Source organism: Mauremys mutica, chromosome 1 (genome assembly GCF_020497125.1).
Source record: "Mauremys mutica isolate MM-2020 ecotype Southern chromosome 1, ASM2049712v1, whole genome shotgun sequence".
NCBI lineage: Eukaryota > Metazoa > Chordata > Testudines > Geoemydidae > Mauremys > Mauremys mutica.
The window spans coordinates 249,550,206-249,694,384 of record NC_059072.1 but is presented as its reverse complement, the minus strand read 5'-3'; the positions used below and the strand labels follow the sequence as shown (position 1 = coordinate 249,694,384).

At 41.5% G+C, this 144,179-nt stretch overlaps 1 protein-coding gene and 2 long non-coding RNA genes across 6 annotated transcripts; 2 read left to right on the top strand and 1 right to left on the bottom strand.

Moving 5' to 3' along the window:
* The first annotated feature begins 47,549 nt into the window (after nucleotides 1-47,549).
* Nucleotides 47,550-59,359, top strand: LOC123367968. Its single transcript, XR_006578658.1, has 5 exons — nucleotides 47,550-47,671; nucleotides 51,305-51,439; nucleotides 52,971-53,128; nucleotides 53,559-53,623; nucleotides 57,678-59,359. It is a non-coding gene; the product is annotated as an uncharacterized LOC123367968 (long non-coding RNA).
* A 608-nt stretch (nucleotides 59,360-59,967) lies between these two features.
* On the bottom strand, nucleotides 59,968-71,137 carry POU3F3 (POU class 3 homeobox 3). Of its 3 annotated transcripts, XR_006577078.1 has the most exons (3): nucleotides 68,827-71,137; nucleotides 67,713-67,852; nucleotides 59,968-59,991 (listed from the first exon to the last, which is right to left on the bottom strand). XR_006577078.1 is itself a non-coding variant. In XM_045006440.1 (2 exons), exon 1 carries the CDS (start codon nucleotides 70,131-70,133, stop codon nucleotides 68,838-68,840), a length of 1,296 nt encoding a protein of 431 aa, XP_044862375.1. In that variant the 5' UTR covers nucleotides 70,134-71,137; the 3' UTR covers nucleotides 67,408-67,852; nucleotides 68,827-68,837. The 3 variants fall into 3 exon arrangements, 2 of the variants coding, with proteins under 2 accessions (XP_044862375.1, XP_044862388.1); XM_045006440.1 differs by lacking the exon at nucleotides 59,968-59,991 and having other exon boundaries at nucleotides 67,408-67,852; XM_045006453.1 differs by lacking the exon at nucleotides 59,968-59,991 and having other exon boundaries at nucleotides 67,409-67,852; nucleotides 69,099-71,137.
* An 11,328-nt stretch (nucleotides 71,138-82,465) lies between these two features.
* LOC123364384 lies at nucleotides 82,466-113,445 on the top strand. Of its 2 annotated transcripts, XR_006577083.1 has the most exons (4): nucleotides 82,466-82,593; nucleotides 98,551-98,768; nucleotides 105,229-105,398; nucleotides 113,069-113,445. It is a non-coding gene; the product is annotated as an uncharacterized LOC123364384 (long non-coding RNA). The 2 variants fall into 2 exon arrangements; XR_006577088.1 differs by lacking the exons at nucleotides 82,466-82,593; nucleotides 98,551-98,768 and adding an exon at nucleotides 98,780-99,132.
* Nucleotides 113,446-144,179: the final 30,734 nt, after the last annotated feature.

The window sequence follows — 144,179 nt, the reverse complement described above, 5'->3', positions numbered from 1 at the left end:
CTCCTCCATGCAAACAGAGAGGAATCAAGGTGGAGGTAGGCTTCTTTTACTAGAACCCCTCTGGCATGGCTTTGTCTGTGGGAGGTGCAATCTGAGCCAATATTAACAATGGAGCTGATGTCTGTCCACGAGAGGAGTGGGTTTACTTCATTCTGGGCTCATACCATTGTGCACAGGTCCTGCAGATCATATATCGTTCTGTTAAAGGGGAGATGTTACCAGTTAATATTTTTGTCAACTGGCAGCAGACAGCTCAGGCAAAGGATTTATATTTGCTTGTGGGAATAATGTGGCATCTGGAAAGTGTGTAACGTGGATTTGTGGTAACAATATGTTTGTAAGTGGGCTTGCAGTTGAGGCTGATTACTAGGTCATTTATGGCAGTGGTGTATTTATATATACCCACTGTTTATGCTCTCCGAAGGATTTTGTTGCATTTATATTTCCAGTTTATGGATAAACAAGTAGCTTTAAATGAAATTTGTGGTGGAGTTGGACTAGATTCTCTGGTGTGGAGCACCCACTTTGACTATGTGACTGGGCCCAGAGCTTGGTTAAACAGCCCAAGGAGGATCACTCTAGTCTAGGGCAAACCTCCAATAGTGCAGAGCCCCTGACTTTCTGCTGCTGTCATATCCTCCTGCTGTCCTTCTCTCTGCAGACAGAGGAGAGGGGGCATTGCTGGGATGCCCTGGCTGCAATTTTGGCATCTTGTCACTCTTGCAGCCTAGCACAAGTTAAAGCAGCCAGGTGGCTCCATGAGTAAGGCTAAGATTCTGTCACGGTTATTTTTAATAAAAGTCAGATACAGGTCACGGGCAATCAACAAAAGTTCATGGAAGCCTGTGACCTGTCCGTGACTTTTACTAAAAAATAACCATTACAAAATGGGGCTGAGCCCAAGCCCTGCTGTGGGAGGGGAAGGAGGGAAGGAGGTTCAGCACCACAGCACCACTGCAGCTGGGAGGTCTGGAGTTCCTCCGGTGCTCACAGTGGCTGGGAGCTCCAGGGTCCACCCTGGCGCCTCCGGTGGCTGGGTGCTCTGTGTACCCCTGTGTGGCTGGGAGCTCTGGGTCTCTCCGTAAGGCTGGGAACTCTGAGTCCCCCCCACGGCAGCTGAGAGTCCCCAGTTGCCCATGGCAGCTCAGAGCTCCAGGGCCCCTGCCAGCTGACAATCAGTCCCATCGCCCCAGGGCTGAAGTGGAAAATGTCACAGAGGTCACGGAAGTCATGGAGTCTGTGACTTCCATGACAAAATCTTAGCCTTATTCATGAGGTTTTCTAACTGTGCAGAGGAAACTTACAGAAAATAATGCAAACTCATCAATCAGTTCTGTCCCCTCTCTTCCTTCTTGCCCAGGCTCCAAAACCACAGATACTCAAACACTTGATGTTTGCATTGAGGGCCTTCTGTGTAGGGAATGTTATCCTCTTCTCTGGCAAAACCTGAGGCCATTTCCTCAATTTTTCCTGATCCTCCTCTTGGAAAATAAACAGAGGGAATGGTTCATCCCTCGGCGTTTATATATTTGCTCCATCTTCAACCTTTTATTTGATTATCCAGATACTTCATTCATGTGACTAATTCCTTTATGGCTCATCCTACATTTTGACAAGGCAAATCTTGAAAGTAAATTTGTGTCTCAAGCTTCCCTGGTGCCCACACTTCAGTGTGCATTCTACTCATCAAAAGCAGTAAAGGCAGCTTTCAGCTAAGATGCTGAGGATGGTAATACATATAGCAGCTCTAGCAGGATTATCCCTCATCCCTCATGCATTATAAGAGATTTGATGGGCCTATTAACAGTTTCTACCTGTTTTAAGATTTGTAACAGTAGGTGAATGGATTACTTTATGTGCCTGGTTTGCCTGCGGTTCCTGTTAGCGGTGTTGATGTGATTTATGTAAATCATAAAGCAAAATGCAGTGACCTCATTGAGTTCCCAGTTCTTTTCATGCATGTCTTTGGGTAGAGTGTTAATATTTATAAATAATGGTATACTCATGTCTCAATAATCTGCTTTATTTACACTGTTAGTGCAGAGCTGCTAGTGCACAAATGAAACATTGATTCCCTGACGTGTGTTTCGTTTTTCTTTCAATCCTGTGTTTTCCCTTATGCCTTGCCCTTACTGTCAGTGAACTTGTCAGCAACTTTCCCCAGCAGGAGGGAAGCAAGTGAGGTAGATAGGAAGGACAACTACCTTTGCTGCCATTTCCAGTGCAGATCTCTGACTAATGAGAAAGGGCAACTAATGAACTGAGAGACCGGTTTGTTCTTCTTCCAGAAACGGAACACTTCATTCAGAGGGCTGCACTTTTGGTCTGCACTAGCCAAAGGGTGACAAGCCAACTCCCCAGATTCACAGCTTCTGGCTGCCAGTTCGGTTTACTGGCCCAAACCCATTTGTAACAGATAAACCTGCTGTTTTGTATTTTCTGTGGTAAACTCTATATTCTCTGCTTTCTATGTTATATTTATTAAAAGCGAGTCTCCTGGAAGCATTTTATTCCTGCAATCCTGGACGCAGTTGGTGCTGAGCACAGATCTTTGGGGCTTTAAACTTGCATTCATTATTAAACAGGAAGAGGGCTGTCTTTTTAGCAGGTGCCAAGTTTCTACAGGCCCAATTCTGAAATCATTACTCATGGCCAAACTTTCCTCCCCTAGTTCATGCCAACATTACCATTGAACTCACTGTGGGTATTGGTCTCAGCAAGGGATTTGGCCCTTTGTCCTTACTATGGCAAAATTCCAACTGCATTCAATGTGTTTTAGATTAAGAATTTGAGGCATGGGTTTTAAATGTAGGACTGAATTCTGCCCTCAGTTACACTGATGTAAATCTGATGCAACTTCAGTATTTCAATTAAGTTACTTCAAATTTACAGCACAATCTGGCCCTAATTATAACCTGGCACTGTTTTGTCCAGTCTTTGCTTTGATTAGATAAGGGCAATTGCAATTTAGTCTAGTCAATCAAGGTTTTCAGGCATCTGGATTTGGCAGCGCCAGGCTGGAATTTCCTAGTGAAGTAATCTTTTCACGATCATTTTATGGGGATCTTTTAAATTGTAGATTCCAAAAAGCTTATTCCTTGTTCATGAATTAATCAGAAAGATACTTCCCCTAAAATTAATAATAATAACAATAAATAATGAACTATTAACAGTAGAAAGCATCTTGTCACCCTGCTGAGTTTCCATATTTTCTTTCTGCCACTAATTTTTAAAGAACAATTAAAGGGGATTATTGTATCTTTTTACGAGTCATATTTAAAGTAGTGTCCAGTACACTACCTGGCAAGCTTCTGGAGTTTCGAGAAGGTAAAACTTCTGTTGTTTAGCCCTGAGATGAAAATGACAAATATTACTTGGCAAATCAGTTAATCACTGGAAGTTTTTTTGGTCCCACAAGACTTCATGCATATTCACAGAGGTGCTGGAACAATTTTTATAGAGCGGGTGCTGAGATCCACTGAACCAAACTGTAACCCCTGTATATGATGGAAACCACTTCAAGCCAGGGGGTGTGTCAGCACCACCAGAACCCCTAGTTCCAGCACCTATGCATATTCATGTAAGAGACCAGAAGCTCCAAAGGGAAAAGAACTCTCTACTCCCTCTGTTGGTGAAAAGGGAAAAGTTCTTCGCTAGAGAGCTTCATGTGCCTAGCCTGCCTACCTGCAAATTTCTCTAGTGACATATGGGAAGTCACCATAACTAGGAATGAACTTAGATTTTGAACAGCAGGGACTCCCAGAGAGGCTCAAGGAGGGGAAAGAGTGCTTATCTTGTGACAATGAGCTCATTTTCAAGCAGGGAGCATTCTGTTCCAGGGTTTTAAGTGCTGTTGGCTCTTCTCCCAAGGGGACTTTGCTACGAGAGACAATGCAGGCTGAGGACTCCACAGTGAGAGAGAGCACAGACTGAGAACTCAGCTGTGACAGCCAATGCAGTGGCCAGCAACAGAGCTAAGTGGACCAGAGCCAGTGCTAGGCATAGGCAGACTAAGCAATTGCCTAGGGGCCCGAGCATCTCAAGGGAGCGGGGGAGGGGGAGGGGCTGTTCACTTTTTATTATGAGAACTTGCCTGTTTTAGTAATGGGGGGGCATATGCTTTCTTAGGGTCCCCAATGGACTAGCACTAGCAGTGGATTCTGAGATACCACCTTCCCAGCAACTTAATAAAGCAGAATCACTTAGCTGAATTAGGGGATAGTTCCTCCAGGCTGGACCAGGCAAGCAACTCCCTTGGTACTGGAGACAGAACTGCAAAGAGACACTTTGACTGCTGCTACTCATTCATCCCAACCATGAGTGGGGTTTGGTGCAAGGGTAAGGTGGTGCGGTCAGTCAGGGGCCTGTTACCTGTGGGACATGCCCACTGGCGGGTGGCAAGGGAATCAGACTGACCACTACCAAAGTTTCTGAAAGGGTAGTGGAGGTGGGGTGCCTATATATTTGCCTATATATTTTGTTGCTGTGTTTTCTTAAATTTTGCTGTTTCCTTTCCCCTAATTAAATGTCCTTATTTGTACATAGTCCCAGAATGCTTTTGCAAAGAGGAAGTTCTGCCTGTGAAGGGCACCCAGGGAGGGCACATTTAGTTTTTCCAGGCTTCTGGATGAGGGCTCAGGCTGGTTTAGTTATTTGTAAAGGCGAACCCTAGATATATTGAATGCAGCCCTTATCACTGCCTTTAACCACCTGATTCTGCCACCTTCCTCATGCTGAATAGTACCTTACTCTATGAGTAGTCCAACTGACATCAATGGGACTACTTATGTAGTGGGGGTATTACTCTACTTAAGTCAGGGTGGCAGAATCTGGCTTTTAAGAGGCCATTTGTAGTATTCAAAATGTAATAAACCAATTTCAGATTCACAATGATTGCTTAGAAAAAATGGTCACAACAGGTGAAAAATTACTTCTATCAACTGCACGGAAATTTTGCTGTGGTGTCATGATATAATATCAGTATTTTTCATCTGCCCTGGCTGAGCAATCCAGACCATACTGTAGGTTCAGTCGGATAGATTTCCTGCCTTCAGTCAGGAGGTTTTCCCCAGGAAGTTTGGTAGGAAATGTGCTGAGCTTCATTAACTCTCATCTTGTTGCTGAAATAGTGCTGGAGACTGTAGGAGCTGTGTGCTAGGCAAAATCATCTGTGTGCAGCTGGTTGTGTGGGCAGCAGTGAGAAATTCCTAAGAGGGAAGGAGAACAAAGATATGAATAAAAACACACAGAATCAGATATGATTTCAGATCAATCCAACAAAATGGATTTTACTCCCTTGCTCTAATCTACCAGTGTGTACACTTAGAATTTTTGAAACTCACAACTGGAGATTCAGCTTTCAAACAGTTGGGGAAGACTTACTTCACCTGTACTTGACATAATCTTGCATTCTTGTCCATATTATTTATTTGCACCGTGTATATAACAAAAATAATAAATATATATTTTAGATGGATTTTCCTTCTAGCTGATTTTCCTAGAGAAAGACCAAAACCTTGTATCTGGGCACCCTCAAATTATGGGGAAGTTCAAACTGAGATTCAGAACTTAACTTTGTGAGATTTATTTGTAAGAGGAAAGGAGCTCCAATGAGATTTATTTGTAGGAGGAAAGCAAAGGAAATCCATTCCCCTCTCAGTTACCAGTCTCATGGCTCTAACAGCCACATTTTCAAACACACCAGTCTCAAAAATTACACCTAAAGTGTGGTGTCAGTTATCATTTGCAAGCAAAAATAATAGAATGTTGATGTCTAAGTATGTTGGACCTACCCCATCAGCCCTTTCAAAGGTAAACGTCCCCAGTTGAGCCATTAGGGAGTTTTGCCCAAGAAGAGACTGCAGTATCAGGAGCACACTGATTTGCAGGCGCAAACAGCATTTGCACCTGCAGAACAAGAAGCAGTAGATGTCAAAATTCTGTTATTTCCGCCTTCAAATAGGAATACCCGTAAAACTGCAGGCACAAAATTAGGCAGCACATTGAAGTCCATGTAAAAATGTAATCCTAGTGTTTTAATAACTTTCCAGTCAGGACGTGTATTTTCCACCTTCTCCCTGTACTTTTCTGTTGTGGACATTTTCATTTTCAAACTGGATATGACACTATTAACCTCAAGCCACAGCTTCAAGATCTGTATGAGACTTCTCTTTCCCTTTCCTCCTGGGCCTGGTCTAAGGATTTTACAAATAAACCACTGATTTGAGCAGACTATTTTGGAACACAGTAACATACATGCTCTAATCTTTATGTATTCACAAACAGCCAAGAAATTTACAAACTGGTACCTCCTCTCAATCCACTTCAGTCAGACTACTCATGTAAGCAGGGCTGCCCAGAGGGGGGGAGCAAGTGGGGCAATTTGCCCCAGGCCCCGCAGGGCCTCCCACAAGAATATAGTATTCTTTATAATATTGCAACATTTTTTTTATGGAAGGGGCCCCTGAAATTACTTTGCTCCAGGCCCCTTGAATCCTGTGGGTGGCCCTGCATGTAAGAAAGCGCAGCAGGATATGAATCTAAGATATACTCTGTGTTTACTGTGTTCCTTCCCTTGTCCTCATTTAGTCTTTGGTGAGAATCCATATGTGAGAAGGGGCTCTTAATGTTCAATCATGTCTGAATTAACCTTAACAAAAGTGTTACATGAATATTTACCAACTAAAATCCATACAGTATGGTGCCTGAATTTGTTAAATATGTCGGTGTAACTTCCACACTTAGGCATTGCCACAGTACTTGTGTGAGAAGGCTTGAATTCCTGTATTAGTCCAGTTTGTCTGCCAATATGTCTACCTTTTCTGCAGGTGTATGAGTTACAGCCCAAGGCAAAAATATCCATGCCTTCCCTAAAGATCTCAAGGAGCTTCTGCAGTCCAGATGGTTCCAATTTGAGGCCTACACTTGGTGATGTAGCTGTATTGAGTTTCTTCCCTGAAACCAACAAAACCTGCGTTAGCATTTTGCTTGGATTAAAATATTTGTCCCTTTTTTCACAGGGCAGAAGAGGGACTCCTGAAGCCACTGAAGGAAGGAAATCATTACAGGGTTCTATAGAAGTAGGTCATGTGCTACAGCTGCTCATAGTTTAAGAGGAAGAAACATAGGACCTCAAACATGGAACATGACTCCTTCAAAATGCTTGAGAGCAACCCAAGAAAAACATCCTCAGAGGCTTATTTAATAAACATTATCTATAATAGTCTCAATGTGTGCTCATGTTTCCTTAGGAGTTTGCACCTACTTCCCAGAGCTAACAAGATTCCAAAATAGAACACAGAATAATTTAATGAAAAGGATTTAATAGTTTGTGTTAAAGCTAATATGGTCCATTAGGAGCTGTCATTTTATAAACAATGAAGATATGTTACCTCGCCCCTTCGCTGTAAAGTCATTCCAAGCAAGATTTGTAAACAGTCAGTAATGATCTACAGAACATGCATGAAAGACAATTAAGGCTACATTTGAGAAATCTGGCCTTCCCCCCCCCCACCCCGTTTGGTTTCTTGTTAAATAAACCTAGTATAATATAAATGAGTGGATAAATACATAGCAAATATTACATATGTGCATGCCTATATAGATATGTGGATTTCATTAACAATCATACAACATTCATTATCTTAAAAACACTACTATTTCCACAGCTTGCAAAGTGCCTAAAGTGAATTGTTAAATCAACTGAACAATTTTTAATTTAATGCAAACTGTCACTGCAGTGTTTTTTTTTCCTGATAATGAATGAATGTTTTGTGATATTTGGAAAGACTGAATCCACTTTATTTTAAAGCTGTGAAAACAAAATGTTATGGACCAAATGGTGTTAATTTCGATGTATTGGGTTCACTCTTTGCACAATGAAACTTAATGGACTGTAAAACCCGTACGTGTGTAAACTGGAACCAGAGGGTCGGGTTCTCCTTACATCTAGTCAAGTCTTACACTGATGTAACTCTAAGGGTTGCTGCCCCTGTGTGGGTCTGGAGAAGGGCACAAACGGGTTATAAAGAAGGCATAGACTGCCCACCACAGAATATCTCTATCATGGCAGGGAGTGTTCTCTGCCTGGTTTAGAGACAACACCTGGCTGTGTGCTAGGCTCCCTCCCTGCCCCTGTTGTAGGGGACATATCATGGTGGGCTGGAAGCAGGGCACAAAGTAAGGATCATGGATTCGAATGTGTTCTGTTTCAGCTATTCTGTGCTGCCACAGTGTTCCCCAGAGGGTTATTATAAACCAGCACAATTTAGAGCAGCCTGTGCTAAAATTAGGGATGCATAAAGATGCTTTAAACCACTTTTTTCCTCCTCCTCACCTGCCTTTCTTGAGACTAGTGCAGAAGAGAAGTATGGGAGAATCTGGCTTATTGACGCAGACGGAGTTACTGGGGTAAGTAAGTGGACGATCAGGCCCCCAAAGTACACTTCTTATTACATGATCTGGCAGCAGATGGACCAGAGGATATGATATTTCTAACTGAATGTGCCTGAGAACATAGACATACTTTATCATTTATAAACTGCAGTGTTCCTGTGCATTTTGAAGCACTCTTCATACTTGCTCTTAAGAACTTTAAACAGGCTGTACTTAATACTTATATTTAAGTACATTTTAAAGATACTTAAAGCATAAATAACTTTATCTGCAAGTACTTTTCCAAAACAGTTTTTTGAACCAATCATATCCCTCCCAACTCTCCCAGTTTCTGGATGGCTCCCAGAACCCACTGTCCTGGCTTAGGAGCTTCAGACCCTGCGTTCCAACTGATGGGGCTTTTATTTTTCTGTTGACCTTGCTGTGCACCAACCAGGGAAAGTGGCAGCCGTGGCCCCTTCTCTTCTGATTGGTCACTGCAACATCAGCCCAGGGGTGAGTCAATGTGGTGGGGGTGGAGGTGTTGCAGGGGAAGGGCAGGCAGACACGTACCTCTCAGAGAGTCCTGCATTGAGAGAATGAGCCCAGAAGCTCCATCCCCTGCAGGGGGGAGTAGGAAATGCCTGCCAGCAATTGGGCACGCTCTAGCGCTGTAGTAGCTGTTGGGAATACAGGAGTTGAAAGTACTAGCATTTGCACTTGTAAATACAAAAGTATTATTTCCATAACATCCTTGCACTTATAAGTACTTCTGGGATGGTGTACTTGGCATTTATACTAAAGCCCAGTATTTATTGAAACACTGATAAATCCTTTCACTCAAAAAAACAACAACAAATATTTCAGGGGTTTGTTGTTGTTGTTGTTTTACAGCAGTTAGCTTCTTATTCAAAAGGAAGCAAAAAAGAAATCAGACTATCATTACTGTGGTTATACATCCACCATCTAAAAGATTCATTCACAGTACTTCAGTGAGGTACTTTTAGCAGTAACCTTAGGCAGAACTTGCAAGCCAGGTTCAAAAATATTATATTTAAAAACAGAACACAAACAATTTATAATGGAGCAGAAAAAAATGACAGATCGAGAATCACAGTTATTGTTAAAGTGTTTTGTAAAAAAATCTCCCTTAGTTTTTTAAGATGGACTGGATATTAGGGAATCAATGAGCATTGCATAAGTCTTTCACATCTATAGACCCTACTTCAACTCCTATGTAAATTGCATTTTCTGTTTCACATACAAAAGAACAGAAAAAATAATAACCCATTGGATGTCACGGTAACTCCTTATTTCTAGAATACTGTATGTGTCAAATTTTAGATGGATGAGAAGGAATACATTTTAGGTCTGCCTCCTCAGGTTCTGTCATTTGATGTAGCTCCACTAACTTCATGGAGCTACACCCATTTACACCAGCCGTTAAGTCTCAATTTGGGTTTATTCTAGAATGATTAAGGGCTCAACCCAATTCCCACACTAGTCAATGGGAGTCTTTTAGCTGATTTTAATAGGAGCTGGATTGGGCCCGACCTACCATTGGATACATGTCACAGATTCTTCCAATATGGCTGATAAAATCCAAGCAAAATGTAAAAGATTCTGCAAACAGCCAGAAACAGGAATGACATTCCTATTGAGATATTCAAGGCATTTAATGTACTTGAAATTAGCTTACAATATGAAGGTCAAAAAGGTGAAAATACAAAACTGCTATCGCCTAACAGAAGGGTTCTGTATAAAAAGAATAATTTAAAGAAGGAAAAGGCTTCAACCAGTAACTGAATTGATACGTTGTAAGGTTTGGAGGTGGAGCTGAGAGTCCTTAGGAATGTGACCCCAATTCAGCACTGAAGTCTATAGAAATATTCATGTGCTTAAAGAATTATATCTTCTAGAAGGGGAAAGTGTTCAGATCAAGGTCTCTGCATCATGCCAGTCTTTAGTTTCCATAGTCTTAGTTATAAATCTTGCCATGTACAGCAGATACTATGGATTTGTTCCAATAGGAGTTATGCCATCAACTTCAATGAGAGTAGAATCAGGCCCTGTAGTTACAAATGTAACTAAAGTTTTCCATTACATAGAGATTTTCAAGCTACTTTTATGGAACTTATAACTTTGTTTTCATTCAAATAGGTATATTTTTGATGTTTGCTCACTTAAGATTTCTTTAGTATTTTGGAAAAGAATGGAAGATGGGACCCAGAGCAGGGGAGCTGGAACAATTTTTAAGTGGGGGTGCTGTGAGCCATTGAACCCAACTGTAAATCCTGTATATAATGGAAACCATTTCAAGTCAGGTGGTGCTCCAGCACCCACAACTTCCTTAGTTCTAGTACCTATGACCCAGAGTGGAACGGAGATCATCATATTAAAATTTGCCTTGCATTTGAGAAACATTCAGTGCTTTAGAGTCCTTGATGAACACATAAAAGATCAGAAAGCAAAATATTGCCGAGGACAGGTGTACCTAATGTAGTCTCATCAGACATGCTAGGAATGTTTGAGTTTGATTTCTGAAATACTGTGAGCTACTCTACGTGGAGGTCTTGTTGGAGGTAAGCAGCGAATTGGTGTTTAGTGATGCAGGTGACAGCACTTGTTCATTTGGGGGAAGAGGAAAGAAAACTCAGAATTCTGAGGAAGACAGGCAGATAGTCGTGTGTTCATTTGAGGAATTTATGCAAGCTCCCTCTCATTCTACTGAGTAGAAAAAACAGAGGACATGGGAAAATAGCACCTTAAGCCCTGATTCAGGTAGATACATGCTAAAGCCTATCTTTATTCAGCACAGCCCTTCCCTTATTCCCACACTTCACTTTAAGCACATGCTTAAGTCCCATTGACTTAAGCATGTGCTTAAGTGCTGTCCTGAATAGGGATGGTTTGCTGAAGCAGAGTCTAGATTAGTAACAAACTGAGCCCAATATTCATTTATTGTAATAATGATTTGCATTTATGTAGCACCTTTCCTCTCACTCTTTCAAAGTGCTTTGCAAACATTAATGAATTAAGTCTCCTTACACCCCAGTGATATCGGAAAATGTTATTATCCCCATCTTATATATACGGGAACAAGTATAAAGAGGTTGAAATCACTTGTCTAAGGGGGTGGAAGATAGTCTGTGACAAAATGAGGAATATCATTGAATCCGAACACTCAGTTCTGTGCTTTATTCACAAGACCATCCTTCCCACTAGATTTGTCTAAAATAAGTAAAAGGAATTTAATTTCATGTCTTCATTTAAGACAAAGGTATCTTCATTTATATCACCACTCATTTTTTTCTTTAAAACAAGCAGATTTTCAAAGAATGGAAGCACAGGTATGTCTGATCTATTGCCTGAATTAAACACAAAACTTTGATGAACACACCCAGATAACTAAAATAATGAAAGTGATAGATTAGTGTATTGATGCATAATCACTGTCTAGAATGCAGAACTTATAAGCAGCATGATTTTGAGAACAATTACTTGTAATTAAAGCTGTGCTGGTTACAAGCAAAACAAAACAAAACCACCTTTGTGTATGACACCAATTAATTACTTTTTTCAATGAGACTAGCTCTTAAACGTCTGTGCTGCTATTTATATCTGACCACATTCAGAAATTATATGAAATAAGTATTGTTTAGCGGTATTTTGTTTTTAGGATAGTGTAAATACCTCCTTTCAGATAACATCTCTTGAATGAATTAAAAGCTAACCACGTCTACAAGACTAGGATATGAACCACTGTTGTCACTGTGATGAAAGGGAACTGTACGCAGATAAACACTGTCTTATGAAGTCAGTTCCTCTATCTAGCTTACCTATTTGCCTATCCATCTCATTTTGATTTTCACACCCTTAGATTCAAAGAAACTAAAAGATGGTTTCATGATTGGGATTTTGGATTAACCAAAACCCAACCTACATGGTGCTGCAAAAACAAATTCAAAACACAAATGCCTCAGACCATCTCTAATTAAAATAAGACACACGGTTTGATCCTGATTCTGAGAGTGGCTGAGCGCATGCAATTCCCTTTAACCCTGTTCTCTCTCTCCCCCTCAGGCTCTCAGCACACTAAGGCCTCCACAAGCAGCTATTGGTAACAACCGTTCTTTGGCTCCCTTTCTGCTGGCAGCTGAAGCTCATTGTTGAGTAGTTAGGCCTCTCCTCCTAGCAATGGCAAGGAAGCTCCTTGCAGCTCCACCTAGCAACTTCAGTGGCTCTGGCAGCCATGTGGTGTGACTCTTCCATCCACAAATCTCTTTTCCACATGACCTGCCACCATCCCACAGACCAACAGGAAGTGCTCCACAGACTACAGTTTGGTCCACCGGACTAAAAAGTGGACTATCTCATCCACCCCAGCCTTTAAAAACATTGGTCAAAATATATAAGCACATAGGAAAAGAAGCACATGCATAAGATGTGATAACTTTCTAACTATAAGGACTAGACAAGTACTGGACTAGGCTTCCAAGAAGCTTGCAGAATCCACATCATTGGGTTGTTTGAGAACAGGTTAGACCAGGGATTGGCAACCTTTGGCCTGCGCTGCTTCCCGCAGCCCCCATTGGCCTGGAGCGGCGAACCGCGGCCAGTGGGAGCCGCCATCGGCCAAACCTGTGGACGTGGCAGGTAAACAAATCGGCCTGGCCCACCAGGGTGCTTACCTTGGCAGGTCACATGCCAAAGGTTGCCGATCCCTGGGTTAGACAAACACCTTACAACAATGGCCTAGGTGAACTTGGTCCTGCCTCAGTGTGGAAGGCTGTACTAGAATCCTCACGAGGTTCCTTCCAGTCCTATATTTCTATGATTCACACCACCAGCCATATGAACATTCTCACCCAGATAATGGCACATTTAATACTTCTGAAATGTCACATATGCCCTTGGAAGAAAGCAACAGAAAGTTTCCTTTAAAATCATTGGCAACACTGTTGACAAATAAAACTCGCCATATAACTGCAGGCTATTTTGCATATTCACTAGTGAGTGAGAATGATTGAAATAATGGCTGGGTTTCATGTTTTTTCCAGGTTGTCACACAAGGTCTCTGCTACAGCTCAGCCATCCATGGAAGGCCATGATTCATTTTTTGGCAATTGTATCTTTCTTTTGATCCACAGAAATATTCTCCATGTCATGATCTGCAATGATGTCCACATGCACACAGTTCTACAAGCATCTGAAACAGTCACTGGGTTTTTACCCCCATTTCTCACAATATCTGGAAGTTGAGAAACATTAGACAAATCTGACATATTATACTGTGACAGTGGTTGCTGCTAGGCAATTGGCATATAGTAATATGTGCTCTTGACACAGCAAAAGGCCCAAAGGCTGGGATTTCTGAGATGTCAGCCTTCCCTCAGCACCCATCAGGAATATGCAAAAGCCGTCTTGGTATAAACAGAGCACTGTAGCTAGCTGTGAAGTTCAAACCTCTTAATCTGAAAATAGTCCCAGCAACACTGCAGAATACATTTTTCAGGAAGTTGTGAACTTGTGAAAATAGAGTTTTGAAACTAAAACTATTCTGCAAGTTTAGTGATTGCCACCTCTGTAAGAACATAAGAATGGCCATACTGGGTCAGACCAAAGGTCCACCTAGCCCAGTATCTTCTGACAGTGGCCAATGCCAGGTGCCCCAGAAGGAATCTTCAAGTGATCCATCCCCTGTCGCTCATTCCCAGCTTCTGGCAAACAGAGGCTAGGGACATCATCCCTGCCCATCCTGGCTAATAGCCATTGATGGACCTATCCTCCATGAATTTATCTAGTTCTTTTTTGAACCCTATTATAGTCTTGGCCTCCACAACATCCTCTGGCAAAGAGTTCCACAGGTTGACTGTGTGTTGTGTGAAAGAAATACTTCCTTTTGTTTGTTTTAAACCTGCTGCCCATTAATTTCATTTGGTGACCCCTCGTTCTTGTGTTATGAAGTACCTAGCACAGTCCTGGGTTCTACGAATCATGCCAAACAGCCATTATATTGTAATGTAACAGTAAGATCTGATGGAATTGAGTATGATAGGTGTGAAAGAGGAAGAAAAGAAGGAGACACTCACATATTATGGGAATGAAGAGGAAATATCTCAGCTACCTCATTTCCCCACAGCTTTTGCTCTCCTTCCATTCAGGGGTAGAAGGATTTGGCAGAACGCAAGGTTATCCTCAGACAAGATTCTTTCAATGCGTGTGTCTAATATATCTTTATCTGACTCAAGTAGAACAGATTTGAATATCTGTTCAGAGACAGATATATGTCTTCACGTATACAGTACTTACATTTAGATAAGGGTACTAGATTTATTGGTGAAACTCAGGGGGCACTCATACTATCTTCAATAACTTACACATATTGACATTAGAATTTTAAATGGATTGGTAATGATTTTCCACCCACTTTTTTCACTGCAGCAGATTTTCAGGCATCAAGGAAATTAGAATGGAAGAGCCAGATGTGAAGATGTGCACATAAGCAGGCTCTAGGACATAGAAGCCCAGTTTCTCAGCTGGTATAAGTCAGCATAGCTCTATTGATTTCTAAGAGAGAGGTGGGGCCAAAATACTTATAACCATACTTAAAATGATCAGCTGTTAAACTTTGATATTTCTTTTAATATTTTAGCTTGCATATATTTTTTCATCATAGAAACATGGGCTGCATTCAGATACACCTCTACCCCACTATAACGCGACCCGATATAACACGGGTTTGCGTATAGCGTGGTAGCAGCAGGTCTTCGGTGGCACTTTAAAGGGTCCAGGGTTCCGGCTACTGTGGGGAGCCCAGGGCCCTTTAAATCCTGCTGGAGCCCTGTTGCTGCTACCCCGGGGCTGCGGCAGCGGGACTGGCCAGCAATTTAAATGCCTCAGGCTCCCCGCAGTGGCCGGAGTCCAGAGCTCTTTAAATCACCGCCGGAGCCCTGCTGCTGCTATCCCAGGGCTGTGGCAGCGGAGATCCTCTGGTGATTTAAAGGGCCTGGGGCTCCCCGCAGCAGCTGGAGCCTGGAGCTCTTTAAATCACTGCCAGAGCCCTGCCGCCCCTACCCCAATATAACGGGGTTTCAGCTATAACGGGGTAGGGATTTTTGGCTCCCCACAACCGTGTTATAGCGGGGTAGAGGTGTAGTTAGCTGCCTTTCATTTTTATTTTCCACTATAAAGTCTTCTTGAAATACCATCTCTATTTTTCTAGAAATATGTAATCTGTTCCATTTGATATTTTGTACTCTGAGGCAGTTTCAGTGGCCAGAATGCCTTCTTCCATCTGTATTTGGCATAAAAATTGTGACTGCCTCTCCGATGTAGACTTTGCCACAGTTATCCATATCTGCATTATCACCAGATTCAACTACTGTAATGTTTTCTACACTGGACTACTGATGCATAGCAGTTTAAAGCTGCAGCTGTGGCAGAATGCATAAGCCTGCTTTTTTCATGGTGTTAATTACTAGGACCACAATACACCAGTGCTCAAAAGTCTTCACTAACCGCTTTCAGGTGTAGTTCCAGATTTTGACATTGATCTATAAAATTCTATACATGTTCCTGGGATAAATCTGGCAGTAGCAGACACTGTCACAGAGCCCAGCATTGCACACAACTACCCATGAGTTCGAAGATGATGTAAAGACAGACATGGATGTTGTGAACACAGACAGACCTGTGTTAGAAAAGAAACTACATCAGCTACAGAAAAGTAACCTCAACAGACATGAAACTTCAGGAAGTTCTAAATTACATTAGAGGTGGCTGGCCCAAGAATCTAAAGGACAGTAAGGAAGTGACAAAAAGTGACTTTGCCATGCATGAACAATGAAGCAAGTCAAATGGCCTCAGGGTTAAAGGCAATTGCATCATAATTCCAAATTAAATGAGAGGAGAAATCCTAAACTTCATCCATCAGGGAAATCAAGGATTAACCAAATGCCATGAACAGGCCAACCAGTGAGTATGGTGGAGAGGTATCAGCAAGAACATAAAGAATAAAGCATCAGCATGTGAACATTGCAGAACTAACAGACCAAGACAACACAAACAACCTTTGATAATAACATCTCTACTAGACAGACCTTGGAAGAGACTAGCTGCAGATTTCTGCAAATTCAGAGGACCTGGTTGTTGTGGATTATTTTTTCAGGTATATAAAAATTATGTACTTGAAAGACATAACGTGTTAGAGAAAGTGAAGTGCACTTTTTCTCACTTCAGTGTTCCAGAACAACTAGTGACAGACCACAGTTCACTGAAGCAGAATGTGAGTCATTCCATACAAAATATATATATTTTATCATATTATTAGCAGCCCACATTACCGGCAAGCAAATGGAAAGGCTGAAAAAGCTGTACAGACAGCCAAGAAATTCATATAGCAGGAAGATCCATTCCTTGCTCTTCTGAGTTACAGATCAACACCAGTAGCAGCTACTGGATATACTGATGCACAAATCCTGATGGGAAGACAACTCAGAACTACTGTTCCAACTTCGGAAAAGAACCTATCTCCTAAGTGGCCAGATAGGAAGAGAATAGCCAAATCCGATAAAAAGGCAAAAATAGCCACATACACTTTTACAACAGACATCACTCAGAGAACTTCTGGGTCAAGGACCAGGTGACTGTGTTCATGTCAAATTGGATAGAGAAAAAGGATTGACAACTCCAGCTGTGATAAAGAAAAGGAATTCAATGCCCAGGTTATATATGATTGAGAGACCGATAGTGGAGAGTTCAACAGAAACCGTCAGCATCTACAGTGTGTTCCTCAGCAAGAACAATCAACAAATCAAACCCCACAGATGGCAGATGCAGAGCAAGGAAAAGGAGACTCAGAGATTCCAAACCAACCCCAACCAGTCGTTGCAACTAATGGACAACCAGATGACCAAGTTGTTTCGTGTTTAGGTAGTGTAATTGGAAAACCAATACAATTCAGAGACACTTAACAGATTGATTCGTACTGAACTTCAAAGATAGCAGGATTGTGTATATGTAAGCAGAGTCAGGATGAGCCCCACCCTGACATCTGGTGGTAAATTATGGGGAGTGCGGAAAGTGTTGCATGGGTATTTCGGTTATTTGCATGGGCACTCCCACCCCACTTAGCATACCACAAAGCAGCATGGGATGGTTATTTTCACAGCTGTGGGAGCCCCAATTTCGTTGTTATTGGGGCAGGAGGAATGAAATGTTGTCACCCTGATTGGGTAAATGGGGAACTACAAAATTGTCTTGTGATGGGGGGTTTCATTGTCAGCTGGATAGCGCTTGCTAGATGGGGCACATGGGTTCCAAAACCCATTGAAAAGAGAGAGGCTGGGGACAGAGATCTGTACTTGGTGGTGCAGGCTCTTTGTGTGAGCCAGAAACACCAGTTCCACCTGTGCCTCTCTCCACTGTGGAATGTCAGAGTTAATTTTTTGATTCCCTTAAGAATCTAAATGCAGGTTACTGAGCTGAATTCACTGGTACTGGGGCTCCCCTACTAAGAGCTGGAATCACTAAGAGCTGAAATCACTGAAGAGCTGGACTTGCTGAGCTGAGAGCACTGAGTACTGTGCTAATGAGTGGGGGAGCCTGAAGCCATACTGTGGAGCAGAGCAGCTGGCAGAGCAGAATGGAGCAGTTTGTGCAGCCACTGGGTGAGTGGAGCCAAGCAGCTCGTGAGGATGGCTGGAGTGGCTCACAGGACAGCTGGTGGACCAGAGCAGCTGGCAGAGCGGAGCAGCCCACAGAGCAAGCGGAGCTGAGCTGTTTGCGGAGATGACTAGTGGAAGCAGAACCCCACGAGGAGGCAGGGCAGTTGACCCCGAAACCACGTAAGGTGCCCTTTTCTACCCAGGCTGGGGAGGGGGACCTCTGCAGAGAGACTCTTGAGCTCTGGGGCCGCACTGACCCGGGACAGAGACTTTTGGATTGTGGGACTTTTGGGACTGTGGGTGATTTGGGGGTTGCTGGACTCAAGGGCCCCGAGAGAAGGACATGGCCCAATTTGCTGGAGTGGGTCTTTGCTCACGGTTTGACCTATGAACTCTAGCTGAGGTATTTTCCCAGTTTAATGCTTGTTGTTTGTCATGTAATTAAACCTTTTCTGCTACACCAAGACTCTGTGCTTGCGAGAGGGGAAGTATTGCCTCTTCGAGGCGCCCAGGGGTGAGTGTAAGATTTTCCCAGGTCACTGGGTGGGGGCTCAAGCTGGTTTTGCATTATGTTGTGGGGAAGGGACCCCTATGTATTGAACCCGGCCCTTGCTGCTATCGTTTCGGCCCGGCAGAAGGGTTACATATATTTTGTAAACTATAGGAATGTAGAACTTGAAAAGGGATCATGCAACTAGCTGCTAAACTGTGTTATACTATTCAACCACTATGTGGTACTGTGTATAAAATACCTCATTTAAGTGAACCTTCTATACCTGGCAGAACATGATTAAAGGATATTACACTGAACACATCTGGTGTGTATCTCGCTAAGAAGGAATATGCAAGAAGTATATGACAATGTGTGTGAGTTTACTTCTCTCCTTGTGCACCAGCACAATATTTGAGGTCAAGTGATGTACTCTCACTCCTAGCCTCTGGGCCTGTCAGGAGGCTGCTTTTAGTGGAATTTTCCAACAGTTTACTCAAAACTGATGATGTGGTGCATTCTCATTTATAGTTTACTGGGATGCTAAGTCCCCTATTATTGTATATTAATTAAATATTACATTGTCATTGTGGATATAACCAAGATCATTTGAAGGATTAATTAAAAGATAAACTCATAAAATGATAAATGTTGTGCAGCTCTAAGAAGGTGTTGCTACCTGGCTTCATTCACTCAGGGAACAAAGCAGTAAGGGAAGTGAAATAACTGCTGGTTTATTGGTCTAACACTAAGGGATGTTGGGCCTGGGCACACTTAATAGGCACAAGAAGAGCAAGGACTGAGAAGACAGCAATAATTAAGCATGTGTCTTTAAAAATCAGTTTAATCTAATCTGGACCAATGCATGAATTGTAGTGTTTTGTATTGTTATCGTGTGATGTCACTACTGTCTTTCCAATCTACTGTCTAGTATAATGGGAATGCCCTAGTTATAACAGCAGGCTGCCAGAATGTCATCTTTGTTCCATGCTCAGTAACTGCACAGTAAGCAGAGGTGTCATTTTTGGCCCATGTTCTTGCAGACCAACCGCTTACTGGAATGCAACATCCTCCCCAAAAATATTTCCCCTGGAGGTGGTGCTTCTAATAATGATATTACAGGGGGAGCACAGAGATCTGATAACCAAAACCTTCACCCGCTACATGTGGGTCAGTAGATGTGCTCTTATTCCTATGTAACAGTCTTCTCCAGTGGAAACTGAACAAAAAATGTTCATTGTATTTGAACGATGCATGATAATCTTTTTTTTTTTTAAATAAGGGACTTCCGAAGAACCTGGTCCTGCAACCCTTACTTCCCCCAATAGTCAATGGGACTACTCACAAGCACTACTAGAATGAGCAAGGGTCATAGTTTAGGTTCAATTCACAATAGCTTGACTAATGTCAGTAATGTTGTGTGTCACACTGAAATAATTCCATGCTTAAGATCAGACAATACACTGACTTGTTTCTGGAGACCCCCATCGCAGATCCCACTGCAGCTATTAGACTATATGAATCAGGAATGTTCTTTTTTTGCCAGAGAGTACCTGTGATGGGGCGTGCATACCCCAAACTAGGCAGGAAAGAGTTAACCCCACACTATGGGTGGCAGAAGTCCTGCCCCTTAGACAAGACTGGGCAGGCTCCAAATGCTGCACTAGTATAAAGGAGAGAAGCCCAGCTTATTCTGGACTGATCACCTGGGAGGAAGGATGCTCGGTGGAGGCTCCAGCCTGGAAGCTGCTTCAGCCCCTGATTGCAGGAACCAGAGAGCCTGAGGCCCAGACCAGGGACCTGTTTCCCACATCCAGTCAAAGGGAGTCAGAGTCCCAACCAGTTACCCGTACCAAGGAGTCTGGAGATCCTGACGACGGACAGACCCCAGCTTCAGGACTCATGGTAGGAAGTGGCCCAGGGGGCGTGTAGTGAGTGATACTGTGCACCTGAAGACAGTCAGCATAATGCGATAGGATCCCTTCTGACGGTGGTGACTACACTCACCACTGACAGGGCTCTGGGCCGGGACCCAGTGGAGAGGGAGGGGCTGGGTCCCCCTAACACTCTGCTGCCACCCACCCCTGGGTGGTGGCCCCTTTCTTTGACTCTGGCCATTAGGCAACACAGCCCTGACCCCAAGATAGCTGTATTGAATATGACCATTATGCCTTATTGTGGTGAGGCCTGAAACAGTCAGGTAGATGGTGACCACGGTGTCAGCATCCCCATTGCGCGCTGCAGCAGGGGACGGGGCATGCATATACTGCAACAGTACCATTTGTAATGTGTCTCAGCTGTAGTTAGAGTCTAAAATCCTTTTGTTTAGGAAAGCAACCCTAGAAAAGCATGTAAGTATGTGCTTAAATAATCTTCTGAATCAGGACCTCTTCCTTCTCTACTTGGCACTATTTTTAATTTTTTTAAAAAAGAAAAACATAGTGTATGCAAAGGTAAAACAATGACACCCAAATAATATTACCAAAGATAAACATTACTTCATGCATTAAGTTCTTTTCCTTATCTCTTTTAGTGGTTAAACTAGTGAAAGGATGTTTGTGTGAATTTGTTCTCAGAAGTCTCCAGCTGTATCTGCCCACTTCCTCATTTCTCTTTCTTAATGTTTTTGGAACTCTTGCAATGCTCCCATTACAGGAAGGAATCGTGGCAGAATACAATACATACCAGCTGGCAGAGTCATAGGGTCCCAGCAGGCTTTGGCTAATGGATGTGACTAGGTTGATATGATTAAGGTGAATGAATTAGACAATTCCAGACTTTTCCCATAATTGCATTATGCTACATATTGGCTGGTGTTTTTAATTTTGAAAGTCTAATGGTAGGGAAGCCAATGTAAAGCCACAATGGCAGCCTAAGGGTTAACAGATAAGACATATTCTACCCTTTTTTCACTGCTGCTCATGTAGTCATTAAAAAAATGGAAAACAAAATGACAAAAATAGTGATGTATCTTTGAACCCCAAGCTCTTAAAAGTTAGGGTACAGAGGGAAAAAGCTGTGTGGGGGTCTGTAGTGAGGCGGCCTGGCTCCCAGCCGCACCTGAGAGGGACGAGCCAGAACAGCCGCCTCAGTGGGCGGAGCCACCGCCACCTGTCCCCGCCCCCCGGAACTCAAGGGGCGGGACAGGAAGTATAAAGGCCCGGGCCCAGCGCTCAGTTGGGCCCCGGCCGCTGGAGAGGACAGATGCTGGTGCCCGAGCTCCTGCTGAACCGAGCCCGGTACCCTGAGGAGGACTGACCGAGCCTGCCCCGAGCCCGGTACCCAGAGGAGGACTGGCCGAGCCTGCCCCGAGCCCGGTATCCTGAGGAGGAGTCGAGCCCTCCCGTGCACCCGTATCCTGAGGAGCCGATGCTGGTGGACCCCCCTGCCGAAGCCCCGACGATACAGGTACCAATGGAGGGGGAGATTGGAAGTGGCCCGGGGATAGCCGACCCCAGTCTGGCTGTAGCCGACACTGAGCCTATGTCAGTGTGTTGTGGCCAGGATCCCCACTGACCGCAGTGGATCCACGCCACTGCTAGGGCCCTGGGCCGGGACGCAGTGGAGTGGGTGGGCCTGCGTCCCCCCTGCCACCCCCTACTCATGGGTGGCAGTCTCCCCCTCAACCCCAACGCTCAGGCTTAGAAGCCTGGACTTACCTGTGGTTTGCTCAGCCCCTGCCTGAGGGTCTGAGCCCGGTATCTGTGTTGCTGCCCTGCCCTGAGCCAGGGCTTGGGCTCTACAAACTTAAACTGCTGCTGAGCCCTGCCTGAGGGCTGGTCTACACTAAGGGGAAAAATCGATATAAGATACGCAACTTCAGCTACGTGAATAACGTAGCTGAAGTCGAAGTATCTTATATCGATCACTTACCTGTCCTCAAGGCGCGGGATCGATGTCCGGGGCTCCCCATGTCGACTCCGCCACCGCCGTTCGCGGTGGTGGAGTTCCGGAGTCGACAGGAGCGCGTTCGGGGATCGATATATCGCGTCTAGATGAGACGCGATATATTGTTCCCTGAAAAATCGATCGCTACCCGCCGATACGGCGGGTAGTGAAGACGTAGCCTGAGGGTCTGAGCCCGGTATCTGTGTTGCTGCCCCGCCCTGAGCCAGGGCTTGGGCTCTACAAACTGAACTGCTGCTCAGCCCTGCCTGAGGGACTGAGCTCTGTACCTATTGCTGCCCCGCCCTGAGCTAGGGCTTGGGCTTTGATAAACTGAACTGCTGGGTGTTTGCTCAGCCCTTGCCTGAGGGCCTGAGCCCCTGAACTGCTGGGTGTTTGCTCGGCCCTGCCTGAGGGCCTGAGCCCCTGAACTACTATTTGTTTGCTCGGCCCTGCCTGAGGGTCTGAGCCCAGGACTACTGCCTGTTGTCCCGCCCTGACCTAGGGCTCGGGCTTAACGTACTGTTTGTTTGCTCAGCCCCTGCCTGAGGGTCTGACCCCAGGACTACTGCCTGTTGTCCCGCCCTGATCTAGGGCGTGGACTGTAAGACTGAACTGCTACCCAGCCTCCGGTAGTGAGGCGGCCTGGTTCCCAGGCACCCCGAAGGTGAAGAGCGACCCCTCACCTGACAAGGGGACCCGTACACGGACCCTTACAGGGTCATTTTTGTAGCATTTCTAGTAGAAAGTTATTAGAATGTGATATGGGGAGTAGGGGACTTCCACAGCTATAAAACTGAGACTGACAATCTAGTAAAGGATGTCCTAGGAAAAAATCTGGAGGAAAATTTACCTCCCTTTCCACCCATACAATGTACCCATCTGTTTTCTGTATTATATGCAAGAACATTTTCTTTCCAGTTGATTTTATTCTCATTTTGGCAAAAGACCAGCACCCTCGAACAGACCAGAAGTGTAAGGGTAATGTACTCTGCCACAATTAAATCAGATGCTAGAAATGAAATTGCTGTCTTTGTCCTCCTTATTCATGAATTCATGAACAAGACTGAGTATGAATACACAGATGTATAGCACCATTCACACTAAACATGATTCAACCTCTTGATGAATGTATAATATATGATCTGGGAAAAGTTATGCATATAATCTCTATGTTGTATATGTTTTGAGGTAGATTGTCAGCTTGTGTAAACTGCCATAGCGCCATCGTGAACCAATGACAGTTTACATCAGCTGATGATCTGCCCCATTGTGTATATATCTTGCCAATCTTGCATTACCATGTATTCATATATTATCCATATTGCCAGATCCTCAGCTGTTCATACATTCCAAGGCCAGAAGGGACCATTGTGATCATCTAGTCCGACGTCTTCTGATACGCAGGTATATAAAACTTTTTCAAAATAACTCCTAGAGCAGATCTTTTAGAGAAACATCCAATCTTGATTTAAAATTGCCAGGGATAGAGAATCCACCATGACCCCTTGGTAAATGGTTCCAGTGGTTAATTACTCTCACTGTTAATTACTCTCACACCTTATTTCCAGTCTGAATTTGTCTAGCTTCAACTTCCAGTCACTGAATCATGTTATACCTTTCTCTGCTAGATCGAAGAGACATTGTGATAGGTTCGGTCACAGAGACTCCCGTGGCACTGTCACCTGACATGCTGGAATTACCTCTGAGCCCATTTTCTCTGCCAGCTTGGGACTCCAGAACCTTGTCTTGTTGAGCCAGACATACTAGTCCACTGCAACACAGACCCAGGGTCTGAACCACGCCCCCAAAGCTGCAGACTTTAACCAAAACTGCTCAGCAGGTCTCCTATATCCAGCACCCAGACACCCAGCTGCCAATGGGATCCAAACCCCAAATAAATCCATTGTACTCTGTATAAAGCTTATAACAGGGTAAACTCATAAATTGTCCACCCTCTATAACCCTGATAGAGAGAGATGCACAGCTGTTTGCACCTCCAGGTATTAATCACTTACTCTGGGTTCGTTAAAAAACAAAAGTGATTTTATTAAATATAGAATGTAGGATTTAAGTGGTTTCAAGTAATAACAGACAGAACGAAGTATTTATCAACAAAATAAAACAAAACACACAAGTTTAAGCTTAATACATTTAAGAAACTGACTACAGGTAAATCTCACCCTCAGAGATGTTCCAATAAGCTTCTTTCACAGACTAGACTCCTTCTTAATCTGAGCCCAATCCTTTCCCCAGTACAGTTCTTGTTATTTCCAGCTAAGGTGGTAACTAGGGGATTTATCATGACTGGCCACCCCCTTTGTTCTCTTCCACCCCCTTTTATAGCTTTGGCACAAGGTGGGAATCTTTTGTCTCTCTGGGTCCCCACCCCTCCTTCTAAATGGAAAAGCACCAGGTTTAAGATGGATTCCAGTACGAAGTAACCTGGTCACATGTCCTGTGAGACCCTAAGCGTCCATTCTTTCTCGCCTGACTCACACAAACACAGGAATGCTTACAAGTAAAAAGAGCCATTTACAACCAATTGTTCTAGTTAATGGGAGCCATCAAGATCCTAAACCACCATTCATGGCCCACACTGCATAATTACAATAGGACCTCAGAGTTAACTTCATATTTCTAGCTTCAGATACAAGAATAATACATTCATACAAATAGGATGAGCACACTCAGTAGATTATAAGCTTTGTAATGATACCTTACAAGCGACCTTTTACATAAAGCATATTCCAGTTACTTTATATTTACACTCATAAGCATATTTCCATGAAACATATGGAGTGCAACATCACACCCATTATCAAATATTGACTGCCCATATAGGTTCCTATAACCTGCAATCAAGGACCCTTAACCTTCTCCTTGTTAAGCTAAGTATCTGACTCAGGAAGCTCGATCACTATTTGGCATGTTTTCTAATCCTTTAATCATTCTTGTGGCTCTATGCTAAACCTTCTCCAATTTATCAACATCATTTTGAATTGTGGACACCAGAACTGGGCACAGTATTCCAGCAATAGTTGTACCAGTGCTAAATACATAGGTAAAATAACAGCTCTACTCTTACTCAAGATCCCCCTGTTTATGCATCCCAAGATTACATTAGCCCCATTAGCTGTTGTAAATCTTCCTTAACTTCAGTGGAGCCAAGCATATTTACACACATTGAGGATATGGCCAAAGGCGGCAAAATGACTCAAGCAACAGTACCCCAGAGTTCCTGCTGAGCTGTGGCTTCTGAACATTGTAATTTAAAATTGTTTGTATCTTTTAGTACAGGGATCGGCAACCTTTGGCACGCGGCTCACCAGGGTAAGCACCCTGGCTGGCCAGGCCGGTTTGTTTACCTGCTGCTTCTGCAGGTTTGGCTGATCGCGGCTCCCACTGGCCGCAGTTCGCTGCTGCAGGCCAGTGGGGGCGGCAGGAAGTGGTGCGGGCTGAGGGATGTGCTGGCTGAGGCTTCCCGCCTCCCCTGTTGGCCTGGAGTGATGAACTGCAGCCAGTGGGAGCTGCAATCAGCCGAACCTGCGGATGTGGCAGGTAAACAAACCAGCCCAACCCACCAGGGGGCTTACCCTGGCAAGCCGCATGCCAAAGGTTGCCAATCCTTGTTTTAGATCATTAATATAACTTTCTTATGCACCACACACTTAAGGCTTGAACCAAAGTCCTTTGAAGTCCAGAGGAGTCTTTCTATTGACTTCAATGGGCTTTGGATCAGGCCCATAAATTTTAGGGTGTTTTAATGATTCTCAAGCAAGTTGTAAATAATGCTATAACATCAAAATTCCTTTTGCTTCAGAAAAGCTCACTCTTCCTCTTTTCCCTTCAAGGTTACATGGGATTAGCACATGTAAAAGAAGTTATTAGAAGCTGTATTAAAATACATAGTGACCTTTTCTTTTGGATATTGACCTTGTCTCAGTTATCTATGCCTTTGTCATCTCCAGACTGGACTACTGCAACATGCTCCATATGGAGCTATCCTTTGAAAACCTCAGGCAGTGCAGAATACATCAATCTGGCTGGTTGGACAGGAAGGGTGCCATTACACCAGATCTCTATAGACTGCAGTGGCTTTCTGTTTACTGCAATTCAGGGTGTTGGAACTGATATTGAAAGCCTATATGGTTTGGAGCCTAGCTACCCAAAAGATTGCTCTGTCCCCATATTCTGCCTCTGCAACCAAGATCACCTAATAAGCTCATGTTAACACTCTCTCAAGCAACGTCTGGGCATGTTACTGGCAGGACATTCTCAGTGCAATGTCCTCAACTCTGGCACTTGCTTCCCCCAGTGGCCCAATGCAGTCTGAGTTGTTAGTCCTTGCACTTTGAACTGGAGGTTGTCTGTCTGTTCAGGCTTCTGCCTGAGAATCTGGAGAGGAGTTTTGTAAGTCTGATGTATTGAATTCAGTAATGTTATATTATCTGCTTTTTATACACGTGGTCCACAATACTCTTTGTGAGGAGCACATTTTAAAAATTCAGAAAGAAGTGTCAGGAAAAACCTTACCACAAAAACCATTAGTATGTTATTTAATGTTAGATTAAAGAGAATACACAGGAATTAGATTTGTCTTCTTCCATACTACAGTCTTCTCATTCGTGCCAGGAAGATGTTTAGGAGGCAGGTGCTAAAGGGGTTGATGTTAAGGAAGTTACCTGTAACAGGGTCACCACCTCCAGAGTATCCCCTCATGACTGGGGTGGCTCTGGAACAGCCCTGCCTCAATTTCCTGATGAGGTTCCCTGAAATAATCCACAAAGACTTTCTTATGGCTAGTAGTACACCTTCTTGGGGATGGTTTTATAACAGAAAGTTCAAAACACTCCTCAAAGTCCCAAAGTAAAGTCCATTACCACAACAAAAAAGTGCATCTTCAGCTCCAGCATATTTTGCCAGTCCTGGGTTTTTTCTGCAGCCCCAACCTGCTCTTCATCAAGCAGCCACTCCTGGCCCTTTCTCGATGAAGTCCTTCCTTCCCTCCAGGAGATGATCCAAAACTCCTGGAGCTATCTTCTCTCAGGCTCAGTGAGGTCAGCAGGTAACCCACCCTGCTGCTCTCCTGGCTCTCCCATAGACACTCAGGATCTCCTGCAGGAGTCTTGCTGTTCTCTGCAGCTCCTTTGCTTAAGTTTCTCTCACAGTCTACCCACCTTTCTCTCCCTTATTTATCCCAAAGGTCTGACTGAATCACATGAGCTATCTTCATTTTCCCCAGCTCAGGAGGTCACAGGAGGGACTGAGACCCATTTCCCATTAAAGGGCCAGCCACCCTGTGACATTGCCCTATCAACTTTAGAAGAGTTGATATAAACTGTGGTTCCCCAAATGACAGCATTATTCCTAAAATTATTAAAGCAGAGAAATCAGAGGACCTGTTACGGAAGAATCATTAGATTATGTTTGAGGACTGAGACAGGTTTAAGACACATGTTGATGACTTTAAAATGATATTGAACGTGTTGATTAGGGAAAACATTACAGAAAAATTAAGGGCCAGATCCTCAACTCGTATAAATTGGCATTGCTCCACTGAAGTCACTAAAGATCTAGCCCTGATTTTTAAAAAAAAAATGTAATTTAGCTCCTGTAATATACTTAATTTTGGCTGGAGAGAAGGTTCTGAAGGTCAAGATTGATTAGATGCCTTTTCTGAGCATTTTAAAAAAAATTTTATTTTAATCTATTAATGGTAGGGTAGCTATTGTCTTTTGCTTACACAGCCCTCATGATTTATCTGTTAGGACTTCTTCTGAGTGTCAAATTCTTATAGTATCTTTCAGATCCTCAGGTGGCTAAGATAGGCTTCTTTCTTTAATTAAAAGGAAGAGGATTGAGTTTCAGGGTAATTGTGCTTTGATATTCCCAGGTGTATCTAAAGTCATTCAGATTAGGAGAACTAGGTTTCAGTCTTTGAAATTAGACTTTGTTAAATTGGAAGCTGAGGTTGCAATTTTCTATCCATCTAAAATATGAGTGATTTTAAATAGTACAGGGTAAATTTTTGCTGATTATGATAGATGCCAAATGGCTTTTTGATTGAGGGCCAGAATCTGATCTCCTTTACAGTGGACTTACTCTGGATTTACACCAGCATAATTGAGATGAGAATCTGTCCCTAAATTTCTTCTTCCCCAAAGAAAAATTGTTTGCCACATTAACTGATCTAACTAAAAACAATGGGCCACAGCTGATGTAAATTGGCAAAATGACACTGAAGTCAGTAAAGCTCTGCCAATTTCCACTGTGGAGCACTTGGCCCTATGTTTTCTTGGATTAAAAATATCCCCCATGGGAGATTTCACTGCACTTTATTGATAATAAATTGGGAGTATTTTTGCAACTAAAATTTTTACAGTATTTCATCTATGGGCCAGATTCACTGGTAGGCTCAGACTTCTCTGTGTCACTCCAATGAGGCAAAGCAGCCATAAACTCAGTTTAACCGGCCAGTTAAGGTGGGTTCATGGCTGTTTTGTGTTGCCAAAGCTGGAGCTTATTGGTGTATCTGGCCCTACATACCTGTATTAGCCCTGCAATGCCAGCATCTGTGACTTACCTAATTGGATATGTAGGTTTCACTGTTTGTCACTCTCTTTATAGTTTGCTGTATTTTCCAGCTATTGTAATCCTGAATAGCTGCCTCACCTGCGTAATCCTTATTTGTGGAGGCAGACTTTGCAGGGCTGGCCCCTTGGGTGTAAAATTTCACATTTTGGCGATGGCCTTAAAACTGCCAATAAAAGAATGTTAAATAAAATTGAACAACATATTTAATCAAGTAGTTTATCAGCTGCCTGTAAAGAGTGACCATGCGAACTAAGGGCCAAATTCTCAACCCGAGCAGCTGAGATGGGAGCTAGGGGCATACATGAGGAGAAGGAAAGAGACTTCTTTCCGCCAAACAGCTGCCTTGCTGAGGCTTTCCAGTTCACTGATCCAACATGCTCCTAGCATAGCCCTACCACCAGGAGGGGAATGGCAGGAAGATCAAATGGATGGCTTTATATCAATTTCAATGGAGCTTTGGATCAGACCCTTTGGAATCCCAGTGCTACCCACCTTCAGAGAGGGAGATGGATTAGATGATCTAAGGGGTCTTTCCATTACTAAATTCTACTAGTCTATGTTGCTGCTCCCTAAGTAAGGCTCTGTTTCTTAGCGATGTTTCAACAGAGTCTCGGCCCTTTTGGTTTTCAGTACCCTATGGGAAAAATTGCGCGCTAGAGCACTAGGAACATTCTCCTAGCTGCGTGACAACACTAACATTCGACTGGTCAGCACAAATTCAAGACGCGTCCAGAATGAAGAGTCACCTTTATGCTCAATTTTAATATTCACAGCAATGTTTACATTTAAAATGCACTAAAAGCTGACTTCACTTTTTGATGGTCACTTGAGTGTTAGGAAATATGTTTGTCCTCTCTTTTTCAGCAGGAGCCCATTGGGAAATGCTTTTGGTTACAGCCTGCTACTGATATCATATGATGTAAAGAGGCTGAAATATGTGAAGTTTGCAGCTGTTATTGTGTCATGTTTACATGCATTGATGTGCAGTAGAAGCAGAAAGAGTGAGCGTGGTCAAGTGAACTACCATACAATAAATAGCGATAAATAATTCAGATTCTCATTATAACAGGGGAACGCAGCTCCAGTACATTGGAGAGAGCCTGTCTTTGTGTGAATTGGTATGCAGTAGCTGTTTAGTAGCTATAGCATGTAATCTAGCATTAATATTAACATAAATCAGCTGCTGGAATTAACAATATTTCTAAAGTCTTATATGATAACTGAATTCACTCTATATTATTTAGTCCTCCTGGGCATTTTAATAATCATGTAATAGAAATGTTGGAGTAGTTGAGATATTCTTTATATTGCTCTATGAAAGGTCTTTAACACAATGTCTTTAGCAGACAGTTTTGATAGAATGCGTTGTACAAAAAGAAATATGCCTATTTTGGTAATATGGGTATGTTTCATTAGCTCAGCCTGGAGCGATATGACATTACATTTAAAAAGGAATACAATTAATAACAATGAGAGATTTTTTAGCACTCAGAGTATAGCTGGAGGAACTGAGCCAGGTGTCAGGGCAATTAAGTAGACGCGCTGTATTACCTTTGTCTGAACACTCATAACATCAGCCTGTCTCAATATGTTGAATAGGAGATTTCTTTACAGTAGGATTCCTAATTTATTTTGATGTTTCCTATAAGTCAGATAATAATAAAAAGGAGTTTTTATTAATCTTTAAAAATGTGCAAACCTCAGGAATTAGCATGTCTTATTGGATCGCTATATTTTCCATTTTCCATACAATATGGAATGATTGTAAGGGAGATATGTACAATAGCTTCTCAGTGCTGAACTTAATGGAAACATCATATCTGTACTGTGGAAGAGGACAAAATGCTGCTGACACACACAGCCCATGTATTAGATAGCTGCAATCCGGGGGAAAAGTTATACTTCGAGACTACTAAAATAATCAGCATGGGTATTTTGTTATTCAGCATTACCCTTTACGTTAAATGACAGTGAAACTTCTGGAACACGCCCCTTGCCTAGAGTCACAGTATCCAGCATTTCTTTCCTCTCTAAAGAGGTTTCATTATCTCCTGCAGTCCTAAAAATGCAATTTTTAACATTGCAGGCCAGATTGAATAAGGGTAACAATAGATAAATGGATTGGGCGTGATTGAGCCAGTTTAGATACAGCCCTACTTAGGGGCTGGCACATAGCTGTGCCAGCCAGTAAGAACACCAGGAATTCACTGTGCTGCAGAGGCAAGTCCTCTAAGGAATAATTCCTCCAGAGTTCACATTTTGTGCTGGAGGTGATGGGGGAAGCTGAATCAGCCTTGCAACATACTTACTTCACAGCTTGCATCCAGACAGCTCCATTGGCAGGTGCAGATGAGGGAGTGAAGTCAAATCTCCACCTACTTCTGTCCCTTTCTGCCTCGACCCACCCTGTCCCTCACACTGGCTTGCAGTCCCTCCTAGGCCTGCAGCCATGATCGAGATAGGTGCAACCTGGCTGCGCAGGAGGGGTTGGGGTTGGCTGACTCACACTGTGTGGCTGTGTAGGCTGAGGGTATAACCTGGCCATGTGCTATTCTGAACATGAAATTTGATTTTTCAAAACAAAACAAATGCAGAAACAGAAAGTGTTAAATCTCACGGCCGCAGGGTAGGCCCACTCTAATCCTCGAAGGCATCATCCAGGTAACAAAATAGAATCCCATCAAATCAAAACTAGCGAGGGCAGGGGGAAGGAAGGTACTGACAGCATTTTATTGGTTATCATCAACAGTATGTAAGAGGATGGATGAAAATACTGCTCCTGAGCCTGGGGGGTGGGGATTAATAAGCAACTCCATAGCCATTCATGAGTAATATATTACAATTTTGTAGATAATAAATTCTTAGTCTAAGAAGCTCCAGGTTATTTCTTACTTACACAGCTACTTGGTTAATGTAACACTAAGCCAGCCACCTCAGCTGCTTGCTGTTTTCTAGTTTCCCCAGGTTTCTGACTGCAGTAATTCTAACTGCCAACTCATGCTTCCTGTGACCACTATTTAGTCCCTGCATATATGCAGAAGCACACATCTCTTCAAACAATTAAATCACCCCCAACTGCTCAGGGACTGCAGACCTGCAAGTGTTATGTGAGCAGTTCCCCTCCCCTGCTAAGTATTATTGACAAATCCATCAAAGGCAGTGATGCATTGGTTTCCACCTTACCTAGAAGGACACTAGGGCAACAGTGACATGCTGTCACCGTGGTAACTGCTGCTGAAGTGAACAGCCTGTTGGGATAGGTGACCTCTGTTGGCAGCACGCCTAGAGATGTAGCAGTTGCAGGGCAGCCATGTTACTGGGACCCAAAGGAGCGGCCTAGTGCCCTCCAATTGATTCATTAGGCCTTAAAGGTATCGATCGCTCCAATTTGCAGGAATTTATGATATTGATATTGGACTGATTAACATTTTGTGCCAGACTGGTTCGATATGTGCTTGTAACAGCTTTTAATGATTAATTGACTTTTATGATTCCATCTCAGTGCTGTCAGTGAGCTGTGAACTGTGGGCAGGCTCATTCCCAAACTGCCTCTCAAGTGGCACAGGGCAGTGATTGAATACCTAGGAAATTAGTGTCCTGGCTGTCTCATTTTATGAAAGATAAATGCTATGACATTTAATGCAGACCTTCATTTAGAACAGAACTAAGCAAATCATTTTGCAATTTAATCATAAACAGGTAAATATCAAAACTTGTTTAGCATTTTACAAGTTAAGCAGGCAGACAATGAAGGTAAAGCAAAGTATGCAGTGGGGAAAAGGCAGAGGTAAAATAAGGTAATGAGGACTGGAACAATCAGCATTTTAATACTCAGAGCTTAATACAGATAATAGTACATCCACAATTCAGGCATGTTCTTCTGCTTAAACAGAAAATCTCTTTGTCTCTTTTTCTCTCAGATACTCTCCATTTGCTTTCCACCATGTTAGCTGTAAAGTGAGGGCCTATTCCACATGACATGAAATCTGGAAGAAGAAAAAAATGGTAATCTGCTCCCTAAAACAAACAGAAACATTATGAAAAAATTGCAGAGGAAAACCAAAATTGTATTATACTCTATAACAACTGAAAGAGATTGTCTGGAAGGCTGTGCTGTCAACTCCTACTTTGTTGTATTCACATTTATAGTCTATTCCTCTCCATTCATTTTAATTAAAAAAGATTACAAGTTTCTTTTTAAATAACTGTCTAAGCAAGACATCAGATTATGCATCTTTATCCATACAAGACTAAAAAGACATATTTTGATTCTCTTTAAATGTTGTCTTCCTCCTCCTTACCATTCCATCTAGCTGAGTTGATTGACGTAAGGAATAAGGACACTATGGGCCAGATTCTCTAAATCATTGGGTCTCTTTGCACCACTTGGGTAGTGCAAAGAGAATGGAGAGATTCTGAATCTCCCCACTTGAGGATTCCCTTGGTGTGGAGTAGGCCCCAGCTAGTGGAAAGCTGGCACAGCTGATTTGTATTTCATCTGTGTCTACAGCACCCTTTTCAAGCAGTGTGTTGCGGGCAGGAAGGGGCATGGCTGAAGCACTACTGGCGTACACCAATCCCCATCTCACAGATGGCCTCTAGGAGCCATGTTTCCCAAACAGTGGGTCATGAGAAGGTTCTAGATGGGTCATGGGCCTGGTGTGGAGGGGAGATCCCCAGGGAGGGGTGTGCGTGTGTTGGAGAATGGGCCCACCCCACATTCACCCCACAGTGGTGGTTCTTGTCCCATGGTGCTGGGCCTGGCTCCTCACTCCAGGCATTGTGACCTGGCACATGGGATTGCAGTACTTCTCAGATTTGGCCTGACTGCCCAATGCCACTCACTCAAAATTGGCCTAGCCACCCCGTTATGATCCCATGCACCCGATTGCAATGCTTGGAGCACAGCGCTGGGCCCAGCCCCACAGGACCAGAGGTGAGTAGAGGATGGGTTTGCTCGCCAATCCCCACTCCCCTGGAGCCTCCCCTCTGCACCAGGCCAGGATTAGAACTGCGGTGCTGGGGTGGAGGGTGGTGCTCTTTTGGGGGAAATGCCCCCCAAAGACCCCAGGACTTAAAACCCTCCTGAAAGCTGAAGCAAATCGGAGATTAACAGCAGACCCTGGGTGGCCTGTGCACAGGACAGTACTCTCGTCTACCCTTCCCCCTCTTCTTCTTCCGTTACACCCAGGCTTGGCCAGCCTTGTGTATGAGTATGAGAGTGGGTTAGGACTCGGGCACTAATGCTTTTTTCCTTCCTCTGAGTGACGTGGGGGCAGACCCATCACTCACCACTGTTATTTTATTAATAAAGCTTTAAAATGTTGTCACTTGGTGTGCTCCTTCATCTCCTCCCCTAATGATCCTGTGGCCTCAGCCTGATCACCTGATGCCTCAGGCAGATTGGTAATATAAATCTGTCACAGTCAGTGCCCCTTCAGAGGGGCAAGAAGGAGGAGGCAGTGGAAGAGGAGAAGGATGCTGGCCGATGATTTTGGTTTTCCTTCTCCCTAACTGAAAGGAACAAATGAAGTGGGGTGCCTGGCCTGGGTTGCTTGGCTTACTGAAGAAGTCCCTGCCAGGGCAAGTGAGCAGGATAGAAGAACAGCAGGGAGGGAAACAAAAAAGAACTCAACGATGTTGATAAAATCTAAGGATATAATCCTGACTCTAGGAAGTCAATGGCAAAACTCCCACTGACTTCAATCAGGTCAAGATTTCACTCCATGACTTTATGTCTCCATGTCTGGCCATATTTCGCATTGCTACACCCCTTCAGCCCCACTGATATTAATCAAGTTGCATGGCTGATACTGAGGGCAGAATGTGGCCCATTTTTATTACATCACAGTGAATGCTATACATAATTATCTTTGCTTTGAGTAAAATGTGGCTAAATCAGATACTATTAAGTCAGATAATATTGTGGCAAGATTACTATAGTATTAGAGCAATGTTTTTCTCACATTACACTGTGGGACAAATCACAGATGAATAATGACAAATGTTGATAAAGTCATGGATTTTATCCGCATTTGGACATCCTTGATTTGCTTGTCAGTTCCCTCTTCTGTCCTGTGTACACTGAGCCATATTCTTCCCTCAGTTATACCCACTCAACCCCATTGATTTGAATCAAATTGCCTGGCTAATGATGCTGTAAGCAGAATACGGTCCACTGTATATTTAATTACATTACAACAGTTATCCATTCAAGAAAACAGGAGGACATTGGTGAACCCTTTTGCAAAGACATCAATCATTTTACCAAGAAACAAAATTTCTTTCTGCTGCAATACATCAGCCATTTCTTGACAAAATCCCAGACATTATGTTTCCATGAGTTCAGAGGGCAGATACCAAGTGCAATTTCCACCTGTAGACACTGCTTTTGTTTTGTTTTAATTATTCCTTTTTTCCAGTGGAATAGCAGGGTTTAATTAGGCTCCTTATTGATTTCTTAGGCAATTTTTGAATATATATATTTCACCCTCTTGATTATGGTCCCCTTTAATTCATGAATGTCTCAAATTATGAGCATTGCATGGAATCAGTTGCCTTTGGCTATGTTTGGTATTATGTTACCTTCTGTTCAGTTAACGGTGTGTAGATAGGCACTGTAAAACCTCAAAGCTCTTTCTGCTGTTTTGGAATTGAGAAAGCAGAAACATAATTGCTTTTGTTGGATCACAATCCTGAATAGTAAAAGATTTTTTAAACATCTGCCCTTTCTTTGATTGGCTTTACATCTTCTCTCTTTTTTGTCTATTGTTCATTATTCTGCATTATATTCATTAATGAAAAAATCTTTCCATGACAATATTTTCATGACTGAGATTCGATGCATTTAATCTGATCTAGCCCAACAGAACCCCTTAATAGAATGTGACAATATATGTAATTCTATGAGATTTGTATTTCATACTTGTTCTGTATAATAGCTGATCTGCCCTGCATACAATCTCTACTCCCATAGCTTGCAGATTTTTAACAGAGCCAAATTCTGCCTCATGAGATGAATTTGCAACACCTAGTGAAGTCAATGGGAGTTCTGTGCATGTATGGGAAAGCATAATTTGGAGCCTCAATCCTGCTTCCATTCAAGTCAATGGCAAAACACATATTGTCTCAAATCTGGCCAAGACCAGGCACTAGGGTTGTTACATCTAACAAGAGATTCACTCTGACAGGAGAATTTGCAGGTATCACTACATGCTATCTTCCCCTTTCCGTTCTATCTCTAATCGAATGATTTGATGCATCTCTCTTCTTTTCTAGTACTGCTGTCAAATACTTGTCATGATATTAACATCCGTTCCCTGAGAAATTTAACAGCAAGAAATAATGTCGATCCCCAAGTGGACTAGCATAATCTGTTCATTCCACAGAGAATCTCTCTCTCTTTTTAAAATACATTGGAATTAAGAAATGTGCTCAGTATTTTAAAATAGAAAGGCAATACAAATAAATGGGGAATTTTCTTGAGTCTGATGTTAAAACAGTATTTAGAGGAATCTTAAGAGTTCGTCCAAATGACAGTGTACATCATTATTTTTACTTGACTTGTGCATTATATTTGACATGAACACTGCAAATATTTCCATGCTACCTGTAAACCAGGCAAAACCAAAAGGCTTTAGGATGGTGACTTTCCAGCTTGCTCATTGTATACATCTATGCAGTAATTAAACACCCGGGGGTGGCCCAGGTCATTGACTTGGGCTCATGGGGTTCAGGCTGGGGGGGCTGTAAAATTGAGGACCGCAAAGTGGGGAGGGTCCCAGAGTCCCAGCTCCACCCTGAGCCTGAATGGCCACACTGCAATTTTACAGCCCTGCAGCCTGAGCCCTGAGAGCCTGACTCAGCTGCCCTGGACAGCCGCAGGTGTTTAATTGCTGTGTAGGCATTACCATTTAGGACTAGACTTTCAAAAGTGTGGAGGGCCAGATTTTCAAGCAGTCAGAAGTCACAACTGGGGACAGACCTCAAAGAGACATAATCCCTCCAGGAGCTTCTGAAGGTATGCAGTGCTACACTGTAAATCATGGCAGCATGCAATCCCTTGAGAGTGTGAAAAGGGGTCTGTGCTGGTAAGAGAAAGATACTACTCAGTGTTTCCCCTCCTGTTTACATGACAAGGGAATGATTTTCAAACGGTTTCATCCCTGTCACACGGCAGGAGTCAGTGTCCACTGATAGAGAGGCTACTCTTGCAGGGTCCACTTTGGAATGGGTACTGCCCCTGGGGCCATTGGGAGGACTGAACTTGTGCCTGGCCACTGTGCAGCAATGCAAAGCTGGCAATGCTTTGTGCAGTCTCCTTTCCCCTTAAACAATTGGCAGTGATCAAATACAGTCTAGTCCTCATTATTTGCCTTCAGTTTCTTTGATCGTGTTTTGGAGCTATGTTGCTAAGGAAAAGAGATAACCATGGTTAACTGATTGATAGAAAATAAAGAGTCATAGCAAACATCTGGAGAGCCAGATGAGAACAAGCCATTGTTTGGTTTAATATCCTTATAACATTTTCTGTAAGTAGCTAAGCTGAAGGCAAGAGCCTTCATCATTTTTATTATGTACTTATTCCAAAATATTAAATAGGCTGAAACAGCAGTGCTGGATGTATGTACCGTCATCCAGATGTGATCTGAGAAATGGGGCTAGGTGGCTTATAAGGCCATTAAAGCCAAATCATCACCTTTGCGTCTGTGGGTGGAAGGGGTGAACACCTGGTTGATTCAGGCACAGAAAGCGGGTGCAGAAGGGAGAAGTGCGATCTCTGGGGGTACCTTGGGGATGTGGAGCCATAGTTGGGAAGGGGATGGCACAGGAGCCCATCCATAACTGAGTCAGAGGGACAGCCAATCTCTCTGTAGCATTGTACCTGTCTCAGCTCTACAGGGATTCCCTGTCTAACTCACTGTTTCAGCAGTAGTTTAAGGGGCTCATTCTCCACACTTGGAACAATCCCTTGAACCATGATTCTTGGGACAGCAAAGAGAGTGGGAAGCTATAGCTCCATGTATCCCTCAGGGTCATGCTCCCAGAGAAGCAGGGAAATATGATGGTGGAAGACAGCATAGAGGCACAGGGCCTCCAACCAGTTGGGTAAGACCTCTAGAGGGTCTCAGGAGTTCTGTGTGTTCCACGAACTAAGCCTCCTGCCACACACAGAACAAACTGAGGGAAACGCCATGGGTGAAAACATATGCCTTGTGGGACAAAGACCTGAACAGAGGACAACCTGGCCCTAAAGACCACATAGATAGTAGCAGTAAAGGGGCTTATGCCTAACCTGCCTCAAATCTCTGAAGTTAAAGGTCCAGTTTTATTCCAATAATCATTATTTAATAAAAACAATAATTCACACATATATTGCACTGTTCATCAAAAAATGTCAAACTATTTTAGATACATTCATAAATCCTCACATGCCTCTGTATGATAAAGAAGTATTATTCTTATTCCCTATTTTGCAGAGTGAAACTGATACAGAGAGTTTACGTGGCTTGCCTAAATCACTCCTAAGTCTGTGCTTTAACTGCTAGACAATACTTTCTCTCATTTAATTTACTGTTAAATCAATAGTCATGTCCCAGAGCTATACACATCAGCTGACTGACTCCTTAAATATCTTCAGTGAATATGTATAATATGTGTATATGGCAATGATCATGTACAGAGTTACATTGTTTTGACTATATGAGAGATTTGCTATTAACAAACATTGTTGCATCAAAAATGGACCTATGTTTTAGGAGACACCACGATTTTCTCTAATTGACACATCAGTTATGAATCTATTACAACAGAAAGCTGTAGTACTGGTAAACTTCCACACTTCAGTTTTATATGATCAAATGTTACTGTAGGTTTAGGTGGACCATGTTGTCTCAAATTCCACAGAGATGTAATCCATATAAGAAAGAAAGAAAGAAAGAAAGAAAGAAAGAAAGAAAGAAAGAAAGGAAAAACATTTGGGCTATGCATGTCAAGCCACTGCTGATCTGCTTTAAGCTCATCTAAGAACAATAGACAAATCTATTGCTATATAATGCATCTTTTTTTGCCATTTTTTCAGGCCTCACTAATACTCAAACCCTTTGTATGGAAAATAATACACTTAGTGTCATGCAATCATACTACAAATACAGAGATGTAGGAGCTATTTTTAAACTAGTGTTGGTCCCAGTCCTGGAAGCCATCTGCATGCTAAACTCCCTTGACTTCAGCGGGACTTCTCTGAATGGAGGGCACGCATGATGGAGCCCACCAAGCAGATGGTTCCCAGCATTTCTTATGTCATTTTATATCATCTCCGCTCCATCTCTAGCTAGATAATCACTACTAAAGAAAGCCCCAGCTCTCAGCTTTTTGATAGACTGGGAAGGCCCAATAGCCTGCTACTTCTTTAGACCCTGTTTATTCTAGAAAGGGTTTGTTGATATAGGTATACTCATAGATCTGTGCCAGCATACCCTCCTAGTGTAGACACAGCTTATACCAGAAAAAGAGTGCTTTTGCTGGTATAGCTTGTGCCAGTTCCCTGAACAAAATAAGCTATAGTGACAAAAGGATTTTCTTCCGCGTGTAAGCTGCACCTACACTAGGCCTTTTGCCAACATAGTTATGACAGTTAGGGGTTTAATTTTTTCACACTGCTGTCCAACATGGCTATGCAGCAAACTTTTAAGTGTTGCCCATACACTTCTCATTGTAGGGGTGGCCTAGTTGTCTCTTTTAGCAAGTTGTATGCAGAGGATTAAATGCTGTTGGAACTATATCACTGGAGGCTTGGTGGGCATATTTTGAAATTGTCCAGACTGACATTTATTGCTGAGCTTTCTTTAATAGCACTCAGTGGAAGAGAGAAGATGATGATATAAGAAATACCAGCTATGCCAAAATACAATATGTTTTGATGGACCCAGTTAAGTATGGCTGGATATTTCTAAGACAGATTGATGGGAAGGTTTGCAGAGGAGAGAGGATCACTGAAGTCCCTTTCAAAATTCAACTTCAGCTCTTCAGCTGACCTTTAGATGCTTATCTATACCTAACACAATACCACACCTTTGCCAGCTTGCCCAACACTAATTGTAATCTAAAGATCAGGGTGAAACAGAAAATAGAAGACAAGCCATCAGTCATGCAGAAAGTCTTGCAATAGTCAAATGGAAATGTCTGTATGATTATTTTTTAGCATGAGTCAGTGAATCAAGTTATAGATTCTTTATATTCTTCCAAAAGAACGATTGCTGTTTTCATGCAAATGCATATTTTTATATTCTTGGCGTTTACACAAGTATTACTTGGGTATAGCACTAAAGATGTGATTCTGCCAACACCTTCTTTTGATCATATATGAGTGGGTCATATGATTAACATTTGGAACTAACACACCTCATTGTGCACTTAAAAATACAAACTACTCACTTTTTCCACCTGCATTCCCATCACAGTAACAAAATGATAGAGAGATGGCAGGAAACTACCATATCAAGTACATCCTCTTGCATCTTCACCCAGGAATGTTCTCATCTCACCTTCTAAACTTTCATTACATCTACTTTTTAAAAAAATTGTATTAACTTTTCCAGAGACAGCAGAAAACAGTTTGTGACAGACCTCTCCCAATAACCCTCAAACCTATGAAAAAAATTGTATTAATGAATTTTTTTACTACTTACAAAGCAATACAATAAAATACTGTTCAAATTATATAAAAAAATACATTTCCTTTGATTCATGCGTGGAAATCCAGGGTTTATCACTGGACATTCACCATTCAGCACACAAGTCTGGGTGTCCATAGGGAACTTATTCTCCTCTTACACTGGTCAAAATCAGGAGAAACTCCATTTGAGTCAGTTGAGTTACACTGATGTAAAATTAGTGTGAGTGAGTAGAGAATCAGGCCTCTACTTGTATAATGGAGTGATAAAGTATTCTTCATAATTACATGCATGTAGCGAGGAGGTGTGGCCTTCCTCAGAGAATGACAGGGAGGGATCAAAACACGACTCCTGGTGGGCAGAACCAGGAAAGCCATGTCTGCCTCACTGGAAGCGGAAGGGCGGGACAGGAAGCGGAAGTACAAAAGGCGGGCCCTGCAGCTTGGTTGTGGTGAAGCCACCACAGAAGATGGATGCATCCTGCCTGCTGCTGGAGCCTTCAGAGGAGCTGCCGGGGCTGCCTCCTGAGGACTGGCTAGAGCTCCCCAGGCTGTGGCTGAGCGAGGCACTGACAAGCGACGGGGCTGCCGCTGGCTACCTACCTTGGGGAGACAGAGGACAACTACAACATGGAGGCACCAAACTCTGGGGATGTAGGAAGTAGCCCAGGGAAACTAGACAACAGTTTGGTTGAGTGCTGACCTGATATGAGGTCAGCATGTTGTGGCTGGATCCCCACTGACCCAGTGATGGACCACTCTGCCACTGTCAGGGCCCTGGGCTGGGACCTGGTGGAGTTAGGCAGGCCTGTATCCCTTTACTCCTTGGCACGCCACCCTTGGGTGGCAGCACCTCCATCTTAGGCCAGGAGGCCCATGGTACCCTACTGATCACCCCTGTCTGAGCCTCTAGACTGTGCTGGTGCTCACCCTTACCTGTGCCTCTAGACTGTGCTGGTGCTCACCCTTACCTGGGGCTCATAGACTGCTTAGCAACTCTGTCCTGATTGCAAGTCAGAGCCTGCTGCCCCGTGCTGCCCCGTGCTGACTGAGGGACAGAGCACTAGTGCAGCTAATTCCCCACTTTGAGCTCACCTTTACAGGTACATGGCAGCGAGGTGGTGCTGTGGCCTCCCTCAGAGAGTGACAGTGAGGGATGGCCACAGAGCCTACAATGCAGAAAAAAGTCATGTCCTGAAATATGAAAAAGAGTACACATTGTTATGGAGAATAGAGGGGCATGGTTCTAAACTGTTCATTGTACCATTTTTTGTTGGCAACGGAAGTTTGAAAACAAGGAACTGCTTCTCTCACTTATGCCAGCTTTACACTAACATAACTCCATTGACTTCAGATGTGACATGGTCACATTTTGAAGGGGCTCCAATTTGAGCAGGCAGATGGGAATGCAGTGTTGCTAGCACTGCACTTGCAATGCTATCATTGCGTCCAAATTTGGGGGTTGCTCGGAATCTCACCACATGGCAAAGGAAGTTTTGCCAGTGCCACCTGCAGTTTCCCCCTTGGCTGATAGAGGCTGCTGTGCTGCAGAAACCCATAACTGCTTGCTTGCCCTCTGACTGGCCAGAAGAACTGCCCCTCTGAATTCCACAGCAGGGGCCTTACCGAAACCCCACCTCATGCAGGCAGGTGAAGTTGGGAAGCTGTTGGAGCCTGCCAGAGGACTGAAGGCTAGGGAGATGGAAAGGATACAGGAGGTTACTGAGGGGAAATGGGCCTGGGAGGGGGGCAGAATCTTGCTGGGTGACAGGCCACAGCTGCAGGAGCCTGCCAGGTGGGGGAGTAGGGGATGGCAGGAGCCTGCTGAGAAGATTGGAGGAGCAGGGAGGGCTCTGTGCAGTGGGAGGGAGGCGAAGAGTCAGGGAGAAATTGTATGGGGAGCTGGAGCATTGAATTGTTAACCTATGACTGTCTCACACACAGCGGGAGTGAGCAAAGGAAGGTCAAAAGACAGAAAAGAAAGAGAAAATTAACAAAAAAGCACAAATTATTTATTTTCTAAAAATCTCATGATTTTTAGGCCAATCTCTTGATTTTAGGTTCTGGATCATGAATTTTGCAAACATGCAAGTAGGAGATTCTTTGAAAATTTTCCCCTGAAAGTGCTTCTGCTTTTGGTAGAGCAGAAGTCAAATTTGTTTCCTTGTACTCCCATGTCTCTATCCATCAGTTGTGTCTTGTCTAATACTTAGACTGTAAGCTCTTTGGGGCAGGGACTGTCTTTTTGTTCTGTATTTGTACTGTGCCTAGCACCGGGGGCGGGGGGTCCAGGGTTATGACTGTGGCTCCTAGCTACTCATAGACTTTAAGGTCAGAAGGAACCATTATGATCATCTAGTCTGACCTCCTGCACAATGCAGGCCATAGAATCTCACCCACCCACTCCTGTAACAAACCCCTAATCTATGTCTGAGGCCTGGTCTACACTGGGGGGGGTCAATCTAAGGTACGCAAATTCAGCTATGCGAATAGCGTAGCTGAAGTCGAAGTACCTTAGTTCGAATTACTTACCCGTTCTCACGGTGCGGGATCGACGTCCGCGGCTCCCCCGTCGACTCCGCCACTGCCGTTCGCGGTGGTGGAGTTCCGGAGTCGACGGGAGCACGTTCGGAGTTCGATATATCGCGTCTAGATGAGACGCGATATATCGAACTCTGAGAAATTGATTGCTACCCGCCGAGATGGTGGGTAGTGAAGACATACCCTGAGTCGGGGTAGGCAACCTATGGCACGGGTGCTGAAGGCAGCACGCAAGCTGACTTTCAGTGGCACTCACACTGCCCAGGTCCTGGCCACCGGTCTGGGGGGGCTCTGCATTTTAATTTAATTTTAAATGAAGCTTCTTAAACATTTTAAAAACCTTATTTACTTTATATACAACAATCATTTAGTTATATATTATAGACTTATAGAAAGAGACCTTCTAAAAACGTTAAAATGTATTACTGGCACGTGAAACCTTAAATTAGAGTGAATAAAGGAAGACTCGGCACACCACTTCTGAAAGGTTGCCAACTCCTGGTCTGAGTTATTGAAGTCCTCAAATCGTGGTTTGAAGACCTCAAGGTGCAAAGAATCCTCCAGCAAGTGACCCGTGCCCCATGCTGCAGAGGAAGGCGAAAAACTTCCAGGGCTTCTGCCAATCTGCCCTGGAGGAAAATTCCTTCCCAACCCCAAATATGGCGATCAGTTAAACCCTGAGCATGTGGGCAAGACTCACCAGCCAGCACCCAGGAATGAATTCTCTGTAGTAACTCTGATCCCACCCCATCTAACATCCCATCACAGACCATTGGGCATATTTACCTGCTAATAATCAAAGATCAATTAATTGCCAAAATTAGGCTATCCCATCATGCCATCCCCTCCATAAACTTATCAAGCTTAGTCTTGAAGCCAGATATGTCTTTTGCCCCCACTACTCCCCTTGGAAGGCTGTTCCAGAACTTCACTCCTCTAATGGTTGGAAACCTTCGTCTAATTTCAAGCCTAAACTTCCTAGTGTCCAGTATATATCCATTTGTTCTTGTGTCCACATTGGTACTGAGCTTAAATAATTCCTCTCCCTCCCTGATATTTATCCCTCTGATATATTTATAAAGAGCAATCATATCTCCCCTCAGCCTTCTTTTGGTTAGGCTAAACAAGCCAAGCTCTTTGAGTCTTCTTTCATAAGACAGGTTTTTCCATTCCTCGGATCATCCTAGTAGCCCTTCTCTGCACCTGTTCCAGTTTGAATTCATCCTTCTTAAACATGGGAGACCAGAACTGCACACAATATTCCAGATGAGGTCTCACCAGTGCCTTATATAATGGGACTAACACCTCCTTATCTTTACTGGAAATACCTCGCCTGATGCATCCTAAAACCACCTTAGCTTTTTTAACGGCCATATCACATTGGCAGCTCATAGTCATCCTGTGATCAACCAATACTCCGAGGTCCTTCTCCTCCTCTGTTACTTCCAACTGATGTGTCCCCAATTTATAACCAAAATTCTTGTTATTAGTCCCTAAACGTATGACCTTGCACTTTTCACTATTAAATTTCATCCTATTACTATTACTCCAGTTTACAAGGTCATCCAGATCTTCCTGTATGATATCCCAGTCCTTCTCTGTATTAACAATACCTCCCAGCTTTGTGTCATCGCAAACTTTATTAGCACATTCCCACTTTTTGTGCCAAGGTCAGTAATAAAAAGATTAAATAAGATCGGTCCCAAAACCGATCCCTGATGAACTCCACTAGTAACCTCCTTCCAGCCTGACAGTTCACCTTTCAGTATGACCCGTTGTAGTCTCCCCTTTAACCAGTTCCTTATCCACCTTTCAATTTTCATATTGATCCCCATCTTTTCCAATTTAGCTAATAATTCCCCATGTGGAACCATATCAAATGCCTTACTGAAATCAAGTTAATTAGATCCACTGCGTTTCCTTTGTCTAAAAAATCTGTTACCTTCTCAAAGAAGGAGATCAGGTTGGTTTGGCATGATCTACCTTTTGTAAAACTATGTTGTATTTTGTCCCAATTACCGTTGACCACAAGGTCCTTAACTACTTTCTCCTTCAAAAATTTTCCCAAGACCTTGCATACTACACATGTCAAACTAACAGGCCTATAGTTACTCGGATCACTTTTTTTTCCTTTCTTAAAAATAGGAACTATGTTAGCAATTCTCCAGTCATACGGTACAACCCCTGAGTTTACTGATTCATTAAAAATTCTTGCTAGTGGGATTGCAATTTCATGTTCCAGTTTCCTTAATATTCTTGGATGAAGATTATCTGGCCCCCCCCGATTTCATCCCATTAAGCTGTTCGAGTTTGGCTTCTACCTCGGATGTGGTAATATCTACCTCCATATCCTCATTCCCATTTGTCATCCTACCATTATCCCTAAGCTCCTCATTAGCCTCACTGAAGACTGAGGCAAAGTATTTGTTTAGATATTGGACCATGCCTAGATTATCCTTCACCTCCACTCCATCCTCAGTGTTTAGCGGTCCCACTTCTTCTTTCTTTGTTTTCTTCTTATTTATATGGCTATAGAACCTTTTACTATTGGTTTTAATTTCCTTTGCAAGGTCCAACTCTACATGGCTTTTGGCCTTTCTCACTTTATCCCTACATGTTCTGACCTCAATAAGGTAGCTTTCCTTGCTAATCCCTCCCATCTTCCACTCCTTGTAGGCTTTCTGCTTTTTCTTAATCACCTCTCTGAGATGCTTGCTCATCCAGCTTGGTCTACAATTCGTGCCTTTGAGTTTTTTCCCCTTTCTTGGAATGCAGGCTTCTGATAGTTTCTGCAACTTTGACTTGAAGTAATTCCAGGCCTCCTTCGCCTTTAGATCCACAAATTCTTCAGTCCAATCTACTTCCCTAACTAATTTCCTTAATTATTTAAAGTTAGCCCTTTTGAAATCAAAAACCCTAGTCCCAAATCTATTTTTGTTTATCCTTCCTTCTAGTTTGAACTGAATTAGCTCATGATCACTCGTACCAAGGTTGTCCCCTACAACCATTCTTCTATGAGGTCCTCACTACTCACCAAAACCAAATCTAAAATGGCATCCCCTCTTGTTGGTTCTTCAACTGCTTGTGAAGGAATCCATCAGCTATCGCATCCAGGAAAATCTGAGCCCTATTATTATTACTAGCACTTGTTCTCCACTCTATATCTGGGAAGTTAAAGTCTCCCGTGATAACACAATTCCCATTAGTGTTTACTTCATTAAAAACATTACTCTGGTAATACAAATAATAATACTAAATAATAAAGGCTGGTGTGTTTGTGGGAGTGGAGTTCCCAATGTGAAACACATAGCGCCTCTAGAAATGAGGGGCAGAACACCTGCATCTCCCAGTGACTTCCTTGGAGTGGTGGATACTCAGACCTTCAAGCTGATCATCAAAGAGTGAGGCACCTAATTTCAGTATCCACTTTCCAAATGTTGCCCTTTCTTTTTGCTGCCCTTTGAAACTGAAAAGACAGCAGGAGTCTATTATAGCTTTTGTGATAGCGAAGGATGGACCACAACTCTCTCTTGCTTCCATGTGCTCAGAACTGTTTTAAATATTCTCCTTCCCAGCTGAAATTTCTCATCTTGGAGCCAGAGGGTGAATATTTCTTTTAAACTGAGCTAAATCCATCCATCAATTTTTGAGTAATGGAAAGATGAAGAGAATGAACTTTTAAGAACAATTTAATACATTGTTTTTCTCACACATAGCTCAATAACAACTGTACTTTACCATTTGAAATATTAAAACTGGATAAGCCATGCCTGGGGAGGTAGGTCCGTCTAGTATTCCTCCCTCCACTCCTCTTTCCCTCCCCCTGCCCCCCCGCACACACACACACACACACACTCAGAGAGAAAAATAACAAATTTGTATTTAAACATTTTTTGTGCTTGTGCAGTGCTAACTTTTGCCAGTGACTGGAGCTATGATACTAATTGCAGCGCTAAGGGCTTGGACCTGTTCCCATGGAAAGCAATAGGAAATCTCCCATTGACAATCAGGAATGAAGTGTATCCTAGTCTTCAGGAAGTAGACATGACCAAGATCTTCCTCAAAGGTGAGCAGGTGGGCATTTTCTTGAGCAGTAATCAACTAGATTACCTTTGGTTCTTTGAGTCCAGTTCCCTTTGCCCTTTCCCCAGGAGGCTGAAGTACCATGGAGGAAAGTTTACTCTAAAGCAGAGGTGACAAGGTCTCTGAGATATTATTGTACAAATCCATCTCTCCATAAGCTTTGTGCTGGCCGTCTGGACAGGATTAATTTAATGATTTCAACTAAAGTCTCGCTATATTTGGTGTTTTTCTTCAAGCTCAGCTCCTTGGGTCATGTGAAAATCTCAGCTTTCATTTTTTACAAACGGAAGTTTCTAGCCCTCAAGATTGTGGAGGAAGGACTAAACTCCAACTGCCCTTTAAAGGTTCGGAAACCAGAAGGTAAATAAAAGAACCTCAAATGCATTATTATTTTTTAAATGTAATGATTTTTAAGTCAATCTCAGGATTTGGTGGGGGGGCTGATGGGTGATTTTTGAGCACTCAGGGTTGGCAATACAGTATGTTTAATAATTTGAGTTACTTGACATGATGCTGACCATGAATTTGCATTTGGTGTCGACAAGGACAAATCGTGTTCAGCTTCATGACAGCTAGTCATGATGAAACCTTGCCCTTGCTATGTGACATGATGCTGAACACATCTTGTCCTTGTCTACATTGACCGTAAAGTCATAGTCAGCACTGGATCATGTGTAAAGATGTTAAAATTTCCAGATGAATACAGGGCTTTAAGAGAAAAGGCAACCTTTGCTTCTGTAACTAATTTCACAAATTGCTATTATTCAACCTTCCTTTACTGCTTCTTAATGTCATATTTTCCCAAATGGGTAGTCCTAAAATGTGATATCAATATTGATTGTGAAATTACATGATTGCTAAATGAATGTGATTCTTCAGCAAGGCTGTTTTAACTGCCAGGTTATGTTGGTAATGAAAGAAAACATGTATCAGTGCATCCATATCACAATGCACATGCTGTCTGTTGACTATCAAGGTAGACAAACTCCACCAGGTTTTGTTTTGTATTTTTTCCCTACCCAAAGAAATAAAAACAGAAGGTTGTTCTTTTTAAAAATCAAAATAGTCTTTGTGCAGTGTATCTAATTCAAACCATATTGTTAGCAAGGTGGAACATTGAAATCATTAAGATTTTTCTATGGTAAAGGTTTAAGATTAGAGGGCCCTGAGGAAATAGAACACATGGGCCAAAATTTTCAAACTTGTGTACCTAATGTTACTCACCTAAATCCATACATTGACATCTAAAGAGAAAGTGCCTGATTTTCAGAGGTACTATGCACCCACCACTCTTGTTGCATCACTTGCTGCTGCAAGTCCTTAACACCTCTGAAAATCAACCCACTGTTATTCTGATGCCCAAGTGTGGATTTAGGTGGCTAACTTTATGCACCTAGGTTTAGCAATTGTAGCCATGGAGTTCAGAGCTCCTTTGGTCTGCTGGAGTGGTACTAAGAAACTAGACTAAGGAGAACCTAGCTCCTAATCTTTCTGCAGGAAGGCAAAAAGGATAAAAAAAGTCTGTGGAGGTTGACAGGTTATTTCTCCACCCAAATATTAAATGAGCTCTAGAAAAAAAACATAAGGACCAATTAGATACCTCAGTGATGGGCTCAGTAAAAAGAATTTAAATGGAATCAAATCCTGTTTCCATCAACTTCAGTGGATTCATGATGAGAGCCTTCAGATGTTCTAACCAAGGGATTGTACCAATTTAACCTCCCACAGCTGATCGTGCTTGTGCCCCTTCTGTTACCGACAGGGATATCCAGTCTGCCTTCAGTTTCCTTTAGGAGTTGCACTCATCTTCTGAGTATGTGAAAAGCCACAATGCTGAAAGACTTTCAGAGCTGCAGCTTAATTTCTTTGAATAAAAAAGAAAACCCAGAAGTACATCAGATTATATGAGCAAAAGAAAATAGGTGACATATTTTAGGTCAAGTTGCAATCTTTATTTCCTAGCTGTTTAAAACAAAATCCTCTCTGGATGGCTGCTTCGTAGCTAAAAGTATCGCTCCTGCACCAAGTTCATGTTGGACCTTTCTTATTAAATTGGAAATTATGACAAAGATCCATGTCAATAGTCATCCTCCTGGATTCGGACTCTTAAGAAAGGGGACAACTGATAAATACCCCTAAGAAATTTTTGATTTGAATAGCCTGTGGGTAGAGTATTTCGGGACAGCTTTCCTCATATTTATTCCTCATTTAAGAAAGCAAAAGGTATTTTTATTTCTACAATGTAAAAGATAACATCATTGGAGGGATGTTATATATTTCACGATGGAGCTAATACTATTTTAAAGATTTGTCTGGATCTTCAGGAATAAACTTCTGGTTCCTAATATTGGGATTCTAGGTACCTGTCAAGGCATGAACTTTTCAGCCCAGGACAAAGGCTGAAAAAGCATCATCCTCATACCAAAATTAAAGTGAATTGCGGTTTAGCTTATGATAACTCATCCTGTAAAAAGATGGTAACATCATCTGTTGTCTAATGGTTAGAATGCATGACTAAAAGCCTGAACTCCCTTCTATTTCTCATTCTGCACTGATTCACTATGTGGCTTTGGATAAGTCGCTAACCTTCTTTGGCCTAATTTTTCACAGTGACTAACGATTTGGGGAGTCTCCATTTTTTGGTGCCCACTTGGAGACACCTTGAGGCAGCCTGGTTTTCAGGGGGTGGCTGCTCAGCACTTTCTGAAAATCAGGTTTCTTTAAGGAGTCTCAGCTTGGGCACCCACAAACCCTGGCATAAAAATCACTAGTCACTTTTGAAAATGTAGGGCTCTGTCTCAATTTTCTCATATATAAAATAAGACTACTAATAATACCTACCTTATTTGGGTGCTGTGAAATGTCATTTATATTTGCAAGGTTCACTGAGATGATGGGATGAAAGGGGGAGGGTATATACTTTGTTATTAGTCAGTAATGTTCATAAAATGTCAGAAGATTGCACAGAGCAATGATTGTTATAAATCACTCCTATAACTTTGACAATGCAAAACCTTACATAAAATTTGGCCACACAACACAGAATGGTTTGGTTGAGCAGTTATGATGATAATGAACTGTCTGCCTAATATAGTGCAGTATGGAGCAGCAGCATCAGAAGAGATGCACTTTTGATAATTTCCCTTTTTAGTTGCTTATCTAAAGGAGCATTATATTATATTTTCCTTTATCAGTTCAATAATGTTGTCCTCCTGGACATGATGTAAGATGTTTTAACTGTACATGATATAGCAGACAAGAACTTCACAGAGATCTGCTACCAATTATCACAGAAGTTCAGAAATGGACTCTAAGTAAATACGATTTGAAGAATTAACAGATGTAAATACAATTATTGATACTTACCGTTACAACAACGTTACTGTTCATGGAGTAAAACACCTCGATGTGTAGACAGAATACTTTCTGCCTTCCTTTGGGACTGCATGCATGTGCAGTAGAAAGAGGTGAATGCAGCAGTCAGTTTGTCTTACAGGACAGGTGACACTAGGCCTCTGTCTATATTAAAGGTGGAGTTTTCAAGGACGCTCAGTGTTGACCTAACTCTTTACTCCACTGGGAGCAGAGTTAGGCTAATCCTGAATGCTACTTTTCCTCTGGTGCTGCTGTGTGCTACTGGTTCAGCAGAAAATGTCTGGGGCTGAGCCACATCCCAAACCAAACGGCCCTCTGGCTGCCCGTTTATATACCCAACATATAACTTAATCCTGAACACCAGCAGTCATTCATTCAGGCCAACGTGGTATTTGTTCATTTCTCCTTTTTATTTCTTAGGGAAGGAGCTGATCTGCCAGCTCTTCACAACTGCAACTGGGAGAGAAAAAAAAAAGCCAAAGTTCCCATATACTCTGCTGGAAATTCCTGGGGTTTAAAGCCTCTGCTAGGTTACAAAACACAGTTGAACCTTTGAGCAGATATTGTATAGAGGATTAAATCTCCCTCTCTTACTACCCCCCCCTTTTCTTATTACAGGTACCTCCTCTTCAGTGTCAAGAACTTTAGCTGTAAAATCTTTTCAAGTAACTGATTCCTACATGTTCCCTCCCCCCTCCAAGAAAGAAAGAAAGAAAAAAAGAAAGAAAAGGATCCTGAAGTCATTTCTTGCAGGTTAGGAGATCGCCTAACACGCACACCCTTATAAGTCTCATTACTGTACCAGCACAGCTCAGTTTTCTGCTCTTGAGTCAGATTAAAGGAGTGGAGGGGGCAGAGGGAAGAAGAAAAGTTTTAGACACTTAAAGACTTTATAATGTACCTGCTGAATTTAAGAAAAACAGATGCATCGTGTACATTTAAAATGTACTTTGCATCCCACGCCGGCAAGCTGCTTTAAAGAAACCAGGCTACCATTAGGATTTACTCCCGATTTTTTTTCTTCCAGAGAGGTGCAAGATTGTAGCTAGTTTTCTGCGTGCAGAGATCTCTAAAAGTAGAAGCAGGTTTCTTTCAGGCAAATGGATAGAAGCTCAAAAAAATCTTCTGAAGCAGGGGGAGTTTGGAACATTATAATCCTGTTAGTTGTCTTTGGAGCAGTTTGCAATTCCATACAGGGAATCCAGATAACACACTCCTGTATCACGTAATAATTTGAATTTTAACAAATGTGCAATTGACAATTAGAAAATTAGGAGGAAAAAGGAAAAACTGAACAAACCGCTTATTAATTAGCTATATTCTCTGTGGAGCAGAAAGTCTTATTGCTCCCGTTAGATGGCGCTAAAGACTTTACAACCACTTGTAAAAATGTGTTATTGTCCGAAACGAAAAGAAATGACACCTAAAGAGAGAGAGAGAAAAAAATATCGGATCATAAAACAGTAGATTGGGAGATCTGAAGAACAAAGATGAACGTGAGTGGTAGGGAAGATAGGATTTCTCAAGCAGCGTTTATGTCTCACGTGGGGGACTTTCTAACATCAACAGATCTCTGGCTGAAATTGTCTAGCGAGAGCACTTTATGTCAGTGAGTTTTCAAACGTGTGTGTGTGTGCCTGTTGTGTGTGTGAGTGAGAGAGAGAGAGAACACATGAACCTGCAGCCCTCATTCAGTCAGCAGCGCTATTGACTTCAAAACCTGAGTATGGGTTTCAGGATCTTGCTCTTAGTAAACATGTGAAGATATAGCTCTAGACAAATGCAAATCCACTCATCGTTGAAAAAACTTCAACCTGTCCTAGATGTGCTGCCAATCCATTTCTGAGCTGTGCTTTCATCTGACCAAGAAAAAAAATGGGTTTTGCTAAATATTAACTGCAGGGCCTGTGTGTGTGTGAGAGAGAGCGCATCAAAATGTAAAGCTTGATCAAACAAATATTCAAGCCCCTTGTTCATCTGTGATGTAGCCTTTTAAGAAGCTGCAAAGAAAACATGCACCTGTGTGGATTCTGCCCCCTTCCCCCAGTTTGCTCTCTTTTAGGATCTGATGTTTTTAAAACCTCGTATGTGTAAACCACTAGCTACTGTATATAGCAGCAGCTTAGGTTGTTAGTGCTGCGACCGTGTGATCCCCATATGTGCATGGGAAGTTTCATGCCCCTCAGACCGCTCTCAGCTTCTCAGGGGGCTCCTTGGAGTGAAAATACTAATACATTGAAACTAAAAATCTAATGTTCATTTTTGGATTGTGTTTCCCACCCAGGCTACATGAATCAGAAGTAGAAAGGGGGACGATCTATACAGCTCTGTGGGCTGGGTACTTACATTAACATCCCCGGAAAGGATTAGGGTTCTACAGATGGAAAGGAAATACCCACCACGTCTCTGTTCCTACTGTTGGGCCGCGAACTTTCTGTTCGGGTAAGTTCTCCTTTAAGAAATGAACTGTTCCCTATGCATATTTAACGCGGTTTGTCTGCAGTATCCAGATGACGCGGAGATGGAGGCTCATGCAGGACCTGAATTATAGTGGAGTAAATCAGCCACCCTTTAAACGCACTCTCGGCAATGGCTCTAGTTGCGAGCCAGTTGCTGCTACTATAAACATGCGTAAGTCAAAACAAGAGAGAAAGGGAGGAGGGGTGAATCCTAGTCTTGGGGATGAGTAGAATATTTTGCTCCTTTCCATGCCAGACCTCATAACACAACTGGCAACAGGATTTCTTGTCCTGATACCCCTTCCCCCCGCCCCCCCTTCTTCGTCCAGACTCAGGGCTCCTGAGCTCTGAGCCCTATGTGTGCGTGTGTTTATCTTGTGCGGGTAAAATGTCGATTTCAGATTTTCCTTTAGATGAGACCGATTTCCTGGGTGTGTAGATGTGTGGGTGTCGAGTGGAGAGGAGGACCACCGCCAGGGTAAGTGAATCGCTTTTTATTTGGGGGGGGGGGAGAAAGAAGGAGACTATAATCACACATTCATCAGAAGGCTAGTTCACCCCGCTCGTGGTATGATCTGGCAAATCATGTTTAATATGAACGTGTTCTAAACCGAGACTCTAACTACATAGTACGATGCTGTTGTAAAAATCATCAACTTGGCTAAGTACTCATATATCCAGAGAGAGGGAGACGTGAAGCCTCCCCTTGTAGATCTTCAAGTGGGAGGGAGAAACTTCCACTGCCGTGCTCCTAGCGGTTCCCTGGCTTTAAAGTTAAAGTGTGTTGTTCGAAATGTGGCTCCGTGGTTATGCCTTCAGATTCAGTTGTATTTCGGTCCTCGTGGTGAATAGCAGACACATGTCCTCACATTTACAGTGTGTGTGTGTATATACATGTATATGTGTGTGTATATGTGTACACACACAAGGTACTTTATGATTCCATCTGGAGAAATTAAAAGCCCAGAGCTGTAATGTTTATTCTTGCATATCTTACCCACAAAAGTGGGGGAGGGAGGGAAGGAAATGTGTGAGACACGTCTCCGAATAGAACCCAAGTGCTTTCCCTTCTGGTTGAAAAGTTACATGCAAACGGCTTTATTTTAACATTGCCCGCATTGTAGTTTCCAGGAACACTGTAAACGGAGCTGGCGATGAAGCCTCAGTTTTATTTATTAATGTATTATTATTATTATCGATGCTGAATTGACTTAAAGTGCGTTGGAGGCCAAGCTCGTTCCTGTTAGTCAGTTACAATTACTTTCTTTTCAGCTAAGGTTTTAAATATAGTTGGGAAGGGGGGGGGTTACATTTCCAAAGGTGTCCCCACTCACCGCCCGAAACGGCCAGCACTAAATGTGTTACTGTTTCTCGAAGTTTGCTGTTACTTTGCATAAACAAACGAAACTTAGCTGCGTCTGTGTTGGTGTCAGGTCACCCAAAGGTGTCAATGGCAAATTCAGTTACAACTTCTGTTTCTCATTCCTAATCTGCTAACTTCAGGATTTAAATAAACGAGTTTTGCAATCAGTCTGCCCGGGAGCCCTGATGAGTTGGGCTTGCGATGTATTTTGTGCGAGGAACAGGACAGCTGACTTGGTTGCTTCGTTGTTTTTGAAAGACAAAGAGGCATCAGTGGGAACTTAGGCTCAAGTGTTCTTTGCAGTCTGATCTGACTAGCGTTGCCTCTCTCCCAAGTGCCAAGGCTGTAGTCCATACCCAGTGGTAGGGGGGGTATGTGTGCATATCAGAACAGTAGTTGGGTTGCTGCTGTCTCTGGAGAGGTCTCTGCATGCCAGCGAGCGAGGGGCAGCTCCCAGGGGCCTGCAATAGTCACTTTGAAACAAGCAATGGGCAAAATGGGCGTTCAGAAAAGAAGCCGAAAGATCAGTGGGGTTGGGGTCGAGGTCATCTCTGCACTTCATATTTTAGTAGTCCCCAAAGGGCTTCTTAGGCCATTGAATGCGGTAGGGGCAATGCACCTACAGTTCTGCTGTATACAGATCTGCACCAGAGACACATTAGGGCTCCTTGATTGTTGTTTAGGTGTTTACCAGACCGCAGTAAAAAATGGCCAGGCTGAAATGTAAAAATACTTTTTGGGGGGCGAAAGTCCGGAGATTTGACAAACAGTGGGAAAGTTTAGGTAGTTGGATAAATTCTGGGAAATTCTCCCACGGCCAAATACACAGACATGGGATTATGAATGATTTCAAAACTGGTTGTAGCGGCATAATATTAAAGTGAAATGAGATATGCATCTATAACAGTAAAATGCAAGCGTCACAATAAAATATCTACAGGGCGATAGTGATCTATTTACGTCTGAATTTTATCAGTTACCATCAAATTCACTTTTGCATGTGAAAATCGAGATAAAAATTGTTCTCTCACACACTTTATAGAGCGTGTGTGTGTGCACTTACAGTATTTATATCCTTTAAGTGATGAGCCAGCCCTCATACAGAATAATATCTATTACTCTTCCACAAAGGTGTGAGATCACACTCAAGGTGTGAGCATACCATGTTCTTTTAATACTTTGAAGAAGAAAAAAAAAGCCTCCAAATCTAGCGCTTCCTCTCTTCTTTGGAGAGTGCGGTGCCCCCCTGAGACTGAAACACACAGCCACGCGCTGGAACCTCCAGCAAAAAAGCCCCCAACTTCTGGAACAAATTGACAAAATGCCTAAACATTTTTGAAAAGTCAGGTTATCGAAATTTCATACAAAGTGAGGAAGGGTGGAGCTTGTGTCTGTTTTGTTTGTGATTACTTGACATATATTGCCCCGCTTGGCTACCCACTTGTGATGTGTATGAAGTCCTGTGAAACTCCAATAGTACTTTAGTCACCATTCCCTGCCATTTTTCTCTGCGTGCATATACGCAGATTGCAGACGTGCATATTTCCCAGATGATCAGTTACACTAAGTATTTAGAAAAAGACAGTGGGTGTTCAGATTTTCAAAGGACTGCCATTGTTCACGTGTTCATGTTTTACGTGTTATAAGACCAACGCCTTTTTCTCACTTATATATTTCCTTCTTAGACTATAACATAGCAGGGAAGAAACCCATTTGTCCTTATGGAGGAAACACTTTCTGCGTCTCAAAGATCCCCTCTCCCCTTTTGTCACGTTGCCTCTCTGCACGCGCATTTTGGTTAGAGATGTTTTTTTCTGATGCAAAACCGGGCAACCAAGATTTATTCTGAAGGGCACCTGTAAAAATAAACTTTTATCGGGAAATGCAGCTTAATACACAATTAAGCACCTCTCTGTATCAGATCCGGAGACAGTTTAACGAAACTTCAGGCTAGGTAGTTTCAGTTTAATATGATGGGGCGGGTGACAGAAGAAATAATATTTCGCTGGGACCCAAAGGACGCCAGAAGTATGTATGTTTCCCATCTTGAGTGGAACCCTTTTGTCCAATGGGCGTTCATGCCAGGATACCAGGAGACATATTAAAAGAGTGGGTCTGCTGATACCAAAACAGAAACCGTGAGTGGATTTAACCAACTATTTGTCATTTGTAGGCGCGAGATCTAGGGAAGCTAAGTGGGGGGGGGGGAGGAAATACCGTTTAATAGGCGGAGGGACATTATCGTCTGGACAATACACATTTTGTCACTGGCGAAGATTTGTATACAGCTGCAAAGCCACAACTCATGTGATGACCACTGCCCACAACGAGCCAAATCGAGTTCACCATAGGCACAGAGGTAGCCCCATTGACTCCGGGGCGGGAGAGCACTTCAACCGGGGGAGGCTGCTCCCGGAATAGGGGCCGGGGAGAAGCGGCCCGGATTTAGCATCAATTGGTGCTTTGCCATTGTTTTAACCAGGAGCGAGATCGCGCCCAGCAGGCTGTAGTGTCCCGAGTGTAACTTGAACTTGAAGAAGGTATCTGGCAGTGGGTTGTAGCCGGGAGCTCGCTGGAAAGCAGTCACAACTCATTTGTGTCACAGCTGTATCTCGCTCTCCTGTAGGGGTAAGGTTAGATATACAGTCCCTGCTAGAAATGAATACCATCAAATCTGCTACCCACAAAAGAGACGCTTCTATTGTAAATATGCCGAGGAAGGAGAAATGGAGGCGGATCCCCAATCTTGCCATTTCCAGTGCTTTGACATCCCCAGTATTTGTGAGTTGTTTTCCCCTTCAACCTCAGTATAATTTGCTAAGGTACGAGGAAACTTTTGAAGCAGGGACTATATAAACTCAGAGCACCTCCCTCCACCCCCACCCCGCACCAGCCTAGTTCTCAGGCTGGAATTTGGCTGCATCTGGTATTGATGCCTCTGTTTCCTCAGCCCTTTCTGTACCTCGGGCTATGCCACCAGTGCTCCTTAACCCTTCTCCCGGAGAGCCGGGCCAGGGTCGGGGGATTCTCGCGTCTTCTTGAACTTCAGCAAAGCTGAGAACAAACGTAAACAAAAGCTGGCCCTGGAGTAAGAGCCGAGAGACAGCGGGCTTGGTATCAAACCGAGCCAACTGCAGATGTTGTGCTGTTGTTTTGCTTTGTTTTCCAGAGCAACTCTCCCTTTGTGCAGAACGGATCAAATGAGCGACTTGAAAACTTGAGAGCTGGCAGCTTTCAGTCAGTGAGACGCCCTTGCCTGCCCAGCTTGATAATGGGAGGAAGCAAGGAGAGAGAGAGAAAAAAAAACCTACGAGGAGACTTTGGCAGAGAACAGAAACATGAACTCCACGCAGGATGCTGTGGCTGGGGGTGGGCGGATAGTCGCGAGTGATTTATCTGCGGGTACTAGGTACCGCCTGGTTAACGCTGGTGGCCCGCATTGAGGCAAGTTCTACCCTCCCTCCTGCACCCCCACACCCCCACCCAGCATCGGGGGGGTTTGTGCGCGGCGATGCGCCTGGCCTGGGGCTGGGGGGAGGCGGGGGTCAGTCGTTACTCTGCCCCCTGCGGCCCCCTCCCCTCTCTCGCTGTCTTTCTCGGGACTTTGCAGAAAGAAGGGGGGGGAGAGGTCCCAAGAAGGGCTGGCTCGTGAGCAAGAGCGAACACCCCCAATCATCCTGGGGGCCCCTGTCCCCGGCGGCGGAGGGACTGGCTGAAACAGCCACCTGACCCCGTCTCCAGGTACCCTACCCACCACCGCGCCCTCCGCCGTGACACCTGCTCTCCTAAGACAGCCCTGCAGGAGAGAGAGTCACCCCCCAGCCCCCAGACCATATCACTGCCATGCTCAGACTGCCAGAGGCCGCGGGCTGGGGCCCAGCCTTCACCTACATGGCTGCCCAAAAGAAAGTCACCCAATCCTACTCCTGGGCAAGACTGACAGAGACTCGGGAAGCGGGGCCCTTGGCTCCGTGCCTTAACTGGGGTGAGCCAGCCCAGATTTCACACCCGGGGAGTCCATTGCTGGGGCAGGTTAGCTGGAAATGTAGCTGTCAGCAAAGGCGAGCAGGAAGAGACCCCTCCATGCACGTGATTGAAATCCAGTCTGACGCCCCAGAGAAGCCATTCCTTATTAACACCTCCAGAGAAAGCTTCTGCTCCCCCTAATTATGGTCCAGCTGCAAATGCACAGTGTTTCATTCTCAGCGTCTTTAAACTCCTGCTGTCCACTGGCAGTAGCTTCTATTCAAGCGATAACGCGATACCCCCTCTAGAAGCCACCGGCGTCGCTGCGCATTAGTGTGGTAGCCGCCGACCCACGAGCCTTGTGGGGACTCAGACGCATGTCCATGCACAAGTTTTCTTTCCTTGGAGCTGTGCAATAGGCGTCCCAGGATGGCTCAGGCTGATGAGAAGAGCTAGGAGCAGGCTTAGCTATTGAACGCGAAACGGGGAAAACTCTTGTCTAAAATATTCAGTAGTTATAAGAGAGCAGGTAAAAAATACGTGAACAAAAATCTATTAGATGTCAAAATCACTCCGAACATATATACAGTGTGTTTTTTAGGGGATTGACAACAGTTTGGAGTGGATTATTCATTCCTCTAGGGCATTATTTTCCAATATGGGCTCCTAGGTGCAATTCAAGGCTCAGGAACAAAGCGGGCATCTAATGACAAGGTAATGTTCCCTCTTTTTTGTTTATTCTTGTGTTAATAAGGGAATTCTGCTCTACAGAGGTTGGCATATTCTGTTTCTTGGATTTATTTGACAATTAAAAAAATAAAAACAACCAACTTGTTCTTCGGGTAAACATGTGTCCTGTGTTCTACTTAGACTGACATAACTCATTTCGCCTAACACTCAAAGAAACATAGGTACCACTAGCAGTATTAAAAACGTCATATCAGCTATTAATCATTATTAGTTACACTCTAATTCCCTACTTTTAGTTTCAAATAAAAAAAGGGGGAAAAGGCAGGATTTTCAAGTACACACTATTATAGCCAAAGGGAGTCCTGGCTAAAAAAATCTCTGTTATGGTTTTCAAACTAACTAACTAACTAACTAACTAACTAATAACCTGTTTTAATCACTATGATGTAAATTGGTAAGCATATCAGGAAACTGAATGTTTATTTATTTGCTTCTTTTGAGGTATCGATAGAATTTAATCTGCAACATTTCATAAAGCTACATGCTTAATTTAATGTCACTATAGGAGCTTTTAGCATATGGAGTTAAGACTTTTTTTACACATATATATACAGGATTTCTGTGTGTATGTTTTAATCTTTTATAAATAAACTGAAGTGTATGTGTGCATGTTTATGTGTGTGTGTGTGTAAAGGAGAGAGAGAAGCAAATGAGGAATCTGACACCTTACATTTCATCTGTGGGGTTTAGTGTGGAACGAATATCTATTAGATTTCTTTGAGCAATGTCTCAGTCGGTTAGATGGGCCTCTCTTTTGAATGAGAGTCCTAGAGGACGAAACAAATGTATGTTATTCCAGCACAATTCTTTACCAAACCTTTTTTTCTCTCTTCCCTCCACCCCCCTTTTAGAAAGATTAGTTTCAGCTCTGCTTTTCTGGAATCATTCTCTGTCTGTTGAGGGATGTAATAATGATAAATGCTCAGCAGTTCTCATTTCTTTTGTACTTTATAAACATTCTTTACGTCTGGAACTTGAAAAAAAGCCCCACAAAATATAATTTAACACGTCTCCTGTCCCCTTGCTCTTGGCTTTTATCTATATAATTCACACAGAAAAAACATGCACTTCAGTTTTGTACCTCAGCTCTCTAAATAAGTGGTCTACAGAAAGCTACCTGGATTGATGCGACTAAGTTAAAGTATACATTAGTACTCTAGTTGGAAATGAAGCTTGGAATTGTTGAGCAAATAGTTTACTCTCTACTGTGGTGCACACTGAATGCTGTATAGTGAGCTCTATGGAGCACTGGAAGGAAAGCACCACCAAGCATGTCCAAAACTAATAACAAAAAGGTTACTATATATAAAACGTTTATGCATCCAAAACTGCCTCAAGTTGTTTAAATTTCGGTTTCGTGCACATAAATATAGCAGCCATGCGGTTCCCCATATCCCAGTTCCCGCTTTTTTAATCAATTCATTTCAATTTGAAAGGAAAGCCCCAGACACAAGTCACAATCAACAATCGTTTAGCTTTCTAACACTAAACATGCACCTTATAAAGAAATAGTATTGGGCTATGTCGTCTCAAACACATATCTTGATAGCCTGACGTTGTTTTTAAGAAATGGTCAAATCAGAGTAACAATCTCCATTTGTTTTCCTTTATAATCCAGCGATTTTTAAAGCATTCTTTTAAAAGAGAAGGGAAAATTAATTCTGCACATGAACGATGACGGGACTTTTGCAAACATGGTGTAGTAGTATGATCCCAAACCATGATATCTGTAAATACAACTCTTTCTATATATTATGTGCATTTCAATAACCCTAAGAATACTGTATGTAGACACTTGAAATGGACAGAAAGATGCTACTAAAGAATTTGAATGTATTTAACAATACTGTTATGAAAATTATTTCCATGCCTAATACTTTATGTTGGTATTCAACACTAGAATGAAATTGATTTAAAATCACCTACATATAAAATAAACATATCTACTCTAGTCTATTGTCTTGTCAGTGAGTTTGTCTTGTAAAAGCTATCGATTTTGTATTTTAAATATAAGAATTGATGTGATGTTATATTTTCCTCTCATTGAAACATTCTATAGAACTATTCAGAAAAGTTGTTAAACTTTTCCTTTTGGTAAAAACAAACAAAAAAAACCCCAAAACACTCCCACCCCCTACCCCTATCCAATAAACCTGTTTTGGAATTACAGTTTTCAATACACTGTTAGAAAATATATTCTGGCACAAATTTCAATTGATGTGCAAAGACTGCTTTTAAATGCTGGCTTTTAATCACACTTATTTTTTATTAGCAGTAGGTGTAAACTGGAAGGAAATTTGATTATTTAAACTGATGTTCATCCTATTTTGGCTGAAGAAAGAAGCAAAGCAATGGACAAAGATCTTTGGTGGTTGTGGGTTTCATTAGGACTACAGTCTTCACATATAAATAAGATTCTCACCTCACTGCTTTTCCCACCTAGAAATTTGTTGTATGTTTTTTGTTTGTTTGTGTGTGTGTTTTAAGGTGAGTGGAAACGAAATCTTAGCGAATGACAGAGATCTCTTCATATATATAGTGAAAGTGTTTTTTTTTTACTAAAGGGACTTCTCATTACAAGCACCCGCTATAATAATAATTTATAACCAAAAACCTGGTTCTTCAATGAAGAGGGATTGGGGAATTTGGACAGAATTCAATGGTCCCCTTCTTTCCTTTATACACATCCCCTCTGAAAAATACTGTCCTACCACTAATCAATTTTACGTTGCTTGTTTTACTCTTAATTTTTAATTGTAGCACTTTCATTGCAAAAAGATTTTTTTAACAATTTGCTGAATAAAACAAAGCAAAAACAAAACAGACCACAAACCCTCCTCCCCGAACATCCATCCGTCACCGCAACGGGGCTAAATGCACGTTTCCAAATAGCAAACAAAAAAGAGAAAGTCCAAACTATTATCAATGTCTTTGTATGCTAACTACCGTGCACAAATGATCAGGGCCTGTATTGCCCTGCCCTTGAGAGAGGGGACACTCTAACTTCAGATGCTGTAGTATAGTTCTCCCTTGCCGATAAGACTGAGTGGCAGGAAACTTTTTGGTAATGCTAAAGAAATATATATATTACCAAAAAATATATTAGCATTACCAAAAAGTTTCCTGCCACTCAGTCTTATCGGCAAGGGAGAACTATACTACAGCATCTGAAGTTAGAGTGTATATATATATATACACACACACACACACACACACACACACACACACACACACACACACACACACACACACACACACACACACCTTGTATCCAGCCATAGCTGTAACAACAACAAAAAAGTAAATTTTAACAGGAGTGGAAATGGAGTTTTTGAGGCAAACATTCAGCAAAGTGTCATTAAGACTTATAACCACCGCTTTTTTTCCCTTTAGTAAATACGTGCTCACTTATACTAAACAGAACAACTTCAAAAGACAAAGAAAACCCAAGCTTTACAGAGTTTCACATATTTATTTATTTAGTTTAGTTTAACTGCTGCTACCTACTGAAGTTTTTCCATCTCTGGAGAGATGTTTCCTTCTCCATCATTCTGCCTCAATTGCACTTTAATTTCTGTGGTTGCAAATGTCTTAATGTTTTCTGATTTCAGGGAACTAAAAATGGGGAAAAAAGATACTTGAATATGTGCCTCAAAAAGGTTTCAGTTTATAGCTATCAGTAACACCAAAAGACAGCTCCATTAAAAAAAAGTAGTTTTCCACTGCTCTTCAAAAGCCGTTATTTTTTACATCGCTTTTAGAAAGATAGATTAACAAAACATCACATTTCAAGCCACTCTGATCTGTAATTAAATGGAGGAGCCGGGTTGTATTCTCCTATGGCTTTTACAGAAGTTGCAGTGATCCAAAGTCAGGTTGCTGTGTCAGAGTGGCATTTTTATTAATGAGAATACAAAAAGCTTGCATATTCTTAGCCCGGCTTGAATTTAGTTGCTAAGCAACCGGTGTATGGTAATTCATCCGCGAAATTTAAATCTTTGAGAAAGGATCGTGTGTTTTGCTGAATGGTCGCCACGAGGAAAACAACTTGTGGGATCTGCAGCAGCTGCCACTGAAGAGCAGCACTGGCCGGCAGCAGGAATCAGAGCAGGACCTCCCTGCAGGTCTCGTTGTCCACAACCTGAGGCAACTCAGCCTGCTCTAAAACACAACTCTCACACAGTATACAGCTGGTGCACTCACATACTCAGGGGCTGCATCCCCCCCCCCATCCCTATCTCCACTGCCCAGCTTCCACCTGTTTACTGCATGTAAAGGCCTATTTTATCCTGAAACATGCACTTTGCATGATCCACCTGAAACTAGTCACACATTAGTCAAACTGATGAGAGATTGTGTAAGGTTACTCCCTCGACTTCCCCCCCCCCCCCACCCTCACTAGACTAGTTTATCTCTCACTCAAAAAAATTCATATATTCTGGCAGCAAGCCATCTAGGAAAAGTTCAGAAGATCATTAGTTCTGCTGATAAACCGGACCTAGTGCTCTAATTGCAACAGCCCTACAAGAAAACCCCAATATTATACAGCTGCAATGCTGGCAATAATGACTTGGAGAGTTTAGAAGATACCATATGTGCTAATAAATATAATAATCTATTGAATATGACCTCCTCTGATCTAAGAGAATCAAAGTTTCCGATTAAACAGCATATCCCTCCTATGAATTTTCCTTTCCCAGGGTGACAGGCTAGGTTAAAGATTAAAGAATGCAGCACCCTTATTTCCTTATTAAAGTCAAGGTCAAGCTTCTGATGCAGAACCAGTGGGCATGACGTCACGTGAGTGACCTTCAGGCGCAGGTTAACAACAGCTCTGGGGAGCTGAAATGGCCAAGTGTCCGCCAAGGCTACACTCAATGCCACTGCACCCTCTCTTTGGGCCAAAGGCTGCAGGCTTCACTTAGGTAAAGTTCCCATTGACTTCAATGAGAGTTTTGCCCCGAGTGAGGAGTAAGAATCTTATTTGGCCTTTTCTTTCTCCCCCCAACAGGACCCACCCTGCCACTCCAAATATAGTCCCTTAGTGTTATTTTGGCATTTTGGCACTTGGCCACTCCAAATATAGAATCTTAGTGTTATTTTGGCATTAAAGAAGATGGGGGGGGGGTGTGTTCTGTAGTTCTTCACTGTATGTTAGCTTTTTAGTTAGCAAAAAGACGGTCAGCCAAAAAGCTTCCTACTGCTGTGTCATTGATATCAAGGTTCCCCCCTTCTACTGAAGACCTTACATAATATTTCAGACTACAACTGCAAATATCTATATGTATTACCTCTATATCCCATCGGTTCATTTTATCCATTCATCATGCTAAAGAAGACCAATTTCCTTGCGGTATCTATCTTCCTGGGTTTATAAAAATCACTCTATATCCTACATAATTCCAAGCCTGCATCCAGGGCCAATACTTGTTGCATCTCTTTTAGAGTTTGATTAATTACCCTGGAACTTAGACAAACTAAACTACATGTGGCAAGAAGATCATCTCTACAATTTTGTCCTGAAATCTGCCAGTTATAGATGCATTTTCTTCCATTTACATTAAAAATCGGAACAAATATATCTGTATCTTAAAAGGTATATCTATATAAATATATAGAAGTGTCAATTTTTCTTTAGCTTGAAGATGTTGATCATTTATTACAAAAATAAACGAATAAATACAACAATATATTGTTGTTTTCAACAGGATAAATATTTTACAAATATATAATTTAAAAAAACAAATTTAATTGTTAAAATTATTTAAAATATTACACTTATTGATAAAATTATCAATAGTATATACTGCATTTCATATTAGAACCAATTATTCTCTAAACGTTCCATTTAAAACCATTCATACAAAACAAATTATGAGCATTGTAATGTGCAAACACCAGTCACTACATTAAAGCATAAGGAATCTTTAAAGATAATTTCAGAAATGAACCGTTGTATTTTTAAACCAAGGTATAGCTCTTCGTTATGTTCCGAAAATATGTGGATCAACAGCAGTGAGGTGGCTATTTTAAATACACCTGAAAATAATTTATAGCATACAGACTAGCCGGGGAAAAGATGGGATGTCAACGAGAAAACTAGGGCGCAGTAGAAGACTGCAGAATGTGAAAATGTAAACTAAAAATAATCACATCTCGGGATTTACCAGACTGAGCAAACACAACTTTGTAAAACATTTGGCTTTCCTTTAGGTAGAAAAATAATAATAAGGAAAAATGATGAAGACCCAGTTACCAAACACAGAACACTGATATTATAAATGAATACAATTACTAACTTCATTAAAAGATCTGGCGATATATAACAATATTTTCATTATTTACATGTGTAACAATATAACCCTTAACAGAAAACCTCTTACTTATTATCTACCTCTTATTATCCCTTAGACTCACAACCCTGAAGTTCCTAAATACATTCAAATGATTCGATTTCTTATTGGGGTGGGGTGGGGGGAAGCGGGGGGAGGAAATGGCCTCACTTTTTGCGCACAATAAGTGCACAGAATGGACAGATTTTGCACGTTCCTACTACCAAACGTTATTCCTCTAGTGTAAAAATCAGCCCCTCTTATGCAGAAATCCGCAAAGGTTGTCTTTTAATAGAAACCAGTGTGAAGCCTAATGTAGCTCTTTGTTGTCATCCAAATCCAGTAACCAAATACCACTACGAAATTTAAATAGACCTACTCCATGTCTAATAAGCCACCACCCTTCATGTGTGAAAAATAGGATTCCACCTCACGTGCTAATAGTATCCACCACATAAAAACAAACCCACTGCTTCCAAACTGGAAGTCCTTTCTCTGATTTCCCTTGCATGTAGCAAAATTCATGATTACTCCTTTCCTTCCTTCCCTCCCTTTCTCCACCCTCCCCCCTTATAAAATTACTGGGAAGCTCTTAAATTAAACAAAGAGAATAAATGAAATTGTCTTGTATCCTTTCACTTTTCCTTTTTCTAATATGGCCTTTTCGGATTTCACAAATCAAAACGAGTGTGATAATTACTACGATCTGGTGTTAAAATAATGCAGCCAGTACACGGCTATATGGTTGGATTTGATTTATGAAAGTGACACAAGGCCTGTCAAAAAGGAATAAATGTGTGTTGTTTCTACAGCAGTTTTCTGGGGTTTTAACCCCAGCATCAATATCACATAGCGAGAAAGCAAGGAGGGAGGAAGAAAATGGGAGAACGGGGGAAACCAGAGAGTATTGAAAGCTTACATTAATAAAAAAATAAAATATTTCTCTATAATACGTTTTCAGGGGATTACATAGAGGCATTAAATTTAGATCTGTAGTTTCGACAACATTACCAATTCAAAATGAAGAGTTGAAATATTCATTCACTTGTGTGTATATTGCAATAAATTTAGCAGATAAATATGACAGCCTACCTAGTGCATCTATTGGCATCTTTAACGTTACTTATACACACATTTGTTGTAAAGAAGGAATGGCAACATTATAGTCGAGTGAAGTAAAAACTGTACTACACCACTACACACCTCGTACAAAAAAGCTTAAAACAAACAAACAAACAAACAAACAACAACAAAAATGGTAAACTGTGAGGACCTAGGTAGGATTTTGAAAGTATCATCTCTATATTTTTTTTGAAAAAAGTACCTTTCTTTAAATTATAACGATAAATTAAATACAAATATTATACAGATATAAAATGTGTCAAATAATTTATACTTAAAAAAACCCCTAGCCTTCGTTTCTTAGTTTGAAAAGAGACTAAACTTTTAAAAACATAACTGCTTTCAGTATTAGCCATTATCAGTCCATACACTTACACATCTACTGCACTGAAGTTTAATCTTAAAATAAAACAATTAGTTTAAAGAACGTGACCTTTTATTTTCTAACCTTGCCTTACTATCCCATTACACAGGGATATTTATGAAAAACTCTACGGAAATGTACTTTGTATACGGATTTATAAGAAATGAGTACTGTACTAACATGCTAACAGCATGAATACCGGAACTCTGCATTTCCAGATACCTGAAGTAGATACCAGATACAGAAAGCAGGTCATCCTTAGTTCTACCACTTAAATATTTGCAATATCCTTAAGAGAACTTTTTCGACACAGTGTTTATGCATCAGACACAGACTATTTCATTCTAACAAATTTATTTTCTCAATCAGCTCTTACGGAATCACTACTCAAATTAAATTACAATCAAATTATCACATCAAAAGATACCCTTATTACCTAACAACTGTCCATATTTTCATTTCATTTTGATTTGTGCTCGTCTGAAAAAAACACGTAATACAAGATCTGGGGAAAAATAAATTACCGTTTTGCAGCAGTTCATAGGTATTCTGAATAAAATATTAAAAGAAGTCATTTAATGAAAATATAAAGCAAATATTTTTAGATCAACAACGGATCTAACAATTCTATATTGCCGTCTTTTTGAAAAGTCTGTTTATTAAAACCTACCAAAAACACTGCTTGGAAATGGCAGTATTATATAATCACATCCACAGCACCCATTCAATCAAAGTTGGCAACGGATTTAGGAGAGGAGAAGTTCAGATAAGTGCAGCTGCAGATGCTCAAGTACTTCTAAATCCCTTTATCTGAATCAGTCCAGAAATAAAAATAAAAATATTAATAAAAAAAATATTAGCAGTGGATTTTTTAAGGAATCTTCCATGATGATTGGCAGCCGTCAGGAGCACGACTTTGACAGCCCTAAATTATTTCCCTTTCTCTGGCTGTTTCCCTTAATTCATGAAAAGCCCTTTTATAGAGCTCGAACTTTAGGGACCAACAATCTCTTCTCTTTTTTTCTCACGGTGTCTGTCCCTCCCCCCCCCTTTTCAGAGTCAGCTTTCGGTATGCGGGTATTTATTCCCATATTTTTGTGGTTTTTTAATATATATATATATATTTGCTTCCCTATACAGTCTGCTTGTGTTTAGTGCAGTGTGCATATTTCCCTTTTTTTCCCCTGGAGAAAGTGACCCTTTTCATTTTGCAGGATACTCCCCGCACCCCCAGAATTGATATCTTGCACCAAAATGATGTGGTTTGGCCAAGAAAAACAGGGTCCTGGAATGCAGCAGGCACCCTCCGACCAGGCAGATGATTTTGCTTCTGCTTCCCTTTTTCTTGGATTGCTCCCATAAAAAAAGAAAAGTGTGTGTGAGAGAAAAAAGTTTCCATGATTCATATAAGAGAGCCCTTTTAGGGGGCATTTTTGGGGGGGCGTAAAGGGAGATAAGGGGTGGGTGCTGTTCATCGCTGAAATAGGGGATAATTTAGAAATGTTTACAAAAAAGAGAAGAAAAAAAGAAAGAAAAAACATCTGCAGTTTTGGTGCATTATGCATCTCCACCCCCTCCCCACCACAGTATAAATGCTAGCGCTCGGATCGACCTTTTCAAACGCTTCATATAGCTATCTATATCTATGTATATAGAGATATATATATAGTCTATATATAGACAGATAGAGAGATAGCCGAACCAAGTCTGGATTTGTGTGTGTGTGGTGGTGGTGTCGGTCCCCCTCCCCCTTTCCCTTTCTCGCCTCTCTTCCTTTCCCTTACTGTTGTGACTCTCACTGCACACTTGTTTGCAGTCCATGGTGTGGGGGCGGCGTGTCGGAGTTCACGTTGCCGACCTGGGAGTAGACATCGTCGGGGGTCTGCTGCTGGATCCCCGGGGGGGTCATCCTTTTCTCTTTCTGCCTCCGATTGCAAAACCAAACCCTGACCACCTCCTTTTCCAGCTGCAGACTGTCCGCTAGGTTCGTAATCTCCTGGGCGGAGGGCTTGGGGCATTTCAGAAAGTGACTCTCCAAGGCCCCCTTGACACTCACCTCGATGGAGGTCCGCTTCTTCCTCTTCCTGCCCTGGGCTGCGATCTTGTCGATGCTAGTGGGGCTGCCCGTGGAGGAGTCGGCTTCCTCCAGCCACTTGTTCAACAAAGGCTTGAGCTTGCACATGTTCTTGAAGCTGAGCTGCAGAGCCTCAAACCTGCAGATGGTGGTCTGGGAGAAGACGTTCCCGTACAGGGTGCCCAGGGCCAAGCCCACATCTGCCTGCGTGAAGCCCAGCTTTATCCGCCGCTGCTTGAACTGCTTGGCGAACTGCTCCAGGTCATCCGAGGTCGGCGTGTCCTCATCCGAGTGGGGGTCATGGCTGTTGACCCCGCCGTGGTGCTGCTGGTGGTGCTGATGCTGATGGTGGTGGTGATGGTGGTGGCTAGGGTGATCCCCCAGCTCTGGCGTGTCTCCCCTCACCAATCCCGGGTGCACTAAGCTCTGGCTGCCAGGGGGAGGGCTCAGCATCCCGTTCACAGTGAACCCCCCCGGCTGGGAATAGATGAGCGATTGCTGCTGCTGTCCCCCGGCCATGGACGGGAGGTGGGCAGCGGTGGTGGCTCCCCAAGCGCCCGGGTGGCCCTGGTGTGGGGGACCCAGGTGGGGTGGCCTGTGGTGTAGCGCCGTGCCGCCGTGCAGGTCGTCTCGGCCGGAGCTGCCTTTCACATCGGGCTGCTGCTGCTGCTGCTGGGGGCTGCCGCTCATCCCCACCGGGCTGGTGGACCAGGGCGAGCCGGCTTCCACGGCGGCGGCGGCAGCGGCGGCGGCAGCGGCGGCTGCATGAGGCAGGGCTGTCACCCACTGGTGGGCATGGCTCAGCATATGGCCGCCGTTGCTAGCAGCCATTGCTCCCTGCATGAAGTCACTTTGGACCATTTTGACGGAGGGGTCGCCCCGGTAGCCGCCGGAGACCGAGGTGACGGCGACGCTGCCCGGCTGCATGCCCCCTCCTCCCGAGTCCGAGTGCACGATGGAGCCGGCGGCCAGGATGCTGTTGCTGGGGAGGTAAGGGTTAGAAGCCGCGGTGGCCATTCCGCTCCCCCACCCCCCTGCCTGCTGGCGTGCCACCAATCCGCACAACCGGGGGCTCTTCGGCTCCCTTTGTCAACAGCCTCTCCCGGGAACTCGCGCTGCTCCGCCGGAACCGGGGCTCGCCTGCCCACCAGCCGCTTTGCCTTTTGGCCCCGATCTCCCGTCAGCTCCGTTCACCTGTTAGCGCCCGGGCCGCTTCTTTTTGCAGGAAGACAAAATAAATAAAAATAATAATAATAAAAAAAACAATCAAAGCTCAAAAACAGGGGAGGGGGGGGGACACAGCGACGAGCCCCCTTCTCCTTCTCCCCGTCACGCCCTCAGGAGCACATCTCGCCCTCGCAGCCTGCCCCTGCCGGAGCGAAACTTTTTCTTCCCCTGCCTCCTCGAAGGCTTTGTGCGCGCGGGTGGCTTTTCTCTCGCGCTCCCTCTGTTCGCTCTCTCCCTGCTCGGCTCCGGGCTCTCGCCTCCTCCTCCTCTTCTCTTGCCAAGTTTGGTCGGTGTCCTAGGAAAACTTCCTGGGCTGAGGATGGTGGCGGCGGTGCTGGGGATGCTGCTGCTGCTGCATGTCTCAAAGTTGGGCTCTCGCAGGAGCACTTTGTCCCCTTTGACACGCAAGTCCCTTTGGAGCCTTCTCGCTGGAGGCACGGGCTGGGTGAGACATCTTCCCTCCCCCCTGCCCCCCTTTTAGGCAGTTTCGAAAGGGGGGGAAAAAAGGCAAAAACGCAAAAGGGAGGGGAGGTTGCGAGACGGTTCTCCTTCCCCTGGCAAGGTTGGTGGTTAATTCCAGCAGCGGGCTGCGGGAGGAGGAGCGCCTGGGTAGAGAGGTGTGCGTATGTGTGTGTGCATCTAGGGGCTCCTTGGTACACTAACTCCGGTGGGGGAAGCGGGCTGCTGCCAGGCTTGCCGAGCGTGCCCGGGGGGTGCTGGGAGGAGAGCGGCGCGGCTCGCTTTCCCTCCTGACAGCTCGCGCTCCCCGTCCCTCCCTCGCAGCGCGGGGACTGCCGAATGTTTACCCTCCGCCGAGCGCGCGCACCACCACCACCACACTTTCCCAAATACAAGGAAGTCGAGCGCGAGGGCCCCCGCTGATTGGAGACCCGCTGCGTGATTGACAGAGCCAGAATGACTGGCTCCGGACGCGAGGCCCCCCCTTCCGGCCGTTCCGATTGGTTGCTTTTTAATTTAGGCAAAGTGGCGTAGAAGCTGGAAATCTGCCCCCCCCCCGCGCTCCCTTCCCGGCCCCTCCTCTTCTTCTCCCCTCAACATCTTAACTCTTAACGCCCAGCGGATAAATCTGAGTTCTCCCAGCACAGAGCAACTTGGGCATGTGGGGGAGGGGGAGAGAGGGAGAATAAAAACCCCTTGGGCGGGGGGGGGGGGGGGGGGGGGAGGAAGAGGGAAGGAATGAAAAGAAAGATGAGGGGAAGAGAGAAAACCACTATCTAATAATGCATTTATTTTACTTGTATGCACATGAGTCTCCTCATGGGCGAATAATTCCCATCATCTGTAAGCAGCCATTGAATATAGGCTACAGTCTACATAAATCAAACAGTCATCACCTACAGAAGGAAGCGTCCTGTTCTGTTTCAAAGTTTTGTATTCCATTTATCTCTCTCTGCATATGTCAGAAAGGCGAAGTGGGGGAGCTAATATCTTTTTAAAAGATTTACTAAGGTTTTTGGCCAGTCTCCACCGTCATGAGCGCTTCCTTACCAGATCTTAGACTGAAGCTAACATGGCAAGTTATTCCCTTAATTACATGCAATCAGCTACACTCTTCTTTGTTTTAGTTTCTGAGTTCCCCTGTATATATGGGAAGTAGAATGCAGCTCATATGTCTTTGGACACTTATATGGATAGCTGCCCCGAACTGTTAAATATCAACAATATTTGAGAGGGTGCACAATAAAAAGCTTTTACCAAACAGAACAGCTCAAGCTGCTGACCACGTGCATTATTATAAAATATGTTGAACCCGAATCCTTATCATAAAAAAATCCAAATTGAATCCTGCTCTAGATCCACCAAACAATCCTCTGTCCCCGTTTCCTACTGATATATTTATATGACTATATATGTGTTTTTTCCCCCACTATTTTTTATTATTCTGCAAACGCTGGTATTTCACAGGAAACCGATCTGGCTGTATGAAACGTTTTATTATTTCTAGTCCAGCTGAAAGAGTTAAGGGGGGCGGGGGAAGGAGAGAGCGAGAGAGAGAGATGCGACCAAGCGGAAACGCAGCACACAGGCAACCTCAGTGAACCAAGAAAAAAGAGAAAGTGGCAACCAAAACAAGGGCAAATTGAACACTCCTCGGGGATTTCCAATGAAATAACACAATTCGGACATTCAAGGAACACATCTTTACTAATGATTGTGTTTGTGTTGTGTAATCCATACAGGCTACCTATCCGTCATGTATAATACATATACACATATAGTGTGTGTGTCCGCGCCTATGGATAGAAAATGCATTATGTTTACATTAAAATGTGCAACATAACGCTCCCCTCTTTCAGTTAATAATTTCCCCACAAAATTCAGCTAGTTGAATTCATCTTCCAGCACAGACTACATCCCCAATAGCAAGTATGCAGCATTTGCGTGATTTGAAGATTAACTGTAGACTAGCAGAATTTATTTAGGACTCTGTCCAGGTCCTTGCTTGCACGGTAAAAGATACCATCTTAGGTAGGTTTAGAAAAACCATTAATGTGAAGTATACAGATCTGAAGAGTAATGGTAACTAAATCCTAAACGTAATGATTTTTTTTGTTCCCATGCGTCCTCCAAAGGTTTCATTTTTATATGTATAAAAGATCTAACACAGATTTCATTGAATAAATCTGAGATCTCCAGGTGCAGACGTTTGAATAGTCAGTGCCAGAACCCCATGTTTTCCTTTCCAGCCGATTTTGCTTGGATCAGGCTCAAAAACCGAGTGAGTCTCGTGGTTTTGTTTACACTGAATGGGGAGGATAGGAACGGTGCCATGGGGCCGTCTTTCATTAATATACAGTGAGGATTTTGTCTAAATTACTGCTATGAATTTCACAGTACACGCTTTCAAAAGCCGTCTCAGGTGGCCTGATGAAACGTGATAGCGCCTCTGCAAACAGATCTACATTCTTTAAAAATTCCTAAAAATATTGTACACACGCACAACAAAAAATAAGCTTGTGTTGGAGTTTTGTGTTTTATTTAAAAAAAAACAACAACAAAACAAAACAAAAAACAACAGCCAACAACTTAGTTCCTTAACTCTCGCCCACCCCCTCCCTTGCAGAGTGTGATTGTTTTGTCTGGAAAAAAAAATCCAAAGTATAACAAGGGGAGAACAGTTAGTGCTGATTTTCATTTGCATAAATTTTCATATATTTTGGTGAAAATAATAGACAAGTGGAGAGCTGGGCTTAGTGGAGTCAGTGCAAAGGAAAATCTTAGCATGGATCGTTTCGCTGGAGTTGAGAACATGATTTTTCCCCTGTCACCTTATTAAAACAAAAAAAAATTACAAAATTTTAAAAAAGCCCTCTAAATCCTGGAAGTCTGGTCGGTAAGTGTTTTTAATTTTTTTTCTCTATTTTTGTTTTATTTAAAGTCCTGTGAATCTATTTTTAAAAGCTTAGGAAAAGACAGGGAGCACATGGCAACTCTCTGGAAGGAAGCAAGCCTAATGAAAAAAACCACCACCAGCGGCCCCCCCACAGACAAAAAAACGCCTTAGTGAAATATTACATAAAAAGCTCATTCCAAAGCTCAAGGCAGTAAAGCAATTCTTTAGTACTGGAAAGTCTTCTGGTTACTTCTTCACTTTTCTGGGCACTGTTAATTATTGGAGCACTCAGGGGGGAAAAAAAGCCCTAGAAAATATTATGGATTCTAAAGAGTGAAGGATTATAAATATTTATTGTTTTCAAATGTTTCTTCAGGAGAATCTCTTCCGATGACTGGGGAAAATCAGCTTTGAACAGCAGTAGTGTGCTGAGGGGCAAGGCAAAAAGTAGAGAAGTGGACACCTGCTGAGAGCTGGGGAGTGTAATAAACCAGTCTGGTGCTGGGGGAGGAAGATGAAGAGGAGAAGGAGGAGGAGAGCGATGGTGCACACACAGGGTTAATATTGTAACTAGGGAACAGACGGTTAAGCACAACATCTAGAGCTCTGTAGTGAAAGTCCATCAGAAAGAGTATAATCAATCAAAACTAACCAGGACATCCCTTCATTTTATTCTCAAAGGAGATTGTGGCTTGAGCATTACAAACCAGATTTCACTTTGTTTCTCATTTCTGACAGTTTTCCTTGTCCCTAGATCCACTTTCCCTGAATTCCCATCGAATTGAGAGGTATAGTCTAATGATCTGAAACTCTTTTATAGCGTTTAGGTGAGTGTGATAAATAATGTGATAAATAATGTAAGGTGAAATTAGTAGGCCAGATACTGCTGCTGAAAACTTTACCCAGGCTTAAATATCCATTACATAACTTTCATTAATTTTAATTTTAATTTTATTTTATTTGCGCTCTTTTGGATACACAGCAGCTCGTGAGCATTGTAATTCCCTAGAATTAGTTACTTTTTTGGAAACGGTCGATACTCAAATCAATAAAATGACTTGTAAAACTAGGGAGGTATAGGTTTCAATTTTGGGGGAGAAGAATCGCTCATTTTCCACTTCTTGATGACGGGCTCAGCGTCTCTTTTGACTGGGGTTAACTCTGTGTTCTCCATTGGAACAGATGCCGTATAGAGCTGCTCCCTCAAGATCATTTGTTTCCTTGATGGGGGAACATTTCTGAGCAGAACATATTGGTTGCCATAGAGAAAGAAATAAAAGGAAGAACACTAGTCACATTAAGCTATATGTTTGTGCACTGGGCTTTAGATAAAAGGACCCTAGTTCAGCCAAAGAGAACGAAGCCAAACCAGAGCTGTCTAGCTTCACTAAAACTAGCTTTATTTTGTTTTGGACTTTTACAGTTGAAACATATAAGATAATTTTATTGGTTGTCGTTAATTTTATATGATACGGTTTGCAGAACAAAATAAACTTTTGAAGTGCTCAGTGAGAGCACTGATGGTCAGCAGGGGGCGCACTGATGCGGCTCAGAACCTGGTGAGTAAAACGCTACTACATTGAACAACAATTCTGTTCCTCCAGAGTTGTCAGAGGAACAAATGCCCTCTCCAAACTATATGTGTCTATGATATTTTATATAGTTATATAAATGGTGACATCAAAATAGTGAACTCGTGGGGTGGATAAAGAGGCTAGAGTAAATTAATGTCCTAAATACAACAGACTTAAGTCCAAATAGAACTGTCACACCGCTAAGATAGAAGCACAAGATTCTACACTGGGCTTTACAGTTTGACTAATAGTTAAAAAGCCATCCTAAAAGTTGTTAATTTGGTGCATTATCTTAAAGTGAGCTAAGGCCTCCAAGTAAGTGAAATCAGTTAAATAAAAACATCATTTCATGGTAACCTAATGTATCACACAGACTTTGGCCAAATAAAGCTTTTAAACCGTTGCAGATACAACAAAGAGAACCCAGGGTGTGTTTACATCATGTTATATTTAATTGCCATTTTAAACCTTCAGAAGTATCTGCAATATTCCCAATAAAGTAGCCACTCACTCTCTTTCAATGACTTCACTATCTCGAATGTAGCTATAAAATAACATCATGTTAACAATCTAAATCATCTGAAGTCCGTATCAGTAGACACATGCAAAAACTACACAAGAAGTTCCAGCTGTAGATATTTACACAATAAAACAATCTTAACTTCGGTGTCTGCTCAGATTTTCTGTCGTTTTGCAAACACATTGTACATAATCTTAACATATTGCTCAAGGAGATCATTACTGTTAGTTCTTTTTCTAGGTGGCTGCATGGGACACATAAGTAAGCAATTTACTTCTGTGATTTTATTGATAAGTACATATGTTTATTCTTATGAAGGTCTATCTGTATATCTATATGCACACCAGCAAGTTAACATTCCTTTAGCACCAGCTAAACACCTGTAAAAGTGGAAGTGCCAGGGAGCGCTAGTGGGGCAGGCGCACGCTTGATGCATAACCATAACAAACTCTGCCAGGCCGTAAAGACAGGTTGTTCTCTCCAACTAGAACTTCGTCAGTTTCAGTGTGACTGCAGGTTTTATTCTTTGTCTTTACAGTATAAAGACCATTTGCATCCTGGAAATAGTATTGCCCATAAATGTGGTATCTGGTGGAAAGCTAAGTCACTGTTCAAAAAGCATAATAGAGAGAAGTAAACAGCAAAAGAAACGATGAAAAAATAGACATTTCTCTTTTTGCCATGTGCAAAGTGTTCACATGCCTTCACTTTCACAACCGAGTTAAGCCTTGCCGTGTATTGAACATGACTGAAAATGCATGGAGATATTTACATGACTAAAACTTCCCACCATACCGCATTTGCCAAAGCAAGCAATGACTATTTCCCAGACTATTAGGGTACACATCTAGAGTACAATTTTCTTCACAAGCGTCACCACATAGTCTTGGATTTACCATTGTTTATCAAACAGTTTTTGGACATATGACCATGGGATTTTGAGTTTAGAGAGGCCAGTGATGGTTAATATCCCATATTTGAAAAATATTGCATTTTCGTGCAGTTCGTGCTTTGTCTTTTTTCTACCTCAAATGCAACTTGAGTTTATAGTCCAAAAAAACAATTCTAGTAGGTCAACTCCTCAGTCTTATTCCTGTATGACTCACTGTCTGTATACATAGAAGCGAATAAAAGCAAACAGAAAACATTAACACTTAAAACGAGCAACAAGTTAATTTGATAGAGTTACTTTCCATGCTGGCTGTTAAATATATTATTTGGATGTGACCGCCACGTTTATGCCTTAAGTACCAGGACAATTAAAACAAAGCTACAAAGAGTTTTTTTCTTTTTGTTGTTTTTGTTGTTTTAATTATTTTGTCCGGAAAGACTCATTTGCAAAATGAAGAACAGTGCCGAGGTATTGGGAAATACAATTTACTGTATTTGGTATTCATCTACTTATATTCGAGAATGATTAGGTGTGTAATAATATAATTGTGGAGAGCAACTGCCTAATTAGCATTTACAAATTAAAATGTTAAACAAAGACATGCTACATATACAGTATGCTATATGTAAAATGTTTTCCTTTATAACACAGCAGTCAGATGAAAAGGTGGAGTTGACTGGATTCCAGATTTGTAGCATTCCCAGATAATGTGATTTGCTCTGTTTTTAAACCTTACCCATATAGTAGTTCATATAACCGTTGATAGCTGGACAAGAGATATTACACCAGCCAATCTGGAGAAAAGAGGAAAATAGACATATTACTTTTAAAGGCTTACAGTAACAAGGAGATACACAATAGGCAGGATGATCTTTTATCCATACATTTAATTGTGAAGGTTCCAGTATGAACCTTATTTATTGTTTAGGGTAATAAATAATTTCTGATTCTGTAATAAATTAATAATATAACACAGTACTACACATACAATTAAGATATATTTGAAAATATAGGTACGTTTAGAACAGCACATTTCTGATATTATACACTCTACTGTGATTAGGGTGCACCTAACATGCATAGTAATGAAAGTTCTCAAATGAATGGAATAAGCTATCTGCTGGCTTGAGTTCCATGCAGACACATTGCATATGAAGCTTAATGTCACCACTTCCCTTAAAATTCTCCGGATAGATAGTTACAACCTAGCTCCTCGAACATGTAGATTTTTATTTATAAGAATAATTGTGCATGTAGCAACATAAAAAAAGGATTTACAAGTTAGCGTCTTTCCAAGGCTGTGGAAACCTTAGCCCTGCTTTCATTAGACATATTCTGATTTGCTTGCTGGCCATCTCAATCGCGTTTCACATTTTAAAAAAAATCTATATGCATTACATAGATTTTCTTTTACGCGCATAAGACTGGCAGTCTCTTAGTGGATAAGAGGGTGAATAATTGTGGTACACCAGAAAACAGTTCGTGCAGTTTGGCAGCTCTGTTTTTTATTATTAGATTTTTTGACATTTGAACTTGTCTATTGTCTGAGGAGCTCAGTGCAGATTGCAGTAGGTCAAGCTTAAGGCTGCTCTTTTTGGCATTTCACACAAACATGCACATGCTGTCTATTCTCCTTTAGTGAATGCAAGAGCTACAATTTTGCTGATGCCGTTGTTGTTGTTGTTGTTGTTTTCCTTGGGAGATATAATCTGGTTGATATTTTCATGATCGCGTGGTTATTTTTTTTCTCATTTTGGATCCATTCCTAATATATCTACATTTCTTGATGTTTGATACTTTTAAGTACTCAGTCGCTTTTACAGCAGTATGATTTCAAGCCTCAAAATGTTTGAAAAGGTGACTTCAGTAGCTCTGGGATTAAATGATTTATTTCCCTGAAGCTTCACTCAACTCTATCATGACTCCTACAGTCAAAAGTTAACATCGTTCATCATTTCTTTGCATCCCCCTTCCTAAATTCAACCCTCTGATCCTACTTTAAAAAAATTCTTGTTGCTTGATGGGGCTGTGAAGGAGGAGATCCTGAGCTCCTAACATGGATTTGTATACTTCCCACTACAATTTTGCAACCTCTGAAGCAAGGAACGTACCATAACAATAGTAGCAATGGTGAGTTTGGGGCCTTTTATACTGTTTGGTTAAAATGATCAAACAAACACGCCCACAAACAGTGGCTTATTAAAGATCCAATTTTTAAAAATAAAATGTAAATAACAATTTTATACTGTTGAAGGGAGGGATGTGAGGCAAACTGAGTGAATCCCATATAGGAAAGTCATTTTACTCGCAAAAGACAGGAATTAATTCTAAATAACTTTTCCCTGGCGTGATTTACGCTTTTTGACTGAGACTTTCTCCTAATCTGCCTCCGTGCATTGATTGAAGCGGAGCTGCAGCCGATCTCTTCCTATAGCTGCTTTTAATTTAAATTTCTTTCTAAAAAAAATGCAGCATTTCTCTCTTCTCTCAGCACCCCCACTCCCTTTAACAAGCGTCTGATAACGCGTTTAAAGCTTGTTATTCGAACGCTCAGATCAGCATGCAGAAATGTAATTGCATCGTTTTTCACCAGGAAAGAAAAAAAGAGGGGGAAAAAAAACACACCTAAAGAAACCGTAAATGCTGAGTCACTGTAGTGCGGTCATTGGGTAAACATGAGAGAGATGCTGGCATCTTATTGAAAACCCTGGTGCAAATCGCATCCTCTATCTTCAGGCTTGAGAGCCCTCCTCCCTAGCCTGGATTTATTAATCCAGACTTTGAATAAAGTGGTAAAACCTCAGCCAGAGCCCTCCTTTGTCACTGGATCTCCTCTTCAGGCACCATGAGACCTGCTTTGTTATGGTGGAATAAGATAAACACTGCACTACCATTTCAGCTGCCCAGAATATGCTTCAGGATGTGGGGGGGACTACAGGCCAGTTCACCTACTGTTATAAAGGAAGGGAAAGCAGGTTCAGTTCTGATCTTGGTTTGCTTATTTCATTAGGCCTTTTAAACGTATATTGCTCTGCACTGGGGGAGAAAAGCACTTTCCAAAACAAAAGAAAAAAATCTAGATATTTAAATAATAACAAAAGTAGGATGTTTTCTTTTTATTTAACAAGATCTTTGGTACAAGGCTGTTTTCTGGGGCCCCACTACCTCCCTTTTGAACTGCTTAGAGCACTTTGCTGTGGTTTGCTTACCATTGCCCCGGTTTGAGAGGTATATATGGCTTCAGGTATGTGTGGCTGAATCTCATGAAATGACAGAGCTTCATAGGCCTCTGGCTGCTGGTGGATTGAATGAGGGGAGTTGAAAACAGTTTGCAGCAAGCCCTGCAGTGGGAAACAAAGAGGCAGAAACGTTGAGAGACCAAGGAGAGGCAGATCTACAGAGAGGCACTGGGCTTCCCGGAGATGCTTTTGCTTCTCTGTGGGGAACAGAGCAGCATCCGTTGGGCTGCCTTTGAGGTTGAGGGCTGGACTGGACAGCCCACACTGAATCAGGAGCATTCAGAGTAAATTAATAAGAGTTCACATTGTTTTGAAATGCTGCTATTGTATTCGAGAGAGGGGTGGATTTTTTTGTGCCTTCTAAAGGTGAGTGCAGATTGCAATAGTTGCTGCTCTGTTTTTGTTTGTCAAACAGGGCTCTTCTCCTGGGAGAGGGGCATGTGGCGGATCCCAGCCCAGGATTACATTAATCAAAGCATTATTTCCCCAGGGATGGCACAGCACAAATGATAGTAAATCCCAATAAAATTGGATCGCTGAGAAATTGAACGCTTAAAGTAATCTGCTCTGCCTGATAAAAACTTCAAATGTATAAGATATTGTGTCCCCTACCCTCAAACACCTAAGGTATCATCAGCGTGTGTATCTGAAATATTGTATATTATAAAAGATCAAACAATGTGTAGTCTGACAGACTCATCACTATATACCATATGAAAAACAAAGCACCCTCTACTATTTGCAACATCCATAGGTTATTACCCTACAGAATCGATTTCATAAACTCATTTAGGGAGTGGATTTTCTCTCTTATATATCTGAAGTCAAAATGGGCCCCAATATTAGATTCTCATGATCTGCAACTCATTAGGGAAAATGTACACTTTTAATATTGACACTATGGGGGAAAAAAGACTTGAATGGTTGAAGCTGAGTTTAAACATCCTTAAAGAGGATCGGTTACAGAAGGAAACAATGCCGGGATAAGCAGCCATTGGTGGAGGGAGGGGAATTGTTCCCGAGGCTGTTATTTTGTCTAAAATGTACGGCATACTACACTCTCTGTCAGTTATAAACAGGCCCTGCAGACCGCTCCTTCGCCTGTGTGCTGGGGTCAGTGCAGCTCGAGGGAAGCCGCTAGGGATTCGCTACCTTCAGGTTCTCAGCCTCAGCTACTTCCTTTCTGCAGAAGAAAAGTTTGTTTGTAGCTGAAGTAGGAGGAAAGGACATTGGGCTCAATGAACCCTACCGTGCAATGCAAAAGTGGACGGCTAACACTTTCAACAGACGCCTTGGGCACCAGGAGATGGATCAGGGAGCATCCTTCCCCCTCCCCAGCACACGGGCAACTTTTTGAAAAAAAAAAAAACCCAGCAAAAAACCAAAACGAACAACCCTGCAATTAAAACAGCAACCTCCAAGCGCCAATGAATTCTTTTTTTTAGTCTACCGGGGTGCGTTGAAGCCAAGCTGCGCGGACTACATGTGCTGCTGCGGGATCCACCGCGGCGCAAGCGATCCTGCAGCAGCGAAGCCGCCCGTCCGCTGGCCGCTTTTCACGGCTCACACGGGCGCGAGGCGGGAGGAGGACGGCGGAAAGGCAAACACAGCAGATGCGTCTTAATTGCGTTCATCGCCCCGGCCTGACCCTTCCCGGAGCCTCGCAAGACAAGGGCTGGCTGCTGCTCTCCCCCGCCCGAGCCACCTACCGCGCGGGGTCCCCACTCCCCCCGCCCGAGCCCTGCCGACGGACTGACACCGGCGCAGCAGCGGCACCTGGATGGGGAGCGCTGCACAGCCTGGCAGGTAGATCAATCCGGCTCGGGGAAGAAAAGAGGGGGGGGACCCCCCGAAATGACGCAATCGATTCTCCAGCCTTGGCTCCCACTCGGGCTGGTGCAGATGCAGGAGCCCAATCGCCCCCCCCCTTCCTCCCCGCTTTTTAGTGCATCTCCTTAGGACTCGGGGTGGGGGGGGGCGAGTCCCGCTCCTCTCCGCTGCCAAGCGGGAGCTGCCGGCCGCGGCGAGAGAGGCGGAGCGGGCGGGGGGAGGCTGAAGGAGGCAGCAGCAGCAGCAGCAGCCCCCGGGGCGCGCGCCCCCCCGCAGCCCCGCTCCCCCGCCCCTGCGCGGCTCCCTCTCGCCTCCGGCAGCCGAGCGCCGCCCGCCTGCGGCACCCAGGGGACCGGCTGGCCGCGCGGAGCGACTGGCGGCAGCCCTCGGCTCCCTTCCCCCGGCCCGGCCCCTCCGGCTCGCCCAGCCCCGCGCTGCGCACACGGCTCCGCCTGCTCCCAGGTAGCTGCGGCTGCTGCTTCTCCGCCGCCGCCGCCGCCGCGCTGTAGCTTTGCGCTGAGGCTGCGGGGTGGGACCGGGGGTGGGGGGTAGCCCTGCACCGCTCCAGCTCGCCTGGCTCCCCGCCCTGCCTCCCTTGCCCACTCAGTCAGCCCCCAGTGCGGGGGGAGGCGGGGGCGTCCAGACTCTGTCACTAATTAGGTCTTCTCACCCCCCTCCCCCGCCACTAACTGATCTATAATTTGGTACCCAAGTTTGATTTTTTTCTCTTGCACTCTCTTTGCTTCCTCTCCCTCCCCCCGCTACTCCGCGTGAAACTGGATCAGAAATATCAAAGGGGATTACACTTTAACCCAGTGCCTTCCTGCGAGCACTCCTAAGGTAGGTATCACTGGGGGAGGAAATCCATCCCTTCCAGTGTGCCCAGTAAGTTGTGTGTGTGTGTCTCCCTCCGTCTCCCTGTGTGTTTGTAAATACATTTCGGTTCCTTAATTGGTTCTAGCTTGATGTGCACTTGCTTTGTTCAGGCTCTTTTAATATTTGAGGTGGGCTAGTCAGAAAGCGCATTTGACTTTGTCTATATGATGGTGTCTTACTTCTGTTGTTAATTTGGAGTTGGGGGTCTAGTTTGTATGTCAAAATCCTGGCGTCTGAAGAATTGATAGAAATAGAAGACTGTTCCATGCTACAGACCCGGAGACTCGCATATTGTTTACTGTCATCCAAATCGTTTTGTTGTGGTCACAAACGAGAAGGGGGTTATTTATTTATTTTAAAAGATTTGGATCAAGTGTATTTTTTTTTTGGAAAATGTTCAGATTTATTAAATTCCAAATTGAAAACATGGCAGAGATTAAACCAACATGGGAGACCTTACCTGTACTACATTAAACAATGTAGCAAAACTGAAAGTTCAGAGCATACACTTAAAATATATATTAATGTGTCTTCTTTGAAGATTAGTTATGAATAACCTTGGAATTGCATTCCTACCTACAGTAAGGTTTGATTTTGATGACATTCAGAAAGAGTTGGTTAGACAACTAGCCATGTGTATTTTTAGATCTTTACATTTATTTATCAGTAATTTCACTACTGTTCACTATTCTGGATCCAGTGCTTTGTAATTATCTCACTGTTGAAGGGCATTTTATAATTATTTGCTGATTCACTCATTAAAGCCTTTCAGCATCTCCAGGTATGTTTTCCATCATATCTTTGGGGATAGTTAAGTAGCCATGTGATCTTTATATGAAGAATATGAATGTTACAGGGTCATAAATAGGTTCTCTTTTCACATCCAGAATTTTTGCCTTTCTTTGGACTTGATGAGGAAGCTGTTTGCCTTCAGGCCTTTATAACAGGAAAGTTCTCAGTTGATTTGCCTTTTATATATTTTAAAACACAAGCTGGAACAGAAAATCACACTAAGTTACTGAAAAGACAGCAGTAACTGGATCTGTTGATGCTCCACCAAAGAAACTGTAAATTAGACCGCATGTTCATAAAGAATATTTACATGTAATTTACTGGAAGTTTCACTCTGTAAAATCCACTTAACTGATAGAATGTATAATATATATACCCACATGCACTCTCGTCTCAACATATAAATGTTCATGTATATACCTGTGTTTCTAAAACTAACTAATGAGGGCCATGTATTGCACTTGAAAAAGACACTAGCAAGATAAGACCATATAAAATAGTAATGGAAAATGAAATTTTATATAATGTCAGCAACTTCAGCATGATTTTTGGCATAAGTAATTTAGTGCAGTTCTGTTTGCCTGAACTGGAGTGATATTACAAAGTGAATTAATAGAACATTAGTATTGAAAAAAGAAACAATTCTTCCTTTGAAATATGAAGAGTCACTAACTTGCTATGACACCTGGAAGTCAGTGAATAATACATGTGAAATATTAATATTTTAAATGCATCATATTTAAAATTACTGTGAACTTAAAAAATTGTTCCATATCAAGAAAACAGAAGTAGTTCATTTTAGATTCTAAATTTTAAATGCAACATTTTGCCAATGAAGCAATTTATTAAAGAACTGAAGTCAGATACCTAAACATATCAGGTAATTTTGCACATGGAATATAAACATTGTGGAATAGGAATTTAATTTTGGACGTTATAAAAAAGAACCTTCGTTTTACTTTCCACTACACTGCAAGAAAAACATTATCAGGTAGCTGATTAATGAGATGAAGTGAATTGACATACTCCATAATTCTTGCATTTTTTTATACATACTAAAAACAAAACCATAAAGGGACATTTATAGAAAACATGAAGTCAGATAACACAATAATCATATTTAGTTTTAAAATTAATGCAGATTAGAATAGTAATCTGTACAATATACTTGCTTTTGTTTACAGCAAATCGTAACATTGGGCATTGGATTTTTTTTAAAATACTACAATATTAAAATTATCACAATAAAAGCTATTGGCAGGATTGTATTAGGGTCAAATTCTGCATTCCAACTCGAAATTGTGGTCCCATTGAATGTTTTCAGTGAGATGAAGACATGGCCCTCAGTCCTTCTTCATGCATAACTCCCTTTGACTTCAACACTTTCTGGTTTTGATCTAGCACAAATGAGCATGTATATCTAATTCTTCTAAAAGCTAAACCCTACGTTCCTTGCCTAAGGCCACATTCTGCTTACTGTATTTTTTGACCCCAATGGGAGTTTTGCCTGAATAAAATGAGCAGGATCAGTCTCTCAATCCTCACTCTGACATAAATGCCATTGACTGCAGTGGGGTTATAATGTGGTTGGTATAAAGGCCATATCTTCTTCTCATTAAAATCTATGAGAAGTTTGCTGGAGTAAGGTCTGAGTGATCCCAGTTAAGTCAATAACAATTATTCCAGTATGAGAAATGAGGGCCAGATCCTGCTCACTTTAATCAAGCAAAATTATCTTTGGCTTCAACAACTAAGGCAAGCAGAATTTGCCTCTAAGTAAGGAATGCAGGGTTAAGCTTTTTAGAAGAGTTAGAGATCAGAAAGTGGTGTTGGATCTAGATGATTGTGAAAATTTTTCTACCTTACAAATTACACAAGACACTGACAAGAATTAGGAAATATTGAAGTTCCCATTAGGGACAGAAAAACATAGGAATTGCCATACTGGAACACACCAAAGGTCCATGTAGTCCAATGTCTTGTCTCTGACAGGGGTCAATCAGATGCTTCAGAGGAAAGTGGATGAACCTTGTGATAGGCAGATGTGGGATAATCTACCCCCACACTAGGTCTCTTCCTGAACTCTACTAGTTAGAGATGGGCTAAAGCCCTGACTCATGACGTTTAATATCTCTTCCAATTTTTTTTGTTATTAGTTATGATAACTCTGTCTGGTGTTGTCTTCTCTATGTAAATGTCCAATCTCTTTTTAAATCTTGCTATCAAGATTTTAAATTCTAATCTGTTCCGATAGAAAAAAAATCCATTGTTAAACATTTTTGCCCTTTCCTCCATGTTTGTTTAAACGTGAATTTCTTTTCTATAAAAACACATTTTTGTTTCCACTTTTTTTTTGTTTTTTGTTTTAAATTTTGTTATACCAATATGAATGATGATGTTTATTCCAGAAGAAACTTTTTAAAACAATGGGACTTTCATGTCATGCTTAAAGGATAATTATTGAACTTATCATAATGAAAATCATGCTAAATCTACTCCCCCGGTTGGTGCCTTAACATTTTTTAAAAGTTTGGAATTAAAGAAATCAGACATGCTACAACAGAGAAAAAAATACAAAATATATAGCATGTATTAAAAATATATAACACCTACAGGGATATTTAGATGTAGATAAGAGTGTACTTTTTGGTTGATAGAATATCAGATGGTGATGTATGGTTTTATTTTTATTCCTAATTTTTTCTTACAGTTTAATAAAGATGGTATTTTATATATAGATATAATTTGCTGAGCAAAATTCCATTCAAGTATGTAAAAGAAGCCCTTACATCAAGCCAATTAATGAAGTGGGGCTATGAATTCAAAACTATAGTAGCTATCAATGATATAAAAGTAAGGAAGAGAAATGGTCACATTATGTATCTGGAGGGATAAATACAGAATAATCATGCAGTTTGAAAGCAAAAAGAATTACAATTTGACAATAAAGCCTACACTAAAGACAGGCAGACACAATATAGTTCCATTGAGAAATATAGTAAGTAAAATAAAGCAAGAAAAAAAGATTATTTTCAAACCTACTTATGTGGCTAGGTCTTTTCTAGCTTCATGTTGAAATGTTTCTTTATGTATCGTAATTGCAATAATACTATTAGAGAACAAATTATTCAGACAAAACTGTTCTACATTGGTCTTAGATTTTTAGAACCCTTAAATCCTTAAGTTTAACCTGTAGCAGTCCCACTGTTAATGTAAGCAAGTAGGTTTGCAGTTTACAGTTTAGCACTGTTTTGAGATCTGGTCCTGCAAGCCCTTACTCAGATGAGTTGTCCCATTGATTATGTGAGTAAGAGTTTGCAGGATTAGGTCCTTATATTGTGCATTAAGGCCAACATTTTCAAACTTGGTTACTCCTAAATCTATGTTTAGGACCCCACCTAAATGCAAGTGGCCTGATTTTCAAAGGTGCTGAGCACTTACAGCTGCCATTGACTTCAGGGGGATTTGTGGGAACTCATCACTTCTGAAAACCAGGCCACGGGAAATTAAATATGGATTAAGGAACCTAGGTTTTGGTGTGCTGGTTTGAAAATCTGGACTAAAGATTGTTGTTTGGAATTTAGATTTCTTTCTGTAGAGGATGTTCGGGGTAAAAGGAATACTGAATATTGAAGAAAGCAGTAGTATAACACCCTCTCCCTCAAAACAATCACCTTACCCCATGCACAAAGATTCTTTATTGCTCCCAATGATGTAAATGCCAGTACTATAATTCCATGTAGAACTGTTGGTAGTTTTGCCATTTATAGTCTGGAGAGTAGGAACAGTCCCTAAAACACTAAAAACGTTTTGAAAAAAAAGTGATACCAGTGCTACAAATACTTTAATACAATTAAATACAGGGAGACTGGAAGCTGCATATGGTGAGTTATGCTTTCAATGCTGCCATTTTAGGTTACACAAGTTAAGGTCTTATTATTATATTCTTCCACAGATTTCGTGCTATGATTTGGAAATACTAAGAAGTATATTTTCTGGACCTCCTTAGGAAGGACAAATTTCTGAGTGTAATAAACTGAATTCTAACCACCAGTCTAAACTTTCTGTAGGAGGGCAATAAATAAGAGCGAGGAAAAGATGATGTCACGTACTGTACCATTGTAATTAATTATGTAACACTCAACTCCTGACATTATGGAATTTTGTTTAGTTCAGTAGAATCAGAAGAACTAAAAAGGATGATTGATCATTAGTCAAAGACCTTCAGTAACATGATCAATGTTTGAAACAATTTTTGTCAGATATTGATGACTAGAAATTAGGAATGGGCCTAGTCAAAGCCCCTCAGCCAAACGTCCCAAAATTCGGGGAAACCCAGCTCTTAATTTGGATCTGAACTTCCTTTATGTCTATAACAATGGGTCAAGCAAAGGATAATACCAGGCCTTACAACTACAGACCTGCTCCCACCTCTGAGCAGTGGGATAGTCCTTTGGGAACTGAACTTAGTAAAACTTCACTTCAAATCTGGGCCTGATCTTTGCTACTTGGGCTCATCTCTTATGAAATATTTTAAAAATATCTTTGATTCTTCTAATAGTGATCAAGCTATATACAGCATGGACTGTTGCTTAATGCTTTGAAATTCTCAGTAAACCTGTATGCATGTGTTTTAGAAATGTATTTCGTAAAGCTAGCCAAAATATTAATAGGTGAAATACTTACATTTTAAAGGGACACTGTCAGCTTATATAAATATTAAATATATGAGTTAAGTGTAGTTTCAGGTACTTCACCAGACTTAAGTGTTCCTCCCAACTTCCCTAGTTTTGTGCTTTTACAGTTATTTTAAAAATGTTTTTGTTTCCACGGATGCTGAATAAAAGAATCACACAAACAGGGGGAAGTGACCTACTACACAGGTTAAGCTGACTATGCACAAATTGCTACAAAAAGCACAAAGTAAATAAACTGAATAGAATATAGGAAGATAGTTTCTGTAATCTTTTTCAGTGATAGTAATCATAAATGTTACATCAACAGTCAGGGAAAAACAAATCAGACCAAAATGTGATTTTTAAGTTGACAGTGCCTCTTTAAATTATGCTTGAAGAACTATCTCAGGAAAAAAAGACATACGACACTGTTCTGGATTTTATTTGTTTAAATGCAAATTTATGGAGTTGGCCGCACACCAAAAATCCGAGAGTTTGGTACTACAGTAGCTTTGGTGTTTTTTCAGAATTGTAAGTACTACAGAAGGACAAAAGGAGAATATGAATATATGGCAGCTGATATTTAGATTTAGGGTTACGTTTTCTCTTGTTACAACTGTCATTTCCTCTTACGCTTTCATTCCATCATATTATTCCAGCACTATCAGACACTGATTTATAAAAGCTGAAATTATTTACATCCAAAATTAGGTCTTTCTTATACTATACTTCCTATGTTAGCAACCTTTCAAGTGTCCATGAATCTTAGAATTCATGCAAAAACTCTCCCCCAGTATAGCATACATTACTAAAGATTGAGTTTAAAGACAGACAAAAAAGAAAATATTTATTCAAAATAATAAAAAGCATTCTATTCAATAGGATTTCTAAAGGCAAACTAACCTGTAATATCAGTATCCCTTTCAGAGTATTTTCTTTTCAGAGTCTGTCCCTGATTTTAGTCCACAGGTGCTGATTTTAGTAGTGGTATCTATTGCTCACTGTGCACATACATCTGGTATGCACATAATTTCTTTATCTATTACCTGGAAATTGCTCAGATGATTTACTTTTCCAAAATAAGCTGTCCCAATGAGTTGCACTCAATAAATGCCTTTCACAGCATTAATACAGAACTGAAATACAAAAGAATATTAATCTAATACATTCCAAAATTCAAATAATTGTGATTAATAAGCATTATTATCCATAAATAAGGCCCTAATGATACTTTGGCAGTGTTGTAAACACAAGAATCAGAAGCAATTATTGTCATTATTGTTCTGTAAGTACTTTCCATGAATACTAAATAGATATTGCTGTCCGGCTACTTGGCAAATATAAATCCCGTAAAGAAACAGATGTCAGCCAATCAGATCTGGCTGCTATTAACTATATTTGTCTAATACACAGGGTACATAAAGAAGAGGCCACCAAGTTATTGGAAACAAGAAAACTATTGGTTTAAACTCTTCCTTGACTTTATTAACCAACAAAAATATGTTAGAATAAGGCTAAAGAGGAAGTTTCAGCACTATGATGTGAACTGGTTGCACAGTGGCCACAACTGTGAATGGGAAATGGATGCCTGATAATGCACTGATGCACTGATAATTTAACCTTACAAAAGGGACATTTCAACATATATCACATTTACTTGTCTTTTAGTTTTCTATAGACCCTGTAGTTTCAACTCCCTGCTGATCACCAGCCCCCATGTGTTCTGACACAGTAGCATACATTCTACTGGCAACATCTCTATCATGAAATTGAAACCTGTCCCCTTCAGGCAGCGCCAGTCCACCCCAGTGTTCTGGGTTGGATGTCACGTTGCTCATAGGTAGGGATTTTGTTTTTGAGGGTTTATTAATTTCATATTTCAGGGCTTATTTCCAGAATTTGTTGAGCTTTATGTAGAAGTCCCAAAATTGGGTTTTTGGGCTTTCCTCTTTCTATATACTGTAATGACTAATGTATATACATTATATACACTATATACATTACTCAGTTCAGCATATAGGAAGAGGAATCTCTGAAACCCTCTGATTTTTGGACTTCTACAGAAACCTCAAAAATTGCTAAAAATAAAGAATCAAAAATGAAATTAATAAATCCCCCAAAACAGAAGGCGTACCCACGAGCAACATGACATCCACCACACAACAGTGCTGTGGACTGGAGCTGGTTGAAGTTCCATGATACTGTAATGAGTAATCTCTTTGTAATGTTCCCTAGTGTGTTTTAATGTAGCACTATTTCCAAAAGCACTATTGCTGAAGTGTACTAGGTAACCGTTAGTACACACCAGCGGGGTGTACACAGCCCAATTAATGCACAACATCTTAGTGCACTTGAGACATCACACCCCCAGAGTGCACATTACTGCTCCATGAACAAGCCCTTAGACACAAGTAACCATTTCCAGTGTTTTTCTGGTGTTTATTGGATAAACACCGATTTTTCTTTTTTCCCTGTATCATGGGCATTTTATCGTGTTTATTAGTTAAAGCCAAAAATCAGAAGCTCTACTCATAGGATTCATGCTAGGGTGTCATAATGAGTGGGAGCACTGTTGGTTTGGACCTTAGTCTCTGTAGAAAGAAAAAGCAAATCAAAAGCTTTACATTCCTAATGTGCTGAATTCTTGTTTCCCCTCCTTGATGTTTGGGACATGCAGCACCTTATACTAAGCAGTTTAACTTTTTGTTCTCTTTTTTTGTAGGTTAACATGGCCATGATTAAACTTCAGTCTGTTCTGGCTGGGTTTTGCAGCACATGTGACATGAGCTGCTTTTTCACAGCTAATAGGTCAAATCTTACTCTGGCTAAGTGTGTAGAGAAGCCAAACACCCATGATTGTCAGCCACTTACTCCACTTGTAGCTCACTGATAAATTGGAGACTCCATGTGCAGTGCCCAGCAATGAAAATAAAAGCAGTGGGCAAGCTAGCTATAGTTCACCAGTGTGGAAGGGGTCAGATCCCATGAGCAAGGACAGTGTGAAAGCACAGCCATATCCAAATTACATACTCACACACTTGCTACTAAGGATGTACAGCCTGATCCAAAGCCCATTGAAGTAACTGGGAATCTTCTTATTGACTTCTATGGGCTTTGGATCCGCCAATATTTGGGAATGCTCAGTGAGAACACAGCACAGTGAGAGCAACCTGTTAAGTGAGTAGAGGGCTGTGTGGCTAGTTATGTGCTGATGGTAGAGCCAAATGAGTAGTAGATTTTCTACAATTAGACCACACAAGTCCCTGTTGTGTGGCATACTTGCCTTCATCAGGGCTAGATTGTCCCTGGCTCTTGGTGTGCTGGCTGGAAGGTGGAAGGGCACAAGAAGCCCTTGCATTCCCAGAGCAAGAATTAGGGGCAGTTACAGTCCCTTTAACTCAGAGCTCCTGCTATGAGTCCCTGGGGATACAAATTTCCCTACAAGGGGTGAGACCATGCCTATAACTGCTAGCTGCAGAGAGAGGAGCACACTCTGCAGTGTCCCGTGGTGATGAATTGCCTTGCTGTGCTAGGAAGCTGGGGGGAAAATTGTCTCCTTCTTGAGACAATCCCTCCAAAAACTCCTTGGGGTGCAGAGCAGATTTGCATAATCTCCTAGCTCTAGACCATGGGTAATTTGTACAGTCTGCTCCTCTGTGATTTAGGTTAGATGTAATCCTGAGTAAGATTTGCTCCGTCTGTATCATTGCATTCCATCTTCAAATTTTGTTCACTAACCTTGAATGTTGATAATTTGGTGCATTTTATAAATTAAAAAAATCTTGTGTCACTGACAAGAATTTTTTATTTGTTAGCTATTCAGCATAGGAACTAAAATAATGAGGGTCATCGCTGCTGTGTGTGTTGAATTATCCACTGTTTGTAAAGCCCAGTAATAAATACTTATGCCTTAGTGGGTATATAGGATTAAGTTAACAAACATCTCTGAGAGATTCTAAAATCCCAGTCCTGCAGGTATATCTATGCATACAGAACTCTGAGGCTGGACAGAACCCAATGGGGGTCTGCCCAGGAGGATCCAATTATAGGATTTAGGCCTGTGGAATTATACAAGGAAAGTTGTTGCCGTATTACTAGAATGCAATTCCCATCAGTTTTTGGCATGTTTATAAATGGCAGGGAGAAGTCCCAGCCAGGTCCAGGTTAGGGTGAGATTGTGTTGAAGTGAAGCATGATACAGTGTGTGGTTTGATTGTGTCTGGGGACCAGGAATGGGATGGAGAGAGTGAGCAACACAGAGATTCCTAGGAAGAGAAATGGAAATATTGGCCTTGATTCTGTTCTCGCTTGTACTGGTATAAGTCAGGAGTAACTCCAGTGAAATCTCTGGAGTTGTGCCAATGTAAAACTAGTGCAAGTGAGAGGAGAATCAGGCCTCAAACATTTGTAAATTTTACAGAGGTCATGCAATCTCTCTGTGCCTGTTTCTCTATCTGTAAAATGGCAATAATAATTCATACCTACCTTTAAAAAGTGCAAGGTATTATTATTATTTATTATGGAAAAGGAACCCTTTTCTGAAATATAAAACCAGGAGGGAAGGTCTGTGATGAGTAAGCACTGGACCATGTTACCATGACATGGTATAAGTTTGGAAGTGCTGAGTGAGATTTTTTCCTCCACTTATTTAGATTAAGGAGATCAAGTTGCCATTTTCTGATGTTTAATAATAGTTTCCTTGTTTTGCTATGTAAAAGGTGTTAGGGTCATGTAATCATGAATTAAGGATGTAGCATCCAACTTAATTCAAAGTTAACGAAATGGTGGCTTTTTTTTTTAAAATCTCTATCCTTGTTTCTTAGTTTTTTGTTGATAATAATAGCAATTAAACCATTTGCATTTTGTTTCATTCTCCCTGTGACCTTTTCCATTTAATTATAAGGAAATATACAATAGGAAAAAAGCAGATTCACACAGTCCTGTAAAGTCGACTGGAGTCTTTCCAACAACTCCAGCGGGCTTTGGATCAGGTGCACCAAAGGGAAGAGAATATCTCTACCCTGTCTTGAACAGCTACAAACCCGAAAGTGTGGATTTTGGCAGTGTAAAATATTACAATAACCCTTTTAAGAACTGCCCTGTTCTGGATGGATTTTGCTAAGGAGAACACGTGTATGACATATGTTACATATCTGTGACATTGTGTTAAGGATAAAGGTTATTATAGCCTTAACACTGAATATATATATATATATATATATATATATATATATATATGTAAAAAAGAAACAAATTAACTAAAAGATAAAATATATTGATGGAAGTATACAAGATGCTCTTTAACATGTATATTATTGACTCAATAGATTGTTACAGCTTCAGAGCTATTAGAGTCTGCTGTGTCAATGTGTACTTAGGGACTGTTTAATATGCAGATGCTTGACATGACAGACCGCAGCCATTACGGTCTATCATGTCAGTGGGGATACATGCATATGCACTTTGCTAACCTACTAAAACTCCTTTTGAAATGTAGTTATTGTGCATGCATAACTGCCCTTTAGAAATAAAATCAGAAAGCTGGTTTTTTTGAATGTAACACAATATGAATTACTCAGCAATAAAATATATTTTCAAATTAAGTCATTTTAAGTATAAAATGTACAATCAGTGATCCAGAGTGCAATCTTAGATATGCAGCTCCTATCAAACCTTTTAACATTAGCTATTGCATTTGTGCATGTGTGTAGGAGATCAGAATCTGGCTGTCTGTGTGTGTCTGTTTGAAAAATATAGTTTTGTCTTTTTTGAGAGGTAAGAGAAAGTGTCATCTCTTTTTTCATCCAAATAATCTTCAGTAGCAATTAAATAAGCTTATGCTACCTAAGAGATCAGTTAATACAAGATAAGTAGCATGACAGTTTGGAAAAACTGAGTATGTCTTTGATTATTTACTAAGTTTTGATATCTGCTATTTGCCTCAAAATGCTAAAAAATTGAAGTGTAAGATACAACATGAAAGACTCATTTGATCATCATAAGGAAAAGAATCAGTAGTTTTGCTTTTCTTTCCCTTAACAACTTATATTTTATTAAAGTAGCAAAGCCAAGTGTTGTGTTTAATAAGATATACTTTTCCAATTTGAATATCAAATGTAAAAATACAATTAAAATATATCTGAAATGTGACATTAGTTGTAGGATATATTTCAGCAATGTGCATATCTTAAAAGTTTAGCATATGCATTTTTTGAGTGTTTTTGATCATTCCATCAGATGCACAGACATTTAGGATTTTTCTACACATATTTCTGAATGGCAGTTATCCAGTGATATTCTTCTCATTCATAAGCCTATGAACCTGATAATAAAAATGGTTGTGGGATGTTAAACTATTTCCAAAAATGGCAGGATGCCATTATGTTTACTGATATGTCATATGGGTCAGCCCTTGAGTTGATTTGCCTGAGTGAGGGGCATGAAATGGTTCTAACATGAAACTTAAAAGCAAATGGCATTCTAGCATTCAAATAATAGTGACTATGTAACATGTTGAGACCTTTCCTCTTCTCTGAGATATGGTCAGGTACAAATTCTTAAAAGGAGAAAATAAATATTCATAATAAGGCAAATGACCTAACATGAACTCACAGTATGTGCTCTGTGAGGGATCAGTCATAGATAGACACCGATTGTGCTGGGGAGGAGCCAATACAACAGCATCAACTGTCCCCAGTGTGATACCATTGTTTAGGTGGGGGAGGGCCAGGAACAGCACAGAGCCAAGCGGCACAAACTCATATGGCCAGAGATCTGCAGGGTCTGCACAGTCAGTGTCCATGGATCTCCAAACTATGAGTAACTCTGACCACACTCCTTGCTTCTTCCACATGTTCACAAGCCTTCCTTTCCCTAAATGATACACCATTTTAAAATGAAGTGCTCCCTTTCTACATCATTCTACATGAGAATGGGAGGATATGGCCTAAAATGAGCTATCTGTATACTGCACTGAATTGGTGACAGCCCAGGTTTTCACTGTGCTGCACACCATGATCACTTTGAGCTCCATGTTAGCAGGGGGACAAGTCAGATCCTGCTATTGCAAATATACAGGCTGCTCCACTTAAGCAACAGGAGATACTTTTTTAGTTGTTAGCAATGTAGGGCCTATGACATATGGTTGAACATGTCTGATTCCATTCAGTAGAGGGCAACAGTGTGTGAGTGTGTGCTTGCTTTCTATGTTAAAGCTGATCCTGGGCAAACTCAGGACATCTACTGAATCACTTAATTGCAACCTTGCGACTACTGTAAACGCACTGATACAATTCCAGGAATCAGTTAATTTGCTGTGGCTATTGTTTTGTATCGGTTATTTTTCACTGCCGTAAAATAACACCTGTATGTGTATATGGATGTATAGACATCAATTAAAAATGCACACACATAAAAACAGAGCACTATATTAAACAGTGTAAATCGATAACATGAAAATGTAGTCATTGACAACACTTCTAATTTTGCCTGTTACAATGGTGTGCCATTTCTTTGAATGCAACACACTTTTATGCCCCATTAAAGCATGGCTGACATAGCTTTCAACTACTCACAAATGCTGAGATGTTGAAAAACATAACATTTACAAAAGATACATCTGGTGCATATTTATAAGGCTCAGAATAAGGACTCATTTAAATAGTGCACGTGCTATCATCATAGTAGGAGAAAAGTTACTCCAGGCCCATATGTGAAATCAGTAGTGAAATGTGTGCTGACTTAAATTCCTGGTATATGATATTGTATGTCTCTGTGTTGGACATACTAAAACAAGAGACTATTGAGCAATGTATGCCCTTCTCCAACTGAGCAGCATATATGTGTCAAATAAATGTCAGTGTGTGTAGTGTAAATCTACATGGGCAGAAGATGGTCAGTTGTTTTGAGAGGCAAATATTTAATGTTAGAAATTTATCTCTGACTTCTAATTAAAATACGTTAGCATTTGTTCTGTCTATTCCTCTTCAGAGAGATAAGTGAGAACTAGTTAGAAATCAGGGAACAAAATATTATGTGCTTTGTGACATGGATGATGTATTAAATTAAATAGATGAGCAGGCTATAACAGCCTATTTTATATCACATAACATATCAAGGAGTAAAAAAATACTTTCCACATTTCCCCCAATACAACATGGCGCTTGAAATAAACCAGAAAGCCACATTTTAATTAATGTTATGGGTCATGTTTTAACCAGACCGAGCCAGGAAATTCAAGGTTAAACTCTGGGTTTTTTTTTTGGTCTTATGAACATGAATTAGGGAGGTAGCATCAGACTTCATTGCAATTTCTCGGTATCTAATTTAATCGAACCTAATGTGGGTTATTGAACCCAGAACTGACGTATTGGGGTGCTAACAAAGTTATTTGTTGCAAAAGTCACTCTAGCAGGACTGTGACTTCCTTATGTCACTTCAATGTAATTTTTAAAAAATTTATATTTATCTTCACTGGAGGAGTTGCCAGAGTGTTTTCATTTTATGTTAGACACCCACACTTAGAAGGTTACAACAGATGCACATGCAGTTTGCACAAATGCTGTTTTTGCACATACAATGTATCTAATTACCAAATTTGCTTGCACAAATTTAGGTTTTGATTTAGCGTGGGCAAATGAGAGAGAGAGGACAATTTGTATATGCAAGTATTGAGTCAAAGTCGAGCCCTTGGGCTCTCATAGCTCTACATTTCTGATTCAGTAGTGGGAGATATCACCCCATTGTCTGATACTACATCCTTAAATCACGCATATCAGTGACAAGAGACTTGACAATAAACCTTAGGATCCTGCCATCAGGGACAATCATCTTTGGCAGGTTCAGGGCTTTTGGTAACATCAGCTGAGGCAGACATGGCTAACCATGTCATACACTCGCCATTGCTAACTGATTGAGCGTGATGAGATTCTGGCTAAACCTTTCAGCACAATGGACAACAGCAGTACTGAATATACCTTTGTCCTGCAGTGTCTGAGAGAAGCTGATATGGGAATATATAATTAAGACACAATATCCAAGCATACTATTTCTCAAGATGGTCTATATTTATATTTATCTGTAATTATGGGCTGCCAGTAATTATTACTGTTATTATTATTAATAATTATTAATATATTTATTTTTAAGATGATAGAGTTTTTAGGGTCAATACATATTTTGACACTTGTGTAGCTTTTGAAGAAGGATAAACTGTAAAGATGAGCTAGCCTATTGTGATATTTGTTTAATTGGTTAGATTCTTACCGTTCCTTTGTAGCCTTTATGATCTATCATGCCAGTCTGGCAGCTATGCATGGGCATTCTATCCACATGCCCACCAGGATCCAGATTTTAATCTTAGATACATGGCATGCACTCATGCTGTTTTCACAACACCTCTATAAAACTACTTTATTTTAAGAAGAACTGTCTTCTCCCTTTCATCCCCTCGATTTAAGCCTATAGGTGTGCCAGGATAGTAGAGTGCATGGTCCCAGTTGTGTCTAGGTGTGTGCCATGCATGGGAGATTAGAATTTCATCTGATATCTGCAGACTAAAAATCACTGTGATATTTTTCATTCTCAGTATCTTTGCCATTTTTATTTTAGGGTGTTTTTAATGCACCAAATACAATCCACTCGTATTATGGACTCATCAATTTTGTCAAATTTCATTTCTCTGTGATGCACAGTGCAAGAGAAAGTCTTCTCAATTTTATTTTTGTACATCTTAAAAATTATCCAAGGTGATTTTTTTTTTCAAAAACTGAAAAATAAAATTATCCTGAGTTGAAATTTTATAAGTAAAGTTTCAACTAGGAACAGATTTTTACTGCCAAGATATATAACAGGAGTTTCTGAGAGATCCTTATCTTCAGTGCTGTAGTAAAAAAAAAATGTTACACCCTACACTGCATCATTCGTTAAGCAATTAAGTTACTGATAGGCTTTTACATTTATTTACCATGATGGAAAGATATGTTTACTCAACCTGAGTACAAATCAACATGAGGAGGCGGAAGTTCAGAGTAAATTTGACTAATGATGTTGTGTTTTCATCCTTGGAAGAAAGAAAAAAGTCTCTCTGCTTTTGATGCTATTTTATCTCCATTGGAAGGGATCTGAAATGATCTGAACTGTCATGTGAGAGCTCAGTTAAGCTCAGATCCTCTTTGATTGCATCTGAATGTCTCTCACAGTTGGCTCATACCTTTCTTATATGAATACAGCATCCCACACTTCAGGATGTTTATTAAGCATTTTAACTTTTCATATATTAATGTTCTTTTAAGCAAAATATAAGGGGAAACCTTTGCCACAAGGAGAAATTTTAATGCGGCCTCACTGTGGAAATGGCAATTAATTCCATTTGAGCATGACTTTTAAACTGCACAACTGACTGTTACAAGTTATACTTCTGAATGGACCCTAATTATCTATTGTTTTTTTATAGGCCGCAACAATGTTCTCCAGCCTTGTCTATATGGATTTCAAAAGCTCTGTGTCTCCAAGTAACACTTCAGCATCCTTTGTGATGGGATCCCTTGTGTGTGAGCATCATCATCAGTCTCTAAGACAAATTTTTTTTTTAACTTTCAGTATTTGTGAAGAGATTGCTAGATCTCTGTTCAGAGCTTCTCTTGGTGCAGAACTACTCCACTGAAGAGATCGGTGAGCAAAGCCACTGTAAAATATGGCCCATATTGAGGGCCTGTACTGTGTACTGAGGAGTGGGCATTTAAACCAATCTCCATTGTAACAGAACTGATGAAAATCACCTGCTGTCAGATTCTCTGGTGGTATAAATCAGCAGACATCTATTGATTTCAGTGGAGCTGCAGGATGCTGATTTGTACCAGCTGAGGATCTGGCCCCTGAATTTTTGTGAGTTCAGGTTCTGCAGACAGATGAGTATGATCTGACAACACTGTATTGCAACTCATATACTGTCACATCATGCCCAGAGAGTCCTGTGCTTTGGGATCCCATTCCGAAAGAGGGGGAGAAGCTTGGATTCTGGTTATGATTCTTTACGGTAAGAAGTAAGAAGATAAACTTCTCTTGTTGCATCTATGCTTAAATCCAGTCTTCCAACCATGGGGTTAAATTCTGTGTTCCTTATTCAGACAAAACTCTCTTTGAGGTTTACAGAATTAAGAGCTACAGAATTTATCTAAGAACTGTTGGATCATACCCCATTTCTGACCTCAAAAACGTTTTACTTTCATTCCTGTATTTTATTTTTGTAGAGATTGTTTCCTGCACAAAAATGTGTGATGGCTTTGTGATGTGGAAAAATGTTTACTGGGACTAGTTTAAAATGACATATGATATTCCTTGCCTTTGTGTTCTAAGCCAAATTTGAACCCAGGTATTCATTCCTCATTTGAACACAGACATTATCTTGTTCTACAATCTAATCACTTATACTCTTGTATAACTTGTGCTGGAAGCACACACTGGTATTTTGGCTCTGAAATGATTTCATTGTTAGGCTGAGTGTGACACAGATGGTAAAATTCTTTTTATGATTCTTGCAACTTCATACTTATTTCATTAGCTCATTATTTATATTAAAGGGACATCATCAACTTGAAATCTGCTTAGTTTAAAAAAAAAAAAAAGGTTGAGAGTAGTTTTAGGTACCTGCCTCACAATCTGCCAGTTTTTGTGGATTCAGTACCACATTTTTTTATTTAAAAAATGTTTTTGTATCCCTAGCTGCTGTGTGACAGATTCACACAAACAACAAGAAGAAAGAGTCTCATTTAAGTGATTATAGGTGAGAAGCAGTGAAACTGACTATGTGCAAAGTGATGTGAAATGCACAAAGTAAAGAAAACGAAGAAGATAAAAATAATTTCTTTTTGCCAATCTCTTTTAGTTAGACTAATGTTAGGTGTTACTTGTAATAGCAGCAAGGAAACAATTTTCAGATAGAAATGTGCTTTCTATCCAAAACTGTCTCTTTAGTACACAAATATAGCTATTAAATAAACATTAATTTACTCATTCAGATCAATATTCAGAACCAGGAGTGAACCAAACCATAACAACTTTATTTTCCCATTAAATATGGTGTGATTTAAAATAAATTCAGCTAGCCCTAATCATTCAGCCCCATATGCTGGAAATGAAAAGTCACCTTAAACCTGATGCAGACTGAAAAAATGGGAGCAGAGATGTTCAAAAGATACAGCATATGAGGACAGATCCTCAGATGGTGTAAATCCATGCTGCTCTCTTGAAGTCAACAAAGCTATGCTGATTTACCCCAGTTGAGGTCCTGGCCTGTCATTTTAAAGTCCCAGGTGTTATGGTGAGTTTGTCCATGGGGTCATATACTGATCCTGTTCATTAAGGTAAAGTGGTGAATGTGATATTTTTCATTTTAATCAGGACAAGAGAAGTAAATGTGGTCAGGAAAAATCTAGTTTGAGGATTTTGTTTTCCTGAAAACTGGGGTCTGTTGGCCTGAATTGTATGGGGTTTTTGTTTTGCCCTGTCTGTGTTCAGTGGGCTGAATCCTCCTCTGACTGACATCCCTTGCAACCCCACTAATTTTGATGTCTGACAGGTCTGTTTTAATCTGTTTAATCTGTTGGAACTCCCACAGCAGGATCTGTAGAAGATTTTTCTTTCTGTCCCCTGTCTGAGGTGCAGACTCTATTGTCTGTGTGTTGGGGAGCAGGGTTCCACTGTGTTAGAAAATCTTTTTGCCAAGGAAAAAGTGATAAAGAATTAAAAGGGAGGGACTATAGCTATGGTTAGTACTGAATGCTGCTACTATTGCGCCCTATGCACTCAGCAAATATTTAGCCTCATAGCAACAAGAAGCTTTTTTTTTTTTTTTTTTTTAAATTTCCAAACTTAAAGGGTAGATTGTATCTGGCCACTGCATGTTTGCACAAGTGTAGGGGAGGGCATGAAAAGTCTTCACTGCTCTCATTCAGTGGCTGGGAACAACTGTCCCTAACAGCAGGGACAACTGCTCCCTTCTAGTGCTCCTGAGGCACTAGCTACCCCAAAAGGGAGGGAAAAAGAGGAGATAGGGTTAAGTTCCCCATCCTTGCACATGCATGCAAGCAAGGGCATGCTGCACCTCTTTAAAGGTTGTAGTGGAGATATGCTCTCCCTGTAGAACAATGTTTCAGAGTAGCATCCGTAAAAAGAACAGGCGTGCCTACACAATGCCTCCTGTGCTCTCCCGGGGGGAATAAAGCGGTGCAAAGCCCTTTACACAGGTCCAGCAGCACTCTAAGACTGTATTGGAATGCACACTCAGGAGAGAGCTGAGCTCGAGTTGTGCTGGGGGTCAGCTGTAACTTTGGTATTTCCTGATGTTACAGGGTTTTACTCTGAAGCCTGAACATTCTTCTAACAGTTTATTAAAAAATGAATGATGTTGTTATACTTCCCCAATTGAGTAGAGCTGGCTGAAGCTTGAAAGGAGATTCAGTCTAGATGCACACCCATATGTTCGGATGCATATTTGAACCTTGTCTGAACTGTCCACACTGCTTGTACTGGAAAAACTGTGCTATAAGCGTGATGAGAATAGGCTATCATGCAAGTATACATTTGGGACAGAAATATTGCAAAACCAGCCTATGTGGTCCTGCTGCCTTCAGTCTTCATCTTGAGTGACATTATTAAATACAGAGGCACAGAAAATAAAAATAGCAGGTGAGTGAAAGGAAGTTAATCTCTGTTTTTCCAACCCCAATAAAAGTTAGATTAGGGTTTAAGTTTAGGCTTTGATTCAAATTTTAGTGGTGGTGGTGGTGATCGAGGAAAGAATGTTTTTGTTTTAGTTGAATTGGTTCATCCATCCTTGACATGCTTATGGTTAAGTGTGTGCCCACTTCTGTGACGCAATGTTAAAAAAAGTCTGTACTTCTTCTTTAAGAGCTATCCCTTCTGAGAAAATTAGGGCTGACTATAATAGCCTGTCTCGATTGTATTCAAGAGAATGTGGCATAAAACCAGTAGGAAGAGAGAGGATTTTTCCAAAAATGTGCTTCTGTGGTGAGTCTTGCTGCTCATTGTCATCAAAAGCAGGTGTATCATCTATGTCTGTTGCCTGGGTACGTTTCTGATTGTTAATTAAACAAACATATTAGTAAAATACAAATACTGGGTGACACTGAATTTTAGCCAAGAGTTCTATCCTTCCTGTGCACACTGGGGATTTCTTTTCTAGTACTCCTGATTCAGATTAGTTTATTTCTTAGTGGCACCATAATCAGTGGAATTATTTCTATTTGTTTTCCCACTGCTAAAGTTTCAGTGTCAGTTAATAAGTGCTCAGGAAAACAAAGGCCGTGTTTATGGAACAAAATCCTCCCTTTTTTGTTGAATGCTAAATTAATAAATGGTAGTTAATGATAATTGGTAATTGTAATTAATGGTAATGGTAATTAATGGTAAATTAATTTAGGGATCTAGCTAAAAAACTGTAGCTAAAAATCCAGACTCCACTCTGGCCTGAGTGATCTTGGGAGATGCACAGTGGGCAGGTGGGGAGAAATTTCCCTCTCAGGCCACAGTATAACTGTGGCATTACTCCATGAATCTACGTCAGCCCAGTGAGTGACATTGCCTATGAGGGGCACTCACACTGCATCCCCATTCAGATACAGTTCTCCTGGCCTCACCCTGTCCTCAAACTGCTCATGCTCTGTCCCCTCCCACTCCCTTCATGCTGTTGCACAGACAGTATCTTGCTCACATTCAGCTTGTCTTGAAGAGCAGAATGATTCCACAGCACAGAGGCCCTTGGTAGTTGTAGAGGAGAGACCTGGATTTACACATTAACATACTAAAGACTAAATTCAGTCCTGAGTTAAAGACCCATGATGCTTCACTGAAACCATTGGGGTAGCATGGAATGACTATCAGGGCCAAATTTTCCCTAACAGTCTGAGTTACACATACATACACTTTGATCTTCTCAAAAAGCATGTAAGTAAGAACTGACCTTTCTATGTCAGTTGTGAAAAAGCATATTGGCTGGGTTTAGAGAGATGTACAAACTAGAAAGCTGGACATAGACAAATGTGCATTTTTTCCTAAGAACACATTTACAGCTGGAATTCTACACAGCATTATAGTTAGAGGAAGCAGATGTGATTATAGTGTTCAGTGGCAATATCAGTTAAGCTCCTTCCTAACGCATAATGGGATGTGAGGCCATTGATTTTAGTAGTCCCCAAAACATTATTTCCATTGAAATGCCTGCTCTTGAAAAGTTGCAGTCCTTCATGTATATGGTGCACAAATGACAGAAAGTTGTGTTGTGGCTCCTTTAAACTGTATTGAAGTGTCTGTAAAATAGGCATGGTGTCCCTCCACTCTTAGGAGTACCCCTGGCATATGGGGCCTCTCAGCCAGCCATAGAACCAGGGCATAGCATTTCTGCCATGCAGGCAAGGCATTTCTGTGCCCCAGCTATTCTCTGGTAGTGCCAGGGCCCACAGGAAGACCTTAACCACTGGAGCACTAGCTAAGGCAGCCTTCAGTAAAGCTATGTCTACACTACAACCTATGTCGGCATAACTTATGTCACTCAGGGTGTGAATAAATCATCCCCCTGAGCAACATAAGTTACACTGACATGAGCACTCGTGTGCACAGTGCTATGTCCGCAGGAGAGCTTACGCCACTCACAGAGATGCTTTTTTTATGCTGACGGGAGAGCCGGGGCGGCTGTATGTTTTTTGCCGCCCCAAGCAGGGCAGTCAGGGAGCATTCGGCAGTGTTTCTGCAGGAGGTCCGCTGGTCACGCAGATTCGGCAGCAGTTCTGCAGGTGATCTAATGGTCCTGCGCGTACAGCGTACCTGCTGCCGAATTGCCGATGAAGCCACGGGACTGGCAGACCTCCCGCAGAAACGCCGCCGAAGGCTCCCTGACTGCTGCCCTCATGATGACTGCCATGCTGCCCCTCCGGCTTGCCACCCCAGGCACGCGCTTGCTGTGCTGGTGCCTGGAGCCGCCCCTGGGGAGAGCTCTCTCCCATTGGCATAGAGCGTCTTCATCAGACGCGCCGCAGTGGTGCAGCTATATTACCGCTGCAGTGCACTACATATAGACAGACCCCAAAACTTGCTCAGTAGAACTTAATCAGCAAATCTGAGCATTGAATGCTGAAGTGACCCCCAACAGCTCCAGGATAGGGGAGGTGCAAGCTGCCCTTTCCTTCATTGTATTTGTTTGTGGCTTCTTAGAGGTATATGGATATTGGAGAGGGCAAAAGTGGTTAATGGTATCTGACCTGCTTTGTGGTGAGAGTGAAAAACTCAGGGCTGCCCAGAGGATTCAGGGGGCCTGGGGCAAAGCAATTTTGGGGGCCCCTTCCATAAAAAAAGTTGCAATACTATAGAATATTATATTCTCCTGAGGGCCTCTGCAGGGCTTGGGGCAAATTGCCCCACTTGCCCCCCCCTCTAGGCAGCCCTGGAAAAACTTGGAGACACTCCTACAGTTTTGTCCACTTTGGACTCAATTCTGTCATTTGTACTCACATTAAGTAGTACTCTACAAGTAGTCCCACTTTTTTCAATAGGCCTGCTTGCAAAAACAGGCCTTGATCCTACAAACATTCACCTGAGTGCTTAACTTAGATCCATTCATGGGGCCTAGACACATGCTGAAAACTAAAAGGTGCATAAGTGTTTTCAGGATGAGGGCTTTCTAACTTACTCAAGCCTCAGTGGAAGCGAAGTTGGCAGAATACGGTGGAGTGGGGTGAGAAAATTAGTGAACACAAAATCATGATATTTTCTCAGTTTATGCGTTTTCTACTTTTTTCATGAAAACCTGCATACAAAACAGGCACATAATTGTTTTGCTAAGTGAGCCTTGAAAGTAAGAGTCTTGATAGCTGTTAAGTATCTTCTTTCTAGTACAGTATGTTGTCCTTATAAGCTAATCAGTAAAATTTGCTCAGTAGAACTTAATCAGCAGAACTGAGCACATTGTCAGTGCTTAACAAATAAAAGAATGAGAATAATAATAATAATAATTAATAATAACATGAGCTCCTTTTTACACAACCTATCAGACTTTTGCTTTATTTCGAGGAGGGCTTTACTTGCCTCTAGTTAACTTAAGAATTAATATTTATTACAGCTCCATTTACAACAGCCAAGAGGAATTTGAGTAGGAAGGAAAATATCGATGAAAATGAAATTTTGACAAATATTGGAAATGAAATTCAGAGAAAATTCTCATGCTGTTTCACCCATCAACCAACAGTGCATTTAGTATAAGGTTATGAAAGAACAATACTTTTCATACAAGTAAGTGTCCAAATTATTGCTAATAAAAATGGATCTGGACAATTGTTTGAAATGTAAAACACTAATATTTATATGTGATTGTTATTAGAATTACTTTTGATCTCCTGCTGTTCTCTTTAAAAGTTAGATTTGTTAGCTTTTCCTTAGAATGTTGTGACTTATATATGTTATAAGAGAGGGATTGGATGGCTCAGAGAATTGGTGATGGATCCGGTGCCATTCACCTCTGCATCACCCCTCTAATTTAACACAGGCTGGCAGTGACTGAAAGTTTAATCTAATTGCTGTTTGGTAGTTTATGTGAAATCAATTCATGGTTTACACGCAGTTCCAACAGGACAAGAATCCACATTGTAAAAAAATCTCTGGGCCAGATCCTTGGCTGTTGTTAATCATTGCAGCTCCAGTGATTTCAATGGAGCAATGGTAATTTTCACCAATAAATGGCCATCTATCACAGCTGGCACTAGTTAACATGTATTGTCAGGCTCAATACAGATGACAATGATTCAGTGAGGAGGCAGATTATGGACAGATTCTCAGCTGGTGTAAACTAGTGTCATACCATTGAAGTTAAGGTAACTATACTGATTTACCAGCTGAGTATCTAGCACTAAATGCCTATAAGTGGACATGTCAGGTCAAGTTTGAGCCACAGTTAGAGTTGCTTGCACCACTGATGTTGCACTGTACTGGGTGTTTGACTATAAAGAGAACCTTAATATTCAGGGCTGTCAATGAGTGTTAACTTACAACAACAAAATGTACTGATTTATTTTAAAATCTTGTGGAAAAAAATCTAGGGACTAATTCTACTCTCACTGAAGTCTGATGTGTGTGAGATATTGTGGTAAAATATAAGTGAAAGTTCTAAGTAAGTGTTATGAGAACTGTCCTTTTCTTGATATGTGTACATTGTCCTAACAAATACTCGAATGTGAGTTGCAGATGTGTGATGAGAGAAGAGGTCCCTATGAACACAAATAAACTCTGCTCATGAAAAGCAGCAGTATTTTGCAGTGGTAGCCACAAATGCTGCAATACCACTCCTGGGGTGAACACATATTTATTAAATAACCATTTAATGTGAAACAATATTGTTACCTAGATTTTAAGCTCTCCAAAGAAGGGGCTTTTGGTCCAGATTTTAAAATTTATTTAGGTGCCTAAAGATGCAGATAGGCATCTAATGGGATTTTCAAAGCAGGATTGCTGCTTCACAGTTGGGGAATATGATCCCTTATTCTTTATACTCATATTTGTCTTTAAAAACACCTAGCACACATTTGATGATATATATATATAGTAAATAACAACAGGGGTTCTAAGAAGGACTGTACAAGTAATCTAATAATGTGAGTACTACTGAGGACCCTTGACACATAGATAAAAATTCTTATGAATGAATATTGTATTGTGAAACCCTAACTATATGAATTACAGATTGAGTCCTCTGTAAGCTATTCTTGGTGGCGTCATTCAATGGAAATAGGGAAAATCCAGAGAACGGGAAGGTCCTTAAACACAACACAAGTGGATCATTTCCAATCATCATCGGGTGGGAGCGGGAAGGATTGAAAACTTGCACAGGAGTGCATGCCCTCTGAGAGTGTCAGAGTCTGTTCTGTTGTGGACTATCCCTACTGCAGGATTTTGATGATGGATGTAGTTTTGGGAAGGAGCAGGAGTAGGGAGTAGTTGTGATAGCATAGAGTAAGCGTCGGCAGTGGGTCTACCATTGTGTTGATTCACTGATCATTGATCCTTGAAGCATAAGGATACAGCAGCAGGGTTGGTGCTTCACAGCTGGGGAGCAAGGGTCCGTTTCCCCATCCCCAGTCTCATCATCAAGCTAGGTTACTCAGGTTTGGTACGGGGGAAAGGATTTGGTTCAGAATGAGTAACTGTATAAAGTGCTTCTCATGTAAAATATTAGCTTAATTGCCTAGTAAAAATATAATGATTTAAAGAAAAGTCAGTAAAAACATATCCTCAAAGGACACACCAACCTGAAGACTATAGGAGAGTTTTAATTAAAATAGTAGGTAAAAAAAAGTGTGATGCAATATTATTATTTCCTAACATATCAACAAAGTACAAATGCCCATTTTTAGTGCAATTTTCTAAATGAAAAAGTAAACATTAATATCTTCAGAGATCTTACTGATCCAGTATGATAATTTAGAAAAATATCTCTATTAGGGATAGTTATATATGCTTTTTGTTGGAAATGCAATCACAGAATGTGCACATAACTGCAATCTGTAGACAGATTAAGTAAATTAAATCACTCAATGTCTTTTTTCAATAGCTCTAAAGTTAAAAGTAATTTGCAAAGAAAATACTCAGTTTCAATTGGTTTGTAATATCTGCTAATGATCTTTGGAAAAATTTCTGATAACACACTGGAATTCCCTCAGGGACAGGATTTTGAATAAGTGGATTTTTTAAAAGTCTGAGATGTCATTAGCTAGTGATTTCTTTGAAGTAAAAAGCTGTTAAAGAATAAATTGCATAGGTATACAAGTGAACAGGACAATCATTTTTATGAATACTATGCATTTTTCCACTATGCTTTCTGCCCAGAAAAGAAATAATTCAAAATATAAGCTGCTAGCTGATATAAATATACAGGAATCACAACAGTGTAAGCATTTTGTGCTTATTTTACGCATGTATTAAATCTTTACATATATTTAGAGACTGCTGGTGTAAAAACTCTAGTGTAGGGAACAGTTCTGATCCTTTTCACTGGTTTTATCTGGTAAACAATTTCCTAAAACTAGAGGGCCCATTAGTGATGACTGCATAACTCTTCTGAGCTGTTGCAGTTCTGCAGCAGCCCAGCTCCACCATTTCCCTGGCAACCATTTCCCTCCTCCCCCAGTGCCATATATGGCCTAACCTGGGGTTAAGGGAAAATGGTACCGCCTCTGCTGTTCCTGCATAGAGAGATGGTAAAGGGACCCAAAGTGGTCTCCCTCATTCAGTACCAGAGTCTACTGACATCTCCTAAATGGATTAGATGGGAACACTGGCCAGAAGCCCCCACCCCCTACCCCATGCAGATAATTGGGGAAAGAGGAACCACACAGGCACTATCGACCCTCCAGCCCTCTCCCGCTCACAAACACCTGTTTCATCCAGGTGCTCACTGAGTTCTTCTCCAGTCCTTGGCCCTCTTTTTTCCTGCCCTGCAGTTCTGTGGGGGCTATTATACCCCATTTCAGCACCCGGATCGCTGCAGCCTCCGTCTCCTGTGCAGGGACAGAAAGGAGACAGGATATGCACAACTGTGGTGAATGGGATGCAGAGACATACTCTGCATAAGTTCACTAGTCTTTTCTGGGCCTCTGCAGTTCCTGTATACAATGGCTCCAGACCTGCCCTAGCCAGTCCATCGTTGGGCAGATCAGATGGCTGTTGACCTTCCATACACAGGACTTCTGTGCCACTGAACATTTGTTTGGGGAATATTGGAACCTATTCATTGCTATACCTGAACAGACCAATGATCCATCAAATATGGTGTCTTGACTCTGACAAAGGCCAATACCTGATGTTTCAGAAGCAGCTTATCCCGCCACATAATGCACCTAATTGTACAATGTTTTATCATGAGGACAATGTCCTCCTGACCCCAATTTGTGACTAAAGGCAATGGGAATTGTGCAACTAAGTCATTCACATTTTTGAAAATTCCACCCAAATGTGAAAACAACAGCACAAAAAGAAGTTACTTGCCCAGGGTCACCTATCAGGTTTGTGACAGAGTTGATTCACGGCAGGGGCTCTGGCAGGTGAAAGTCCTCCCAGAGAGGAGGCTGCAGTGATGCAGAGTATCTGCTTATAGCAGGCCCATAGCTGTGCAGAGCAGCCACAAGAATGGTTAGGGTTCAGTGCATCTTGTAAACTGTCTCTGGCAACAGAGGTCTTATGAAGCACTGGTCACAAGCAGTTCTCCAGATGGAACCATCATGGTGCAAATATTATTTGCACCCCCATGGGGTAGCTCTCTCCCGCAGCATAGTCCTTGTGTTTTTAATCTCTTCTCATGAAATTCCCCTCTCCTTTGCCTTTCATCATTTTTATTGCCATTCACTGGACTTTTTTTATTTCTGCTATCTCTTTTCAGGGATGAGGTGACCAATCTTCAGTATTCAAAGCGAGGATGTACCACTGATTTATATAATGGCATTTTAATATTTTCCATATTATTTCTCTAAAACTGTTCTTCCTACAACCCCCATAAGATTCTCTTTTTAATTCTTTGAACTACACTTCCTTTTAACATCTGTAGTTTACTCTGATCAGTTTTTGACAAAGGAATAAAAGGCTTCATTTTTCACATAGGATTTTATTTATTGTGTGAACTGTAGAGAAGAAATTGGTTAACTTACTATTTAAAATTCATGGCAATATAGTTACAATTGGGCAAAAATTTCATTATCAACCCTTATTTTAGTGACAGATATTTCCTGTAAAAATGTAAGTGCGGATGAAAGTTGGTATACCACGTCTCAGCTCAAGAGTGTGTTTTGTGCATGTATATTTTGTCATATACATACATCACTAGACCGTGTGCATGTAAATTAGGCCAAATTGAGTCCCCTGTATGTGCTTACTATACTTATTGTTTTTTTAAAAAGATCTATACTACATACCTATTTATCCAGTTAACCAGAAATATAGTTAAATGCTGATCAATGGATAAACTCATTACAGCAGCATTTTATTTGTCCACCAGCTGCATTCCTGCTATAAGAGGTATTCAAATAAGAGGGCTCTAACATCTTATGAAACATCTTTTGGTTTAATAGCTAGAAAACATTCATTTAACTCTTCTGTAACTGAATCAAATTTTCCCTGAAATGTATTTTTAGGTGCATTAGAAGTTTCTTTTTTTCTGGTCTCTAGTTCCCTTACATGTATTTCTGAAAATGGTAAATGCATCTTTCCCCACAAGCATAAACATGGGTTAAAATATCTTTACAGTACTCAGGAAGTTGTTCTGGTTTGTTGGGTAAGTAATACACTCACTAAAATCATTTGGGAATGATTGGGGTTTTCCTTTTTAAAACAGTTCAAACAGGAAACAAAGACATTAACACTGACAGAGACAGGGAGGGCTCATTCCAACTCCCACTGGAAACATCCATTGACTATAGTGGAAGTTGGATTGGGCCCAGAGAAAATAAATACATTTGAGTTAACAATGAGTTTGTAGTACAAGCCAGGAAAATTACAGACTCACATAAATTAGCAACGTGCAAACCTTTAGGACATCCAGTCCAGCTCCTTGCCAATGCAAGATTGTGTCTTATGGCATATTTTCTACTGTTTTGTACATCTAGATTAAATGTCCCAAGTGATGGCGCTTCCCTAGGGAAACTATTTCACTGCCTAATGGATCTTGATGTCAATTTTTTCCCTTTCTTAATGTCATCCCATTACTTCTAGTTATGTTCCATTGAACCTCCTTAAATAATTCCTTTCCTTCCTTGGAGTTATTTCCTTCAAGTATCTTTAGACTATTATAATGTTCCTCTTAGTTGTCAGTTAGCCAAGCTGTGTATACATATTTAGCTCATTTAATCTTTCCTGATAAATCAACCCCTTCTTTCCCCTGGTTATTTTTCTTGCTCTTCTCTCAACACCCTCTAGATTGTCAGTGTCTTTTTGGTGACAAGGTGTCTTGAGGTGCTGTTACTGCTCTGAATTAAGGATTGATTTTGCATGGTGCTGAGCACCAACTGTCTTTGATTTATACACTCTGACACTTTGGTGGTGACTGTCCTAAAATTCCTATACAGGCAGACAGATTGACAGAGAACCTTTTTCAAGATCATTCCCTTACCTTCACTTTTTCTTATTCTGTTGGTCACTATTACCTATAGTCAGGAGTGCAAGTAGGGAGGTACCCTCCTGTACGCAGTACCGGCAAGAGATTTTTAGTGGGTGTGGGGTACCGGAAAGACTTGGGGCTAGCTCCCCCCTCTGGAGGAAGTGGTGCTGTGCTCTGCTCTTTAAAGGAGCAGAACATGGCTAGGGAGGGCATTCATTCTTTAAATGGCTTTAACAGCACAATACATATGCTAACAAACTTAAGCAAAGGCTTTGTTTAAGTTTGTTAGCATATGTATTGTGCTTGTATGTTGGTCAGGAGTCTTCAAGAGGGGAGGGGTGGGGGGGAAGGTGTTTAAACAGTGTTTCTGATTCTGTTGCTCCCCATTGGTCTGAATTATCCATGACACCCATACTGCATTACATCAAGTCCAAATCATTAGAGGAATGCCTCTGCCTGCACTGACCAGAGGATGTTTGGATTCTGATGTCAGCCCAGTTCTGCAGTCTTACAGGAATCAGGTGTTGTCCCCAGTGTACACAGAATTCTTTTTCTCAGCCAAACTAGTCTAAAATGCATTTTGTTAACTGGAACTGGAGCAGCAAAATAAAGAAAACAAATGCCTCGTTTTCCAGCTTTGTGAGTGAGAGAACTATAAGTGAAGATTTTAATGCTGGACGCTGATGGCCTTAAACCAGCTGCCTCAGGAATCTGCCAAGAACTTTGCTGAAAATATGTTCCTCATCTTAGCAATAGAGCTAAGACTTATCACACATCTGCCCACCTTTATTCGAATGAAGCTCCTTCTGATCTGACAGCTCAGGCATTGTCAGTTTAATCCAGAACAGTTTACAAACTTGGAACCTAATCCTGTAAACCCTTAATCATTTGCTCAATCCCACTGAAGACCATGGGACTATTTGCATGACTATGGACCACATTTGTGGGCTGGTAAGAGTTTCAGGAGTCTGTTCCTATAAAGGAAGTTGAATCCCCCATTGAATTGCAGTATTTGGGTATAATACCATAATGCAGTTTAGGATACAGTTCTACTTAAATTTTGTCTTTTAATAAGTCAGACATATGCAGAAATGGCTCCTCACCCAACTCCCATATTTCATATAAACAGACTGAAATACTACATATTTGGGGGGGAAGTGAGTAGTTAAGCATGTTGATGTTTGTATATACAAAGTGGTGTGTCGAAGGGGACAGGGAGAGCATGGGGGGCCCTGGGCTAGGGGCAGGGCAGGGAGGAATCACATGGAGGGGCACGTGGAGAGGTCACGTGCTCCCCCTTGTGTCCCTCCCATGAGTGCAGTACCGGCAAGAAATTATTTCTACTTGCACCACTGCATATAGTAGTTGAATCAGTCAAGCCAACTGTTTTAAAAAGTAAATTCACACCATTATCATTTTCTTTTTTACACAAAGGCGTGAGATAAAAATGACATGGACACGTTCATTTTTGAAAATGTCCAGCTTCTGGTGGTTTATTTGAAAATCTACAACTATTGAACATATTAGCTTGTCTAGTAAATAGGTGTAAGAGCTAGCGTAGTCTATCATAGAAAATATTATGTTGCTAGTCATAAGCCTAACAGTTCACTTCAGGCAATAAATCCTGATCAACAAACAACACTTCTTCGGTGCTAAAAAAGATCTTGGTTGTAACTGAATGTCTTTACCAGAGTATTCTGTTGGATTGGAGGAATATCATTTTCATCCACACTCTTTAAATTTTCATTAAGGAAAGCTTTGGCTACTTGCAGCCTCATCTGGTCATGTTTAATGATGTCTGCTAACTCGTTCTTCTTTGTACCAGCAGGGGCTTCTTTAAATTGGTCAGCTGCGTGGGACATTGCTTTCAAGAGTTAATATCTTTTGGATCAGCCTTTTAAAATAATGGCTCCTAATAAGTTCATTTATACCTACAGCTTATTTATCTCCTTTAAGCAATTCAAACTGCTGTCAGCATAGAAAAAATTACCAGTAAAAGTGATGATAGTACAACTTGTTTAACTTTACCCTGTTTCACCTAATACAATTCAGAGAGAGATAGTATTGATGAGATATTTCTGTTGGTTCATTATGCTGAAGCCATCTTTCTAAGAGGTTGGGATAAATGTTCTTTGCTATTTGATTATGCTGCCTATTGCATTATATATTTTTTGCATAAAGTTTTGTTTCATATGGGGACTCCATGGCCCAAACCATTAAAATATGTATATGTGATACACAGAGTCCTGTGTTTTGTTTTTTATTTATTCCTATGTAGGGTATGCACCGCCTATGGCTGACTTATTATATAATAAAAACTATTACAGTAAAACCCATTGTGGAGTTATCTGCAAACTATGACAATGTGCCTGTTTATGTGGAAAATATAGACATACGCACACAGATCCAGAAGAACAAATTAGGACATGTAACAAGTGGGTGCAAGTCCCATCTGCATAAATGGAAGCTCTATGGCTGAAGCCAGAGAAGAATTTGCTCCATAGAAGACAGGTGAGAACCTTTGGCCAATGACACTGACAGGCAGCCATATGGCATGTCTGGGTAGTGGAGGCCACTTTTTATCACAGCTGGTTCACAACAGAGGTGTGCAAGCTCTTTCCAGTTCAGTTCAAAACAGACTTCTTTGGCAGCATTGTTAGGTTGGTTCTGACATTCAGAAAAGGTTTGCTTTGAAAGAACCCACTCTTCATGTTTGAATCTCATTGCAAACATACAGCTAAGATTAATTAATCTCTGTTTTGCCTATGGGTTTCCTCAGGTTTGTGAACATTTAAATGGGCTCACTTATGAACTATACTAAGCCAGTGCCTGCAAGAAAGACACAAAGATGAGGCCCCACTGATGCATTGTTTGTGTGGGACTGCCATAAAAGGAAACAAACCCTCTCCTCTCTCAGTTTCTCCACTCTCTACCTGGCTATACAAATGGAGATTATTTCAGTGTGATTAATGAAATGATATTTTTGTTTTTAAATGGATAGAAGAGTTCAGCTAAACACAGACCCCATGAGAAATGGCTGCCCTACACCTTTAAGCGGGGGGGAGGGGAAGGAAGGGGATGTTTGGCGTGCTGGTTGAATAAAGGGAACTGTGCTTTATGGCTGGGGGGTGGGGAGATGAAAACTGCTGCAAAAGGGTCAGCGTGGTCGCTGACTCATCCCCTTGAAATGAGAGATTAATAGGGGCAGCCCTGTTCCTTAGCCTTTCCTTTGGCACAGAGCATCTTGAGGCAGCACCCACTCTCCCTCTCCCTTTAGGTGGTAAAATATCAGGTTTGGTCCAGACCTGCTGTGGGCATTACGCTAGATGCCCCTTTGTTAAGGGGGTGGGTGGGAAGTAATTTTTCCCTTGCCACCATATTGGCTTAGGTGGAGTTGGGGCTTTTACATCTTCCCCATAGCTAGGGTTGCGAACCCTCCCATTTTTTCTGGGAGTCTCCTGGAATCAGGCTCTACCTCCTGGTGGCTACTGAAGCCAAACCAGGAGATTTTAGGATGCGAAAAGTCCAGCGGTGCAGTGGGGCTAGGGCAGGCTCCCTGCCTGCCCTGGCCCCACACCGCTCCCGGAAGCGGCTAGCACATCCCAGCATCTCCTGGGTGGGAGGCAGGGGGCTCTGCGCGCTGCCCCTGCCCTGAGTGCTGACTCCGCAATTCCCATTGGCTGCGGGGTTGGTGCCTGTGGGCGTGGGCAACGTGCAGAGTCACCTGGCCCCCCGACAGGGGCTGCAAGGATGTGGTAGCCACTTCCTGGAGCAGCACAGGGCCAGGGCAGGCAGGGATATGGCCTTAGCTCCACTGCACCACCGACTGGGAACCACCAGAGATAAGCAACGCCCAGCCAGAGCCCGCACCCCATACCCCCTCCCACACCCTGACCCATGGCCCCAGTCCTGATCCCCTGCCTACAGCCAGCACCCCAACCCCTCCTGCACCCCAACCCCCTGCCCCAGCCCATAGCCCCCTCCCAGAGCCTGCACCCCACACCCCCTTCTGCACCCCAACCCCCTGCCTGGGGCTCAGCCCAGAGTCCCCTCCCACACTCCAAACCCCTCGGCCCCAGCCCAGAGCCCACACCCCATCCAGCACCCCAGCCCCCTACCCCAGCCCAGTGAAAGCATGTGAGGTTAGGGAGAGTGAACAATGGAGGAAGGGGGGATGGAGTCAGTGGGGCAGGGCTTCGGGGAAGGGGTGGAGAAGGGTGTTTGGGTTTGTGTGATTAGACAGTTGGCAACCCTATCCACAGCAGGTTTCAGGAAGGGCTCTGTTCATGCATGGCATGAAGGGCTGTAGGCCATATGGCGCAACTCATTAGTCAAGTGTTGGGTGGATGTCCAGTGCAGGTACTCCATAGGAAAGATATACAGTGCCTGGATAAATGGCTTGGAAAAGTTATTAAACAGAGGTGTTCAGCAAAGGAGTGAAAGGAGGGTGGCTGGGGACTCCTATGATTGGTACAGCAGGGAGCCAACCCTCATTATTATAGCCTACCTTAACCCTCCTACAAGGGGGGACGGATGGTGAGGTCCCAGCAATGGATTTGCTGGAAGGACCTAGATGAAAAAAGAGGGGGAGCTGGTAAAAGCCCCCCAGGTAGTTATGGAATAAACAGGGGGTTACCTGAACTGTACGGGTTTATCTGCCGGTAGTCTCAGACTTCAAATAATAAAGTTGCGGCCTGATTTAACCCATGTCAAATGTCTCCTGTCCTTCTTTTGAAGCCAGACAATGAAGGCTTTGCTCAGCCAATCACAGGAAAAGTAACATGTGGTTTTTGCCTCTTATGATCCTTCCCAAAATTCACTGAAATTGAAAGAAACCAGCAAAGCCTCAGATTCTTGATGGAAATCCAGAGAGAGCAAAAGTGTTTTCATCCGAATTTAGTGAAAAATTACTGGACACAAAAAACCTGGAGGAAAACATTGTTGGTTCATGCAGGGCTAAATTAAAGTACCGGTATGTCTAAAAGGTGCATTTGAAATTTATCACACAGCTCTAGTTAATAACAATACTTTACACTCGTATAGCACGTTTTATTCAGGCATCCCCAAATACTTTACAGACATGAGTTAATTGATCCAAACAATATGCTTATGAAGTAGGTAAGTATCATAGTCCAATTTACAACAGGCTACATTTGAGAGATTATTGCCATCTTTTTTATTATTGATTATGTACCGGTCAGTGGTACTGTGTGGGCACACACTATGTGAAACTGGAGCAAACAGTTCTAATTTTTCCTTAAAGTGATTCTTTGAGAGGGGAAAAGAAACAACATTAAAAAAAAGATGATGAACACTGGTAATGTCACCAGAGTGTTAAAAATACACAGCAGCACTCAGTGCAGTTAGAAACTGGATCTACTTTACCCTTTCACCTGAGCAGCCCAAAGGAATTAGGAATAGATTTGACAAGCTATTTAGGTGCCTAAAGAGGCAGATAGCTTCCTAGTGGGATTTATAAAAGTGCCTAGGTGCCCAACTCCCATTGAAATTAATGGGAATCAGGCACTTAGGCATCCCACTTGGCACCAATCTGCATCTTTAAACACCAAAACACCTTTAAAAATCTAGCTCTTAACCCTGCTTCAGTTGCAAGTGCAGTGGAACAAGCCTGCACCCACTTCGACTCCCCAGGGCTGGGGTAGAGTAGAGGGATCATGGGCTCACTTCTTCAAGTGGTGTTGCTCCCCAGTGGCAATTCTGTTTTCCCTATTGGCACCACCTGATGCTCTCTCAGGCACACCAGCTCCAGCACTGCCTCTACTACCATCACCACTCGAGCACTAGTGCTGGAAATGCCCCTCACCATTGCTATTTACTCCTTGCCTGGGCTCTTGACCAGTCATTGGAGAGTGACCAAGAGCAACTCCCTAAGGTGAACCTCTGTTGTGCTTTCATCTTCCTCTTCTTGGCAATGAGTCTCCATTGACTCTGCCATCGCCCTCTCTCACTCCTCAATGCCTCAGTCAGTGCCTTCATTCCTTCCAGCAGCTGGTTCCGCTCTTCTCCGCAGCTAGCTGCTGCTCCCTGCAGTGGTTATTATTCATATTCAATCGTGTCAGAGAGCCAAATCAGTAGCGGGGCCCCATTGTTGAGGTACAAGCACATACTAATAAAAAGCCCATGCTGTAAGGATAAGTCCTTTTCCTGTAGCCATATTGTAAAGCCTAAGGCCTTTGCAGCCTTATTAGGAATGCAGCCGCCATTAGCCAAGAAGCAGAAAGTCACATCCTCATATTCCATCTAAATTACATTAAAACAATGTGATACCGGGCTGTTAAGACAGTGACCCTCCTAATAGCACCCACCATCACCAGATAAAGAAACAGGTCTTAAGATGGTTAAAGAAAACTTAGTTTGATAGCATCCTGTCTGGCAAGAAATCACTCACGAATGGTGGTGGTTGTGAAACCCTCATTTCTGTATTGTTTTGTCTTTATGGCCCCCACTTCTCTATTGTTTATCTATATGGTCTCTGTCTGGTTCTTTGGTTGTTTCAGTCTGTAATTTTGCTAAGTGTAAATCAATTCAGGTGGTGGGGTATGATTGGTTAAAGAATTGTTTTAGTAAAATGATTGGTTAAGGTATAGCTAAGCAGGACTCAAGTTTCACTATATAAACTGGGGTCCCTGAAGGAGACCAGCAGAAGGAACAGAATAAGAAGAAGGAAAGACCTGGAAGACGAAGAACTCAATTCTAAGACACAGCCTAAGATCAAAGCTGTTAAGAATTCTCTGCATGACTGTGATGTGCAGCAACCAGAATCCGGACGAGAGGACCTTGCCTGGCCAACAGGGAAAGTCTGCCTGCCTGATCAGGATTGGTGAGCATGGCATTGTATGCTTAGCATGTGTATTCTGCTTGGTACCTGCTAGTAGAGGATAAGGATATTACTGTGTGAGGCTTTTTCACTGGCAAAAGGTCCTGCAAACCAGCTGAACGTTATGCCCTGAGCCCTAGGAATGGGCTAAGGGTGGGTGCCTAAATCAAAGGGTTACACCTTAAGCCCTAGGAACTGGGTAAAGATGGGTGCCCTAGAGTGTGGGAGTAACAGAGATTTTGTGTGGTTAATACATGCCTTAAATAGCAGTTGTGTCACAGGAGCCGCCTCCTGTCTTTATCATCCTGCACACTCTCACCCCCTTGCTGTTGGTGACAGGCCTCCTTGTACTTACCTGATGCATTTCCCAAAAGCTCAACCACTCAACCACAGATCACCTCTCTCTTGTCATGGATGCAGATGACACCTTGGCTGTCAGTTACAATTTTAACAGTGCAGCAGGGCCCAGAAAGGCATGCCTAGCATTTGGTACCTCATTGTCCATCTGACACCTCCCCTTCCCACCTTTTTCTTTCACCTTCTCCTCTTCCACAGTCTCTTCTGCTCAGGTGTCCCTCTCCTTCCACCTCATGTCAGTGGTATTGGAACAAATTTGCTGAAAGTCATTGAGCAAAACTTTAAATCTTGCATATGATGGAAACCACTTCAAGCCAGGGGGCACTGCCACACCCCAGCACCCCTGCCTCAAGTTTCCTCCCCTCCTGCCTCCCTTAAAGTCATGACGCTCACTTAAGCCTGAAGGAACCTTAACTCCTAAAACCTACAATTTAAAAGCTAACTAAAGCACTGTGACTAAAACGAAACAAAACTGAATTAAAACAAGGGAAACAAAACCGTTATGAGTCTCTATGCGTGTATGTGTGACAGACAGGGGTTACACGGATTTATACCAGCTGAGGATCTGGTCTAATTCAAATGTAACTATCTATTTTTAAAAGCCCTCTTACAATCTGTCTTCAAAAATCACTGCCCGTCTCTCAACTAAAAGCCAAGAATAAGCCAGTCAAAGATGTCCCACATCTTATATATTTTGTCTAGTTCTAGCCCTGGCATCATCTGAAAACTGCCCAAACATAATGAGCTCACAGGGGATACAAAGAGCCGAACAGTAATAACCTGTTTTGCTTGCAAGGTTTTGGATTTGAATGAACCCAAAATTTAAGTGAAACTGAAAGGGTATGAAACCACGCAAATTCAAACCAACCAAAATATTTGTCAGAAGCGAGGCTAACCAAAACCAACAAGATTGACTTCTCTATTTCTCAGAATCCTCTATAGTTTGTACCAGCCACAGAAATGTAGTGTCAATAGCAAGTTACATCAATTCTACTTTTATCCGACAAACCATTATTTTAATTCTTTTGGTTTTATATTTAATTTCTTCCTCATTTACATACACACACATTTCATTTGTAGGTATGAAATGGGTTGGAACTGCAAACTTTAGCTCTGGAGTTTTAAATATTGGGTTTGGTTTGTCCTATTGTAAGATGGGAACCAGATGTGAAACTTGGATCCCAGTCTGAGATGGATGCTGCATTCCCAAAGTTTGTGTAAGCTAGGATTTGGAATTTGAGTTTTATTTCCTTACTTTTTTTTAATAAGCCTTCTTTTGAGGAACTGCATCAAAATCTTTGGAAATTCAAGGAGATTATGTATTGTCACTTTTCTCTTCTATTATGTGAACGTTTTCAGAGTACTTCAACAGGTTAGCCAGGCACAATTTTCCCTAGCAGAAGCCATGCTGGCTTGACCCCCATCAGGTTATATGCATCCAAAGTTTGTACTGTATCGATCTTAAATTGCTCTTAAAAACTGTGTCCTAGGTTCTCTAGAACTGTGGTGGTGCTCAGAGCTCTGCAATTCCAGGATCTTCCTCAACATCTTTTAAAGACAAGCAGCAGAACAGGACTTTCCAGCCTTCTTGAGCAGCGGCTGTTTTTAAGGAAGTAATGCACACCCTTGTCAATATTTTGGCTTTTTCACACCTTATTTCCCTCCGAGCTGCCAGAGGAACACCATCTGGCTGTGGTGCTTTACTGCACTTGAGTTTCTCAAGTTACTCTCTAACTTCCTCCATCAAGACTCCAGTCTGTGTAAACCAGGGGTTCTCAAACTGGGGGTCGGGACCCCTCAGGGGGTCATGAGGTTATTATATGGGGGTCATAAGCTGTCAGCCTCCACCCCAAACCCCACTTTGCATCCAGCATTTATAATGGTGTTAAATATATAAACAAGTGATTTTAATTCATAAGGGGGGTCGCACTCAGAGGCTTGCTCTGTGAAACGTGTCACAGAGTATAAAAGTTTGAAAGCCAGTGATGTAAAGGCCAAAGCCTCTGATTTCCTTTGCAAAGCGCCTTCAGCGTAAGAATTTCGACACCATTCTCAGTAGTAAAGATGATGCAAGAAATTCATTTAACTCCTCAGTTAGCTCATCAGCCTCTTCAGTTGACCCACTTCATGTGCATTTGTGATGCTCTCTCAGGGTGTTGGAGGCATAACCCACTGATGGCATGACATTCAATGATACATGGAGCCAGATCCTCAGCTATAATTCTGAAACTGCTCAGCTAAAGAATATTTCTGCATACTGCTGCAGCAACTTGTATTGAGTTTTACTTGGATGATTTATTAAATGAATAATATTACCCTTATACTACATTTGGCACAGGTGAAAGAAAGATTGGCTAGATCGTCAGCTGACGTAAAGTGGCATTGCTCCAGAGAAATCAACCAGCTGAGGATCTGGCTCTATACATGGTTGATTTCGATGGAGCTACATCAATTATATAACAGAACAGAATGGAGATTGATTATTCAGTTATACAGAATGAGAGAGTAGACTGTCTGCAGCATTTCCTAGCCTGTGGCATGACACTCCTTGGAGTGAAAAGTATGCCAGGCTTTGGAATTTTGACTCAGGTATGCCATAAAATGCTGCAATAGATCAGGATCAGCTCTGCTGTGCTTAGTGGCAATGTGTTATATTCTATTTTTTGTATATCCTCCTATTTCCATTCCCTTCCCATGCCTTTTCTACTTTAAAAAAGATAAACAGATCTAAACAACAAATATAAAATATATGATCACAAAGGACAGAGCTAGACTATAAGAAATGGGGCAAATATTCTCTATATGTTCTGGTCATGCACATACTGTTTTGACCCAGAGTTTCAGAAGAAGATAATTTTGATATTGCCAATCATAAGGATTGTTCTTGCAAACACTACCAAATGCAGTTTTCACTAGCATAAATAATCCCATACATGGGCACAGGTATAGGTTAGACTCTGACTGCATTTGCCAGAGGTACAGATATGGAAACCATGCCCTGAACCAGTTCCATGTGCATACCTGCCAAAACAGAAAAGAATATGCTGGGGTATCCTTCTAGCATACAGAAAGCTAGACTGCTTTTATCACAGCCAATCACACTTGCTTTTTTCAGACAAAGGGCAGAATCAAATCTTACATATTGCAATACAATAATATTTAAGCATGTGATTTTAGAATAGACTAAGAGGCTTACCACTGTGCTTCTTAACCTTTATTGGTTGAAGTTAGATATGGACCAAAGCCTCAAAATTCAGAGCCAGGTATCAAAATCGAGATCACATTCATCCCTGGTTGAAGTTAATGGAATGACGTCACAGATAAATTAAGTCCTAAGTTTCCTGAAGTTTAGGGTTTCAGATTCAGTACTTTGGTTTAATTTAAACCAGAAATGTAGCGTTATTTGGGTTTTATTAACTCCAACTTGTTTGATCTTTTAACATACATCATAATAAAAAAACCCTACAAAACAAACAAACAAACAAACAAACAAAAACCCCTGCTACTGCTAGTCCCCTTCCACTTGAATTGCCCTTAGGCTACAGGTTGACATGATGCAAACAGAGTCACTGATTTGTTCTCATTTCTATCATGTGGAGATGTTACTAATTTATCGTTCAATATTTTGCCAAAATTTTGTGATCTGTTATGATACCACTTAATACAGCATAAGCAAAATATATTTCAGTGCATAGGCACTATATTAAGTATGGACAGGATATGTAGAGCCATGCTTAGTCTGATTGTTAGCATTGAAAATTTTACATAGGTAGAATACTACACACTGACACATAACAACGTCTTTTTCAGACCAGTTTGAAATCAAGGCACAGAACAGACAACAATCTGGTGCTATTGAATCTGTTGCAGTTGAGTAATAGTGGAAGTACAATGGTTCTTTGCAAGCTAGGTGAAGACCATGTTAAACATCCCAGGACATGTTACTATGGGTAACATTAACAGGAATGTCTGCTATCACCTCTTCTCTTCATAGTACTCAATATGTTGCACACTTTTGCCATTATAAGCCACTTCTGACAGTGGATTGCAACATGAAGGCAATTTCCCTTGACAAAGGCACTATGGTAGATGCAAAATAACTGATTAATAAATAACTTTCATTAGGGGGAGGGTGTGTTGAAAATAGAAGCATGGATGTAATTAGACACAAACCTTGAACATATACACAAAATCAAGACTGATGGGAACTCAACTTGTGTTCACAAACCAGCAGTGGTTCACTCAAGATCTGCTTGTGTCTGAAAAAGTTATGCCAAAACTTGACATTTTTGTCAAAACCAGAGTGGTGTCACGAGGCCTTAGTGAGAATGAGAATCAGCCTCCTTGAGTCTGATATTCACTTGTGCATTTTAAGTCTGAGGAATGAGATCTGTGAAAGGTCAAAATGTGCATGTCACAGAGCATTTTCCAATTTGGCTATCACATAAGAACATAAGAATGGCCGTACTGAGTCAGACCAAAGGTCCATCCAGCCCAGTATCCTGTCTACCAACAGTAGCCAATGCCAGATGCTCCAGAGAGAGTGAACTCTCTCCTGCCATCCATCACCACCCTCTGACAAACAGAGGCTAGGGACACCATTCCTTACCGATCCTGGCTAATAGCCATTAATGGACTTAATCACCATGAATTTATTCAGTTCTCTTTTAAACCCTGTTATAGTCGTAGCCTTCACAACCTCCTCAGCCAAGGAGTGCCACAAGTTGACTGTGCACTGTGTGAAGAAGAACTTCCTTTTATTTGTTTTAAACCTGCTGCCTATTAATTTCATTTGGTGATCCCTAGTTCTTGTACTATGGGAATAATTAAATAACTTTTCCTTAGCCACTTTCTCCACATCACTCATGATTTTATATACCTCTATCATATCCCCCTTTAGTCTCCTCTTTTCCAAGCTGAAGAGTCCTAGCCTCTTTAATCTTTCCTCATATGGGTGAGGAGACCACATCTGTACACAGTATCTGAGATGTGGGCGTACCATGGATTTATATAAGGGCAATAATATATTCTCAGTCTTATTCTCTATCCCCTTTTTAATGATTTCTAACATCCTGTTTGCTTTTTTGACCGCCTCTGCACACTGCGTGGACATCTTCAGAGAACTGTCCACGATGACTCCAAGATCTTTTTCCTGACTCGTTGTAGCTAAATTAGCCCCTATCATATTGTATGTATAGTTGGGTTTTTTTTCCAATGTGCATTACTTTACATTTATCCACATTAAATTTCATTTGCCATTTTGTTGCCCAATCACTTAGTTTTGTAAGATCTTTTTGAAGTTCTTCACAGTCTGCTTTGGTCTTAACTACCTTGAGCAGTTTAGTATCATCTGCAAACTTTGCCACCTCACTTTTTACCCCTTTTTCCAGATCATTTATGAATAAGTTGAATAGGATTGGTCCTAGGACTGACCCTCGGGGAACACTACTAGTTACCCCTCTCCATTCTGAAAATGTAACATTTATTCCTACCCTTTGTTCCCTGTCTTTTAACCAGTTCTTAATCCATGAAAGGATCTTCCCTCTTATCCCATGATAACTTAATTTACGTAAGAGCCTTTGGTGAGGGACCTTGTCAAAGGCTTTCTGGAAATCTAAGTACACTATACTACAGATGTGTCTGGAGTGCAACACTAAATCTGAACTCTCTTGAGTTCTGGGGAAATTCTGATACAAATCTGAATTTGGATGTGAGAAGTTAATGGCTTAGATCTATCTCTATAAAGGGCTCTGAAACAGATTGTGTATTTGGAAGTCTGCAGTTCTTGGGGTCTTCTCAGTTCTGATCCAAATCTAGATTTGAACTTCATGGATCAGGCACATCTCCAATGGCGACAAGCTCTACTCCTGGTTTCAGTATTCTTGCGTGAATTCATGCAAAATGTGTGTGATCCCAAATTTAAACATTGGAAAAATAGGTTTGTTTAGAGCGTTTAGAAAATCAAGGCACTCAAACTCATGAGAACTGATTGCATACAGAATTAGTTCAAACTGAACTTGGAAAGGTTTTCATAACTCTAGTTGGAAAGCAATTTACCTATATGATCTTTATATGAAGGATCATTGCATTTAGATTGTTGGGCTGGACAGATCTTTTCCAGTAGATTATACAACCTTTAAAATATTGGATATGAAAACAAATTTTCACCTGGATCACCTTATCATTCTTATCTCCTTTCACATGCAGAGATAATGCATGGTACTACTTAATGGACCTTTCACAGTCAAAAGACTGTGGGGCTGCCCTTGTTTATAAATGCAACACTATTCTAAGGTAATAGTCCCACACAGTACAGCTTACAATGTATTATTGCAGAGTTTTGGACTGCATTACAGTTTCATGACAACTTTTTTTTTTAAAGAGTGGAAACTGGATTTCTGAGCACTTCCAGGACTTCTTATAGCATAAATTCCCTGAGACAGAGATGCTACTTAACTCCTCTGCGGTGCCTAGTGACAGTGGCCAAAATTTTTGAAAGTGACCAGTGATTTTCAGTTTCTCAATTTTTGGGTGCCCAACTTGAGACATATTACATGAGCCTGATTGTTTAGAAAATGCTGATCACCCATCTTATTGAAATTAGGCCTTTTTAGGTGTCTTGTTTTTGGAACCCCAAAAGTGAGAGAGGTAAAAAAAAATCACTGGTCACTTTTGAAAATCTTGGTTGCTGTTCCTCCCTTTAATGATGCCTGCACATAACTGAAACTAAACCAAATCCTTTGAGCTTTGCTTATCATTGATTATCACCTGCAGAGTTGAGCCCAAACCCAAACCTCAAATCCAAACTCCTAGAGCATTGGGTTGTTTTAAATCTGGTTACAGATCCAAAGTCTGTGGTACATGGCTATTGGTAGTTATTACCAGTTAGTAACTCTAAATGCTTAACTCTTCTAAGAAGAGAAGGGTCAACAGCTTGTCAAACAATTGTTTCCAAACAACCACTCATTTTGTATGTTGGCATATGAGCAATTTATGCACAGATAAATCCAGAATATGTTCAAGTGACCATTGTTCTTTGACAGAGCACCACAGACTGGATGAGAAGAACACGGCAATCCAACCACTAATTTCTGTGTGGATGATGCACTGAGGAAGAGAAGCAAGGCCAAAATGAGAGCAGCCACTGTTATATCCTTGGGGCCGCCGGTGTAGGAAGCAATCACTTGAGGCCAGAGAGCAGGCAGCTAACCAAAACCTCCATTTTATTTACATATATACAGAGAGCTCCTCAGCCGGTTGAAACCGGTTGAGCTAACCCATAATAATCTAACTCAGTTGCCATAGCAACAAAACCATGACAACCAAATACACAACAGCCACCTCACCTCATATGACTCAGTAATATATCAAATGATTTGTCCTAAGCTAATTGCCAACTAATTTTTGATTGAATGCCATCAAGCTCAGGCTAACTGATGTGCCAACACTCATGTTGTAATCTTCCTATGGGAGGAGGGGGGAAAGGGAGCTTCACCAGAAGTCTTTGTAAATGTTGAAGCTCATCTTGGACCACAGCTGGATCTCCAAGTAGCTGATTCCAGAGTAGACAGATGATCTTAAACTAAAAAAACCCACCACCAAAAAAATAAAACAATCACCTCACAAAAACAAACAAAAAAATCATAACCACCTGAAACAGTCATCATATTTCAGATAGGTCCTAAGATTTTGAGATTTGCTTGGTCAAACGTTAGCTAAATACTTACTGTTCCAAATTAAATATTCTCCCTTGCAGTTCCTCAGATTTCAATTAAAAGAATAAGGCGTGTGCCTACTGAAGAGTGCTGAGGAGAATAAATGGTTAACTGTACACACCTTACATAAGAACATAACATAAGAACATAAGAACGGCCGTACTGGGTCAGACCAAAGGTCCATCTAGCCCAGTATCCTGTCTACCGACAGTGGCCAATGCCAGGTGCCCCAGAGGGAGTGAACCTAACAGGCAATGATCAAGTGATCTCTTTCCTGCCATCCATCTCCATCCTCTGACAAACAGAGGCTAGGGACACCATTCCTTACCGATCCTGGCTAATAGCCATTTATGGACTTAACCGCCATGAATTTATCCAGTTCCCTTTTAAACGCTGTTATAGTCGTAGCCTTCACAACCTCCTCAGGTAAGGAGTTCCACAAGTTGACTGTGCGCTGTGTGAAGAAGAACTTCCTTTTATTTGTTTTAAACCTGCTGCCTATTAATTTCATTTGGTGATCCCTAGTTCTTGTATTATGGGAATAAGTAAATAACTTTTCCTTCGCCACCTTCTCCACATCACTCATGATTTTATATACCTCTATCATATCCCCCCTTAGTCTCCTCTTTTCCAAGCTGAAGAGTCCTAGCCTCTTTAATCTTTCCTCATATGGGACCCTCTCCAAACCCCTAATCATTTTAGTTGCCCTTTTCTGAACCTGTTCTAGTGCCAATATATCTTTTTTGAGATGAGGAGACCACATCTGTATGCAGTATTCGAGATGTGGGCGTACCATCGATTTATATAAGGGCAATAATATATTCTCAGTTTTATTCTCTATCCCCTTTTTAATGATTCCTAACATCCTGTTTGCTTTTTTTACCGCCTCTGAACACTGCGTGGACATCTTCAGAGAACTATCCACGATGACTCCAAGATCTTTTTCCTGACTCGTAGCTAAATTAGCCCCCATCATATTGTATGTATAGTTGGGGTTATTTTTTCCAATGTGCATTACTTTACATTTATCCACATTAAATTTCATTTGCTATTTTGTTTCCCAATCACTTAGTTTTGTGAGATCTTTTTGAAGTTCTTCACAGTCTGCTTTGGTCTTAACTACCTTGAGCAGTTTAGTATCATCTGCAAACCTTGCCTCCTCTTAGCAGTAACCAGGAATACCTCTCTCATTGCCTAGCTCTACTTCCCTTCTGGCCTACCCATTTCTGAGAAGAACCAACTGAGATTGCTATTTATTATGTGTTGGGGATGAAGGTAGAGAATGCTGTTCTCTATTTAAAAAAATGAAATTCAAAATTTATGAGAGTTTGAAAAGCAATTTCCTTTTAAGATGCAAATTCCTAATTTTCCACATAAAAGTACAGAAATTAAGTGCTAAATCCTTCTTTGCCAGTGAGACCTCTGAGAGGAGGTATGAAAAAAAAAAAGAAATACTGTTTGGTTTCTATTCATGTCTCCTGAAAGCCAGTGTAAGTAAAAATGCACTGAAACAGTCCTGATTTTTTAATAAGCTTTCCTGTCGTTCTGACTGACTTTTAAAAAATGAACTCTTGTCCAGCTTTGTATGGGTGGTTCTGATTTTGTTCTGCCTGCACTGTATCACTTTTCTCCTCCTGCCATTAATCTTCCATGACTACTCCCCAGGGTATAGTTTCCCCCTTTTCTGGATGTATAGCTCCTATTAATTTAACAGACATTCTTTGCCTGGGTCGAGGGAAGAATATACCTCTATAACGGCCTCATTGCAAAGGGAGATTTTTGCTGGTCACTGAGAGGAAGTATTAACTTTGAAGGGCCAAAGTAAAGCATTGAAGACCTATAGCAGAGCAGAAGCAGGAGGCTTTTTAAAAAAAATATTTATAATTTAAAACAAAATGGAGGACAGCTCAGAGATTGTGTTATACAGTTATGTGGGATGACTCAGATCTAATTTATTCTGAATCTCATTCCCCTCAGAGGCTTAAGTGGAGGAATCTTATCATATTCCTTAACAGTGAACTCTTTGATCAATTAAAGAGTGTGTTGATGACCTTCAAATGAAATCCCATAAATCCTTAAAGGAAGGATGGTGGCTGAAGTGTGAGGCCTTGAAGTGAGCAGATGACCTTATAAAATATACTACAGTAACTAAATATAGCACAATAAATATACTACATTTAAATAGACTACAGAAAAGTAAATATAGTACAGGAATGGCCTCAAGCAGCATATGCTACAGTAATGTTACTGTCATGTTTTGGACCATTACTGTAGATACTGTAATCTTTCGAGTTTTTTTTTTTGATTAATGGAGGCTAAAAACATTCCCCCAAAGTTTATTTTCTTTTAATTTAAACACTCTCCCCCTTGTAATCTATGGAAAACCAAGTTTGTCTACAAAAGCATTGCATGGATGTGTTAGGGCAGTGGTTGTCCAATGGTTTCATTCTGTGAACCACTTCACAAGGGAGATCTACTCTCCTGGACCACTTCCCATGCCCACACCCGAATCTCCCACTGCATGGTTCTCAAGAAGTGTCATTCAGTGGACCACCAGCAAGAACTCCGCAGACTCTTGGGCAATGGTTTGAGAACCAAGGTAGTGGCCAGATAAGAATTTCTTGTGTAAAGTTTTGCTTATTATATAATTACCTTACCATTTCCTCTCTGATTTTTTTCTTTCAGCAACAAATTTCTTTTTATGCATTGCATTCATCTGAGTATCTCTGACAAAGCTGTGCTGTTCATTTATATATATATAAAATCATAATTATCCTATGCCTCTGACACCAAACTTCGCACACTCGTTTTAAGCTTTGCCTTGTCAAATTTGCTTAAAGTGACCAGGCAAATACATACAAATAATTCAGTTATAGGCAAAATTAACTAATGCTCTTTTTCATGGTGAGATGCAGTAATGATTTTATAGAGCAGTCAGACTATTTAAATACTAATGCTGCCTTCATGCTGTAATCACCATTCCAGTCAGATGTCATTTTTAGCAGCCTATAGGGAATCCCATCCCTTAATTATTCTTCAATACACAAACCAAGCATTCTTTAATTGGTGTAAATTGAACAGTGTTCCAACGCAAACAAGGAGAGGACAAACTAATCAATGATTCCGTGCATGTCTATTGGAAAGCTATTGCCATTAGATCAAGTAACAAATCCTCAACTCCATTAGCTTTGGTGGAATGATGGGGGAAAATAGTGCTAATGCTGCTCCTTGTTATCAATCAGGATTGGGAAGCATGAAGCAAATCATGATTCATAAACTCCAGCTTTTTTTAAAGTGCTAATGGAAATTTAAAATGCAGACACAGAAGTTTCAGCTTCAGAATCTTCATTCAGAAGCCTTTGATAGGGATTCATGTGGAAATAATGTGTTTTTAACCTCTGCTGGCTCTAGGCCTATGGTTTGTTTGTTTGTTTTATTAAATTGGAAAGATAATAGAACAATTTTTTCAACTTGTCAAGTAATTTTGTGGCGAATTTTGTTCCTCTGATAGAGTATGATCCATCTATTCATGTGTGTTCACTACTGCAATGCATTATAACGTGTGGTTCTCCCTTTTCTTTTTTTTAATATGATCTGAAACAAAGGTGCCGGATTTAAGAAACAGATAAAAAAAATCCATCTCATAAATGTGTCATATTCACTTTTCATTCTAGTCTCTTTTTATCAATTCTCTAAAACTGATTATTTATTACAGGAGAGAGAAGAAAAGAAAGCAAAAAGGCCCATTACATACCTCTGGCCCAGATCTGCCAGTCTTATACTTCTAGGTAGTGCAGAAAACTAAGCCGTGCTGGGAAGAAATATAATGGCTATATATGTTCACTTGTTAATCTATTTGTTTTTGATGATATGTTATTTACTGTTTAAGGGCCTTTCATGTTGGTTAAAGTCAAAGTTTTAAACTAGTCTAGTGTAAAAATACAAAGTGACATGAATGGCTCGAGAAATGCAGCATCTTCTATAGGCAATCTTTGTTAATACCTTCCTGTTAAAACTATATATATATCATGAGCTCACTTGATAAGAGAGCTTCTTGAAACAAGAAGGGTTCTAATTAACACACATTGTAATTGTAGTTGTCTTCCTTTGGTCTCTGCACCAGATCCCTTAGGGCTGGATCTAGATTCTGCAGTGAAGTCACATGTGTGGGGCCACAGGCACTTTTCCGTAACCTGCACAGCTGGGGGTTGTGAGATTTATTTTTGCCAGTTGGGATTTTCTAGCTTGCTAATTGTCCTGGGTGCTGCGAGGGGATTGACAAAGGATCAGGGGCGGCTCCAGGCCCCAGCACGCCAAGCGCGTGCTTGGGGCGGCAAGCCGCGGGGGGCGCTCCGCGGGCGCCACGAGGGCGGCAGGCAGGCTGCCCTCGGCGGCTTGCCTGCGGAGGGTCCGCTGGTCCTGCAGCTTTGGCGGACCTCCCGCAGGCGTCCGCCGAAGCCGTGGGACCAGCGGACCCTCCGCAGGCAAGCCGCGGGAGGCAGCCTGCCTGCCGTGCTTGGGGCAGCAAAATTCCTAGAGCCGCCCCTGCAAAGGATGGAGTGGGATCAAGATTTGAGAAAGTGCTTGGGTTTGAGAAAGTTTTACATTTGACATAGGCACTGTGGTTTCATTTTCTGAGGGCATCTTCAGAGGGCAATCAATGTGTAGGAACAGTGTTCAGTGCTTCCCTCCACTCTCCTTCCAGCCAACTAATTCCACTCTTCTTCTACATTCTCTTTGTCTCTTCCCTGATTGGCTCCCATGTGGTGATGAATGCTACCCCACAGCAACTTACATCTGAATTTACTGCATCACTCCATTTTCTCCCCCTCTAAAGGTAATGCCTTTATCACCAAGCTGCTTCAATGGCAGTTAAAGAAGCACCAGTGGGACACAGATACCAGTAAGCAGCTGTGACACTTGCCCTGGGGCATTTGGAAGCTTTTGTAGCTGCAGGGTCTTTTCCAGGCTGGCAAAACAGATAGACTACCAACACCCTCTTTCTTCCCACATTGCTGTGTCTTCAAAGGTGGGGATGTGAAACTTGGCTTGCTGGCTCCAGCTCATCTTCTCTGTTTTTAAAGATGGAGTCCTGGAACAAGAGGGATCCCTAAGCATGGAGTCTGGCTGCAGCTGCACACTCTGCATTGCTTTGGGCATAGGTCGTTGGAACCTCCACTCTTTGGGCAGTGATCTTGCTATCCGAAGAAGCATTGCTGCACATTGTAAAAGTGGCTGTTTTACCATTAAACAGTACCTGGCCTTTGTGTGTCCATATCTATTAGAGAACAGAATCAACACCTTAGAATGTAAGGGACAGATCCTAACTGTGCTCTACTGCTGGGACAGAGAAGCCAACAAACAACAGACACGGTCTGTGTCCACTTACTAATTGAGGTCTGCAGATACTAAACGAGAAGATGTAATACAAAAATGACAGAAGACCCATCTTGTTTAGCAAAACAGTGCTGTTTGAAAAAAGTTGACAGTAAAATACACAGGATGAGAAGGACACTGCACAGTACTGTTTGCTTTCTGCAGCTCAGAAAAGACAAACAAAATGTGAAGTTTTAAGGACTTTTTATGAAGTTTTAATGAAATTCATAGTTTTAATGAAGTTTTAAGGAAAGTAGATTTGGTGATGTGCACACATAAATAGTGACAACATGACGGTAGGGGATAAATTCTGAAAAAAAATTCATTTTGGGGCCATCAAAATGTTTCATTTCAAAAAAATCAAGACATGTTTTTCTAATATCACCCTTTAACAACTTTTTAAATGTTTTTTTTTCTGTATAAAAAGAATTAATTTAATTTTGGAAAATTCTTTTGAAAAGAAAGCTTGAACTGTTCCATTCTGAAATTGTCAAAACATGATGTTTCAACATTAGTAAAATGATTCCTTCTGGGATTTTCTGAAAAACAAATGTAATCAAAATCAACACTTATTTGAAACATTTCAATTTTGACAAAAGCGGCAATTTTCATTGGAAAACTGTTTTGATGAAAAATTTCCTACCAGCTCGAGTGGGAACAACCATTTGAAACCACTTCCCTGGGTCATTTTTGTCCGTAGGAAAAAGATCTCAACTGTGACAGTTTGGAGAAAAATACACAATTTTACCTCTGTTTTCTGCTCAACAAAAATTACCATGATTCCAGCAGAATCCTAGTAGAACTATATTTTATCACTTTACAAACTTAGATACATATGGCCTTTGACATCAACAGCAAAACTCCCATTGACTTCAATGGGAGCTGGATCATACACATAGAAACAGAACAAATATCCAGCAAGCCTGACTCTGTCCCCTGTAGTTACAAAAAATCCATCATATGGGATATGCCCATCTGATCCTAAGAGATGATTCTCACTTATTGCTCCGTAGCAGATTGAAAAACACCTAAGGTCCTGTGGCAGGGCAGGGGTAACCCCCCCACTTTTAAATCCCTGCCAAAATGCTGGCTGCAGTCTGCTCTCTGGCCAGGAGGCCAGGGTAGAGACACAGGTATTCAGCAGTGCAAGCCCTAATCAGGGCTGGCTCAGAGGAACATGCTGAGCTGAGTGCTGACAGCTGGGCTGAGGTCCGGGAGGGATATAAAAACCCTGAGGACACCTCAGAGAGGAGTCTAGACTAGGGGGAGACAGGAGGGTAGTATCAAAGAGGGAAGCCTCAAAGGCAGGAGACCCTGGGGAGGGTCTGTGGGGTGCTAGCTGTTGGGAGGCCGGGGAACTGCACGAACGCTGTAAATAAAGACACTTGGGTGATCCAGCAAAAGAAGGCATGGAGGACTCTTTATTGTACCAGCCTAAACACAGGTTGCAGGCACAAAAGTGGGAGATCCTGCACTGACTCTGTGACCGGTCCCAAGGAAGGAGTGAGAGCAAAACAGACTATGTGACATCAACAGTGTCAGTATATTTATTTACATGAAGGGAGAACTATTGAACATGCGTGGCTGAGTGAAATGAAACTAGCAGAAGACTTCCATAAAGCAGCTGGAATATTTAGTACTGCAATTCTGATGGAAATAAATATAAATATATTAATAAAATATCTAATTTAAGAGTGCTAAGATATTTTAAAATTCTTTTTTTGTAGCTTTAACACTTTTATAATCACCTCTTCAGATCAGGCAGATTTGAAAGAATTATTTTTTAAGCACAACCAAAATGATCTTATGCAAAATTTATTGAAGTTTTTTTTTTTTCAATTTGAGAGTGCAGTGCTCTATTAATATTACTTTCATTTATTTTTCATGTAACAAACAGCTACTACCTACAGGAAATAATCATCCTTTCATAAACTTACAACATTTCAGGTGTGTCTTGCATATTCATATCAGGTTTATGATATATAGATGCTGGGCCAGATTCTGAGAGGTGCGGTGCATTTATAATTCTGGTTCTCAATATCTCTCAGGATTATGCTGTCAATATTACAGATGTATCAGTGTATAACAGCAGCCGACGAAGTGGGTATTCACCCACAAAAGCTCATGCTCCAATACGTCTGTTAGTCTATAAGGTGCCACAGGACTCTTTGCTGCTTTTACAGATCCAGACTAACACGGCTACCCCTCTTATACCAGTCTGGAACAGTGTTCTACCCATTATTATGAATCAGCTTCTGTGAATTGCAGAACAACATCAAATTCCATTATCAGGCCCTTCACATTTATTTCCTTTTCTATTATTTAATGCACACTTTCTCACCAACACAAGCTTTCATCAACAACATCGTTCTAGCTCTTATTTTCAATAAGATCAACAGAGGGTCTCCACACACTCTCTCACACTTGCAAGGCTAGCCTGTATTTTACATATTGATCTTTCATATGAGGCAAAATCTGCTATTGCTCCAACCCACATGAAACAAGATTGCATTGGACACTACATAGAGAGCAGCAAAGAATCCTGTGGCACCTTATAGACTAACAGACGTTTTGCAGCATGAGCTTTTGTGGGTGAATACCCACTTCTTCGGATGCAAGAAGTGGGTATTCACTGCATTATGATGACTTGCATCCGAAGAAGTGGGTATTCACCCACGAAAGCTCATGCTGCAAAACGTCTGTTAGTCTATAAGGTGCCACAGGATTCTTTGCTGCTTCTACAGAACCAGACTAACACGGCTACCCCTCTGATACTACATAGAGAGCGCTGTTCTCATTCCAGGCTCACTTTATTCCATGAACAAGTTTAGTACCTGATCCCCGCCACCATAAAAGGAAAAGGCCCATCAGCTCATTACAGTAGCTAAACAACACAAATGCAATAACTGGTGTAGGAAATGCTTAGTTAGTGAAAATAAGCTTTTTTCATTCCCTTCTGGGAATATCAAGCTTCTGAGTTCCAGACAGCATCAACCAACCTGCATTATGAATCCAATTACATTTGTGTTTTTCCTTCTCACAAATGTGGGCAGAAAAAAAAAGGATCATTGCCTATATATAAAGTGAAACTTCATTATTGTACTTATCCCTCTCTTTCCAGAAGAAACCTAGGAAACCCAGGGATCATGATAGCAGGTATATATATTCTGTCCTCAAGAGAATGGAGGCTATAGGAACTTAAGGTTTTCAGGAGCAGGAGAGGCAACAAGCATGCTTTAGATCTCCCCCTCACTCCCCAATAAAATTAAGAAGAACTTCACTGAAGTCAATGTAGTTACACAGTACATATCAATGGCCCTATCTTTGCCACTATAGTAAGGAGGCTATGGAATGCCCTCCTTTTTGACCACAAAAGGAACCTCTTTTAAGTGGATTTAAAACACCTGTTAATTGGTGAAGGTCGTTGATTTCAGGCATGGTATGTTGACTTTTATTTATGACTTCCTATTAATTTTGAATAGTTTATAAAATATTCTATATTTCAGTCACGTAAGACCCAGTCTTAAAGGCTGTTGTCCCCTAAAGGGCCATAGCAAAGCTCCAGTTAGCTTCACTTAGGCAGGATTGGGCATTTAATCTGCATTTGTTTTATTATAAAGCCCCCATGATATAGTGGTAGATAGGCATTCTATGAACAAAACTAGTAGTATTATTAAGTACATTTTCCTTTTTGTTTTTTTAAGACACGTAAGCAGGCATGTAAGACTTTGACAAAGGCCTCTGCTACTGACATCACTGTCTGTCTGTCTGTGTCTGATCCACCCAGATAGACAAATATTTGGCAGCAGATGTGTGTAAAAATATTTGTTTTAAATGGATGATTCTTTACTTCACTGCTAGGTTACATTATTCCATTAAATTCCACCACACATGATCCTTCCTGAACAAACATTTGCCGTCAATATTTGCTAAAAAAATCAAGTAAACAAACTATTACAAAACATAATTTCATTCCTTCCCCCAACTAAATCCAGTAAGACTTTCACACAAGTACAAACCTAAGACAAAGGGTAAGTATTTCTTAAAACATGAAGGCCTGTAGCACATTTGCATTTTAAAATTAATTGCTGACCTAATTATTTGTCAGTAGAAGCATAAATTAATCAAATATAACTTACAGTAAAGCTTTTAAACACCCACAGGATTTTTTCCCCAAGAGTAAATTGTCATAACGGTCCAGTTTGACAATCCATTCTTGCTGTCATCTCATGACCGAGGGAAGAATAGCTGGGAAATGGTACCATATGGAGACACAAGAGAGAATGAGATACTTAGATCTCTTGTACAAAGGCATGATAAGCTAACAGTTACCAGAGGAAGTCAGGAAAGGCGTGGCTTTGAAAAACAACAACCCTAAACGCTCTACATCCATTTAGATATAATTTATACTGCTTCCAGTTTGTCTAAATTTCGCTGATATTAAATATGCATATTTATTAGGAAGCAAACTAAGTGTGTAATGTTTCATTTCTTATATCTCCACTGATTATGTTTTGTGCTCAGTATCACTGTTACGGAAAAGCCTGTATTTATAGAGAGAACTGGGACTTTATTTTTTCTCTTAGGGGAGCTCAATGTTTTACTCACAAATAACGTCACAGTCAATACCTTCATGACCTCAGGCTAAGAACATATAGTTTAATTTCAAACATTCAGGATTTACATGGAAAGAAAACTGGTTGAACCTTCCAGGTAACATGACCAATGCGGTACTTTCAAAGGGTACACCTAGATGACTGGGATAGAAATACCTCATCAGTAGATGCGTGAACTACTTTGCTGCTTCTCTCATTACAGTACTGCTTCTATTCTGTCATCATCTGGCAACGGCAATCCACAGGAAAGGCTGTTTTTCTGATCATTTTGCACTCATTAAATACAGCTGTCACAATAGCGGATGCGAGAACGCATACAAAACTTTTATGCCACGTCAAAATAAAGCAGCAACATTTTAAAAAGATCTGAAACCTTTGAAGCTTTTTCTTGAGAAATATTGAAATATTGCTTTTTGTTGTTGTTTTTGACAATTGAAATTGTTCCACAGCGACATGCATTAAATCTCACCGCAGAACAAAATATCATCTATCAAAATTATAAAAAAGTAAAAAACAAAACTAAACCAAAACAAAAAAAACCAGCCAACTTCTCTGAAGCATAAAGTGTTTGGGCTGAAGTTCTGGTTCATCACCTGATTTCTGGGGCTGAACAAACAGCAAGTTTCAAACTCTCAAGAGAGCTGACATTTACTTCTGGACCATAGGGTGAAATCTGTTCTATAAAATTTCCATTTGAACTGAAATCCCTGCTCCCAAGTTCCACATTTTGAGTAATAGCTCCCTTTCAAGCTAAGCAGCAGTAAATTCTGCAGTTGTTAGACACTATTGTCTCCAGAAAAAAATAAAATAAGGAGGAATGACTCAAAATCCCTTGTGTAATCTGTGGAGACAGAGATACCTATATGTTCGGCATTAATTAGTCTCCTTATTAGTAAGAAAGGAGTGTGGTTGTCCTGTCTGAAGGACCCCTCTTTTTTTTTTTTTTGCGGATACAGACTAACACGGATACCACTGAAACCAATATCCAAAATAACTCAATGAAGACTTTGGTCACCCTGAGTTCAATGATAATAGTTATTTGCACTTCTATAGCACCTTCCCCTGTGCGAATATCAAAGCACTTTACAAATATGAATATATTTAGTTTTGCAACAGCTCACTGAGGTAGTTATTATCCCTGGATGGGGAAACTCAGGCACAGAGAGATCAAAAGACTTGTCCAAGATTACATAGCTGGTCTGTGGAAGAGCTAATGGCAGAAACAGACTCCAGATTTCTAGATTCTAAGTCTCATGCTTTAACCACAAGACTTGTCTAGAGGTTGGACTACACCAGGGATGAAAGCCTACTACTACCATCTGCTTAAACTCCTTCAACTCAAGTGACATATGCCTGTGTTTCCCTGCTGAAGGGCTTAGGTTCTATTCCTCCTGATGCTCTGTAGTGAGGATTTTTTACTAGGGGTTTGATTTTCAGTGCTAGAACTCAGCTTCTACTTATTTACACATAATTTTGTGAGCTCTCACCACACCCACAGAAAGTACTGGCGCTGCAGGCGGAATTGTGAGCACACAAGTGGAAGCTGATAGTTGAAAACCACGTCTTTACATCCATAGGTGAACTAACAATGCAATTTGTTTGTAAAGGCATGGAAATCCCAAATTGTTTCATTGCGCTGAAAAGCTCAAACAGTGGAGGCTCTTAGGGGCAGTATGACTAGTAGCTAACCAACCAGACCCCTGATCTCTAATGCAATCTGAGTTGCTGTGATCTTGGGAAGCTATAACTCTTAGATCAAAGATGGCCAGAATAGCTCTTCCCTGCTCACTTTGGGTTCCAAATCTTTCCCTTCTTGCTTTCCGACACTGTTGGCTCCTGATAAATCTGTGCCCCTTCACGTTCACTGCCAGCCTCCCAGCTGGCTACAGGCTGAGCCCCTCCCTACAAATTGATCCACTCTGGCTAGCTCAGATATTATCCCTTACATCAGTCTCAGACCCCTCCTCTGGCGTGGAAGAGAGAAAATTGTGCCCTCCTTCATTTCCTGGTTTGAGGAGAGGAGGAAAAAATCAAAGCGTGTTGAGTTGAGTGGGCAGCAGTGTGTGGGGGAGTGAAAGCCTGGCAGAATGTCTCCTTGTGGGGTGTATGAAAGGAGGTGTGTGCACATCTGAGGGAGGGGTGATAGTGATAGAGTGGGTGTGTGGAAGGGACATCAGAGGTACAGAATACTCAATGAGTGAGAATGGAAGGTGGAGTGGAGAGAGGCAGAGGAGTTTGGGTAGCACTGAAGGGGAGGAGAATGTAGGGAGCCAGTGGAAGGAGTGAGGGGCTGAAAGGAAAGGAGTAAGAGACAGAGGAGGAGGGGGGGAGAGAGGGAAGGAGAAACTAAAAGAACAGGAGAAAGGAGGGAGAGAACACAGCACAAGAAGAGAAAGGCTGGGGCAGAAGAAAAGGGAGGGGACAGTTTTAGCAGTACAGACAAGTTAGACTGAAGGAAAAACACTGAGAAAGACTGAGGAAAGGATACACCAGCAGGAAGAGAAAAGAGAATAAATGCAAGAGAGACCCAGTACTGGAAAGGTAATTGTTTCTATTACTCCACAGAAAGCCGAGGGCCAAAACATACATCAACAAACTTTGATTCTATTCATACACATTCAGATCTTTTGATCAGCCCACAAAACCTGATTCCTGTCCATGTGCCAGAACCCAGGCTGCTCGCTCCCCTGAAGCTGGCACAGCACCACCCCCTCACATCAGCCACCTGCCTGCCTGCTCCAGCACTGGCAGAGCTGTACCTGATTGCTTGCTCACCCCAGCCACGCTTCTCATCCCCAGGTCAGATCCTCATAAGCTCCAGGGCAGACCCCGTCATTCGGCCTCCAAAATTCATTTGCAGACTGGCCAGTAACCCTTAAATCTGCCCCTCAGTACACAGTTACAGCTATAGGCTCAAACCTGCAGATCCTATTCAGCTTTGACCCATTCCAAACTTCCATTGGTTTCAAAGAGACTTTGGCCTGAATAAGGACTGTAAGACTGGGGCCATAGTTAGGTTGTTCAGTGTGAAAATGACTTTGTTTTCCACGGGTTTCATTGTTACCTGCTTTAAGGTTTTGCTGTTTTGTTTCTCTCATTGAAATACACAGAAGGGAACAGTACATCAAACACATAAAAGGTTCCAACTTTTTAATTCCCACCATGTATTTTGGTAAGAGGAATTAAATGTCAAAACACAAAAGCAATAATACATTTAATGGTAAAAAACCATATAATTAACTCATGTTTTTATTTTTCAGATTGAGGGAATTGAAATAAAAGGGCAATAGGTCTTCCTTTGGCATTCCATGAAATGGAAAGGCAGATTTGTATCCTTTTGTACCGTTTACAGAATGAACACACCAGTAATCAGACCCATTCACTTCAGAAAAGGAGATCATGCTTTAGGTCTATAGTGTATTTTGCAAGGGTGTTCAGAAGGCATACTAGTGACATGTGCCATATGAAATCAACTGTGGGTTAAAGCAGTGATTCCTCATGATGATATATGGTTGATTTGGTATAGTCCTTGAGGAGAAACAAAACCGTCTTGTATGGGAGATCCATAGCATCATGTTTCACTCATATTAATATTAGCAAAGTGGGCAAATTACGCACCTGGTATCTTACAAGGAGACCCACAGGAAAAAAAAAAACCCAAACGTGCATATACATTATTCACTTATTACATTACATTACTTAGATAATAAGCTCTTTAGGACAGGAACTGCCTTTTTGTGATGTGTTTGTACAGTGCCAAGCACAATAGACAGGGCAGGTGCAACCATTTAGGCGATCTAGGCGGTCGCCTAGGGTGCTAGGATTTGGGGGGTGCCATTTTCTTCAGCAGCGATTGCGGTGGCCAGATCTTCAGCCGCCCCGGTCGCCGCTGGCATTTAGGTGGAGGGAGCTGGGGCAGGGGAGCATGGGAAGGGCCGCCTGCAGCAAGTAAGGGGGTGGTGGTGGCATGCAGGGGAACTCCCCGCCTCAGCACACCCCAGCCCCGCCTCCTCCACGAGCATGCTGTGGCTGCTTCACTTCTCCCGCCTCCCAGGCTTGCGGCGCCTAAGCTGATTGGTACCACAAGCTTGGGAGGCAGGAGAAGTGAAGCAGCCACGGCATGCTCGGGGTGCTCGTGCTCGTGCACAGAGCAGGGGTGAACTGGGGAGGAGGGTGGGGGGTGGGGAGCTGCCGCAAGGGGGGCACATCAGAGCGGCGGGGGGGGGAGCTGCTGCGGGGGGGGGGGCACCTCTGGGGAAGTTTCGCCTAGGGCGCGAAACATCCTTGCACTGGCCCTGACAATAGGGCCCTGACTGTTGGTGTCTTTAGGTGCTAATACAATACAAATTATTATTATTACTATTACTACTACTATGCAGATGCAAAACTATATAACTGAGCTCCTTGACTGGTGCAGTGTTTTATTTCTGGACCCAGCATTACCACGCTAGATACTATGTTGAGTGGCTCACTAGAAGTACATATATAGATATAAATAAACTCAGTGATAGCACTCTCCTGGGATAGTGCCTTTCCATCAGGTTAGAAACTAATGGTGAAATTCAGTCCTCAGATATGCACACAGTCCCCACTGGAATCAATGAGAACTCTATGTGTGCATCTTAGGACAGACATTGGCTTTGTAGATGGCAAATCTCCTTGTTGAGAACTATGGACATATGTGTTTTTATTTTGTACTAAAGAAAAAACAGTTTTGAAAACTACACATCAAATAAACTTTTGCATCCAGTGACATTCATATAATTGTATTAATTGCAATACAACTGCTGAAACAGAAGGGAGTCCTGAAAGCAACAAATATTGCTAAAATGGTGTGGAGAGACAGACCACCAACACCCGATATTAGACCGTTATGCCAGCTATCTTTCAGAGGCTGTCAAATGTAAGAGCAGATCCTTCAGAAAATACACAATTTATATGGTAACCATCCTTTGATCCATATCCATATGCTTGTCAAATCAAAACCATCACAAAGTTCCAGTGGCCTGATTCTCATTTACATGAAGACACCTTTACATCACTCTGGCAATATAAAAGGGCCTTAAAGGGTATAATTGTAAATGCAAAAGTTGTGTATAGATGCCTTAGTGTAAACAAGAATCAGACCCTGGATCTACAAAACTAAAGGACTGTATTAAAATTCCAGAAAATTAAGATCAAAGCTTAACTCCATATCAACCAATAGTATTACTCCTATATATAGAAAGGATCTATGAGCAGAAAAATCAGTGCTTAGATACTAAAGTGTTTGCTGTTCTGTAAATAGCACAGCTAGCTAGCTGGCAATACATTGAAGGTCACTGACATCAATGGAGCTACACCATATTTATTATGGAAAAGAGTAGAATAGACTTTCTGTTTTAGTGTAGCCTCTGAAATTCTTGACTTTTTAAATTTAAACTAGGCTCTTTTACTTCTATATAAATAACTTCTGTATTTCCTCATTTCCTTGTTTCTTTTGTATAATGATACTATAAAGATAAATTTAAAATCTCAGAAAAGGAAAAAAGGACAAGGTAATCTTTCAAGGAAGTATATGAGAATTAACTCATTAATGTTGGCTACTGAAGTCATTACAATGGTAAAATATGTACAGTATTTACAGATTTTTTAAGAACTCTTAACTGCTTATATTTATATACTCTTTGTGCCTAAGAAACTATAAAAGCTATTTTTGTAGCTCAGTGGCCTATTATATAAATACATTTAGCTTCCACCTAAAATGGATATTTACCAATGTAGGTTTCAGAACAGTCTAAAAATCCATATAACGTGAAGTCATAACATTTATTCATTTGCTTAAAAGAGTGGACTTTGATTTTTTTTTTAAAGTAAAAGAGCCTAGTTCACATTGTGACCAGTCAAAATGTATTATACAATAAACTATAATTTTGACTTGTAGGGAAAAAAAGCAACCAAACTGGTAAATACTATTTGCAGTCTTGCATTTTCTAAAATGGAGAAATGGACAAAAACATTTATTATTAATTTACAAAAATACATTTCTCCTTGGCTGAGCCCTATCACATTATGTTTCTGGACAGACAGACAAAGTTATAAACTCACAGAAAACATACTCTGTGGTGAACATTCTTGTAGACCCTTTACCATAGTGGGATAAATTCTCCTGTACACTAATGTACAGTAATTATATAGATTTCCCTCTTTCCAATTTAGAGCTATGCTTCCCTCACAGTAGTTGAATGGAGAAGCTGCAGACAACTAGTTGACCTAAAAATTCAATTAGCATCACATCTTGGCACAAATAAAAAATTTGGATCAATGCCTAGTTAGATCAGGTCTATTTCGAGTACACTGAGTAAAAAGAGCAATTTTTTACAGCCTAGTTTGATAAGTAAGAGGTGTCTCTCTCACCTGCTCTCACTCCGAATTGTCAGTCTCATTCTTTGTTCTTTTGCATGCAGCTGTTGTCAGTTTCCGAGCCACAGAACCACTTGCAGGAACGGCTCTAGAGAATTTGGGAAGAAAGGAAAGAAAAAAGAAGCTTCAATCTTTTTTTAACAGAAAAAGGAGAACATAAAGAAAAGAGAGGGGTTCTCAAATATGTAGCCTGCAGCCTTGTCAGGTAACATTTCTTTAGATGGTTTTCTCTCCCCTTCCTCACCCCAAGATCTCTCTTCATCATTTTTTTAAACAACTCTTCTGGGACAGGGACATGAAAGTGAACTGTGGGTCAAAGGCAAGAATTAGGGGTTGCTGGAGCTACTGTCTGATGGCTTTACTTTATCTTTATGTCCAAGCTTTTTCCAGTCAGCAGGTACTGGAGGTTATCCATTCCAGTCACATCATTTTCTGCTTGATGACAAGCATCACACCTTCATCCATCACATTTACATTTCAAACTGCCACACTGCTGCTATTGATTAATTATTTAGAAGCCTTTGGCCACGTGAGCATTTCTGAGCTCACGTTTTACGTAGAAGGGCCATTTAAAAAAAATCTAAATCTTATTTATTTGTGTGCATCTGTAGTTTTCGAAAATAAAATACGTCCATATTTAAGCCTCTGTGTGCATTAATGTATATTTATGCACACACCTATTTAAATATATATTTGTATCCACATACACATGTATAAATACATACACACATGGAGTATAACCTTGCTAATCAGATCTTCAGCAAACCACAATAAGAACAGATTTTTATGTTTGTAGTTTACTGAAAGACGGGTCAGTGAGATCTTGCAGAGGTGATGGGCCAGGATCACAGCAGGCAACATCACACTCTCTGTGGGCCAATAGGAGAGGATTACATCATCTGCTGGCCCCATCACTGGCACTCAACAATGAAACATGTTAAAGGCTTTTGCAGTTGAGGGAAGATGTTTTCAGGCTCAGCAGGAGGCTTTTGACCATGACTGGAGACAAGTCTCTCCTTCCTCCTGCACCTCTTGTCCTCTTCGGCTTGTCTATGAGCAAGTTCAAAAGGCAGGGGATGATCACATAGGACTCCATTTTATGCGTTCCTGGGCAAGTGTCTTCCAGGTATCAATGTCAATATTACATTTTTTTAGGTTGTCCTTCAGCAAGTCTTTATAACACTTCTGTTGTCCATCCACGTTATGGTACCCGGACAACCTGACCAGTCCAGAGGAATTGCTGATGGATGATCATTGCCTCAATACTGGTGGTCTTTGCCTCTTCCAGAACACTAATATTGGTGCACCTGTCTTCCCATTTGATCTTCAGAATCTTACGAAGGCAGCATTGATGGTGCCTCTCAAGGACTTTGAAGCGGTGTCTATAGGTTGTCCAAGTTTTGAACCCATATGCCAGTGTTGGGAGAATCTTCAAAGACCCTGTGCCGTAAACAAGAAAAAGCTACACTGGCACAGCTCAGGTGATGTTGAATTTCTGCATCAATATCTGCCTTGGATGAAAGATGACTTCCAAGGTAGAGGAAATGATCGAAATTCTCCAGTGCCACTCCATTGATTTTGATAGATGGGACATGTAATTCTTCTTTTGGAGAGGGCTGATAGGGCACTTTT

What these genes read in the sequence shown, in the direction of transcription:
- POU3F3 (XM_045006440.1), bottom strand. Translation starts at nt 70,133, where the DNA reads ATGGCCACCGCGGCTTCTAACCCTTACCTCCCCAGCAACAGCATCCTG.